The following is a 144179-nucleotide window of genomic DNA, read 5'->3' as shown; positions in this document are numbered from 1 at the left end:
GAGAGTCCAGTTCCATCCCCACAACATCACTGGCCTTACGAATGAGTTTGTTGATTCTGTTGGTGTCTGCTACCCTCAGCCTGCTGCCCCAGCACACAACAGCAAACATGGATCGCATTGGCCACCACAGACTCGTAGAACATCCTCAGCATCGTCCGGCAGATGTTAAAGGACCTCAGTCTCCTCAGGAAATAGAGACGGCTCTGAGCTTTCCTGTAGACAGCCTCAGTGTTCTTTGACCAGTCCAGTTTATTGTCAATTCGTATCCCCAGGTATTTTTAATCCTATACCGTGTCCACACTGACCCCCTGGATGGAAACAGGGGTCACCAGTACCTTAGCTCTCCTCAGATCTACCACAAGCTCCTTAGTCTTTTTCACATTAAGCTGCAGATAATTCTGCTCACACCATGTGACAAAGTTTCCTACCGTAGCCCTGTACTCAGCCTCATCTCCCTTGCTGACGCATCCAACTATGGTAGAGTCATCAGAAAACTTCTGAAGATGACAAGACTCTGTGCAGTAGTTGAAGTCCGAGGTGTAAACGGTGAAGAGAAAGGGAGACAAGACAGTGCCCTGTGGAGCCCCAGTGCTGCTGATCTCTCTGTCGGACACACAGTGTTGCAAGCACACGTACTGTGGTCTGCCAGTCAGATAATCAAGAATCCATGATACCAGGGAAGCATCCACCTGCATCGCTGTCAGCTTCTCCCCCAGCAGAGCAGGGCGGATGGTGTTGAATGCACTGGAGAAGTCAAAAAACATGACCCTCACAGTGCTCGCTGGCTTGTCCAGGTGGGCATAGACACGGTTCAGCAGGTAGACGATGGGATCCTCAACTCCTAGTCGGGGCTGGTAGGCGAACTGGAGGGGATCTAAGTGTGGCCTGATCATAGGCCGGAGCAGCTCCAGAACAAGTCTCTCCAGGGTCTTCATGATGTGGGAGGTCAATGCCACTGGTCTGTAGTCATTGAGGCCTCTGGGGTGCGGCGTCTTCGACTCGGGGACGAGGCAGGACGTCTTCCACAGCACAGGAACCCTCCGGAGCCTCAGGCTCAGGTTGAATACATGGTGAAGTACTCCACATAGCTGAGGGGCACAGGCTTTGAGCACCCTGGTACTGACACCATCCAGTCCTGCAGCCTTGCTTGGGTTGAGACGTTTCAGCCGTCTTCTCACCTGTTCAGCTCTGAAGCCCACCGTGGTGGCTTCGTGTGGGGAAGGGGTATAGTCATGACAGCAGGGTGGGGGACTGTGAGGAGGGGTAGGAGGGGAGAGTGGAATATGTGTTGGTTGGGGGTGGACAACAGATGGCTCATGTGGGGGATGGGCAGGGGCCACAATGTCAAATCTGTTAAAGAACAGGTTAAGTTCATTGGCCCTGTCCACACTGCCTTCAGCTCCTCTGTTGCGAGTTTGCCAGAACCCAGTGATGGTCCTCATCCCCCTCCAGACCTCTCTCATGTTGTTCTGCTGGAGTTTCCACTCAAGCTTCCTCCTGTACCTGTCTTTAGCCTCCCTGATCCTGGCTTTCAGGTCCCTCTGTATTGCCCTCAGCTCTTCCTTATTTCCATCTCTAAACACCCTCTTTTTAGCGTTCAGGATGTCCTTAATGTCCTTTGTCACCCATGGCTTGTTATTTGAATAACAAAGGACAGTTCTTGTCAGAACATTACAGTCCACACAGAAGTTGATGTAATCAGTGATGCACTCTGTGAGCCCATCAATATCCTCTCCATGTGGCTCACAGAGTGCCTGCCAGTCTGTCACCTCAAAACAACCCTGGAGCACCTCATAAGCCTCCTCCGACCATTTCCTCAATGTCCTCGAGGTTGCAGGTTTACTCTTCACCAGAGGCACATAGCAGGGTTTTAGATGCACCAGGTTGTGATCTGACCTTCCCAGTGGGGGGAGGGGAGAGGAGCTGTCTGCATCCCTAACGTTAGCGTACATCAAATCCAGAGTCCTCTCCCCTTTGGTTATACAGCTCACATACTGCGTGAAGTTGGGCACTGTTCTAGCCATGGTAACATGGTTGAAGTCACCCAAGATGGTAATGAGGGCATTCGGGTGCTGGGTTTGTAATCTGGCTATGATGGTGTAAATGATGTTACACGCTGACGTCGGGTTGGCAGAGGGAGGGATGTACACAACAACCATAATTGCATGCGAGATTTCCCTTGGCAAATAATATGGCCGGAGTCCAACAGCAAAATGTTCAATATCCGGGCTACAGACACGTTCCTTGATCGTAATATGACCAGGATTGCACCATCTGTTGTCCACTGGCACACAGCTGCTGTCTTCCATCTTGTTGCAGAGAAGCTTGGTAACACACAAGAGGGAGATGTTAAAGAGCACTGGCGCTAGCACACACCCCTGCCTCACTCCTGTGTGTACAAGGAGGGGCTCGGACTCTTGTCCTCCTATGGTCACCTGAGCAGTCATCGCATCGTGGAACTGGCGTAGGATGTTAACAAATTTATTGGGACAGCCAAACCTGAGGAGGACATCCCATAAGAGCTCCTTTGCACAGTGTCAAATGCTTTGGAGGGGTTGACAAAGACCATAAACAGGTCCTGATGTTGCTTCCAGCACTTTTCCTGAAGCTGTCGGGCTGTAAAGATCATGTCGATCATGCTCCTGTTCTTCCTAAATCCACACTGTGATTCAGGCAGCATTGACTCAGTGATGTTGCTGATGAGTCTCTGAAGCATCACCTTAGCCAGGACCTTTCCAGCAACAGAAAGGAGTGATATGCCCCTACTATTGCCGCAGATGGCCTTGTCACCCTTGTTCTTATAAATGACAACGATGTTTGCATTTCTCCATTGCTGTGGGATGTTCTCATCAGTCCAGGCCTTGGTGATGTACTGGTAGAGGGTACGCATACACATGTACCCTCCGTTCTTCAGTAACTCAGCAGGGATATTGTCATTGCCAGGGGACTTCTTGTTCTTAAGGGAATGGACAGCTGATAGAACCTCCTGGAAAGTTGGTTGCAGACTGCGGTCGTGGATAGGAAGAAGTTCAGGCAGTTCGTCCAGGATGGTGGGGTCTGTGTTACAGTCCTGATTAAGCAGGGTGTTAAAATGCTCAGCCCACCTCAGCAGAATGGTATCCTGATTCTTCAGAAGTGTTGGACCATCTGCTGTTTTCAGGGGAGTAACGTATCGATGTATTGGGCCGTAGATGGTACAGTATTGTAAAAATTATGCATGTCATTATTATCAGCAAAGGACTGGATTTCATGTGCCTTTTCAGTCCACCACGCATTTTGTATGGCCTGTATTGCTTTTTCCACTTTCTTCTGAGCTGCCTGCAAATGCTGCCTGATGCTGATGGATGAACCACAAACAACATAAACTAAGTGCATTTTAATCAGCATTGACTGGTCTTCCCATTAACTGTGATTCATGGCTTTTAGCAACTCAGTGTTCAGAGCTGCATTTTAAATTTAATCTACAGTCTATATTCATATTTGAAGATTGATGGCTGAGGCTATTTGCTAACCCAAAAATTACTCTTACAGTCCTTCCTCTTGGCCCTCCTGGACAAAAATAAACTTGTACCAGGAAAGGACGACCTAAAGGAGGATCAACGCAAATAGGGCAGCAAAATCATCCTGCCTTGGAATTCCTCCAAATTACTTTATGTGCATTTACATCTACCCTCTCATCCCTAATGGCTCCCTACAAGACACAAAGCAGAGAGATTGTTACAGAAATCTGAACAACAGTCTTTAAAAATGTAGCTTCATTTGTATGCCTGTTGCCTCATTCCCTGCTGGCTGATTGCAGTTTAATCACATTCTTTATCTTCACCCCTTCATTTTCTGATAGCTAAACTCTCTCTTTCCAGGGACACCAGCAAGATGAGTGTATCACTGAATCACTGAAAGGGCCTAGCTCATTAGTATTTAATCCCTATTCAGGCTGGGGGCTGACTGCCTTCAGATGCAATGTGCACTTTCTTCTCTTTCTGTCTGCTGTGCCAAAGTTGTGAAACCTGATGTCCCTGCTGGAACTTGGATCCATTCCCATCTATTTCCCCCAGTATCTTTTCTACTTTATACTAATTATCCACCTTCAGCATCCAGCCTTCATTACAGAGTACCCTTACCATTGCTCCATAACATGCAATTCACGGCTTTCTGTCACGCTCTTTCAGTGTCTCTGCCTTCGTGTTTCCTGTGGGTCTGTTTCCATCATCTGTGGTCAGGTCTGGTGCAGCCAGCTAGACCATAAGACTATAAGACAAAGAAGCAGAAGTCGGCCATTAGGCCCATCGAGTCTGCTCCGCCATTTTATCATGAGCTGATCCATTCTCCCATTTAGTCCCATTCCCCCGCCTTCTCACCATAACCTTTGATGCCCTGGCTACTCAGATACCTATCAATCTCTGCCTTAAATACACCCAATGACTTGGCCTCCACTGCTGCCCATGGCAACAAATTCCTTAGATTCACCATCCTCTGGCTAAAATAATTTCTTCGCATTTCTGTTCTGAATGGGCGCCCTTCAATCCTTAAGTCATGCCCTCTCGTACTAGACTCCCCCATCATGGGAAACAACTTTGCCACATCCACTCTGTCCATCCCTTTCAACATTCGAAATGTTTCTATGAGATCTCCCCTCATTCTTGTAAACTCCAAGGAATACAGTCCAAGAGCGGACAAACGTTCCTCATATGTTAACCCTCTCATTCCCGGAATCATTCTAGTGAATCTTCTCTGTACCCTCTCCAACGTCAGCACATCCTTTCTTAAATAGGGAGACCAAAAATGCCCACAGTACTCCAAGTGAGGTCTCACCAGTGCCTTATAGAGCCTCAACATCACATCCGTGCTCCTATACTCTATTCCACTAGAAATGAATGCCAACATTGCTTTCGCCTTCTTCACTACCGACTCAACCTGGAGGTTAATCTCTTGGGTTCTCTGTAATTACACTGTTATTGGTCTCCCATTCTGTCTGTGGGGGCAGCAAGAAGGTAATTCGTGCAGTGTTTCCACTGGCTGCCTCGCCGAGCCTGCACTGAGACACAAGTGCCATTTGTTAAAAGTACCATCTGCGGTCCTGTCCACCTGGGAGAAAACCCTGCCCTTTCAGGCAGTATCCTCACCATGACTTGGTCAGACGGCTGTGGGAGGACCATCTCCTTTCCTTCTGGCTCTCTCTGATCAGCGATTTGCTACTGTTGTTTTGCTCGGTCCTTCAACACTTTACCCTGGTTACAGTGGTCCTTCATATCTCCATATAATCTTACTAAATTGGCAGAAATTATACTTGTAATTTCTGTTGCTTCATGTTCTTTCACTGCCCCCCTCACACTGCTGTCTGCCCAGTCATTCCCTATCTGCTCCCTTCCTGCTGAGCCTTTACTTTAATCACTGCTCCCTCCTCAGGCTACTGCCACTACTTCTAACAGCTCCTGACTGTGCTCGGCCCAACCCTTGGGACCTCCTGACATGATTCCTATACATTGCCCTGTCTCTCCTCCCTGCCTGGGGCTGCTGTCTCTCAGTGGGCCATGTTAGCTGGCTTGAGGGTCACACATGTTTGCTGTCCCTGTCTTGTCCATGTTATTTCTCCTTTTCCTGAGTCTATGATAACACCTGCCTTACTCAGTGTGTCCGTCCCCAGGATGGTACTTTCGTTGTTTGGGCACACCCAAAGATCTACAGGAAGCTGCTCTCCCTCAATCTCAAGCACCTGGGGCTGACTTCTGTCCGCCCTCATTGTTTCACCTCCTGCACTGGTAATGTATATCATCTCTCCAGTCGTGTACAAGGGTAGATCAGTTATCAATACTGATGATCCCGTGTCCACTGACATCTCACATTGCTTGCTCTCTAATAATCTGCTTGTGTACATCCATGGATAACCACCACTGGCCACAGAGGCTGCCGTCAGCCGTTTGTCTGACCTCACCAGCTCTATAATCTGGTCCGCAGTCAGATCAGAAAGAGAGGGCACTACTGCGGATTCTGCCTGTTTTGGTGAGTGGTTCTCACACTTTGCTCTCTTTTCAGGACACGCGCTCCATCCAAGGCCTGAGAGGCCACAGCTGTAACAAATCATCTCCTTTACCCTCCCATGTCTATTCCAGCAGTTCCTTGCTACGTGCCCCATTTGCCGGCATACAAAGCAAGTTCTCTGTGGCGTCGCATAGGCTACATTCACTACAGCCACTTTATGACTTCCCCTCCCCCTCCTCTGGTCTATCTCACTGGCTTATGGTCAGTCCCACCACTATCTGTATGTATGAATTTATTAAGGTTTTGAGAAGATTACCGGACAGGATGATGAGTACAGAAAATTTGTTGCAGTGCAAGTAGATAATAATATGGAATTTGGCAAGGACCTTCACAGCAAACTGATCAGCAACATAAAAAATAATGGGATTGAGAGAAAAGATCCAATAAAATATGGACCCAGTTCAATGCGGATAATAAAGAGTAATAGTCAAAGAGTGCTTTTTTTGAGTGGGAGGCTATATTCGGGTTCTATAGCCGAATTTCTTGTGATTTCCAAAGCACATTTTGGAATGTGGGCATCATTTTGCAATCCCAACATTTCTTGCCCATCCCCACTTGCTCTGGAGAAGGTGATGGTAAACTATCAAAAGCAGTTTGTGAGACCATACTCTGCAGAGTTCTGGTTGCATGAGTATAGAATAGATATCCTTAAGCTAGAAGGGGTGCAAAGAAGATTCACAAGCATGTTACTGGGACTGAAGGGCTTAAGCTATAAGGAAAGACTAGATAGGCTGGGGAATAGGAAGTAGAGTCATGGTGGATGGGTGCTTTTCTGAGTGGAAGTAGTGTGCTGCAGGATACTGTGCTGTAACCTTCTGTTGTTGTATTATATAAATAACTTGTATGAGAATGTGGGGAATATGATTAATAAGTGTGCAAATTACACAAAAATTGGTGGAGCCATAGATAAAAGTTGTTTAAAAATACACTGGGACATAAATTAGATGAAAGATGGGTGTATTGGTGGCAAATTAAATTGAATCGAGACAAGTGTGAGGTAATGCACATTGAGAGGTCAGATTCTGTTATGGCACACAGAGTAATTGGGCAGGCATCTTCGAAGCACTGATGTGCAAGTTCTAAGTACCCTGAGGGTAGCCACATTGGTGGGTAGAGTAGACAAAAAGTAATTTTGTATACAAACGTTTGTACTTGCCATCATAGGCTTGGGTATAAGAATTGGGTTAATTGGTTTTGTTGCAGTTGTACAAAACATTGTTTAGACTGCACTTAGATTATTTTGTATAATTCTGGTCACCATGAAAGATGTGGTAACAATAGAGAAAGTGCAGAAGAGATTTACCAGGACATTGTCTGGAATAGAGAGCTATTGTTATAAAGAGAGATTGGATAGGTTGGGTTAATATTCACTGGAACATTTACGTTTGAGGTTTCTAAACCTCAGAGAAGTAGACAAAATTAAGAGGAGCATAAATAGTATGGTCACAATAATTTCCCCAGGGCAGGGGATATTAGAAGTGGAGGTCACAGATTTAAGATGAGAGAAATTTAAAGTCGATCTGAGGAGTAAGTTTTACACAAGCTTTACTTGGATAGGAAAGGATGAAAGGGATTGAGGCCTAATATGGGCAAATGGGATTGAGGTAGAAAGGCACCAAGGTCAGTATAGATGAGATGGGCAGTAAGGATCTATTTCTGTGCTGTATCTTTCTATGATTCTACTTTAAAAATATTTATATCTATTGCCAGCAAGTGCTAACCACTCTGATGTAGCTTCTAGTGTTTTCTGATTCCAGACATTACTGCTGATTTTACAAAAAGTTACTCCAGGGAAGAATAATTTTATTTCCTAGATATTTATTAAGTTATAAGGCAGCCAGAGGTTCTGGGATTTCATGATTCCCTCAGACAGAAAGATGTCTGATAGGCACCCAATGGTAATTAGATTTAGAACTGAACTTGCATGCAGCATGGCAGAGATACGTGTTGTTTTCTGAGACGGTCTTTCAAATGAAGACAAAGCTGACTTGTTGAATTGAGCACTGCCGTCTCATTTGTCATTTATCATTCTGTTTCCTGGCCTCCACAGAAAGTTCTTTACACTGCTGATTATTTTTCAACATTGGGTCCCATTTCAGTCTGGACATATATGATGACACCACATACTTTTTAAAGTATTGGTCACAGTTGACGATACTCTTGCTTCAAAGTTCTGTAGTCATGAGTTCAGTTCCTACTCTAGAGCTAGTGATCCTGGCAGACACTTCTATGTAATAGTGAGGGGCACAAAATGGGTTGAGTTGTTATCTGTTATGTGTTTTAAAGGAAAATTTAACACCTCAGGTTCTCTTAATGGACTTCCATATTGCCAAGGAGGATAGAGATGGCAGAAATGGCAGAGATGAAGAATGAGATGCTACCAATTGTTTTTTCATGACTATCTGCAAGTAGTGGAAAAAGTAATGACTATTTTTATGTAAGTCTATATCAATCAAAAGCAGAATCAGTCTTGGATATGATGGCCAAATAATCATTTGATATGCTTGGAATGGCTATCACAAATAGTTGTCCTGATGCGTGGCCAAGAAAGGTCACCAACCCTCTACTGCCACATAAGGCTAAAGAAATTTGGCATATCCCCATTGACCCTCACCAATTTTCATCAATGACCATAGAAATCATCCAATCTGGATGCATCGCGGCTTGGTATGGCAATTGCTCAGCATGTGACCACATGAAACTGCATAATTCTGGACACAGCTCAGCGTATCATGGAACACATTCTCCCTTCTATGAACTCAACTATACTTCTCAATACCTTGTTAAAGCAGCCAGCAAAATCAAAGACCCCACCAATCCCAGATATTCTCTCTTCTCCTTTCTTCTATCGGGCAGAAGGTAGAAAAACCTGAAAGCATGTACCACTAGGCTCAAGGACAGCTTCTACCCTGCTGTTATAACAAAAGTAAATGGTTCCCCTAGAGCAATAAAATGATCATGACCACAGAATCTACCTCATTTTGATCTTACACCTTATCTCCACTACACTTTCTCTGGGGCTGATATACTTTAATGTTCATGCTTTATGTTGTTCTACCTCAATATTCTAATCACTATGAACAGTAAACTTCTGGTAAGATAGCAGCATGTTCAGATGCAGCAGCCTCTCTAGGTGCAACCAAAAGTGCAATTGTTCATCCCTCACATTTTTTTTCACAGTCGCACGACACTGCTGGATATTAAGAACATCAAGTATTACTGGTCAACCCCACTAGCGAGTTGTTGGATAATGATGGAGCTGGACTTATTACACACTATCTTGCAGCCAGCTGCAGCCACCCAGGGTGGTGCACAGAGGCAGTGTGTAATCAAATGGATGATACGGGATGATTTTGTTGTGATTGCAAGATCCTGTTGGACGTTGTTAATGTTGAATACTATGAGTCTGATTCGCAGGTTCATTGGCGAGACCGATGGTGGGAGAACTCCATGGCTTTGGTTGTGGCATGGACCAGGTTTCATTCATGCCTTGGGGTCACCTGTTGCAGCCACTAAGGAAGGAGACGCCAGAGATGGCTGTGTGCTACTAGATTCTGCACTGGGTTGGAGGATGGCCCTGCCTGTCGGTGATGCCCTCCACTGGGCACTCGTTGGAGATAAGCTTGATTGCTTTCACCTAAGGCTGCACTACACGATATAAGGAATTGCTTGCAGAAATACGGCTTCAGGACCACATCCATAAACCTGAACTTGAAGACAAACTTTTCACGGTATTTCAATGCCATAAGATGATAAGACCATAAGACATAGGAGTAGAATTAGGTCATTTGGCCCATCAAGTCTGCTCTGCCATTTCATCATGGCTGATCCATTTTTCCTCTCAGCCCCAATCTCCTGCCTTCTCCCCAATTCACTTCATGCCCTGAATAAGACCACGTAATACATATGACAACAGTTAACTAATTTCAATTCCAATTCTAATCCCTATCAAGTCATGCTCCAGGAAAGGATTTGGTGAAAAAAATGAGAATCAAAATGACGCCTAAATCAGCCCTGTTTTATTCTATCCAGGTGTTTGTAAAATCACTTCCAAGTGAGGTATGGATTTCAATAAAAACATGGAGAAAGTGAAGAATATCCTAAATTGGCTGAACTGTGTTGGTGTAACCAGCAGTTCAGCCACTCTAATACAAGCCCTAAACACATGGTATCCCTGCCTGCCACACCATTACATTGTTGAACTCCATGTGGAATCCAGTAGCGGAGTGCTATCCTGCTGGAATTCTCAGCAGTGGAATCTGCCTCCACCTTTGTATGCCAATAAACTGAGTGACAAAGTTTCTTAGGTGAGGATTCCCAGCTTGGATATTGGGGAAGAGAAGCGTAAGTTGTTAATTTAGTTTAGGTTCAGTGTGTTTCAACAGATGGCATCGATTCATAGCAGTTTGGTGTTTTGAGCAGCAGCCAATCAGCAACCAGAAGTGATTGGCAAGAACAAATAAAAATAAGGGAGGAGCAAATGGAGCAGCCTTTGTTGGAGTGGTAGAGTGGTTATTTGAGGCTTTATCTCTTCGAGGCTTTATCAAGGAGAAGCTTGTGTGAGAGAAAACAAAAAAGCTGTAGGTAGAATTTTTTCGAGTTTATTTATTGTTTCCTTATTTATATTTGCATGGTTAGAACAGTAGAGATGCCAGGCAGGATAGTTGAATGCTCCTCTTGAAGAATGTGGGAATACCTGCACACTGCAGGGAGACTACCAGTGTGCCTGATGAGAAACCTGCAAGAAACGTATCCAGCTGCAGTTTCCAACAATCTGCGTTAAGGAGTTGTAGTTGAAATTGGATGAACTCCGGATCATTTGGGAGGCTTAGGATGTGATAGATAAGACATAGAGAGGAAGTCGTGATACATGTTGGGACCAAAGACATAGGCAGGAAGAGGGATGAGGTCCTGAAGTGTGAGTTTCAGGAACTAGGCAGAAAGCTGAAGAACAGGACCTCAAGGGTGGCGTTCTCAGGATTGCTGCCAGTGCTACGTGACAGTGATGGTAAGAATTGGAGGAGGTGGCAGTTGAATGCGTGGCTGAGGAATTGGTGCAGGGAGCAGGGTTTTAGATTTTTGGATCATTGGGATCTCTTCTGGGGAAGGTGGGACCTGTACAGATTGGATGGGTTGCACCTGAACTCGAGGGGGAGCAATATCCTTGCAGATAGGTTTGCTAGCGTGGTTCGGGAGGGTTTAAACTAATTTGCAAGGGGGATGGGACCCAGAGCGATAGAGCAGTGAAAGAAGTGCATGGAGTAAAGCCAGATCTAACATATAGAGAGGCTTTGAGGAAAGAGAAGCAGAATAAACGGTGTAAAGACAGTAAGGTAGAAGGGCTGAAATGTGTGTACCTCAATGCAAGAAGCATCAGGAACAAAGGTGATGAACTGAGAGCTTGGGTACATACATAGAACTATTATGCAGTGGCCATTACAGAGACTTGGTTGGCACCAGGGCAGGAATGGATTCTCAATATTCCTGGATTTCAGTGCTTTAAAAGGGATAGAGAGGGCAGAAAAAGGGGAGGAGGGGTGGCATTACTGGTCAGGAATACTATTACAGCTACAGAAAGGGTGGGTAATGTAGCAGGATCCTCTTTTGAGTCAGTATGGGTGGAAGTCAGGAACAGGAAGGGAGCAGTTACTCTACTGAGGGTATTCTATAGGCCCCCTGGTAGCAGCAGAGATACAGAGGAGCAGATTGGGAGGCAGATTTTGGAAAGGTGCAAAAATTACAGGGTTGTTATCATGGGTGACTTTAACTTCCCGAATATTGATTGGCACCTGATTAGTTCCAAGGGTTTAGATGGGGCAGAGTTTGTTAAGTGTGTCTAGGATGGATTCCTGTCACAGTATGCGGACAGGCCGACTAGGGGGAATGCCATACTAGATCTAGTACTAGGTAATGAACCGGGTCAGGTCACAGATCTCTCAGTGGGTGAGCATCTGGGGGACAGTGACCACCGCTCCCTGGCCTTTAGCGTTATCACGGAAAAGGATAGTCCCCGGGACCTGACGGAATATTCCCCAGGCTGCTCCATGAGGCGAGGGAAGAGATTGCTGAGCCTCTGGCTAGGATCTTTATGTCCCCATTGTCCACGGGAATGGTACCAGAGGATTGGAGGGAGGCGAATGTTGTCCCCTTGTTCAAAAATGGTAGTAGGGATAGTCTGGGTAATTATAGACCAGTGAGCCTTACGTCTGTGGTAGGAAAGCTGTTGGAAAAGATTCTTAGAGATAGGATCTCTGGGCATTTAGAGAATCATGGTCTGATCAGGGACAGTCAGTATGGCTTTGTGAAGGGCAGATCATGTCTAACAAGCCTGATAGAGTTCTTTGAGGAGGTGACCAGGCATATAGATGAGGGTAGGGCAGTGGATGTGATCTATATGGATTTTAGTAAGGCATTTGACAAGGTTCCACACGGTAGGCTTATTCAGAAAGTCAGAAGGCATGGGATCCAGGGAAGTTTGGCCAGGTGGATTCAGAATTGGCTTGCCTGCAGAATGCAGAGGGTGGTGGTGGAGGGAGTACATTCAGATTGGAGGATTGTGACTAGCAGTGTCCCACAAGGATCTGTTCTGGGACCTCTACTTTTCGTGATTTTTATTAACAACCTGGATGTGGGGGTAGAAGGGTGGGTTGGCAAGTTTGCAGACGACACAAAGGTTGGTGGTGTTATAGATAGTGTAGAGGATTGTCAAAGATTGCAGAGAGACATTGATAGGATGCAGAAGTGGGCTGAGAAGTGGCAGATGGAGTTCAACCCGGAGAAGTGTGAGGTGGTACACATTGGAAGGACAAACTCCAAGGCAGAGTACAAAGTAAATGGCAGGATACTTGGTAGTGTGGAGGAGCAGAGGGATCTGTGGGTACATGTCCACAGATCCCTGAAAGTTGCCTCACAGGTGGATAGGTTAGTTAAGAAAGCTTATGGGGTGTTAGCTTTCATAAGTCGAGGGATAGAGTTTAAGAGCCGCGATGTAATGATGCAGCTCTATAAAACTCTGGTTAGGCCACACTTGGAGTACTGTGTCCATTTCTGGTCACCTCACTATAGTAAGGATGTGGAAGCATTGGAAAGGGTACAGAGGAGACTTACCAGGATGCTGCCTGGTTTAGAGAGTATGCATTATGATCAGAGATTAAGGGAGCTAGGGCTTTACTCTTTGGAGAGAAGGAGGATGAGAGGAGACATGATAGAGGTGTACAAGATAATAAGAGGAATAGATAGAGTGGATAGCCAGTGCCTCTTCCTCAGGGCACCACTGCTCAATACAAGAGGACATGGCTTTAAGGTAAGGGGTGGGAAGTTCAAGGAGGATATTAGAGGAAACTTTTTACTCAGAGAGTGGTTGGTGCGTGGAATGCACTGCCTGAGTCAGTGGTGGAGGCAGATAGACTAGTGAAATTTAAGAGACTACTAGACAGGTATATGGAGGAATCTAAGGTGGGGGCTTATATGGGAGGCAGGGTTTGAGGGTTGGCACAACATTGTGGGCCGAAGGGCCTGTACTATGCTGTACTATCCTATGTTCTATGTTCTATGTTCTATCTGATCTGCTCGGGTCATGGGGGTATCTTCCATGGAGGGTGATGTTCTTTCAATTGGTTAACTTTTTCTTCAAGAGTGATAATTCTTCATTTTTTTGGGTTGTGTTCTCATTTAAGTTTAGTGGTGTGTAGTTCTTAGAATTGCTTATGCTCGTGTGGAGTGCTGAATCCTGTTTCTGTTGATGAAAATATATCCTCAGCAGTTACATCTTCTTCCCCCTTCTGTCCTTGGTAGTGTTAATCTAAGCACATTCGAATGTACATAATGTTTTCTGAAATTTATCATGTCAGTTCTTAATATTTCTTTGTAAATTTTCCAGATTGGTTTTGGACCAAGATATCATGCCAAAAGAATACATTAATATAGGTATAGCGAATGTTTTTTTATTATTGTTGTTATTTCTATTATTATTATTATTCACTTCAAATCCTGAAACATTAAATGTCAGGATGAATAAATTAAGCTGAAAATCAGATTTCTCTCTCAATGGGGAATGTGCTTTTTTAATTGTTGTGCAATGCCTTAAAAGAGAAACATTGCCAGTCTGATTTATGAAGAAATGGACATCCTGTCTCCTTCCTGGTTTTCTACAGGATTTGCAAATTGAAATTTTATGTGCTGTATTTTTAACCCTCAATAATTTCAAAGTATCAAACTGCAGCTGTTTACGTTTAAGAACTGTTTGTCCATTCACTCAGATTCCTTACTGACCATTTTAGTAGACTATTAAACTGCCATCAAAATAAAGACCATCTCATAAAGTCTAGAATTACTGAAACCTTTATACACAAGCATACACAGATATTTTTGTACTTGTCTGTTTAAGTATAAAGAAAAGAAATTACAGTTGCATGTAATTCACTCTTAACTGTGAAATGAATATTTCAGCCTCTTGATGTCATACTAGCAATCTTTACATTAGAAGCAACCATCATAATCATCATAATCAGGGCAGCCTATTTCAACAATGAAAGGCTTGTCAGCAGAATGTTCAGATATCCAGAACACCCAATCTTTGTCCTCAGTATTTTGTCACATGATGAGTAATTATCTGAACCACAAATTGATAGTGATTGCATAAGTGAAATTCCGCCTGTTACATAGGATTCCAATATGTGTGTGGGTGTGTGAATATTCAGGGAGCAGATTTTTGATATCACCACTAGTCTGAAAACCTAACAGTCTACATTTCATGTGACTACCTTAACGTTAAAATAAAACTAATTAGAAAATCTAGTTTACGATGCTTACTGCAAGCACGCAATGTTCACAAATTTCTTGATGTACTAAGTCAAGATATGATTAGGAGGTATTGTGAGGTGACTGGGATCATTTTAAAAGTACTCATTATTGTGATCCTTCAATTGCCTAGGTCACCTCCCAGAGTCTTATTCAAATGCCCACTGTTTATGGATTTCTTCTGGCAAGAATTGCATGTAGGCTATTCAACTAAAGTTAAAATAAAATATACTCTACCAGTCAGAACCTTGCTGAATGCCCATAAATGTATGCAGTAATCTAGGTACAGGAGTAATGACCCTGCCCTAATTGCCTGTATCTTGATGATTTTCAGCAAATATTTTTTTTGTGTTCGTCCATCATTGACGTCGATGAGGACCTCAACACCATAATGATGGTGTCGAGACTAGCGCGTGTTTTGGATTTAAGTGAGGGAGAGTTGCGCAGCGTCAGCCTCACTCTCTCTTCCCAATTCCCATCTGCATCCAGTGGCAAGACAGAGTCGAGATGGCTGGAGATGGGACGATGACTCTGGACTTGTACTCACTGGAGTTTTAAAGAATGAGGGGAATCTCATTGAAACCTATTGAACATTGAAAGGCCCTCGATAAAGTGGATGTGGAGAGGACATTTCCAATAGTGGGGGAATCTAGGAACAGAGAGTGCAGCCTCTGAATACAGGGACATCCATTTAGAATAGAGATAAGAAGGAAATTCATTAGCCAGAGGATGGTGAACCTGGGGAATTCATTGCCACAGGCAGCTGTGGCAGCCAAGTCATTGGGTATATTTAAAAGGGAGGTTAATAGGTTCTTGATTAGTTGGACATCAAAGGTTATTGGGGGAAGGTAGCAGAATGGGGTTGAGAGGGATAGCAAATGGAATGGCAGAGCAGATTTGATGGGCCAAATGCCTAATTATGCTCCTATGTCTTATTATCAAATATTGCTTTCTTAGTTTGAATCACCCAACCAATCAAACATCTACAAGATAGCTTTACCCCTGGAACTAGTCAGTGATGGAGCCCTCAGTCAGGGTTATTCAGATATCGAGCTGAGGCCCAGTTGTTTTGAGTACCCTTGGAGCAGCATGTGGTAGCTGGATGAATGCCAGCAAACAATCTTGCAAATTGGTTATGTGACAGTGGTGCTCCAGAGATCCACCTTCGGTCCTTGGTTGCTGTCTGTCAGAGTTATTGTTGTTGTTGTTGTTGTTGTTGTTCTTCTTCTTCTTCTTCTTCTTTTTTGTTTTATGGCAGTTGGCAACCAGTTTTCAGTGCATTACTGCTACCTGCTAGACTTGTGGTGTTCCAACCAAATATATGTCCTGGAGTTCTGTACTTTAGACAATCTAGTTCAGCCTGAAATTCTCTATTAGCATCACTCTGTAGTTGCAATTCCTCGTGAATGCTTAATGCGCTCATTAGATAATGCTGCAAACTGCTATTCTTCCCTAATTATGTCACATGTTTTTGCGTAGTTGCATTACCTCAATTACATTGATTTCATCTACATCACTTGTAAGACTAAAATCGTCTTGTTAAAGAATAGTAATTATCGCACGTTCTTCTTTTAAAATTGCTGTTTTTCCAAGTCTATCTGCTTTTTCATGTTTTCCTTTTCTTGGATCGTAGCCTGCGGTTGTTTACTGAAACCTTGGAGTTCTTCTTCATTTGCTTCCATGTTTTCATTTTATAATTTGAATGTAGATAATTCACTTTGCAACAAATTCCTTTTCCTTTTGTATCCTTGTAATAATTTCCTCCATTTTTCAATCTCTTTCCAACTCACCGTTGTTCTTGTCGGGTACTTCTTTGTTGTTGGAGTTCTGCACATTTACCCTGGGCTTCAACCATAAAATCTGAGGATTTTCCTTAAATTCTGAAACATTTCTTAAATTCTTGACCATTTACGATAAATATACTGCCATTAAGATTCCATCTCCCCTGCCTGTGAACTGTTGGATCCTCTATTCAGCATTCCTTTGACTTCTCCCCACCTAATCCCTTTAATTCCAAGATACTTTTCTGCAGACTTGACGATAATTTTAATTTTCTCAGTTTTTTTGCTTGTTTGCGCTGAACAGTTAATTGCATCCACCATAAAAAGCACAAACTCCTTTCTACTCATTAATAGTGTATCCTTATTTTTCATATTACAGCTCCCACAATTCACCAGTTTATTATTCCCTGTATTTGTTTGCTTGACAGCCTTTTTTTCATCAAATTCTTTCACTGCCTCTGCATAACTAATTCCGTGAGTTACTTTTACATATTGTTTCTCAGCCGCCTTCTTGCTATAAATGCACCCTCGATAAGCTGCGCTGTGTTCCTCGCCACAATTGCAGCATTTCAGCCTAACTCCCGCTTCACATTTCCCATATTCATGTTCTCCAGTGCATCTCCCACATGTTTGTTTTCCTCTGCAGACCGCCGCAATGTGCCCGAATTTCTGACATTTATAGCATCTTAATGGTGGTGGTATATATATTCTAACCGCATAACATATATACCCTAAGTTAGTAGGCAATCTCTCTTCATCAAAGTTAATCATTACCGATAAACTATCACACTTTTTCCCGTTTCTTGTAACTTTCAAACGTTTGGCCTCAATAATCTTTGGTCCTTTTATGTTCTGTTTAATCTCATCCATAGTAACTTTTATTGGTATCCCTGAAATAACTCCTCTAGTCCACTTTCTATTGTTGAGTATTGAGCATTGTACTTCTTTGCCGTCTATTTTACTTAATCTTATCACTTTGCCTTGCTGAGCACTATCCCAACAAATCACGAATAGCAATCCAAGTCTTTGCTCCTTTAATCTCACCTATAATTTTGTTGAGCATCTTCGTCAAACGAATCAGGTTCCAATCACCGAAAGACACCCCATCTTCACTTAGTTTTATAATTGCTTTAATCTCATCTTCTTTCCATTGTTTTACTGTCCTGCTTTGATTATCTGCTGACTCCTCAGAGTTTGATATCCCGTACCTCTGCTTTCTTTTCTTCCTCTTTCTATTCCGTTCCTCTTTCCCACCAACCTCCATCTCCAGTTCACTTTCACTCTCAACAAAAACTTCCTTCAACAGCTTGGCGTCTGTCAGAGTTTGTGAGGTTATCTGGTTTCTCTGGGTGCTCTGGTTTCTTCCCACATCTCCAAAACATGGGTCAATTGACTTATAGGTCAAACAATCAGCTAAATGTTATCCCATCACCATATACAGACACTAATAAAGGCTTCTTTGATAGCATCTATCAGACCCACAAGCTCTACCACCTAGAAGGCAAAGGTAGTGAGTATATGTAAATGCCAATGTCTGCAGGTTGCCCCACCCCCACACTCAACTCACAGAACATACTGACCTGGGTCATCAGCATGAGAGAATATTCTAAACTAACAGTCCTGTGTGAGAGTACCATTACTGCAAGTCTGCAGTAGTTCCAGAGAGTGACACGCCACTTCTCAAATCTAATTTGGTTTAAATGCTGGCCTTGACAGTGGCACCAACAGTCTGGGAATATGTATGGTACAAAAGGAGCTAGTTACAATTTGCTTACTGCCCCATAAGCTTCAATAAAACAGACAATTGTACCTCATGGTGTTACTCCTGTTGTCAGCAGCAGACATAATAAAGTCACTGGCCTGGTCGGTAAAGGTGAGTTCTTTCATTTTATTCTGTTGACAGCTACCTGGCTAACACAACTGGTCTTTGAATACCATGCTGATGTTAGCAGTGTGAAATTTAAATGCATCAAAGCAGATACCTTTGAGAAAGAAGAGCTGTGTCAATGCTTAGTAATAGCATCTTTGAGTATATTGTTATGAAGTAGCCGTGGCCGATAAGGAAGCAACAATTATTTACTAGACTTTGTTCATTACAATTAGCTTCACAAAATAACCTTCTGTGTTCCTGATTGTTCTCCTGTTGAATCAATGGACCTCCTCTCCTTCCAATGTGGCCGTTTTATTAGGTACACCTGTATACCTGCTTATTAATGCAAGTGAAAATAAGCCAATCACATGGCAGCAATTTGATGCATAAAAGCATACGGACATGGTCAGGAGGTTCATTTCAGACCAAACATCAGAACGGTGAAGAAGTGTGATCTAAATGACTTTGACTGTGGAATGATTGTTGGTGCCAGGTGAGGAGGTTTGAGTATCTCAGAAACTGCTGATCTCCTGGTGTTTTTACCCACAGTCTCTAGAGCAGATGCTCCCAACCTGGGGTCCATGGACCCCTCAGTTAATGCGAAGGCTCAGTGACATAAAGAGGTTGGAATCCCCTACTCTAGAGTTTACAGAGAATGATGTGAGAAACAAAAAAAAAAGAGCATTCAGTGCAGAAGTTCTGTGGGCAAAAACACCTTGTTAATTAGAAAGGTTAGAGGAGAGTGGCCAGACCGGTTCAAACTGACGGGAGGGCGACAGTAACTCAAATAATGGCGTGTTACAATGGTACTGTGCGACAGAGCATCTCTGAATGCAGAACACACTGAACCTTGAAGAGGAGGGCTACAGCAGCAGAAGACCACAAACATATGCACTCAGTAGCCACTTTATTAGGTACAGGAGGTAGAACCAGACTCGTTTATTGATTTGTTTAGATACAATGCAGAATAGGCCCTTCCGGCCTTTTGAGCCACGCTGCCCAGCAACGGGACAATGTACGATGACCAATTAACCTAACAACCGTCACATCTTTGGACTGTGGGTGGAAGCCGGAGCACCCGGAGGAAGACCATGCGGTCATAGTGAGAATGCACAAACTCCTTCCAGGCAGCAGTGGAAGCTGAACCCGGTTGACTACAATGTAAAGTGTTGTGCTAACACTATGCTACTGTGCCATCTCTGTGATAATATAGTTACTGTTCAGGTGCCACTACTCTGTCTACAGATGAACAAATGAAGAATGCTGAGGTAGCATATTCTTAATGCTGCATATTTTAAATTGTGAAGTGTTTTGCCCATTTCTAGTATTATCACCTTTTACTGTCCTCATTTGCTTAGTGAGGGGTGTTCACTATTCATGCAGAGCTGGCTTTATTGCTCTTAGAATCACTTGATGGAGCAATCTCACTTCTGATTCCAGAAAATGTAGCCCTTTCTGAGATCTGTGTGCATAATCTGGACTGACACTGAAACCTATTGCAGGTGCTTTAACTCTCAAAAGGTGTGAAGTGCATCATTGGCCACCAGCATTAACCACATTGGCTGCTTAGTGAGCTCAAGTGTCTCCTTTAGTTCCAGTCTCCTCTGTTGAGGCAAGTGCTTCTGTATTCAGTCAGCCCAGCTTCTTTTTAAAAATGCAAACGACAGGAATTCTGCAGATGCTGGAAATTCAAGCAACACACATCAAAGTTGCTGGTGAATGCAGCAGGCCAGGCAGCATCTCTAGGAAGAGGTACAGTCAATGTTTCAGGCCGAGACGGCCTGAAACGTCGACTGTACCTCTTCCTAGAGAAGCTGCCTGGCCTGCTGCTTTGCAGCTTCCTTTTACTTCCTTTGTCACTGAATAGACAGCAATTGTTCAAGGTGGATCACTATCCCTTCCTCAAAGACAGCTGGGAAGAATAATAAATCCAATTAGCATCACATAGCAGGATTTAGAGAGAAAAAAGTTTTGAAGATTAAATGGAAATGCCATCTTCTCATTGCTACTGCAAAGGAGGAGGTAGAGCAGCCTGAAGAGACACACTCAATGGTTCAGAAACAGCTTCTTCCCTTCTGTCATCAGATTTCTGAATGGTTAATGAATCCATGAGCACTACCTCTCTATTTTCCCTCTCTTTTTGCTCTAGCTATTTAATCTATTATTTTATATGTCCTTAATATAATTTATAGTTTTTTAATATTATGTTTGCAATCTACTGCTGCTGCAGAACAACAAATTTCATGACATATGCCAGCAATATTAAACCTGATTCTGAATTCTAAATAAATGGAAAATAATGTGACTTGCCAAGGATTTCCAAACATCCCACGTGCCTTGTTTTAAGAAGATTAAAACTTAATTTGGTGACTTCCTGTGAGTTGTGAATTTCCTTCCAGGTCAGCCTTGTGCCTGATACACTATTGCATGGAGAAAAGCCCAGAGGTGCACTCAATTCTACTTTGGGTTGCTTGTGTTACAAACTCTCATTAAGAAACAAGGCTACTAAGAAACCTTTTCCAACACAGCTTAAAGATGATCTGGCTGACTTGGTCACAGAATCTACCTCAGAAGATCCCCTTTAAGGAAAGTATTTTCACAGTGCTTTCTCAGTCCCTAGCCTTGCCTCCTCCCATGCCCCAGTAATGAATTCCACTCCTTCCCAAAGCTAATGGTCCTTACTTCACACCCACCATCCACTGTTGACCATGCACTCATCACTCTGACTACTGATCCCCAACACACGTATCTGAGCATTCCGTCTCTCTACCTGTTCCATGCCTTTACTGATCACAGCCCTTCCCCATCTCCCCTGTCACACACTGGATTTTTCCATTGCCAGAAAGGTTTCAAATACCTGCAAAAGCCCAAACCTGGCCCCAGAATTACACAATTTCCTTCCACAATGGCAAGGCCTTTAACTGCACATTTCCAATACACTTGCCCATGACACTTTGGTTAAATTTCCCAGCTGCAAGGCCACAAGCAAACTTGCTGCATGCTGAGCAGGTGCTTTAATTTCTGAGCAAATGTTGAAGTTCTCAGAACAGCATGCCATCATGCCATGGCAAATGCCATCACATTTCTGAACTTGTGAACACTACCTCACTCTTCCCCTTTTCTACTACTTATTTGTTTGTTGATTTATTTTATTATTGTAACTTACAATAATTTGTTATGCCTGCATTGTACTGCTTCCTCAAAACATATTCTGTGATTTATGTCAATGGCAATAAACCTGATTCTGAAGTTCAGTTCAGTGAATGCATACATCTGCCACAAAGCTGCAAATTAGATTATGCCACAGGATACGGCCATGCTGTTGACTGACTGTTTATCTCACTTCTTCCCTTCTGAGGGACAACCTAAGATGCTATCTCACATTAACTGGAGTTAGTCACATAATATATAGTGCTTATTTGTGTCAGATACACAGTATTTACATTCCCCATTCCTTACTGGCTGGACTCTCCGATGTTGACATTGTTCAGTATTGATTGCTGTTAGTCCAGTACTTTACACTCCCTCTACAATACTAGCCATGCAAAATTACTATAATGTTGCAGCTTAATTCAAATTCAGCCTGCAAGTTGTTGGTTCCCAAATACAATTTGTCACTCAGCATGTTGGATTTTATACGCTCTGCAAAGGTGTTACAAGAATCTGCAAACGTGCATGTCATTTTGCAGGTGTTTCATTAATAGTAAAAAAAATGGTAAGGGAGATTTTCAGTTTAAATGAAGACAATTATCCATAATTTTACAGTAAACCATGAATGGATTAGTAATTAAAATAACAACATTCCAACCAGATAGCAATCCACTTTCCACCACTCCCTGCTGGTTTTGTAATTGAGTTCCAAAATGTCCTTCATGGATGAACAAAGCAACACACCTCTCCTCCCTGATAAAATCTTAGAGCCAAGGAGAACTCACTTCAATTCATCTTTGCATTTGCATATTTATCAGACCTTTACTGGTATTTTTAAGAGCACTTTCTGTGATTCTCTGTATCTGTTCTCAGAGACACTTGGTCAGTTTCCTTCTTCATCATTGTTTCAAAGGCACCTAGTTCAGACAGATCAAATTCTGAATATTGATCTGACAACCCCAATGATCTTTGTTATAACATCACCTCCACCCTCAGCAGGGAAATATTCAATCCTGAAAGCGTGCAATCTCTGATTGCAGTTCTGTCTTAACTCTTGGTTAAAAAAAAAGTTTCAACTTTGCAATAACCAAATGACCTATTTTCTGTTAACCTAGCACATTTCTGCTCTTTCCCCTTAATGTATTTTATGTAGAAACATAGAAGCATAGAAAACCTACAGCACAATACAGGCCCTTCAGCCCACAATGCTGTGCCGAACATATACTCACTTTAGAAATTACCTAGGGTTACCCATAGCCCTCTGTTTTTCTAAGCTCCGTGTACCTATCCAGGAGTCTCTTAAAAGACCCTATTGTATCCGCCTCTACCACCGTCGCCAGCAGTCCGTTCCATGCACTCACCACTCTCTGCATAAAGAACTTAATCCTGACATCTCCTCTATACCTACTTCTAAGCACCTTAAAACTGTACACTCTCATTCTAGCCATTTCAGCCCTGGGAAAAAGCCTCTGCTTATCCACACGATCAATGCCTCTCATCTTCTTATACACTGTATCAGGTCACCTCTCATTTTGGAGTGGGATGCCACACAAGCATGGTTTTGTACAGAGGTTGATGGAATACTTTAACACAACTAACTCTTGAGATAGATAATATTACTTAAAAGAAATTAGAGACTTTTTGGTCATTTTCAGACTTCAGCCATCAGAGTTAAGACCAATATTTATTATGTTTGTTACCCTTCAAACAACATAGTAGGCCTTCTAATTGTGGCCCTGTTGGTAGTAATCTTTTCTCTATTGGGATGCTATGAATTTAAGTCCCATTTCAGTTCAATAATCCAGCTTGACAGTGCAAATCAATTTTCCAAAGATACATGCTTTTGGATGTGATGCTGATTCTGCTCTCTTAATAGATTCCATTATATTCCAAGGAAGAGCTCGGAAACGATCTCTGGCACAGGCCAATAGAAATTCCTCAGTTAACAACATGAATAAACAAAGTCCTGAAGAAGGATTTCAGCCCAATATATTGAGTGTTTACTCTTTTTCATAGATGCTTCCCGACCTGCTGAGTTCCTCCAGCATTTTGTGTGTGTTACCAATAAACAGATTATCTCATTATTACTGGACTGCCTTTCGTGGGAGATTGTACAGCAGGCTCACTCTTTCTCTACATTTCTTCAATCAAAAACTTCAATGGCTTTGCAGTAGCCTAAAGTTGTACATAGAAAGTGCAAGAAACTCAAAAAAACTAAATATTCTTCACATTTACATTAAAATAAATAGAAATTGCTGGAAACTCTCAATAGTTAGCATCTGTGAAGAAGGAAACAAAATAATGCTTCAGTCAAATATCCTTTATCAGAATTGGGAACAAGAGAAAACAAGTTTGTTTTGAATAGCAGAGAGGGTGGTTGGTGAGGTATGGAAATGCAAAGGGATGGACGTCACTGATACTGTGAGACCAACTTTGCATGGTGATAAACTGTAGATAAAGTCAGCTGATTGATAGGTAAATGAGGTTATCAGGAGCAAAGGAACATAGGAACATAAATCTTATGAAATGAGAGCGAGACAGATTAAGCACAAAAAAAGGAATGTAAAAGCTGCAAAATGCAAAGCTGTAGGAAAAGCACAGCAGGAGGAATAGCAAAGCAGTATTCTAAATGAATGACCAACAGTTGAATCAGCAGTCCTGATGCAGAGAAAGCAAGTTACCTGTACAATTCAATATTGAGTCCAAAAGACTGCAACATGCCGAGAAGGCAGAGGAATTGATGTTCCTCAAGCTTATTATAAAAGTGCAGAAGCTACTGACAGATAGGTCAGAGTGAGAATGGGATGGAGATTCAAAATGGCAGGCAATAGGAAACTCAGGAATGCCTCTTGACTGACTGTAAGTGCTCCACAAAACAGTCACCCAAAAAAGTGTTTTACTTATTCCGTTTAGAGGAGATCACATTGTGAGTGCCAAGTGCAGTGTACAAGATTGAGAGATGAATGACTGCTTCACCTCAAAGGACTGTTTTGCATTTTGGATGATGGGAGGGGAGGAGGTAAAAGGATAAGTGGTGCATGGAAAAGAGCCATGTGGTGTATTTGGTGAAGGCGGAAAAGCAGACTACGGAGCCACAATAGGAACAGACACTTTGTAATACTGAAGGTAATGGGAAAGATGTGTGTGGTGATAAGATCTCAAAGAAAGTGACAGAAATTTATCCATTCAAAGAAGAGACACCAGGGGAGAAACTAAGAACCATGAGGAGATCTATCTTAGCTTGGTCCAGGAAGTTAGGGAATGAGAGGAGAACTATGACAAAAAGCAAGCTAAGGTTCAATAAGAAGGAAGGCCCCTCAGAGACATGTGTTATCAGAGCAAATGCAATGGAGACTAAGGTAAGAACAGAAGAAAATTCTTATTCAAATGTATGATCCTACAATTTCCCACATTAAACTCAATATATCAACTTTTTGCCACTCACTCAACCTATATACTGTATATCGTATTGTAGAATTCTAATGTCCTCCAAACTCATTTCATGGACACCTTACACTCTGCCTCCTCTAGGTAATAGTGTAAACAGTAAATAATTGAGGCCAGAGAACTGAGCTTTGGGGCAGCCCACTAGTTACAGGTGTATGCTTCTAGCCAGAAAAAGAACTGTTCATTCAGACTCTTTTGTATATGATAACCAATCTTCAATCCCAATACATTTTTTCAATATCACAGGCTCTCATTTACTGCACCAGCCCTTTTTGTGGTAACTTTTAGGTGGTGCTTTCTGTAAGTCCACAATTATAGTCTTCCTCTATTTGTTTTGCTTGGCACATTCATAAAGAATTCAAGCAAATTTGTCAAACAGCATTTACTTTTCATATATCATGTTGACTTGATTTGATTGCATTAAGCTTCTCTGAACAACTAGCTTTTTTTTCCTGGATTATGGACCCTAGCATCTTGCTTTCTGCTGTGTATTTAATATTTCAGTAATATTTATGTAATATTGTAAATACTGTATATTGTTTGATTAATCATTCTTTGTTTGTTTAAATAATTCAATAGAGGTTATGCTGTATATAAAGGTATGTGAATGGTGTACATCATCATGCCACCACATCATAATTGCGTACCTCGCTTAAAGTAAAAATGAAGTAGACATGCATTGGTTGACTCTTAAATGCCCTCTGAAATGACTTAGCAAGCCATTCAGTTGTATCCAGCTGTTAAAAAAGTGTTTCTCACCATAAACGCTCACAAAGGGTTTTATCGCTATAATAGACTTATTTTTGGAGTTGCATCTACACCTGCACTCTGGCAGAAAGCCATGGACCAGGTGGTGCAAGGCTGCCCAGGCACTCAGTGTTACCTGAATGACATCATTGTTTCATTGTTACTGGTAAGGATGACAAGGAACACCTCTGAAATCTTAAAACAGAGTTAAAAAGATTACAAGATTATGGGCTCAGGGTACGACCCAACAAGTGTGATTTTTTTGAACCAAGCATCACTTCCTGTGCTCACACCATTTACGCACAAGTATTACACAAGTGTGCTGAGAAAATTGAAGCAGTGGTGGATGCCCCAGGGTCAAAGGACATGTCACAGTTGTGGTTCTTTTAGGATTTGTCAATTATTATAACAGGATCCTGCCAAACCTGGCTAGTGTGTTCTGCCCCTTGAACTCATTATTACAGATTAGGGAAAAATGGCAATGGACAAAGCACTGTGAGGTGCTTTCCAAGAGATAAAGGAAATGATGACATCATACACTGTACTCACACATTATGATCCACACCATCCAGTGAAGCTTGCTTGTGATGCCTTCCCTAATGGTATAGGTGCAGTCATGTCACATTATGAGTGTTTCTGTTTATCATTAGTCTTGTTAGCTTCTTCAATACCTCATCCCTTGTGATAGGAATTGTGATAAGTTACTTGATGTTATGTAAAATTGTCTATTCGTTATTTGGGGGTGGGTGGGTGTTGGCAGTGTCCTCTAATGTAAAGATAGTTGCAAAATGTTTTAAATAATCTGCCATAATTTTCCGATCCCTTCATTAAATTTGCCATCTTTTCCCATCATTAGTTCACCATTTTCAGCCTCCAAGTGCCCCTCACTTTCCATAACCTTCCTCGGCTTTATGGGGGGTGGGAATCAAATTAAAGAGGCTAGGTATGAGGAGGTTAGTTCACAACAGAGGGATGGGAACCAGTGCAGAGAGACAGAGGGGTGTAAAGTGAGCGTAGAAGCAAAAAGTACAAAGGGGAAAAGTAAAAGTGGCAGGCCGACAAATCCAGGGCAAGCATTAAAAAGGGCTAAGAGAGTTGTAAAAGAGCGCCTGAAGGCTTTATGTGTCAATGCAAGGAGCATTCGTAATAAGGTGGATGAATTGAAAGTGCAGATTGTTATTAATGATTATGATATAGTTGGGATCACAGAGACATGGCTCCAGGGTGACCAGGGATGGGAGCTCAACGTTCAGGGATATTCAATATTCAGGAGGGATAGACATGAAGGAAGGGGAGGTGGGGTGGCGTTGCTGGTTAAAAAAGAGATTAACGCAATAGAAAGGAAGGACATAAGCCGGGAAGATGTGGAATCGATATGGGTAGAGCTGCGTAACACTAAGGGGCAGAAGACGCTGGTGGGAGTTGTGTACAGGCCACCTAACAGTAGTAGTGAGGTCGGAGATGGTATTAAACAGGAAATTAGAAATGTGTGCAATAAAGGAACAGCAGTTATAATGGGTGACTTCAATCTACATGTAGACTGGGTGAACCAAATTGGTAAAGGTGCTGAGGAAGAGGATTTCTTGGAATGTATGCGGGATGGTTTTTTGAACCAACATGTCGAGGAACCGACTAGAGAGCAGGCTATTCTGGACTGGGTTTTGAGCAATGAGGAAGGGTTAATTAGCGATCTTGTCGTGAGAGGCCCCTTGGGTAAGAGTGACCATAATATGGTGGAATTCTTCATTAACATGGAGAGTGACGTAGTTAATTCAGAAACAAAGGTTCTGAACTTAAAGAGGGGTAACTTTGAAGGTATGAGTCGTGAATTAGCTAAGATAGACTGGCAAATGACACTTAAAGGATTGACGGTGGATATGCAACGGCAGGCATTTAAAGGTTGCATGGATGAACCACAACAATTGTTCATCCCAGTTTGGCAAAAGAATAAATCAAGGAAGGTAGTGCACCCGTGGCTGACAAGAGAAATTAGGGATAGTATCAATTCCAAAGAAGTAGCATACAAATTAGCCAGAGAAAGTGGCTCACCTGAGGACTGGGAGAAATTCAGAGTTCAGCAGAGGAGGACAAAGGGCTTAATTAGGAAGGGGAAAAAAGATTATGAGAGAAAACTGGCAGAAAACATAAAAACGGACTGTAAAAGCTTTTATAGATATGTAAAAAGGAAAAGACTGATAAAGACAAATGTAGGTCCCCTGCAAACAGAAACAGGTGAATTGATTATGGGGAGCAAGGACATGGCAGACCAATTGAATAATTACTTTGGTTCTGTCTTCACTAAGGAGGACATAAATAATCTTCCAGAAATAGTAAGGGACAGAGGGTCCAGTGAGATGGAGGAACTGAGCGAAATACATGTTAGTAGGGAAGTGGTGTTAGGTAAATTGAAGGGATTGAAGGCAGATAAATCCCCAGGGCCAGATGGTCTGCATCCCAGAGTGCTTAAGGAAGTAGCCCAAGAAATAGTGGATGCATTAGTGATAATTTTTCAAAACTCGTTAGATTCTGGACTAGTTCCTGAGGATTGGAGGGTGGCTAATGTAACCCCACTTTTTAAAAAAGGAGGGAGAGAGAAACCGGGGAATTATAGGCCGGTTAGCCTAATGTCGGTGGTGGGGAAACTGCTGGAGTCAGTTATCAAGGATGTGATAACAGCACATTTGGAAAGCGGTGAAATGATCGGACAAAGTCAGCATGGATTTGTGAAAGGAAAATCATGTCTGACGAATCTCATAGAATTTTTTGAGGATGTAACTAGTAGAGTGGATAGGGGAGAACCAGTGGATGTGGTATATTTGGATTTTCAAAAGGCTTTTGACAAGGTCCCACACAGGAGATTAGTGTGCAAACTTAAAGCACACGGTATTGGGGGTAAGGTATTGGTGTGGGTGGAGAATTGGTTAGCAGACAGGAAGCAAAGAGTGGGAATAAACGGGACCTTTTCAGAATGGCAGGCGGTGACTAGTGGGGTACCGCAAGGCTCAGTGCTGGGACCCCAGTTGTTTACAATATATATTAATGACTTGGATGAGGGAATTAAATGCAGCATCTCCAAGTTTGCGGATGACACGAAGCTGGGTGGCAGTGTTAGCAGTGAGGAGGATGCTAAGAGGATGCAGGGTGACTTGGATAGGTTGGGTGAGTGGGCAAACTCATGGCAGATGCAATTTAATGTGGATAAATGTGAAGTTATCCACTTTGGTGGCAAAAATAGGAAAACAGATTATTATCTGAATGGTGGCCGATTAGGAAAAGGGGAGGTGCAACGAGACCTGGGTGTCATTATACACCAGTCATTGAAAGTGGGCATGCAGGTACAGCAGGCGGTGAAAAAGGCGAACGGTATGCTGGCATTTATAGCGAGAGGATTCGAGTACAGGAGCAGGGAGGTACTACTGCAGTTGTACAAGGCCTTGGTGAGACCACACCTGGAGTATTGTGTGCAGTTTTGGTCCCCTAATCTGAGGAAAGACATCTTTGCCATAGAGGGAGTACAAAGAAGGTTCACCAGATTGATTCCTGGGATGGCAGGTCTTTCATATGAAGAAAGACTGGATGAACTGGGCTTGTACTCGTTGGAATTTAGAAGATTGAGGGGGGATCTGATTGAAACGTATAAGATCCTAAAGGGATTGGACAGGCTAGATGCGGGAAGATTGTTCCCGATGTTGGGGAGGTCCAGAACGAGGGGTCACAGTTTGAGGATAGAGGGGAAGCCTTTTAGGACCGAGATGAGGAAAAACTTCTTCACACAGAGAGTGGTGAATCTGTGGAATTCTCTGCCACAGCAAACTGTTGAGGCCAGTTCATTAGCTATGTTTAAAAGGAAGTTAGATATGGCCCTTGTGGCTACAGGGGTCAGGGGGTATGGAGGGAAGGCTGGGTTCTGAGTTGGATGATCAGCCATGATCATAATAAATGGCGGTGCAGGCTCGAAGGGCAGAATGGCCTACTCCTGCACCTATTTTCTATGTTTCTATGTTTCTATGTTTATTATCTATTGAAGCACTTCCTGTTTGTTTTGATATTGCTTGTTCATGTTCTCTCAAACCGTTTTCTCACTCATTATTTATTTAGTCTTTCACTGCTGGTTCCTGAAAAATTCCCTGTCATCTAATCATGAGATTTTCACTTTGTATGTTCTAGTGTTTGACTATCTTCTTAGTCTGAAGGTCAGTAGAAGAACAATGGCAGTTACTTAAGGAAATAGGAGATCGGAAGGAACTGGAATGGTTGGAAGTATAGTTGAGGTAGCTTTGAGAGTCTGTGATTTTGTAATGGATGTTTGTCGCTAACTTAGCCCTTTGAATATTCACAGAAAGTGAGGAGTCAGAGTTGGACATATGAAAGTAACATCATGATGGAAGTTAGCAGCAGAAGTAATTAAATTTTTGAGTTCCATAGGATTGCAGCAAGCAGCAACAATATGGCCATTGATTCTCTAAGCAAAACGTTGAGTGAGGTGTTTATACAGGGTGGAAACAATGACTATTCTAAAGTAATACATATAAAATGCTGGAGGAACTCAGCAATAAATAAACAATCAACATTTCAGAACAAAAACTTTCTTCAGTACTGGAAAGGAAGGGGGAAAACACCAGAATAAAAAAGGCATGGGGAGGAGAAGGAAGAGAGCTGGGAGGTGATAGGTGAAACCAGGTAGGTAGGGAAGGTAAAGGAATCTGATAGGAGAGAAGAGTGGACCAAAGGAGAAAGAGAAAGAGGAGCGGACCGAATGGTAGGTGGGAAGAAGTAAGGGGCCTAAGTGGGGAATAGAAGAGGGGAGGGGGAGAGAATTTTATTTTTACTGGAAGGAGAAATCACTATCCATGACATCAGTTTGGAAACTACCCAGATGGAATATAAGATGTTGCTCCTCCACACTGAGAATGGCCTCCTCATGGTAGAAGAGTAGGCCATGGACCAACATGTTAGAAAAGGAATGGGAATCAGAAGACTATTCTATATATCCTACAAAAATACTGCCATTAATTGTGCCAAAGCTAATTCCCACAGTTCCTCATATGGATGTGAGTGATGTTGAAGAAGAAGTTGTCCAATGAGAGAATAGGTTCAACTGAGTGATTAAGTGTACAAGTGGAAGGGAGCTAAATTGGTCTCTATTCGAGGAAGGAGTGAAGGATGTGGGAGAGAGATAGAAACAAAGAAACATAGAAAACCTACAGCACAATATATGCCTTTCGGCCTACAATGCATTGCCGAACATGTCCTTACTTTAGAAATTACCTAGGGTTACCCATAGCCCTCTATTTTTCTCAGCTCCATGTACCTTTCCAGGAGTCTCTTAAAAGACCCTATCATATCGACCTCCACCACAGTCACCGGCAGCCCATTCCACGCTCTCACCACTCTCTGCATAAAAAACTTACTCCTGACATCTCCTCTGTACCTACTTCCAAGCACCTTAAAACTGTGCACTCTCATGTTAGCCATTTCAGCCCTGGGAAAAAGCCTCTGACTATCCACACGATTAATGCCTCTTATCATCTTATACATCTCTATCAGGTCACCTCTCATCCTCCGTTGCTCCAAGAAGAGAAGGCCAAGTTCACTCAACCTATTCTCATAAGGCATGCTCCCCAATCCAGGCAATATCCTTGTAAATCTCCTCTGCACCCTTTTTATGGTTTCTACATCCTTGTAAATCTCCTCTGCACCCTTTCTATGGTTTCTACATCCATGAGGCGACCAGATCTGAGCACAGTATTCCAAGTGGGGTCTGACCAGGGTCATATATAGCTGCAACATTTCCTCTCGGCTAATAAACTCAATCCCACGGTTGATGAAGATGAATGCACCGTATGCCTTCTTAACCACAGAGTCAACCTGCGCAGCAGTTTTGAGTGTCCTGTGGACTCGGACCTCAAGATCCCTCTGATCCTCCACACTGCCAAGAGTCTTACCATTAATACTATATTCTGCCATCATATTTGACCTACCAAAATGAACCACTTCACACTTATCTGGGTTGAACTCCATCTGTCACTTCTCAGCCCAGTTTTGCATCCTATCAATGTCCTGCTGTAAACTCTGACAGCCCTCCACACTATCCACAACACCCCCACCTTTGTGTCATCAGCAAATTTACTAACCCATCCCTCCACTTCCTCATCCAGGTCACTTATAAAAATCACGAAGAGAAGGGGTCCCGGAACAGATCCCTGAGGCACACCACTGGTCAGCAATCTCCATGCAGAATATGACCCATCTACAACTTCGCTCTACCTTCTGTGGGCAAGCCAGTTCTGAATTCATAAAGCAATGTCCCCTTGGATCCCATGCCTACTTACTTTCTCAATAAGACTTGCATTGGGTACCTTAACAAATGCCTTGCTGAAATCCATATACACTACATCTACTGCTCTACCTTCATCAATGTGTTTAGTCACATCCTCAAAAAATTCAATCAAGCTCGTAAGGCACGACCTGCCTTTGACAAAGCCATACTGACTATTCCTAATCATATTATACCTCTCCAAATGTTCATAAATCCTGCCTCTCAGGATCTTTTCCATCAACTTACCAACCACTGAAGTAAGACTCACCAGACTATAATGTCCTGGGCTATCTCTACTCCCTTCCTTGAATAAGGGAACAACATCCGCAACCCTCCAAACTGCTGGAACCTCTCCCATCCCCTTTGATGATGCAAAGATCATCTCGCCAGTGGTCCAGCAATCTCGTCCCTCACCTCTCACAGTAGCCTGGGGTACATCTTGTCCAGTTCAAGTCGCTTTTTATTGTCATTTTGACCATAAACTGCTGGCACAGTACAGAGTAAAAACGAAACAACGTTCCTCCAGGACCATGGAGCTACATGAAACAACACAAAACTACACTGGACTAAGTGAGACAACACAAGGCTACACTAGACTATGTAAGACAACACAAAAACTACACTAGACTACAGACCTACACAGGACTACATAAAGTGCACAAAGTGCAGGGCAGTACAATAAATAATAAACAAGACAATAGGCACAGTAGAGGACAAATTACAATATAATAATAAATGATGTAGATGTCAGTCTAGTCTCTTGGTATTAAGGAGTCTGATAGCTTGGGGAAGAAACTGTTGCACAGTCTGGTTGTGAGAGCCCGAATGCTTCATTACCTTTTGCCAGATGGCAGGAGGGAGAAGAGTTTGTATGAGGGGTGCGTGGGGTCCTTCACAATGCTGTTGGCTTTATGGATGCAGCGTGTAGTGTAAATGTCTGTAATGACGGAAAGAGAGACCCCGATGATCTTCTCAGCTGACCTCACTGTCCGCTGCAGGGTCTTGTGATCCGAGATGGTGCAATCTCCGAACCAGGCAGTGATGTAGCTGCTCAGGATGCTCTCAATACAACCTCTGTAGAATGTGGTGAGGATGGAGGGTGGGAGATGGACTTTTCTCAGACTTTGCAGAAAGTAGAGATGCTGCTGGGCTTTCTTGGCTATGGAGCTGGTGTTGAGGGACCAGGTGAGATTCTCCGCCAGCTGACCTATCCAACTTTATGCTTTCCAAAAGCTCCAGTACATCCTTTTTCTTAATATCTATATGCTCAAGCTTTTCAGTCCACTCGAAGTCATCCCTACAATCACCAGGATCCTATTCTGTAGTGAATACTGAAGCAAAGTATTCATTAAGTACCTCTGCTATCTCTTCCAGTTCCATACACATTTTTCCACTGTCACACTTGATTGGTCCTATTTTCTAATGTCTTATCCTCTTGCTCTTCACATACTTGTAGAATGCCTCGGGGTTTTCCTTAATCCTGTCCACCAAGGCCTTCTCATGGCCCCTTCTGATTCTCCTAAGCTCCTTCCTGCTAGCCTTATAATCTTCTAGATCTCTATCATTACCTAGTTTTTTGAACCTTTTGCAAACTTTTCTTTTCTTCTTGACTAGATTTACAACAGCCTTTGTACACCACGGTTCCTGTAACCTATCATCCTTTCCCTGTCTCATTGGGACATACCTGTGCAAATCTCCAATGCAAACATCCCCTGAACATTTGCCACATTTCTGCTGTACATTTCCCTGAGAACATTGTTCCCAGATGGAATGGGACTCCACGATAAAGATAATGTGATTGAAATCCCAGGAGTTGGAAACTGTCAAAGTGACAGAGGAATTGAGAAGCGTCATGGATGTAAACGAGAAGGGACTGGACCAGGGAAGAAAGGATGGAGTCAAAGTAGGAAGGAATAAGCTTGGTGAGTCCAGACCAGGACATATCAATGCATTTGGGCAAGTTGTAGGAGCAGGCTAATCAGGTCTGGAAATTAAAAGGCTGGAGACTGTAGAAGGAAGATCTCCCAAAGAAACCAGGTCTGTTACACTCTGGGATAATTTGGCTTCATGTTTAGTGGTGGACAGTGCTTCTAAAAAGTGCAAGTTGTCTTTCTGAATATGGTGCAATGGTCAAGATACATTAACTGAAATCTTGAATCTTGTGTTTTGATCCTGTCCAGAATCCTGTTGTGATTTAGGAAGGAACTTAATGATCTTGTACTGCCTTTGTCCCTCTTGTCCAGAATGAAGATTGTGAATTTGGAGTATTTGAATGTAATGATTTATGGAAAAAGAATAATGTTATTGGACTAGATAGTCCTGATGAAAGAACCACCCACTGGTTCAGTAATTTCAGCATACTCTATGCAATACCTTGGATGATTCATTACTTTTGAGTATTAGCGGTCTTCTTGCGGGTTGGGATTTAGCTTGACGTGAATTTATGGACATCACCTCAGGGTAGAAATGCAATGAGAATATTTGGACTCAGCAACAGCATATACATAGGTTGTGTGAGTGGGTGAAAACTTGGCAGATGGAGTTTATTGTAGAAAAATTGTGTGTGGTCATACACTTCAGTAACAGGAGTCCAAAGGCAGACTAAATGAAGGAAGATTGCGGATGAGCAAAGCAAGAGGGACTGAGGCATTCTTGTGCATGTATAAGCAGGTAAATACAGCAAGTAGTCAGGATGGCTAATGATATAATAGCCTTTATTTCAGGGAGATTGGAGTTTAGAAAGAGAGATATATGTTACAATTGTAAAAGAGTACTGGTGAAACTACATCTAGAGAATTGTACAAGTTTCAGTCCCTTTTTTAAGAAGTATACCAATATTACAGAAAATCACTAGACTGACACCTGGAATGAAAGGTTAGTCCTATTGTGGGTGGCTAAAGAAATTACATCAATGTTGTCTAGAACTTAGAAGAATGAGGGTCACATTATTGAAGTATAAAAATATCCTGAGAAGGCAGGACAGGGTATATGTCAACAGGTTTCCACCAGCAGGAAACCTTGAATCAGAGGACACTCTAACAAGATAAGGCTGCAGAGGAACTTCTTCCTACAAGTGTGAAGTTGTGGAAATTCCTACCCTGAGGAATGTGGAGGCTAAATCATCAAGGGGATTTAAAGAGGATACATTTTTGAAAAATCATGGAATTTAGGGCTGTGGGGAACTGGCACAGAAAAGATGAGGCCTTGGGGCAGAACAAATGTGATTTTATTGTTTGGCAAAAATAAGCTTGAGGGACCTGTTCATGCTCTAACTTTCTTAATTTCTTATGTTCAAAATACCACTAATATCAGCAATTTTTACACACATTGCAAAATTTCACTCAGCTGCTTACGTCAGCTCACCTTTCCTGTTCCGGTTTGTACAGCTGCATCACGGTGGCAGCCATGTGTGGTGGACAGTGTTCATATCGTAAAGTTTACCAAGATCTGTTTCAAATCCTGTAGGTAGCTTACTAAGTTTTTACTGGAAAAAATATTGATTCACGATGTCGAATTCAAAAGAACTGCAAATTTGTTTAAAGTTGAATGGCTTAACAAAATAGTAGAAACTGTTACACCGAAAGCTCATGAGGTCATGAACATTCAGCTACGAGAAATATTTATGTATGATTTGGAAACTGGAGTTATCTATTTGTATTGTCGTGATGCAAAAGTTGCTGGAGAAATTGCTAGTGGAAATAAGTGGGATGATATTTGGAAACTTGACTTTTTGAAGCATCATTTGGCAAGTAAATCACATTTCAACGGTGTACAAAAGCTCAGGCAACAGAACCCGTCATTACCCGTTACAGGAGTGCTCCGCATGTTACGGTTGAGTGCAGATGAGCGAGGGCGAAAACGATCAAACCCAGAGATCAAAGTTGAGGTACAAGAATGGTCAGCTTTTGATTTCTCCGCAATTGCAGATTGTGACTTCACATTTGGCGATGAACAAGTTCATGCCTTATGTCTGAAATATCATGATTTTCTAGCTGAAGATATTGTAATAGTTAGATAGTTTAATGATTTCAAATTTTCTGTGCAAGAAAAAATTAAATTCAAACCGATTTCAAACTTTGCTCAAATGATGGCATTTGTACTTCAAAATGAACAGTTTTGCAACCTTGCACAGTTGACAGACATTGGGGGAAGCTTTCTTGCATCTAGTGCAGACTGTGAGCGAAGTTTTAGCCTAATGAATGAACTCAAAAACAAGCTGAGAAACCTAGGTGAATGTCATTTCGATATGTTAATGAGAATCAAAAGCTATCAATTGGATGGAAGTTCTATTAGTCTAGATAGAGTTTACAAACAATGGGTAAATGCCAAAGACAGGAGGGAGAAAAAATAACTGAGTGACTTAAATATTATTTGTTACTCTGTGCAGTTTTATGCCAAATATTTTGTAAACCTACATAAACTGTGCCATGTGTGCATTCAGTGCGCACATACTTTTGTCACAGGAAAAAAATTTGCACAATATTTTTGCGCACATTGACTACTAAAAATTAGAGGGAACATTGCTCTTAGGTAGGTACATGAAGCTTAGAAAAATAGAGGGCTATGCAGTAGGGAAATTCTAGGCAGTTTCTAGAGTATGTTACACAGTTGCCATGATATTGTGGGCTGAAGGGCCTGTAATGTGCTGTAGATTTCTACGTTTCTATGTAATACCACTATCTGAAGTTTCACACAATTGAGTGTGTCTAATGCCCCTTTTTTTTGACCAGGACAATTTCAGGCCTAGCAGTTTTTCAATTCAGGGACCGCATCTTGAATAAACCTCAAATTAAAAGGTGAAAGGGTATCATGGATATAATTTCACTGGTAGATTGAAGAACTGTATGAGGGGAAAAAACAGACATTGATATCCTAGTGGGCATGAGCGAACCGCACAAATTCACACTTAACTTGTCATTAAGCTGGAAATCTTGCATATCAGGGCCCAGAAACATGTCCCATGAATCAGGACACAGATGCACAGGTGTTGTAAAGATTAATGGTTAAAATTAGAACTCAAGCAAACAGTTTAAGAAGAGCATAGAGAGCTTTATTCTGTATCAGCTCTATAATCATTATTTTCCAAACAGTTGGATGATATAAAATTATTTAGACAGACCTCCACCTGTTTTATCCTGACACTTCCTATGCCTACATGCAATTTCACAATTATATTTCATCCTGTTGGTTGATATCGTCCTTTGATGGCATTGCCACATCAGTCCGTTCTGTTCTCCAGAGCATCATTGCTATGAGGCATAGTTCTTCAGTGCTTCATGACATTTAAATTCCAGAAGTGAGGTGAAGGTTACCACACAGGCAGAAAACATCAAATGGCATCAGATAAAAGTACCAAAATAGCACTATTTGTAGTGTATTATCAAATTTGTAATTAGATTTTACGCTACAATACAATTATCATTCAGCATGTGTTTATCTGTAATTAAGCCCAACATGCACATCCCTCAGTATAGAAATATTAGTTCAGCAGGGTCTCATTGGAGCCTATATCAAAGAAAAGCATTGCATTCTACACCCCACCAAGGGTTCACACAAATTAAACACTGCCAAGTAATACCGTGCCGGGTACCAAAAGCAACAGAAATTGGCACCAAAACAAGTCATAAACTACAAACAGTGTTGGCAGTTATTTCATTATTAATTATTACTACACTTTAATTAAAATAAGATGCCAATTTTTAACTAGCATTGCTAATTGGGATTTACCACAGAAATTAATGGTAAGTAGGAATGCCCATAATCACACCATTGTTGGCTTCTTGTGCCCACTGTATACATCCCAAGGAAAAAGGGAGCCAAGCTTCTCAGTGTAAGGATCGAAATGCTGTTGCTGATTATGCACCATACAGCAGTTTTCATGGTCTCTGGCAATTGCTGCTGTGGGCTCAAAGTCCAAGTTGCCCACCAGGGTTTTTTCTGAGGGAGGCTCCTGGAAGCTGTAGTGTAGCCGTGAGATCATCTGCTCATGTTGCCGCTGCAGCCGCTCATTCTCATTGCGCAGCATGCGGAGGGCGAGCACCACTAACAGCACCAGGATGAATGCGCCCGCAATGCACACGGCTATGACTGCTGCCCTAAACCAGATCTCCTTGGTATTGGCTTTCTGCTGGTAGGCCAGGTTAATGTTCCCTGAGTTCCGCTGCTTCTTGGCTCCTCGATCTGAAATCAGATAAAGATTCATTGTTAGCCACAGACTATAACATGAGTTTACTGCTTTCCAAGGATTTAGGTGATGGAATTAACTGTCACAGAGATTATATTTCACACCATTAGTAAAAGGCTTCTAAATGTACTGCATTACTGCGAAAAATGCTAATTTTCTTGGCATTTATACCCTGTGCATGCATGCCCATGACATCAGTAAGATTGGAGCTCTACAATCTGTTGTATCTCTCAAAAAGCATTTAGACTAAATTTTGATACCTTATATATCAGGGCATATTTGTTTGTATTGTAATCTGAGTATGTGAAAGACCATGGTTGAGAAAATAAAACTGGCTGATTTGCATGCCATGTAATTCAAAAAATTCCCAAGGTTTTTGCGTTTCTAAATCATACCAGTCCTATATGATTTTCCTTTGTGTGGAGACTTCTGTGGTTTAATTTCACTTCTGTGAACCACTTCTGTGGTTTGATTTTGAGTATGTACTCAAAATTGAAGCACATATTACTAATTATAATACAATTAAGTCCATTGCTAATTCTCCACATCTAATCAAGGCTGGAGTCTACTTCAACTTCTCATGGATCAGTCCACTGGCATAAGAGACCAATTATATGACTCTCCCTTGGAGTGTAAAGGTTGTGAGAATCTCCTTGGGCCTCAATGGCCAAAATAATAAGTGGTCTGTGAAGAGCAATGCATGCTCATGACTCATATTCTTGTGTCAGCATGACACAACATTCCATAAACACAAGAGATCCTGAAGATCAAGCAACACACATCAAAGTTGCTGGTGAACGCAGCAGGCCAGGCAGCATCTCTAGGAAGAGGTACAGTCGACGTTTCAGGCCGAGACCCTAGTCCTGACGAAGGGTCTTGGCCTGAAACGTCGATTGTACCTCCTCCTAAAGATGCTGCCTGGCCTGTTGCGTTCACCAGCAACTTTGATGTGTGTTGAACACCTATATTGATACATCAGTCCAGAAGGGTGGCATTTCAGGGATGCCGGGCTGTCTGGAGCACATCGGTGTGGTGACACAGCTCATCAGGGAGGCCAGAGAGAACAAGGGCAACCTGTCAGTGTTGTGGCTCGACCTGGCAAATGCATACGGCTCCATTCCGCACAAGCTGGTGCAGCTCACACTGACCAAATATCACATCCCCAGCAGAATCAGAGACCTTATCGCTGATTATTACAGCAACTTCAGAATGAGGGTCTCTTCAGGAGCAATTACATCAGCCTGGCACAAGGTGGAGATCGGCATCATCACAGGGTGCACTATCTCAGTGACACTGTTCTCCCTAGCCATGAACATGCTCACTAAGTCTGCTGAACCAGAGTGCAGAGGGCCCAGAATGAATTCCGCTCAACGGCAACCACTTATCAGGGCATTCATGGATGACCTCACAGTCACCACAGAATCAGTCCCAGGCTGCCGGAGGATTCTGCAAGGGCTCGAAAAGCTGGTGGAGTGGGCCTGGATGCGTTTCAAACCTGCCAAATCAAGATCGATGGTGCTGAGGAAAGGGAAGGTGGTGAACAAGTTCCGGTTCAGCATCACAGGCACAGCCATCCCAACCATCACAGAAAAGCCAGTCAAGAGCTTGGGCAAAGTTTTTGACAGCTCTTTAAGGGACACAACATCCATTCAGGCGACCTGCACCGAGTTGGATGGCTGGCTGAAATCTGTGGACAAGTCTGGCCTACCTGGGAAGTTTAAAGCCTGGGTGTATCAGCATGGCATTCTTCCCAGAATCCTGTGGCCCCTCCTCGTCTATGCAGTTCCGACCTCGACAGTCGAAACCTTAGAGAGGAGGGTTAGCAACCACCTCAGGATATGGCTGGGGCTGCCAAAGAGCCTGAGCAGTATCGCACTCTATGGACACCACAACAAACTGCAACTGCCCTTCAAATCCTTGGAGGAAGAATTCAAGGTAACAAGAGCCAGAGAAGTGCTACAGTATAGGGACTCAAGTAACCCGAAGGTGGCTAGAGCAGGGATCCAAGTAAGTACTGGCAGGAAGTGGAGGGCAGAGGAAGCTGTTCAGGAGGCAGAGGCGAGGCTGCGTCACAGGAGGCTGGTGGGAGTGGTCACACGAGGCCGAGCTGGGCTAGGATCCTTTCCAACTCCCCAAATGGACACCAGAGGGAAGGAAAGGCGTCGTCTAGTTCAGGAGGAGGTGAGAGCAGTAGTGGAAGAGATGAGAGCCTGCAAGGCGGTGGGAATGAAGCCACAGGGAGCTTGGACAAGATGGGAGAATGCGGTTGAGAGGAGAGTAACCTGGGCTGATCTTTGGAAAGCCGAACCACACCGCATCCAATTTCTCATCCAGGCAGTGTACGATGTGCTTCCAAGCCCATCAAACCTGCACACATGGGGCAAGGCAGAGTCATCTGCGTGCCCACTGTGCTCCAAGCGAGGAACCCTGGAGCACATCCTCAGCGGCTGTGCAAGGGCACTTGGTGAGGGACGGTACAGGTGGAGGCATGATCAGGTCCTGAAGACCATCGCTGAAGCCATCAGAGCAGGAGTTGAGTGGGTGAAGCGGTCCCGACCCTCCAAGCAGACCATTGCCTTTGTCAGAGCTGGGGAGCAGCCAATACCTGCCAAAAGGACATCTGCAGGCATTCTGACCTCTGCAAGGGACTGGCAGCTGTTGGTGGACCTCGAACGGCAGCTGAAGTTCCCCAACCATATCGCAGCCACCACCCTGTGACCAGACATTGTCCTTGTGTCTGAGTCTACTAAGCAAGTGGTGCTGCTGGAGCTGACAGTCCCATGGGAAGATAGCTTGGAGGAGGACTTTGAAAGGAAGCTCTCCAGGTACACAGGACTGGTCAGCAACTATCAGCAGGCTGGATGGAGAGTGAGGTGTCTCCCAGTGGAGGTTGGCTGTAGGGGATTCATAGCCCGTTCTTTAGTTAGAGCCTTCAGCATTTTGGGCATCGAGGGAGAGAGGAAGAGGAGAGCCATCCGCAGTACCACCGATGCGGCAGAGAGGGCCTCAAGATGGCTGTGGCTCAAAAGAGGGGAGCCATGGAGTCATAAGTAGCTAGCCATCTGGACACAAGCTGGGGTCTGATCAACCCCGGCTGGGTCACCTGGAGGAGGTTGTATGATGTTGAAAGACCCGAAACACCCAATGATTCCAGGAACATCACTGAAGATGTGTCCAGAAGCATCAATAGATGTATGTACACAGCTTGAATTTCCAGCATCTGCAGAATTCCTGTTGTTTGCGTTTTTAAAAAGATCCTGAAGATGCTGGAAATCTGGAATGCTAGAAACGTCGACTGTTTATTCCCTATCATGGATGCTGCCTGACTTGTTGAGTTCCTCCAGAATTTTCTGAGTGTAACACACATTGTTATGTAAAATGGTTAATGTGTTGATTCCTTCAGATTTAACTTGAACTCCTAGGTAGCATTACTCAAAGCAACAGTTAACACAATGCACAACTCTTGACATGTATTCTCTTACGCTACAATTTAAGAAACTATTGTAAAATTCCTGATACATATTTTGCATGCCAAATGTGAATCATAAACTCATGTCACAACATTTATTACTTAATGGAATAAGACACAGCTAATTTCCCTAATAATAGTAGTTTCTAATCTGTCTCTGAAAGGAGAATAGGTATTTACCATACACATGCACACATTAATTTTATGTACTATTTGTAAACAAGTGTTTTCCCACCAATTCACCGAGCGATGTTCCTACACAGTAGTACCATGTACTAAATACAGCTACTTGGAGGACAGGAATACCAAACAGTCAGAGTAGAACAACTTGTACTTGATCAGCATCCCTTAACTCCTTCTCCACTCCACAAGCTTCCCCCTGCCCAACAAAGCGCTAATGTTCACTTCTTACCACTGACACTCAACTCAGTAACTCAAGCCAATATAAGAATAGCCATACACATGAATAGGCAGCAATATTCTTTGTTGATAAACTAACCCACTATTAATCTTTCTGATCTAATCTCTCTATTCCCACTCTCTTTATTTTATATTTCTTCCTATCTGTTTCTCTTTGTCTCTTAAAAGTTCCAATTATCAACTTGGATTCCCTGATATCTGGAGATTTTGCTGTAATCAAGAGAGCTTTGGTAACCTAGCTAGCAGTATTTATTTCAGTGCTCCTCAGTTAAAAATGACGTTCACTAATGCAAAACCCAGAATGGCGTAATTTGTGAGGGACAGGAGCACAGATAATAAAAGCACAGATACCACTGAGGCCTTCTCGTGTGTAAAAACGCTAAATCAGTGGCCTTGTCCTGTTTCTCAATCACACCTTGAGAAGGTTTAAACATCCTTTGGAGGTGGTAATGGGTGTGCGTGCCTTACAGAGCTTCTCTCTTGTCCCCACAAAAAGAAGCCTTTCATGTCAGTAACGTGCCATATGAAACAATGGCTGATATTACTTCATAAATTGTACCACATGACTATTTGTACTGTATTGCAATAATGTTTAGAGTGCTGTGTTCTAGAGTGTGTCTGCCTCTGTGAAGAAGTTGCCTGCTTCTGTGGTAAAGGGTACACAGCAGAGATAATGAAAAATACCTTTGTTCATTCAAATAACCAGCTATCCTCTAGCATATCAATGAGTGAATAAGGTTATAGGGGGTCACTAATTAAAACAAATTTAGTTTTGATTTCTGGCCTGATAAATTGGCTAATCTTTCCTTTGAAATCACAAAGGAGAAATTACAATTGGGCTTGCTAAAGGAAGCTACATCTGGTGAAGGTTTCAGCCAAATGTTCTGCTCCTGATCTCCTGGAAAGTATGTTGGATCTGGTCAGAGTTTGCTGCGATTTCTTCCACATCCTCCAGTACACTTGTTGGCCAGCATGAATTGCCTAGGTTCACAAACAATGATTGCCTCTTTGGGCAGTGAACCAGGCACCAAATAGCTGCCAACATTTAGTGATACAAATCGCAACAAGAATCCCACCCTCACAAGAGAAAATAAAGAAAAGAAAATTGAGATGGTTGCAAACTGTGGGACAGAGCTTGAGAAAACAGAGTGATGTTCCTGAAACAGTGGAAAATGACTGGAGAACACACAAAAATGTTGGAGGAACTCAGCAAACCAGGCAGCATCTATGGAAAAAATTACAGTCATCGACTGCAGTTTTTTTCCCATAGATGCTGCCCAGCCTGTCTGAGAAGTTAACACAAAATACTTTGCAGATGCTGAGGTCAAAGCAACACTCACAACACGCTGGAAGAACACAGCAGGTCGGGCAGCATCCGTGGAAATGATCAGTCAACGTTTTGGGCCGGAACCCTTCTTCAGGACTGCCAGCTTGCTGAGTTCCTCCAGCAACTTGCATGTTTTGTTCAGCAATTCAGGAACAGCTTCTTTAACCTCTGCCATCCAATTCCTAAATGGACATTGAAGCTTTGGGCACTCTTTTTAATATACAGTATTTCTGTTTTTGCACATTTTTTAAAATCTATTCAATACACGTAATTGATTTACTTGTTTATTTATTATTGTTTTATTTTATTTATTATTATTTTTGTTCTCTGCTAGATTATGTATTACATTGAACTGCTGCTGCTAAGTTAACAAATTTCACGTCACATGCTGGTGATAATAAAGCAACACACATCAAAGTTGCTGGTGAACGCAGCAGCCAGGCAGCATCTCTAGGAAGAGGTGCAGTCGACGTTTCAGGCCGAGACCCTTTGTCAGGACTAACTGAAGGAAGAGTGAGTAAGGGATTTGAAAGTGGGAGGGGGAGGGGGAGATCCAAAATGATAGGAGAAGACAGGAGAGGGAGGGATGGAGCCAAGAGCTGGACAGGTGATTGGCAAAAGGGATATGAGAGGATCATGGGACAAGAGATCCGGGGAGAAAGACAAGGTGGGGGGGGAACCAGAGGATGGGCAAGGGGTATAGTCAGAGGGACAGAGGGAGAAAAAGGAGAGTGAGAGAAAGAATGTGTGTATAGAAATAAATAACAGATGGGGTACGAGGGGAAGGTGGGGCATTAGCGGAAGTTAGAGAAGTCGATGTTCATGCCATCAGGTTGGAGGCTACCCAGACGGAATATAAGGTGTTGTTCCTCCAACCTGAGTGTGGCTTCATCTTTACAGTAGAGGAGGCCGTGGATAGACATGTCAGAATGGGAATGGGATGTGGAATTAAAATGTGTGGCCACTGGGAAATCCTGCTTTCTCTGGCAGACAGAGCGTAGGTGTTCAGCAAAATGATCTCCCAGTCTGCGTCGGGTCTCGCCAATATATAGAAGGCCACATCGGGAGCACCGGACGCAGTATATCACCCCAGCCGACTCACAGGTGAAGTGTCGCCTCACCTGGAAGGACTGTCTGGGGCCCTGAATGGTGGTAAGGGAGGAAGTGTAAGGGCATGTGTAGCACTTGTTCCGCTTACAAGGATAAGTGCCAGGAGGGAGATCAGTGGGGAGGGATGGGGGGGATGAATGGACAAGGGAGTTGCGTAGGGAGCGATCCCTGCGGAAAGCAGAGGCGGGGGGAGGGAAAGATGTGCTTAGTGGTGGGATCCCGTTGGAGGTGGCAGAAATTACGGAGAATAATATGTTGGACCCGGAGGCTGGTGGGGTGGTAGGTGAGGACCAGGGGAACCCTATTCCTAGTGGGGTGGCAGGAGGATGGAGTGAGAGCAGATGTACGTGAAATGGGGGAGATGCGTTTGAGAGCAGAGTTGATAGTGGAGGAAGGGAAGCCCCTTTCTTTAAAAAAGGAGGACATCTCCCTCGTCCTAGAATGAAAAGCCTCATCCTGAGAGCAGATGCGGCGGAGACGGAGGAATTGCAAGAAGGGGATGGAGTTTTTGCAAGAGACAGGGTGAGAAGAGGTATAGTCCAGATAGCTGTGAGAATCAGTAGGCTTATAGTAGACATCAGTGGATAAGCTGTCTCCAGAGACAGAGACAGAAAGATCTAGAAAGGGGAGGGAGGTGTCGGAAATGGACCAGGTAAACTTGAGGGCAGGGTGAAAGTTGGAGGCAAAGTTAATAAAGTCAACGAGCTCAGCATGCGTGCAGGAAGCAGCGCCAATGCAGTCGTCGGTGTAGCGAAGGAAAAGTGGGGGACAGATACCAGAATAGGCACGGAACATAGATTGTTCCACAAAGCCAACAAAAAGGCAGGCATAGCTAGGACCCATACGGGTGCCCATAGCTACATCTTTAGTTTGGAGGAAGTGGGAGGAGCCAAAAGAGAAATTATTAAGAGTAAGGACTAATTCCGCTAGACGGAGCAGAGTGGTGGTAGAGGGGAACTGAGTAGGTCTGGAATCCAAAAAGAAGCGGAGACCTTTGAGACCTTCCTGATGGGGGATGGAAGTATATAGGGACTGGACATCCATGGTGAAAATAAAGCGGTGGGGGCCAGGGAACTTAAAATCATCAAAAAGTTTAAGAGCGTGAGAAGTGTCATGAACATAGGTAGGAAGGGATTGAACAAGGGGGGATAAAACCGTGTCGAACACGAACATAGGTAGGAAGGGATAATAAACCTGATTCTGATTCTGATTTCCAGCACCTACAGATTTTCTCTTATTTGTGAAATGACTGAACACGCTGATTTGCTGTTCTGTCTTTCTCCATAACAAGAGCATTGAGGTAATTGTGGACAGTTCTACATTTGTAATTGCAAAGCAGGATTTCAGAATGTTCATGGGACTGACTTTATTCCTATATGTGTACGCGTATGCACACTCTGCTGATTCTGGTTAATTATCGAGGCAATCCAGAACCTCGTGTAGGCTACCCAGACACGATTCACCACACTCATGTCCACTCAGTAGCCACTATATTGTGTACCTCCTGCGCCTAATAAAGTGGCCACTGAGTGTACATTCGTGATCTACTGCTGCTGTAGCCCATCCACTTCAAGGTTCGACATGCTGTGTTCAGATATGTTTTCCTGCACTCCACTGTTGTAACGTGTGGTCACTTGTACTACAGTTGCCTTCCTGTCAGCTTGAACCAGTCAGACTATTCTTCACTGACCCATCTCAGTAACAAGGCATTTTTGCCCACAGAATTGCCGCTCACTAGATGTTCTATGTTTTTCGTACCATTCTCTGTAAAAATTCCAGAGACTGTTGCGCATGAAAATCCTAGGACATCAACAGTGTCTGAGGTACTCAAACCACCCCATCTGGTACCAATAATCAGTCCACAGTCAAAGTCACTTAGCTCTGATTTTTCCCCATTCTGTTGTTCGGTCCAAACAATGACTGATCCTCTTGACCATGTCTGCATGATTTTACGTATTGAGTTGCTGCCACATGATTGGCTAATTAGATATTGGCATTAATGAGCAGGAGTACAGGTGTGCCTAATAAAGTGGCTACTGGAATCTTTATCCACAAACTTGACTTCACACACACTGAGTTCACAGTTGGTCAGCTACAACAATACATTTGTCTTTTAGTCATAGCTTGACTTGCCAGTACTAACAAGGTTTGAACTAGGAGGCGGCTATCAGAAATAATTTTTTTGAGTTTCAAAATAAAGATGACCTTTATGTTGTTTTACTTTTCTTTTCATCTCAATTTATCTTAGGTGCCCTTACGAGATGGTTGGCAATTCCAAATGAAAGGGTGCAAGCTACATTTATAATGAGGTTCTCTTTAGGATATGGATAAATTAGGAAAGGCTTTTTGGTGCTGATAAAGGATCTTTTAAAGAGGAGGAGGATCATGGTAAAATCATTAAAATATTATAAATTGCTCACCATGGTCAATATATCATTGATTTTGAACTGAGACCATTTAAGTTGATGTTTAACAGTTGAGTTGCTGCTATTCATTTTTCTAAACAAATTCCAGTTTCAAAGATTTATATTTGCAAAATTGTGTGCTTCTTCAGAAACAGAAAGCTTACAACTTAAAATAAAACTGACAGGGTATTTGTGTTCAATATCAACTATCTTACTTAAATTACTTGTAAACATCTACAGTTGATTATTATGAGTTTTGCACATATGACTACATATCTTGGCACGCATTTGGTCCATGATGACAGACTAAAGAAGCTAGTTTAGCTCAACTGCAAGTTTTATTGCGACAAGCACAAAAACAGACCAGGTGTTAAGATGTGGAGAGAGAACCCACTCAGTCACATACAGACAGGGGAGGTGATTATTACCCACCCTGGTTATGGTCAGGGTGACCCACAACCATACATGTGAATAACTGTGTAACCCAAGCTAAAATATAACAATAAATGAACTTGAACATCCCACCATAATCCTATGAATGCAATTTAAAACAAGAACAATAAACAGCGCTGGCCACTAAGAATGCTGGAGCTGGCCATTGACAACACACCCCTCCCCCCGGAGTGCCACACATCTCCCACCTAAGGGGGGGGGGGGTCAGCCATCCCCAGAACCTCAGAGTCCACAACAAAGTCCAAAGGCCCTGGTAGTGGTCGATGCTGCTGCCTGGGACACTCTGGGATGTCTGTAGTCCCCCCAAGGGAGGCACTATTTGATGAGGCAGGAGGCAGGGCACCCAGAGTGTCACTTCCTTCCTTCAGCTTTGCTGGGTGGGTTGGTTGGTGATGCAGGACTCCCAGATGTCGGCGAGCCACACCTCATGCTCAACTGTGTTTTTCCCCATTGCGATGCGCAGCCTCCTCTTCCCTCAAGTGAAGTGAAGTCAAGTCACTTTTTATTGTCATTTTGACCATAACTGCTGGTAGAGTACACAGTAAAAACGAGACAACGTTTTTCAGGACCATGGTGCTACATGAAACAATACAAAAACTACACTGAACTACAAAAAACAACACAAAAACTACACTAGACTATAGACCTACCCAGGACTGCATAAAGTGCACAAAACAGTCCAGACATTACAATAAATAATAAACAAGACAGTAGACACAGTAGAGGGCAGTAGGTTGGTGTCAGTCCAGGCTCTGGGTATTGAGGAGTCTGATGGCTTGTGGGAAGGAACTGTCACATAGTCTGGTCGTGAGAGCCCGAATGCTTCGGTGCCTTTTGCCAGATGGCAGGAGGGAGAAGAGTTTGTATGAGGGGTGTGGGGGTCCTTCATAATGCTGTTTGCTTTACGGATGCAGCGTGTGCTGTAAATGTCTGTAATGGCAGGAAGAGAGACCCCAATGATCTTCTCAGCTGACCTCACTATCGGCTGCAGGGTCTTGTGATCCGAGATTGTGCAATTTCCGAACCAGGCAGTGATGCAGCTGCTCAGGATGCTCTCAATACAACCTCTGTAGAATGTGGTGAGGATGGGGGGGTGGGAGATGGAGTTTTCTCAGCCTTCCCAGAAAGTAGAGACGCTGCTGGGCTTTCTTTGTTATGGAGTTGGTGCTGAGGGACCAGGTGAGATTCTCCACCAGATAAACACCAAGAAATTTGGCGTTCAAAGGGTAGTGCCTGCACAAGCCTGGAACAGCCAATTCCAACACCTTTTCTGTCATGTGTAACGGGATATGAATCCCTTAGGAGCAAACATGAAACACGCAACAGTGCTGCTTCATTTCCACACTGAAGCATTCTTAAGTCTCTCGTCTTTCACTTCATACTGAGTGATTTAAATATCAAAATTCTAAAAGCTGCAGATCCTGAAAACATACGAGCACTTTCAAGCCAGGAGTAGGATTCCACATGGTGCAAATCTAAAATGAAATGGAGTGGTTCAGTTTGATTGAATTCAGCTGTTATCACTTTTCTTTCTGAACACAGGATTTCAACACAAAAGGCAGGATCACTGACAAGAATTCCAATTGCACAAGTCCGGGTATTTTTAGCGTTTTTAAGGGGTACAGGGGTTTTTTATAGAATATGACGAATAAACAGGAATAGGATACTAGGATGGTCAAAGATGGGAGGGTGAAGTGTAGGTTTGTATATATATGTGTGTGTGTGTGTGTGTGTGTGTGTGTGTGTGTGTGTGCGCGCGTGTGATTGGGTGAAGGGATTTAGAATGTATGTCTAGTGCACATTCTGGAGCAGAGGGTGGTGGTAATGCACAATTAAGCTGGATGCCAACCGCCGTAAAACAAGATACAGACAGAAGAATTCCAATTATAGACATTGTGAGTGAATTGGGTCTTGTGACATGATGTCCACTTTAATTTGCCACATTCAGCCACCATTATACAGAACATAGAAGATCTAAAATGATTTGTCTTGATGTTCCAAGTGTGAAAGAATTACTACTTTGTTTTTATGGTGAAAACATTTTGTTTAAAAGAATTGATGGGCTTTGCATTATTTTGACTTAGGTATCTGCTTCTCATCTCACACAGTCTATATCAAAGGAAGTTTAAATTGGACACTGCTGTTATCAGAGTTCCAGTGCTGCCTGACTGACTCCAAAGGTAAGTCATCTGTGTGCAATGTTTAATGATTATTAAAATATCAGTCATAAGAACCAGGCTGTTTGGCAATCAAGAATCAGCTATTGGTATCGAAGAGTCCATTTGTTTTCTGCATGGTTATGGGTAGTAAGAAGTGTCAGGGTGAAGCTCTGATAAAATGTTCAGGATTTTATGTAATCAGAGTTGGGAACGTACTGGTTTCCAAAGCAACAACTTGCCCTTTTAATTCAGAGGCTGATGAACTGGCTAAATGCTTCCATTTATATTAATGATTAGTAAAAATTTTCAAAGTGTTTAAAAAAACAAAATACATACACTGCTTACGTTAGCTGCATGTTTGTAATATTGATCAATCCTGTAACAAAGCAAATTTCCTGAAGTCCAATGTGGGGAGGTCACAGACACAACACTTGCACATAGAGTATACAATCTTAGAACAGGCCCTTCAGTCTACATTGTCTGTACTGACCATGATGCCAATTCAAACTACTCTCATATGTCTGTACATTGTCTATTTCTCTTCATTTCCTGCATGTTCATGTGCCTGCCTACATGTCTCTTCAATGCCACTATTATTTCATATCTGCTTCCAATTTTATTTAGTTGATCATTTTTTAAAACTTGATTTGGTAATAATTTCACCAATTAGCAATGTAGCTCTGAATCCATCTTTTTAAAATGTATTTACTTTTCTACTTTCTCTTGGTTAACAAGATATTTATGTCAATATTTGGTTGACTGGTTCATTTTTATTTATATTTCAGTCAGACTGTGATTGGAGACAAAACACACCCTAGCTCTCTCCCTAAACATATAAAAGTGTGCTGTTCCTACTGCTTTTACCTCTGGGGATTTACCTTGTTTATGACTTCAGTTTATAATGCACACACAGTCATTTAACAACTGTGACCAGTAACTGATTCATTTGATTCAGAGGTCTTGACAGCAGAGTGAAGTATTTCACCAATATATCAATTCACCTGATTATAACCTAATTTATTTCCTGGTGGACACAATTATATCGCAGTAACATGCAGAAGCACGTACTAGATAGTGAAGTTTGCTCAGTTCTGTAAAGGTTGCAATGCATTCTGAGTTGTTTAAGTGTAATTTAGTTTCTGTCCAACTAGTTGTGGATTGAAGTCTCCACCAAGACACTTTAATTAAAATAAAACCAAGATGATCAATTCAGTTGATACTGAGAACAGAAGAATAAAATATAGTAGGACCATAATTAGGTCATCAGCCTCAGCATTCAATATGATCATTCTTGATCTATATTGATCTCTAATCTTCTTCCGTGCCAGTTCCCAGTAACACTCTGTTCCTCAAACTTTCAAATGTTTATCTACCTCCACATTAAATGCATCAAATGATCTGATCTCCACCGTTATCACAGACCAAGAATTTCATAGATTCACTACCCTTGGAGAGAAGAAATTCTCTCACTTTCTTTGAAATTCTCTCAATTCACCATAATTTTAAACGTTTTGCCCTTTATTTTGTAGTTACATCTGCTTCTTCATGATTCTCCCACTTTGGAAAACAGCTCAACATCTACCCTGTCAAGGATTGTCCGAGCTGCTACATCTTAAATGTGATGTTAACCTAAAGGACCATTTGCCTTTCTAAATGAAACATGCTACCATGTGAAGATTTTAATTATCTTACTTATTGAGATACAGCATGGTATAGGCCCTTATGACCCTTTGAGTCACACCACCCAGCAATCCCCTGATTTAATCCCAGCCTAGTCACAGGTCAATTTACAATGACCAATTAACCTACTTTGGACTGTGGGAGGAAACCCACATGGTCACGAGGAGAACGTACAAACTCCTTACAGACAGCTGCAGGAATTGAACCTGGGTTGCTGGTACTATAAGGCATTCTGCAGCCACTATGCTACTGCACCGCTGTGATCTTAAAGTTGAGTAAGGAAAATGTTCATGTCTATTGGTCATAGATTACCTGATCATTGCCATGATGCTGTTTGTGAGACCATGCTTTCTGTAAATTGCTTGAGTTTTTTTTTACATTACAATAATGAACACCAATGCAAAATTAAAGCAATGAAAGGCATTGTATAAATCATTATTTTCTTCTTTGTCATTTTGGGCCTTTTCTGCTGGCAATGGGAAGTTCCCATAAGCCAGAAATATGAAATTAAAATGCAGCCAACTTGCATAGTTGATAGGTTAATTGGCTGTCATGAATAACCTCTTACAGATGCAGCAGAACCGGGAATGAGTTGATAGAATTGTGCACATAAGAGAAAATAGGATACATGGAAAATAAATGAGGAAATTAGATTGCTTTGAGAACCAGCATTAGTCAAATGGCTTCCATCTATGACAAAAGAAACAATTAGAAATTTGAACAAGCCACAAAGAAAAGTTTGTCTCCATCTTCTGTCAATAATCTAATGAATTCAGGCTTGCTTTCTTCATGAAGGTGCATACAAAAGATGAGTGAAAATGATAACAATAATGGTTTAAACCCTCCCCACTTAGCTGTGGGAACCAAAGAATGTTAAGTATATGCCAGAGGTACAGCTCTTGGGTTAAGGGATTTTAAGAAGCATTAGCAAGACCACACAAGGAGAAATGTGTACATCTGTGGTCACCGTACTTGCACAAGGACATTGAGGATTTATAGAAATTATACCAATAATTCATGAATTAGGTCAGTGAGTTATGATAAACTAAAGATTTTAGATCTTTTCTCATTAGAAAATATATTTTACTAGGAAAGAAAATGCTAGACTTTAACATAATGAAATGAATTGAGAGTGTGTTGCAAAACTACATCAAATCAATTTGCAAAAAGTGGAAGAGTGGAAAGTTGGTGGAAAGTAGAAAATTCAGTAGCAAAGACTCAAAGCAAAATATGCCCAAAATGTTCCCCATTGTCTTCCCTCAATAATTGCACCTGTGATTCTGAAACACATCAGCAATAAGACAGGAGGCAGCATTCCTGGCTAGAAAAGTTATCAAAAATAGTGTGACTTTCTCACCACTACAATGGCTGATCATAGAACTGGCTCCAAATACTGTAAGCCAGCAAAATGAAATCACCAAAATGTCAATTTCTGTTTCGGTGGTATCTATAAAATTCGGGTGGAAACAAAGATAATAAACAATAATTAAGTATAAAGATAATAAATGGCCTAACTGGATTGTGGACAGGACTTGAAAGATTGGATAAATCAAATGGGTAAGATATCCTGACTCCATGTCCTTGAACTTACTCTGAAATAGCAAAGCTCCTTAAGTTTTTTAACTTAATTTGAATTCTGAAGTAATTATATTTTAAATTTGTTTAAAGGAAGTAAGAGAAACCATAGCAATGAAAAATAAGATAAAAACTAAAACTATTATACTGAAAAATGTAAAGACCATTTATTTTTCTTTCACCAGCTCAGTCCCCTGCTACATTGAAAAGGGTGCTGAAACTATTCTAATTTGACTGTATTAATCATATCAACATGCATTACTAGGACATAGTCTGACAAGAATAGTTAATACAGCTCTGAAGAAATTTCAGAAACTTCTTTAAATTAGAATACTTTGCTAATTTTAATATTGCTATTTTTCAGAGTATATTAGAGAATTACTTGGGCTATGAAAGTAAAGGATAACATGAGATTTAAAACAAGAACAAGCTAAAGAGACGAGTGTATATTTGAAAAAAAAATGCATCCCAATGTTTTGGATCTTTAATTCCATGGGTTAGACCAGTAGATAATGATCCCATATTCACTCCTGGTATGAAGTGACTCTGAAACACATCATTTACTACTAATATTTTAAGATTTATTACCTGACATGCTACTCCCAGAATGCAGCAAAACTTCCTGTAACCCTTTATAATTACACATATCTTCCCAACAACATTCCAAGTGTGACCAGTGTCCTTTGTGGTGGTTATAATTTTGTGCATGGCAGATCTCTGTTGTATTTGAGAAAGTGTCTGTACAGCCATGTAGTAGGGGAGAATTGGTATTCTGAGGGTCCAGTAGTCTGGTAAAGCAGGCAGAGAGCTGGGACTTGCACATGTAGCCTGTTGCCACACACTGTGGCCCATCACAGTAACATCTGATTTCACCTGAAAAACACAAAGTTTTAATGAACAGATTTACTGAAGAAAATGGAGACCCTCAAAAAAGCAATAATAACATGATAACATGAGTCCTGACGAAGGGTCTTGGCTTGAAACATCAACTGTTTATTCATTTCCATAGATGCTGCCTGACCTGCTAGGTTCATCCAGCATTTTGTGTGTTTTGCCTTGGATCTCCAGCACCTGCAGATTTTCCTGTGTTTGGGACCAGTAATATTGGTTCAGGTTCAAAGTTATTTTAAGATGCAGAAGCATTGAGTAGAAATTTCAGTTAAATTTGATTGTTATTGCTAGCTTTTGAAAGAAGGTGAACTATTAATAATTCCCATAAGATACCATATATTCCTGCTTTGGCAGCTGCTGTGATAGTTATTGAACCTGCCATTAATTCCATCATTTCCATATACCTGTATGTCCTCTCCTTATTTCCCAGTAATCCTGAATGATTGGCTCACACACACCCATAACTCCCTTTTCATTCTTTTGCCACTTACCAGCCTTAAGTGGTAATTTACAACAGCTAATTAAGGTATCCAAACCAGATGGTACTCTGGCCTGAAAGAGAAAGCAGAGGCTTCCAATATCCTTCAGGGATGGATATCTGACACTTCATCCAATCCAGCCCCATATGTGAGGTTGGACCCATCAATATGGTTGATTCTTAGCTGGCTCCTCTAAACAAGAATAATTAAGAATGGAGAGTGAATGCTGACATTGTGAATGTTGTGCACATCTCATGAATGAACAAAAAAATAAGGGGAAGATTGGCAACATTGAAAAGGAGATGAAGAAAGGCTTGTTATTAATATTTTCTGCAAAGTAAAATACCACAACTGTCTATACCAGCTACTGGGTTGCTTGAGTGTGTTACACTGCTTAATCAGATGTTGAACGATCTGTGCCTTATTTTCAATTTTGCATCTTGACTCTGTAATATTGATACCAAAAGATTTCCATCCCAGTTTGAAATTTTTCAGACTTTGGGAAAAGAGTTCAAATTTTTGTAACATATCATATGAAAATGCACAATTATGACATTTCCCTGAATAGTTCAGCACTAATTTTAAGGATTTTTCTCCTTATCTGGGTAAGATTTAGTAAAGGATATAATCTGCCCCTCCTCAGCCTATTAAATCCTTTAATCATCTTAGAAATCTCATGCAGATCACTCTTCAAGTTTTTATATTCCAGGACATGAAAGCCCAAACCCTTCAACTTGTCCTTGGAGTGTAATTCTCATTTGATTCTGGTGAACCTGTGTTCACCTCCGAAGTCACACCTTCCTGATGTGCAGTATCTGAACTAACACAGTATTTCAGATAGAGTACAGCTTCAATACAACTGTCATCCCTTTGTGAAACTGTGCCCTTAAAATAATAACCAAAACTTAATTGGCTATCTTAACCTGAGCCTATCCATAATTAGTTTTTTTTTACCAATATCTGTATTTCAATCCTTAAATATATGGCTTATTCATAGCTTATGGATTCACATCATTTAGAAATTACTCTAATTTATCTTTTCCATTTTCTTTCAATTTTCTCCACTCACTTAATCAATCAAAGGCCCTTTGCCACTTTCTGCTACCATCCACATCACTTATTACTGCTTAACTGTGTAATATCAACATACTTGCCTAATACTCCTTTTTTCTTCCACCTAATCATTTATAAATAAATAACAGAAATCTGACAAAAAGCACAAGATCTAAGGGGTACTACCAGACAACTGCCGCCAAAATTTCAGGACATGACAAATCTATTTCTCCAAATCTTTCTCCAAACTCCTAAATATTTGAGCATCAAAGCAAGGATATTGTGTTCATGGACAATAAATGTAAGTTTCAAAGTGCAATAAGTTACAATACAAATTAACCAGTAACATTATAATTAAACCAGGTAAGATCCAAGTGGCAGTTTCATAATGTCAGTGATTTATGTTTGATTACTGATCAATAAGCCAAAAGTCATCATTGTAAATGTTGACATAAGAAGATTCCAACTGAACTTCAGCCTGTCTTCACCCACACTCAATGCATACTTTTTTTTTACAAGAACAGCAATCTGAATTGAGAACTCAGTAAACAGTAAAAAAGACTACTCAGCACAACATTAATCCTCCCTCTATCCACCAGAGCGAGAATCAGCTAAACTGGCAGAGATTGGACCAATGATTAAGCCTTTATCTTTCCTGCTTTTCATTGTACAGTAGCTCACTGGACTGTGCCCTTCACTCAATATAAGCACACGTTCAGGGGAAGTTAGATAAACAAGAAGGTCAGAAGGAATAAGTGGAATAGAACATAAGGCCGTAAGACCATAAGACATAGGAGCAGAGTTAGGCCATTCAACTCATCAAGTCTGTCCACTATTTCATCATGGCTGACCTATTATCCCTCTCAAACCCATTCTCCTGCCTTCTCCCTGTAACTTTTGATGCCCTGACTAATCAAGAACCTATCAACTTCTGCTTTAAATATGCTCAATGACTTGGCCTCCACAGCCACCTGTGGCAATGAATTCCACAGATTCACCACCCTCTGGCTAAAGAAATTCCTCCTTGTATCGATTCTAAATGGACTTCCCTCTATTCTGAGGCTGTGCCCTCAGTTCCTAGACTCTCCCACTATTGGAAACATCCTCTCCACATCCACTCTATCTAGGCTTTTTAATATTTCATAGGCTTCAATAAGGTCAGCCCTGACCCCCCACCCCACCCCCATTCTTCTAAACTCCAGCGAGTACAGGCCCAGAGCCATCAGATGTAACTAATACATTAACCCTTTAATTCCCAGAATCATCTTGGTGAACTTCCTCTGGACCATCTCCAATGCCAGCACATCTTTTCTTAGATAATAGCCCAAAAGTGCTCACAATACTCCAAGTGCATTCTGACCAATGCCTATAAAGCCTCAACATTACCTTTTATACTCTAGTCCTTCTGGAAATGTATACAATCATCACATTTGCCTTCCTTACCACCAACTTAACCTGCAACTAACCTTTAGGGAATCCTATATGAGAACTCTCAGGTCCTTTTGCACTTCTGATTTTTGACTTTTCTCCCCATTTAGAAAATAGTCCACACCTTTATTCCTTCTACTAAAGTGCATGACCATACACATCCCAGCACTGTATTCCACCGACACTTCTTCTCCTAATCTGTCTAAGTCCTTCTGCAGACTCCCAGCTTTCTCAATTCTAAATGTCCCTCCACTTATCTTCATTTTGTCTGCAAACCTAGCCACAAAGCCATCAATTCCATCATCCAAGTCATTGGCATATAATGTAAAAAGAAGCAATTCCAACACAGACTAGGAACACCACTAGTCACCAGAGGCCAACCAGATAAGGCTCTCTTTATTCCCACTCATTGCCTCCTGCCAATCAGCCAATGCTCTATCTATGCTAGTATCTTTCCTGTAATACCATGGGCTCTTACCTCGTTAAGCAGCTTCATGTGTGCCACCTTGTAAAAGGCCACCTGAAAATCCAAGTAAACAACATCCACTGACTCTCCCTTGTCTATCCTGTCTGTTATTTCCTCAAAGAATTACAACTGATTTGTCAGGCAAGATTTGCCCTGACTTTGCTGACTTTGGCCTATTTTGGCACAGGCGTGACCTGTACAAAAAGGACGGGTTACACTTGAATCCTAGAGGGACCAATATCCTGGCAGGGAGATTAGCGGGGGCTACTGAGGTGACTTTAAACTAGAATGGTTGGGGGGTGGGAATCAAATTAAAGAGGCTAGGGGTGAGGAGGTTATTTCACGACAGAGGGATGGGAACCAGTGCAGAGAGACAGAGGGGTGTAAAGTGAGGGTAGAAGCAAAAAGTACTAAGGAGAAAAGTAAAAGTGGCAGGCCGACAAATCCAGGGCAAGCATTAAAAAGGGCCACTTTTCCACATAATTGTATAAGGGCTAAGAGAGTTGTAAAAGAGCGCCTGAAGGCTTTATGTGTCAATGCAAGGAGCATTCGTAATAAGGTGGATGAATTGAAAGTGCAGATTGTTATTAATGATTATGATATAGTTGGGATCACAGAGACATGGCTCCAGGGTGACCAGGGATGGGAGCTCAACGTTCAGGGATATTCAATATTCAGGAGGGATAGACATGAAGGAAGGGGAGGTGGGGTGGCATTGCTGGTTAAAGAAGAGATTAACGCAATAGAAAGGAAGGACATAAGCAGGGAAGATGTGGAATCGATATGGGTAGAGCTGCGTAACACTAAGGGGCAGAAGACGCTGGTGGGAGTTGTGTACAGGCCACCTAACAGTAGTAGTGAGGTCGGAGATGGTATTAAACAGGAAATTAGAAATGTGTGCAATAAAGGAACAGCAGTTATAATGGGTGACTTCAATCTACATGTAGACTGGGTGAACCAAATTGGTAAAGGTGCTGAGGAAGAGGATTTCTTGGAATGTATGCGGGATGGTTTTTTGAACCAACATGTCGAGGAACCGACTAGAGAGCAGGCTATTCTGGACTGGGTTTTGAGCAATGAGGAAGGGTTAATTAGCGATCTTGTCGTGAGAGGCCCCTTGGGTAAGAGTGACCATAATATGGTGGAATTCTTCATTAAGATGGAGAGTGACATAGTTAATTCAGAAACAAAGGTTCTGAACTTAAAGAGGGGTAACTTTGAAGGTATGAGACATGAATTAGCTAAGATAGACTGGCAAATGACACTTAAAGGATTGACGGTGGATATGCAATGGCAAGTATTTAAAGGTTGCATGGATGAACTACAACAATTGTTCATCCCAGTTTGGCAAAAGAATAAATCAAGGAAGGTAGTGCACCCGTGGCTGACAAGAGAAATTAGGGATAGTATCAATTCCAAAGAAGAAGCATACAAATTAGGCAGAGAAAGTGGCTCACCTGAGGACTGGGAGAAATTCAGAGTTCAGCAGAGGAGGACAAAGGGCTTAATTAGGAAGGGGAAAAAAGATTATGAGAGAAAACTGGTAGGGAACATAAAAACTGACTGTAAAAGCTTTTATAGATATGTAAAAAGGAAAAGGCTGGTAAAGACAAATGTAGGTCCCCTGCAGACAGAAACAGGTGAATTGATTATGGGGAGCAAGGACATGGCAGACCAATTGAATAATTACTTTGGTTCTGTCTTCACTAAGGAGGACATAAATAATCTTCCAGAAATAGTAAGGGACAGAGGGTCCAGTGAGATGGAGGAACTGAGCGAAATACATGTTAGTAGGGAAGTGGTGTTAGGTAAATTGAAGGGATTGAAGGCAGATAAATCCCCAGGGCCAGATGGTCTGCATCCTAGAGTGCTTAAGGAAGTAACCCAAGAAATAGTGGATGCATTAGTGATAATTTTTCAAAACTTGTTAGATTCTGGGCTAGTTCCTGAGGATTGGAGGGTGGCTAATGTAACCCCACTTTTTAAAAAAGGAGGGAGAGAGAAACCGGGTAATTATAGACCGGTTAGCCTAACATCGGTGGTGGGGAAACTGCTGGAGTCAGTTATCAAAGATGTGATAACAGCACATTTGGAAAGCGGTGAAATGATCAGACAAAGTCAGCATGGATTTGTGAAAGGAAAATCATGTCTGACGAATCTCATAGAATTTTTTGAGGATGTAATTAGTAGAGTGGATAGGGGAGAACCAGTGGATGTGGTATATTTGGATTTTCAAAAGGCTTTTGACAAGGTCCCACACAGGAGATTAGTATGCAAACTTAAAGCACACGGTATTGGGGGTAAGGTATTGGTGTGGGTGGAGAATTGGTTAGCAGACAGGAAGCAAAGAGTGGGAATAAACGGGACCTTTTCAGAATGGCAGGCGGTGACTAGTGGGGTACCGCAAGGCTCAGTGCTGGGACCCCAGTTGTTTACAATATATATTAATGACTTGGATGAGGGAAGTAAATGCAGCATCTCCAAGTTTGTGGATGACACGAAGCTGGGTGGCAGTGTTAGCAGTGAGGAGGATGCTAAGAGGATGCAGGGTGACTTGGATAGGTTGGGTGAGTGGGCAAATTCATGGCAGATGCAATTTAATGTGGATAAATGTGAAGTTATCCACTTTGGTGGCAAAAATAGGAAAACAGATTATTATCTGAATGGTGGCCGATTAGGAAAAGGGGAGGTGCAACGAGACCTGGGTGTCATTATACACCAGTCATTGAAAGTGGGCATGCAGGTACAGCAGGCGGTGAAAAAGGCGAATGGTATGCTGGCATTTATAGCGAGAGGATTCGAGTACAGGAGCAGGGAGGTACTACTGCAGTTGTACAAGGCCTTGGTGAGACCACACCTGGAGTATTGTGTGCAGTTTTGGTCCCCTAATCTGAGGAAAGACATCCTTGCCATAGAGGGAGTACAAAGAAGGTTCACCAGATTGATTCCTGGGATGGCAGGACTTTCATATGAAGAAAGACTGGATGAACTGGGCTTGTACTCGTTGGAATTTAGAAGATTGAGGGGGGATCTGATTGAAACGTATAAGATCCTAAAGGGATTGGACAGGCTAGATGCAGGAAGATTGTTCCCGATGTTGGGGAAGTCCAGAACGAGGGGCCACAGTTTGAGGATAGAGGGGAAGCCTTTTAGAACTGAGATTAGGAAAAACTTCTTCACACGGAGAATGGTGAATCTGTGGAATTCTCTGCCACAGGAAACAGTTGAGGCCAGTTCATTGGCTATATTTAAGAGGGAGTTAGATATGGCCCTTGTGGCTACGGGGGTCAGGGGGTATGGAGGGAAGGCTGGGGCGGGGTTCTGAGTTGGAGGATCAGCCATGATCATAATAAATGGCAGTGCAGGCTTGAAGGGCCGAATGGCCTACTCCTGCACCTATTTTCTATGTTTCTATGTTTATCATGTACCTCGAAATATCCCGAAACTTCATCCCTAATAATGGACTCCAATATTGTCCTAACCATTGAAGTCAGGCCTATAATTTATTTTCTTCTGCCTTCCTCCCTTCATAAAGAGTGAAGTGACATCTGTAATTTTCCAGTCTTCCGGAACCATTTCAGAATATAGTGATTCTTGAAAGATCATTACTAAAGTCTCCACAGTCTCCGCTGCTACTTCTTTCAGAACCTGGGGTGTAGTCCACCTGGTCCAGGTGATTTAATCTACATTCAAACTTTTCAGTTTCCCAAGCACCTTCTCTTTAGTAAGAGCAACTACACTCATTTTTGCCCCCTGACACTCTTGAATTTCTGGCAAATGCTAGTGTCTTCCACAGTGAAGATTGATGCAAAATACTTACTATGTTCACCCACCACTTCCTTGTCCCACTTTACTATTTCTCCACTATCATTATCCAGTGGTCCAATATCTACTCTCACTTCTCTTCTACACTTTTATTTATCTGAAGAAACTTATGATATCCTCTTTAATATTATTGGCTTGCTTACCTTCATATTCCATCTTTTCCTTGTTTACGACTTTTTCAGTTGCCTGCTGTTGCTTTATAAAAGCTACCAAATTTTCTAATTTCCCACTAATTTTTGCTCTATTATATGCCCTCTCTTTGGCTTTTATGTTGGCTTTGACTTCTCTTGTGTCTTCAGTTGTGTCATCTTGCCTTTAGAATACTTCCTCATCCTCTTTAGGATGTATATATCCTGAACCTTCTGAATTGCTCCCAGAAATTCCAACCATTGCTACTCTACCATCATCCCCTTGTTACACTTCAACTTATCCCACTGACTGCAATTTTGCCTTATCATTTGCCTGTCCTTCCTCACAATCTCACGACACAATGCATTGAAGTGTATACCAACTGCCCTATCCTCAGTCCTACCATTCCAGTTTGATGAAGGAGAGTTCACCCAAAGCATAAACACCAAAGTAGAGCAGCTAATTCATGCGACGATTTGCACGCTGCATTTCTGATGTTATTCTTACGAAATTTGGATATCCATTTGCAACATCTTTAAGCTATGAGAATTAACAAGAAATCTCTTCAGTGTTGAGGATGGAGTAGTCACTTCATAATCTAGACAGTTTAGAATGTGCCAAATCATTCAAATAGAAACCTGAATAAATATTGGCATTTTCAGTGCTTTTATATTTGTTGTGCATTTCTATATTTGAATAGGTTGGAAACCAGGCCAGAGACAATATTCATCAATATTCAAACATATGTGTTTCAGATTTGTAGTCTGCCATCTTATATTTCTCTTGTAGCTGTTGAAGACAACCACTCTACGTTACTTTCATTGACCTTACGAAGGCCTTCGACCTTGTGAGCAGAGGCGGCCTGTTCAAAATCCTCTCCAGGATTGGTTGTCCCCCAGGGCTCCTCAGGGTAGTTCAGTCATTCCTCACAGACATGAAGGGCGTCGTTCAGTTTGACGGCTCTTCTTCGGAGGCCTTCAACATCCGCAGCGGTGTGAAGCAGGGCTGTGTGCTTGCCCCCACCCTGTTCAGCACCTTCTTCGCAGTCATGCTGAAGCACGCCTTTGGAACATCAACTGATGGTGTCTACCTCCATACCAGATCGGACAGGAGGCTGTTCAGTCTGTCCCAGCTGAGGGCGAAAACCCAAGGTTCGTGAAGTACTCGTCAGGGACATGTTGTTTGCAGACGATGTGGCACTGGCAACACACTCTGAAGAGCAACTGCAACGCCTCATGGACAGCTTCTCAAGAGCCTGCCAGGACTTCATCTTGACCATCAGCCTGAAGAAGACCAACGTGTTGGGCCAAGGCGTTGAGCACCCCCTTGCCATTACCATCAACAACTACGAGCTGGAGGTAGTTCACGAGTTTACATACCTTGGCTCCACCATCACGGACAGCCTCTCCCTAGACCCCGAGATCAACAGATGGATCGGACGAGCAGCCTCAACATTCGCCAGGCTGACAAAGAGAGTCTGGGAGAACAGAGAGCTGACGACGCACACCAAAGTTGCAGTCTACAGGGCCTGCGTCCTCATCACACTTCTTTACGGCAGCGAGACCTAGAGCTTCTACTCCAGACAAGAGCGGCGTCTCAACGCCTTCCATCTTTGCAGCCTGAGATGCATCCTGGACATCAAGTGGATTGACCGAGTCACCAACAATGAGGTCCTAGCCCGCGCCCAGATACCCAGCCTCTTCACCCTGCTCCAACAACGCCGTCTCCGCTGGCTGGGCCTCGTACACTACATGTCAGACAGGAGGATCCCGAAAGACCTGCTGTACAGGGAACTGGCCTCCGGCAAGAGAGCATAAGGGCGGCCCCATCTTCGTTTCAAAGACGTTTTCAAGAAAGACATGAAGTCACTGAAAATGAACGTCGAGAGGTGGGAGGACATCGCAAGCGATCGCTCTCACTGGAGGCTGGAACTACGCAGAGGTCTAAAAAGAGGAGAAGAGAAGCAGAGGCTTGCTGCTGAAGAAAAGCACACTCGTCGGAAAAACAGCACCAAGACAACACTGGAGGACAGCGCCTTCAAGTGCAGTCGATGCAGCCGAGACCGTCACTCCCATGTGGGACTCTACAGCCATAACAGATGCTGCTCTAACACAGACTGAAGCAAGACTTCCCAGGCACAGATCCAGGGTCTCGCGAGACTAACGGAAGCCACCACATCTTATATTTAAACAAGAAGAGTCAGTACATTTATGGTTGGAGCTTTGGAATCCTAGATAGTTCATTAAATAGACCATTAAGACTATAAGACCATTCAGCCCATTGAGTCTGCTCTACCATTCCATCATGGCTGATCCTGGATCCCACTCAACCCGACACACTTGCCTTCTCACCATATCCTTTGATGCTCTGACCGATCAGGAAACGATCAACTTCCGCCTTAAATATACCCATGGACTTAGCCTCCACCGCAGTCTGTGGCAGAGCATTCCACAGACTCACTACTCTCTGACTAAAAAAATTCCTCCTTACCTCTGTTCTAAAGAGTCACCCCTCAAATCTACAAACAGTTCTGGATACCCCCATCTTTGGAAACATCCTCTCCACATTCACCCTATCTAGTCCTTTCAACATTTGGTAGGTTTCAATGAGATTCCCCCCACGTTCTTCAAAATTCCAGTGAGTACAGCCCAAAGCTGCCAAATGCTCCTCATATGTTAACTCCTTCATTCCCAGAATCATCCTCATGAATCTCCTCTGGACTCTCTCCAATGACAACACATTCTTTCTGAGACATGGGGCCCAAAACTGTTGACAATACTCCAAGTGCAGCCTGACTAGTCAGCCACTCCTCTATCCATGCCAGTATCTTTCCTGTAACACCATAGGATTTTATCTTGTTAAGCAGCCTCATGTGTGGCACCTTATTAAATGATCAAATGCCTTCTTAAAATCCAAGTAAATGACATCCACTTCCTCTCCTTTGCCCACCCTGCTAGTTACTCCCTTGAAGTATTCTAACAGATTTATCTGGCAAAATAGTTTGGAAAATACTGAGCGTATAATGCCAATTTACTACTGTGAACACTTGCAGCTTTACATCTGTGTTGAAATGTGCAACAAATTTACATAATTAAGTTTCAAATAGCTCATTCAGTGATTTGCCTTAACCAATAACTCAGTTATACCATGTTATTTACTTTAAAGGAAAGTGGTTTTGGCTTTATATCAATGTGAATAATGTAACTGAACTTAGATGACTGACCTACAAGGATTGTCTCAGTCCATTTTCCCTCGCAGCTAGACTCAGGTCAATGATAAATAATGAACCCCTTTTATTAAATCGTTGATCCTTCCAAGGATTCTAAGGCATCCTAGGTTCCTTAAGGTTGTTATAACCGGGGGTGGTGTTCTGTATTTAATATTTAAGTAATATTTGAGTAATCTTGTATTTGTAGATTGTTTGATTAAAAATCCTTTTTATTTAAATAATTCATTATGGGTTATATGTATAAATAACATGGTGTTGACACGTGGCCAAGTGGTTAAGGCGTTGGTCTAGTGATTTGAAGGTCGCTAGTTCGAGCCTCAGCTGAGTCAACGTGTTGTGTCCTTGAGCAAGGCACTTAACCACACATTGCTCTGTGACGACACCGGTGCCAAGCTGTATGGGTCCTAATGCCCTTCCCTTGGACAACATTGGTGTCACGGAGAGGGGAGACTTGCAGAATGGGCAACTGCCGGTCTTCCATACAACCTTGCCCAGGCCTGCGCCCTGGAATCCTTCCAAGGGGCAAATCCATGTTCTCATGAGACTAACGGATGCCTAATCAATCAATCAATCAAATCAATAAATAACATTATTATTTATCTGAAGGCGGGGCGAAGTCAAGATGGCATTAAACGGCAACTCCTTTGCTTGCATCTTTGGAAACAGCTCTATCTCTATCTTTGATATCTACTTTTTTTACTTTTTTAAGGTTCTTTTGAAGACCCTAACTTGGAGTTACACTCTGACTTTGGTTCTTTGTGGGAATGGGACCCGCTCTCAGGACCTCGTGACCGGCCGCTTTTGATATCCCAAGGATGTGGCCTGGAAGACGAGCGCACATTCAGGGTTCCAGATTTTTGTGGCTCTGGGAACGTGCTGATTCTAAGCCAGTGCCCTTGACTGAAGCAATTGGGGAGAAAACAGAACATCAGGAGCAGTGGGCTAGCTGCCGGGGGTTGTATGTGCAGAGAGCTGCGCCTTTTTGGTGCCAACTCTCTGGGCGCAGAGCTCTGAAACAGCGACGCAACAGACCTTTAACATTATAAGTCAGCAAGTTGTTTGTTATGTCTCTCCTCTCACTGTGAAACGGGGATACCTTTTTTTCCCTTATTAGGGAGAAAGAGAGCCTGTGGTATGTCGAATTACCAGGTGAGCAAGTAGTCTTTGGGGTACTGCAAGTCCGTGTCTTTATTGATGCTTTGCTGCATGTTTGAGTGCTCGGTGGAGGGTGCTGATGCTTTTCTGCTGGTGGGGGTGGGGGGAGGTCGTTGCCTTGCTGTTGCTTGTGTGTGGGAGGGGGGAGCTAGGGGGTGGATTTTGGAGTTCTAATGTTTTAACTGTCATTCATTCTTTGGGGCATTTCTCTGTTTTCGTGGATGTTTGCGAAGAAGAAGAATTTCAGGATGTATATTGTATGCCTTCCTCTGATATTAAATGTACCTATTGAACTATTGATGTGAGTTGCATATGTCATCACGCTACCACGTGACACATGCATGCCTCGCTTAACGTAAACACAAAGTTAGACATGTATTCCCAGACTCCCATGTCTTCCTTTGAATTAGTTGAATGTTTTGAAGTTACATAGGTGGTAATGAAGACAAGTTTTCACTACTTATAAAATGCTCCCAGCGGTGTGAGTCCCAAATAGTCTGACAACCAAGTCCAGCTCCTGGCCTTCATGTGTGGCTTAGCTACTAAGCCTTGCAGAATAGTTTCTATTGACAGGAGAATGGAGCAAAAGTTACGGGTGCCTTAAAACCAGTTGCTTTGGGCAGATAGGGATTGACCCTGAACAATGGAAGGCCTCAGACCCTTCCAAATGAATTCAGAATGAACCACTTGAATAAAACTGATGGCATGTTGCTTTGTTTAACTTTAACTAAAGGTTACACAATTTGGCTGTCCTTTGAACATCCTGCTTTGCACTGGTTTTTTTTGAGAACATACCTAATGACCCATGCTCTACATACATTGCCATAATGTGTTCTGACATACAGTATCTTGCAGCTTGGCTTATTTTTATCTATTCATATGTTGGGATGGGGTCAGCACTAATTGAAAAGCCCTTGATGGTCTGTTGGGCAGTTATTTTGCTGCAATAAGGAGCTGGATAGATATATTGAACTGCTTTGTCAGAGAAAAAGGATGGAGCAAGGATTCTTCTTCCTCCTACTATGCACCATCTGGTGGCTATGGAGCTGTAATCTTGGCAGTGAAGCAAACAAATCAGTAACACATGTTGGGAGGATTATGTAGGTGATGGGGGGGGAAGTGGGGGGAAGTGGTGTGAAGGGAGCTCAAGTTCCAACAAAGCCAGGGACTTCCCTATTACCTCAGTTGAATGACTTGAAGATAGAAAATCTAAGGGCTGGCCAGTCATCTATTTGGAACAATAAGGAATCCGATGATCCACCAACCTGAGTCATTACAAATGGCCTCAGTAACTTGGTAACTTGAGGTGGGAGCCATTATTCAGTGTGTCAGAAAATTTTCTGGGAGGAATCCACTAAGTAAAATGTATCTCTGCACATGTGATGGGATTCAGGCAGGAGAGTAGAATTGAAGCCAAAATCAGATCAGCCATGATCTTAATGGTATGTTGACACAATTACTAGAATTGCAGCATCATAGTTCCAGTGATTTGGGTTTGTTCCTGACCTCCTTGTGGAGTTTACACTTTCTCTACCCGGGTGGATTTTCTCTGGGTGTTCCAGTTTATTCCTAAAGAAATGATACTCTAAATTAGACTTCAGTGTACCTTAATGGGAAAAAGAATTAAGGGGGAGTTCATGTGCATTTGTGAGACTGAATAAGTTGCAAGCTGTGGGGAACAGTGGAGGGACAAAAATGAGACTCATGGGATAGTTCACCTGAGGGATAACATTTATCTGATGGGCTGATTGGCCTCTTCCCATGTTATTCTATGTATCATGAGGTGGTTAGAGGTTCAAGAATCCAAATAGGCTACTTCTACTCCTTTTATGTTCTAATTATTTGGATATGAAATAAGTTGGTTAATATCTGTATTAAACAGTGACTGATACTTATAGGGATTGTTAGGAACATAGCTAACATTGCACTCAAGAGTACTGATAAATGAGCACTTAGTAAACTACATGAAATATTTCTCATTGTACAAGCATCAAAGCTGTTAAACTAAATAAGCTAACACTGGTGGATAAGAGATAAATGCAGAAAATACAGACCATGATATAATGTCAGTTACCATGAAGAGAAACAAACTATTTGTCATCTTAATAGAGAAAGAAACACTTGCTCAGCTGTAATTTAATTGGTTTTGATTTATCACTTTGATAATATATATCAACATAAAGAAGTAAAAATGCATACACATGTGCGTGGTTTTTCATTTCTGTTGGTGTTATGGCTGTTACTGATGCCCTGAAATTATCCTGTATGATACTTGTTCTGATAAGAATATAGCACTGAGAGGGCATCCAGCCTCAACCAGCCAGTCTTTGAACATTCATAGCAGCTGGTGTGTTCATGAACCCTACATGATAAACCTTTGGAGGAATGGAGTACAATTCAAAACAATGAAAGTTACTGATTTTCATCTCCTTTTAGTCCATGAATATCTACATCTGATTTCTCAAATTCTTTGGCAAAATATTACTTTGAAAATCTGAAAAAGGTCATAATTTTCTGATATCGTATGAAAGACACGCAAAAAATCCATCTGGCTCGTCAAGCATTCCAGACACTCTTGGTAGCTAGACAGTTCCTTATCAGCATCTCAGCACTTCAGACATTCAGGTCTAGAAATTCTTCGGTGCCCAGAGGGACAAGTTAATCTGTTGTTACTTGGCATGCCAGGAACTATTTTAACCATGGGACTGCCATTTAAAATTTAGTAGTGCTTGATGCCTAAGGCTTCAGGTTCCATCGACTAGTGAGCATACACCTTTTTATCCTGTAAAAGTCTAAAACTGTCTAGGTCAGGACTAACAGGGACTGTGGATCAGAACTTAGTGAGAAGTACAGTAAAGGGGCTGTGAGCTCTGTACGGAGAAGGCTGACTAATGGAATACTGGCTGTCAATAAATGAGGGAGGGCTGGAGTCCAATGAGATTGCAAGGAAGTAATTGGCTTAAAGGGGATCAATTTGAGTTAGATTTCCAATGCCTGATGGAGCATGATTAGGGAGGTATCCTTTCAATCACACTGAAGCACCTCAAGCAGTTTGATGAAACACTTGTTCTGATGGTGCTGAACAACAGACACATTTCAGAATTTTGGTACGTCAGTTACCTCAACACCACAAAGGAGAGTGTGCTAATGGGAAATGACATGGTTAGGTCATAGTCATAGTCATACTTTATTGATCCCGGGGGAAATTGGTTTTCGTTACAGTTGCACCATAAATAATAAATAGTAATAAAACCATAAATAATTAAATAGTAATATGTAAATTATGCCAGGAAATAAGTCCAGGACCAGCCTATTGGCTCAGGGTATCTGACCTTCCAAAGGAGGAGTTGTAAAGTTTGCTGGTCACAGGCAGGAATGACTTCCTATGACGCTCTGTGTTGCATCTCGGTGGAATGAGTCTCTGGCTGAATGTACTCCTGTGCCCAACCAGTACATGATATAGTGGATGGGAGACATTGTCCAAGATGGCATGCAACTTGGACAGCATCCTCTTTTCAGACACCACCGTCAGAGTCCAGTTCCATCCCCATGACATCACTGGCCTTACGAATGAGTTTGTTGATTCTGTTGGTGCCATCCTCAGCCTGCTGCACCAGCACACAACAGCAAACATGATCGCATTGGCCACCGCAGATGTGGTATATGAGCATGCTGATGTAGAAAACATGATATTGGCATGATTCATTGAATGCTTTCTTTCACCCTGGCTGCTAAAGTGTGAGACTGCCTTTTGTGAACCTTGCTTCCTCACATCATGGAGAACAGCCAAAACAAGTGGAGTACTTGGAGTTTATTCAGTGTGTATATTCAACCTGGAAATGATTACAACTACTTTTTGCACCAGAAAGAACAAATTTAAGATGTGAAGATCTGAAAATGAAACATTAAACACTTGAATGTTCAGTCTATAATCTTTAGGGGGAGCAAAAAAAAAGCAAAGGTAAAACAGAGATGAAAGGTATTTACGTTGCAAGTTTTCTCTGACTCCCATGAATGTCATGCCTACAATGTCTCAGCTGGGCCAAAGCCAGTCTAGTCACATAGAAATATGGAAACATAGACAAGAAGAGCAGGAATTGGCCATTTGAGCCTCCAAGCCTGCTCCAATATTCAATACAATAATCGGTAATCCTCTACCTCTGTGCATGTTTCTGCTCTCTCCCCTCATCCATTCATGTCTTTTATGTCTAGAAACCTGTCTACCTCTTTGTTAAATATATTCATACATCTGGGCTTCACCATCTTCTGTGGTCACCAGACAGGCCAATGTCCATTGGTGAACCTGTAAGCACAGCATGGTGGGAGAGCTTTTTACCTCCACATTAGCACCTTTTTCCACACCATTGCCAATCACCATTGGCTGTTTAGTATTATAACACCTCCTTTCACTTTTCATGATGTTGGATGGCCTTCAGCCAAGGAGACAATTCAATAAATGTTGTGATGCTCATCAACTTGAAAAAGTTGCATAGCTCAGATTAATATACTCACAAAAAGGGACGTGTGAAATAAAAAGAGGGAGCGTGGTTTTTTGGAAGTTTTCAATGAAAGAAAACTCCATGGCTGGAATCACTAAATCTTATCTGTGTGTTCTAGTGTTGGTACAGAATTTAAAATATGATCTTTAGTTAGAAGAGGCCTGAGGAATGGACTTTATGTGTCATGTGGGAAGCCAAGCAGAGCTGCAGAACGGAAGAAGCTAATGAGAGAAATAACAAAAGACAATGGAGAAACATTCAAAATGCTAATAAGAGAGAAGAGAGAGATTAACAAAAAAGAGACACAATTCAGATGTTGGCCTCTGCCACAGACTGTTTGCTTTGAACCTGAACTGTTTGAAGTTTGATGGACAGATGATACTCCATCAGGGGGATAAAAATAGCGGGTTTGCTAAGGCACGACACACACACCACGAGACCCTGGAAAGAGCAGTGTGCCCCACAAGGTGTGTTTCCCCACGGGGAGCTGGAGGTGGTATCTATGAGCAAACCTGGTGGGGAGGTGGTGCAGCTGCAGATGGAAAACTTAAGGCTCGATCACGAGTTCCGAGTAAAGCAGCTAGAACGAGAAGAGAGAGAAAAGCAGCTAGAATGGGAAGAGAGAGAGAAGCAGAAGGAAAGGGAGTTTGAGCTGGAGAAGTTAAGGATAACGCTCGAGAGGGGCCAAATGCCAGACCAATGTGGAGGGTTCAGGGCGACCCAGGAGATTAGGTTGGTTCCCCCATTTGAGGAGGCCGATGTCGATCGGTACTTTCTACATTTTGAAAAAGTCGCTGCAAGTCAGGACTGGCTGAGGGATAAGTGGGCTGTTTTGCTTCAGGGCGTACTTAAGGGGAAGGCTCAGCAAGCTTACTCAGCATTGTCAGCAGAAGATGCCCAGAGGTATGATGCGGTGAAAGAGGCTATGGTCAGGATTTATAAGTTGGTCCCGGAGGCATACCAGCAAAGGTTCTGGAATGTGAGGAAGCAGTGGGTCCACACGTATTTAGAGTTTGCCCGTGAGATGCAGATGTATTGTGATCGTTGGTGCGCCTCGAAAGGGGTCACTGGGAATTATGACAGACTGCTACAGCTAATACTGATTGTGCAATTTAAAGGTTGTGTCCCTGAAGGTATGAGGCCCTATCTAGATGAGAAAGAGGCAGAAACCTTAGCCGCAACTGCTAAGTTAGCGGATGAGTATGCGTTAACACACAAAGCAAAGTTTACCCCGAGTAAGAACTACCAGAAGGGTAGTCGAGAGGGCAGAGAAAGTCCGCCGGCAAAGCCAGAAAGTAAGCCGGGGACTAGTGAGAAGGATGAGGAAGACGGGAAGCAGTTTGGTAGGAAGTCTCCTGGGGTTGTCTGCTATAATTGTGGGAAGCCAGCAAACAAACCGCTAGGGGAGAAGAGGTCTGATAGAGTTCAGGAAGGGCGCGGGAGGTTTACTTCGGCCAGATTGGTGTCGGTGAAGGAGGGGTTAAACCCGGTTCCAGTACGGATCTGGAGAGACATTGGGGCTTGTCAGTCATTGATCTTAAAGAGTGTGTTAGACTTTAGTGCAGAGACCGAGACTGGGGAGGCCAGTGTGATAAAAGGCAATGGGAAAGGGACTGAAGCAGTACCTTTGCACCAGATACACCTAAAAAGCGACTTCGTCTCTGGACCGGTCACGATCGGGGTGAGGCCCGAATTACCGATGGAAGACGTGGAGGTCTTACTCGGTAACGACCTTGCAGGTGGAGATGTGTACCCAGCAGTAAAACTGACGAGCAAGCCTGCCAGGACTGAGGACCCGCCCATGGACTCACAGGTTTATACTGTTTGCGCAGTGACTCGGCGCATGTTCAGAAAGGCTGCCGAAGCAAATGTAGATTTAGCTGAGACGTTTTTACCAGCCTTGTACCAGGAGGGGTTAGAAAGTGAAAAGAAGGAGCATAGTGGAGTGGAAGGAAGTGAGGGAGTTGAGGTAGATTTATCATTAGTGAGGAAGGAATTTATACAGGCCCAGGAACGAGACGAGGAGCTGATGGTTTTGACGGAGACAGCTCTCTCTGAAGCAGAAATAAAAAGGGAACCCGTGGGCTATTATGTGAAGGAGGGAGTACTGTTGAGGAAGTGGAGACCAAGTACCGTGTCCGCAGATGAGGAGTAGGGGGTGGTATACCAGGTGATAGTGCTGAAAATTTATAGGGACAAGATTTTTAACCTAGCCCACAAGATACCCCTCGGTGGACATTTTGGGGTGAGGAAAACAGTCGATAGAATTATGAAAGAGTTTTACTGGCCGAACATGAGGAAGGATATTATTGAACATTGTAGACAGTGTCATTCCTGTCATGTGATAGGAAAGCCGAACCAGGTCCTGCCTAAAGCGCCCCTTCGACCGATACCCGCTTTCGGGGAACCTTTTTCCTGAATAATTGTGGATTTTGTCGATCTCCTGCCCAGAACTGCGAGTGGGCGAGAGTATGTGATGACTATGATGTGCGCTGCTACCAGGTTTCCGGAGGCTGTGCCCCTGGCAAGCGTCAAGGCTCCCACAGAAGTAAAGGTGCTTGTGAAATTTTTTACTACGGTGGGGCTGCCAAGTGAAATCCAGTCAGATCAGGGGAGTGTCTTCACATCTCACACATTCCGACGAATGTTGGATGAGATGGGAGCAAAGCAGATTTTGGCCTCCGCGTACCACCCAGAGTCCCAAGGGGCATTGAAAAGATTCCACGCAACATTAAAGACCTTGATTAAAACTTATTGTCAAGAGAATGCTAGAGACTGGGATGATGCCTTGCCTCTCTTGTTATTTGCCGTAAGGGACACGGTTCAGGAGTCATTGGGGTTCAGCCCATTCGAGCTCGTCTTTGGTCATCGGCCCAGAGGACCTCTGACCTTACTGAAAGAGCAATGATCCAGTCCGACAGTACAAGTCAATGTTGTTGATTATGTTTTAAAATTTCATGAGAGGCTTAAAAGGATCTGTGACCTTGCCAAAGAAAATCTATGAAACTCCCAAACAAAAATGAAAGAGCAGTATGAGAGACGAGCCCGCGAACAAGTGTTTCAAGTGGGCGATAGGGTCTTAGTTCTGTTTCCAGTGGTAACCAAACCCCTCCAGGCGATATTCCACGGTCCATACAAAGTGATTAAAAAGATAGACTCTTTGAATTATGTTATTGAAATGCCGGACAGACGTAAGCCGACACAATTAGTGCATATTAATATTTTAAAAGCTTACCACGATCAGAAAGCAGATCTAGTCGGTGTTATCACAAAAATAAATGAGGCTGGGGTGCCAAATGATAAGGGGAAAACCCATCTTGAAAAGATAAATATGGTGCCGACCAGATTGGAGAACTCTATTGTTTTGGCCAACTTTGCTGATAAGGTCTCTCACTTATCCCCTGAACAGAGAGAGCTGCTGATAAAGCTAATTAAACAGCATGCAGATGTATGTCCAGATGTCCCGAAGCGATGCAAAGGGACGGTGCATGATGTTGTCGTTACATCAGATCAGCCTATTAAGCAACAAACCTATAGGATGAACTTGGAGAAGGGCAAGCTAGTGGAGAAAGAAACTGAACACATGCTAGCCACAGGTATTATTAGGCCATCCAAATCAGAATGGGCCTCTCCCTGTGTGGTTGTCCCGAAACCCGATGGGAGCATACGATTCTGTACAGATTACAGAAAGGTGAACGCCAACTGATGCTTACCCCATCCCAAGGGTATATGATTGCATCGATAAAGTGGGGAGAGCTAAGTACATCACAAAGATCAATTTGCTGAAAGGGTACTGGTGCGTTCCTTTAACCGACCGGGCTAGAGAAATCTCAGCATTTGTCACTCCATCCAGGTTATACGAGTATAATGTTTTACCTTTTGGCATGAAGAACGCCCCAGGGACCTTCCAAAGGATGATTAATTCAGTGATAAAAGGGTTAAAGAACACAGAAGCGTATATTGACGATTTAGTGGTCTGGACTGACATGTGGGAGGAGCACATTGTGGCAGTAGAGGAGCTGTTTAAACGGCTGTCTGAAGCCAACCTGACAGTGAACCTCGTAAAAAGTGAGTTCGGCCACGCTAAGGTCACATATCTGGGGTATGTGGTAGGACAGGGGCAGCAGGCACCGGTGCAGACTAAGGTGCAGGCTACCTCTGAAGTCCCCATCCCGACAGACAAGAGAGCCCTGAGAAGGTTCTTGGGGTTGGTGGGGTACTACCGGAGGTTTTGCAAAAACTTTGCGGATATTACCCTCCCTCTTACTAAGTTCTTGTTGAAGATTTAACTGACATGTGGCTGTTGTGTTTTACTATTTATTGTTATGTTTATTATTTAGTGTTGCATTTGTTATGTTATGATTGCACTGCCCCTGAGGAACGCTGTCTCATTCTGCCCTGCAGAGCTGATGTATGGTTAGAATGACAATAAAGTTTTTTGAATCTTGAATCTTGAATCTTGAATGAGAAGTTTGTGTGGAACGACCTTTGTCAACAAGCCTTCGAGAGTCTGAAGGTGATTCTGTGTCACCACCCTGTACTGAATGCGCCTGACTTTTCAAAACCCTTCTCCCTAGCAACAGATGCTCGCGATGAAGCAGCCGGGGCGGTGCTGTTGCAGACAGACAAAGAGGAAATTGAACACCCAGTGGCTTATTTTTCTAAGAAGTTTAATGTCCATCAGAGAAATTATTCCACTGGAGAAGGAATTATTGGCAATCATACTGGCATTACAACATTTTGAGGTTTATATTTGTCCGGCATGGAAACCACTGATAGTTTACACTGATCACAATCCATTAGTGTTTTTGGCCACAATGAAGGATAAATTCAAACGCTTGTTAAGTTGGAGCCTGGTATTACAGGAATTTGATATAAAGATAAAACATATAAAAGGAACTGACACTGTGATTGCTGATTGTCTGTCCAGGTGTTAAAACTTAAAGTTCTCTGTATTAGCTGAATAGCTGATGACTACCTGTATATTAGTATGTATCTTATAATGTGCATTCATGCCCAAAATTTTTACCCTGGTAAAAATCCTTTTAAGGGTGGGGGTGTCATGTGTGAAGCCAAGCAGAGCTGCAGAATGGATGATGCTAATGAGAGAGATAACGAAAGACAATGGAGAAACATTCAATATGCTAATAAGAGAGAAGAGAGAGATTAACAAGAAAGAGACACAATTCAGATGTTGGCGTCTGCCACAGACCGTTTGCTTTGAACCTGAACTGTTTGAAGTTTCAGGGACAGGTGATAGCCCATCAGGGGGATAAAAATAGCGGGTTTGCTAAGGCACGACACACACGCCACGAGACCCTGGAAAGAGCAGTGTGCCCCACAAGTTGGTAGGAGTTTAGAGGACCGGTTCGCGGGACTCGGTCAGAGGCTCATAGGGTGTAAAGGTACGATCGATCGGTGGGAACCTGGTGTGTGTCTGCCCTTGCCTGGGTGCCGGGTTCACCACGGAAGAACGATCACATCCGGAATGCAGGGGTCACAGTCGGTGACCACAGCTGGATCAGAAGGCATCGAAAGGTTTTCCTGAAACCAACTGCATCTCTCACTCTCTCTCTCTCTTCCCAGCGGTACAACAACAGCGATTACTTCGAACTGCACTAGACTGAACTGAACTCTGCGTCACTTTAAGACTGATCATTTTATCCCAATACTGCAAAAGAGCTTGGTTGATTCCTATTACCCTATTTCTGTGTATATGTGTAGACTCTCATTGCTAACCTGTTACATTTATATCCTTGCGGTTAGTGTACTGTATTACTTACCTTTGTTAATAAAACTTTATTAGTTCATAGTAATCACAGACTCCAACGAGTGTTCCAATTCTGCTGGTTTGGCAACCCAGTTATGGGGTACGTAACATAAGTAAGCAAATGGAATATACAAGTAAAATAGAACGTCAAATGAAAAGGAGGAATGTGAAGCCCTCCACTGGTCAGGGTTGACCATGGATGTTGTGTTTCAGTGGTCTGTGTGATACACAAGCCAGGGCAGTATGATAGGGAGAGCAAGCTGTTGTCCATGTAATATGCTCACCTTCTCCACACAGCTGATGAATCCCAAGGAATGGCAGAGATTGATACAGTTTGGTACCAGAAGGAGTTGCCAGGCAGCATTGAGCTCATCACTTCCATAGTCTCCCTCGGGGCTTACTCCCAAAGGTTTCCCCAAGCTGCAAGGCAGCGAAGGTTAGAGATTGGGGTTTCCTTCTCCTAGATGACCTGCAGCCATGGCTGACAAGCCCCATCTGCCCAAAGCGACTGGTTTTAAGGTGGCAGTAACCCGCCTTTGCCTCTTCTCCTGTCAGTAGAAACTGTTCTGCCAGGCTTAGTAGCTAAGCCATACATGAAGGCCAGAATCTGGACTTCGTTGTCAAAGGCTATTGGACATGCACACCATTAGGAGCATTTAATGCTTCTACCCACTACCACCCCCAGCTAGAACAACCTTACGGAACTAAACAAGGGATAATAGACATTAATATGCACTAGAATGTGGGACTTGGTACCACATGGAGAGATTGAGGCAAATAGCAAGAAGTTCATGCATTTAGGAGGAAGTTAAAGGCTTTTGAGGAAGAAAGATAAGAGAAGTGTTATGTACAGTGTAAATACTAGGTTATACTTGCTGAACCTGTTTCTGCATGTGCATTGTTTGTAACGCAGTCAGTTCAAATCGGCAAAAACATCTCCTCCACAATCTCCATCAGCACAGGAGTACTGCAGGAATGCGTACTTGGCCCCCTGCTCTATTCACTTTACACCTATGACTGTGTGGCCAAATACAGCTCCAACATCATATACAAGTTTGCTGATGACACCACTGTTGTGGGTTGTATCAAAGGAGGTGATGAATCTGCATGCAGGAGCGAGATTGAAAACTTGGCTAAATGGAGTAATAACAACAACCTCTCACTCAATGTCATTAAGACCAAGGAACTGATTGTAGACTTCAGGAGAGGGAAACCAGAGGTTTGTGAGCCAGTAAACTGAAGCGGGAGGTCACGGTGTCAAAAGTAGTGTCACGATGGATGGAGGAAACAGATGAGGTCCTCCGTGACTGCTTTGAATCGGTGGACTGGTTAGTATTCAAGGACTCAGCAGCTAACCTCGATGAGTATGCCTCAGCTGTCACGGACTTCATTTGGAAATGCACGGAGGACTGTGTGTCTTGCAAGACGATCCGGGTATTCCCTAACCGGAAACCTTGGATGAAATATGAGATCAAGTCCCTTTTAAAGGCTAGAGCTGCGGCTTTTAGGTCCAGGGATACCAGTCGCTACACGGAATCCAGGCGTGAACTCCGGAAAGCCATTAAGGGCACCAAGAGGCAATATCGAGCCAAGTTGGAAGCCCAGGCTAGCCAAAGGGATGTCAGTAGACTATGGCAAGGTCTAAATGAGATCACTGGGCGCAAAGAAAAGGCTGGGAATATCAATAAAACTGTGGCGCTTCTCTTCCTGATGAACTTAACGTATTCTACACAAGATTCAAACAGAAGAGGAGCGTCCCACTCCCTCCAGATGAACCGGACCTTGTGGCATCGAGATTCATCGTCACCAAGGAGGACGTTAGAAGGTCCTTCCTGAAGATAAATCCAAGGAAGGCGACGGGCCCAGATGGCGTCCCAGGACGGGTTCTCCGGGCCTGTGCAAGCGAGCTAGCTGGAGTGTTTGCTGACATCTTCAACTGCTCCTTGCTTCAGTCTAAGTTCCCCTCGTGTTTTAAGAAGGCAACAATAATCCCAGTGCCGAAGAAGGGCAAGGTGGCATGCCTGAATGACTATCGACCTGTGGCTCTGACATCAATTGCTGTGAAGTGCTTCGAGAGATTGGTTATGGCACACATCAACCACAGCCTACCGGTCAACCTCGACGCTTTGCAATTCGCCTACCAGAGCAACAGGTCAATGGCAGATGTCATCTTTCTTGCCCTACATTCCTCCTTAGAACACCTGGAGAATAAAGACGCATATGTAAGGCTCCTTTTCATTGACTACAGCTCTGCCTTTAATACCATCATTCCAAATAAACTGACTCCTAAGCTCCGGAACCTGGGCCTTAGCACTCAGATCTGCAGCTGGATCTTCAACTTCCTCACAGACAGGACCCAGGCTGTAAAAATAGGGGACAAGCTCTCCTCTACAATCACTCTGTGCACCGGTGCCCCACAAGGCTGTGTACTTAGCCTCCTGCTGTACTCACTGTACACCCGTGATTGTGTAGCCAAGTTTCCATCAAACTCAATATATAAGTTTGCTGATAACACAACAATTGTAGGCTGTATCTCAGGTAATGATGAATTTGAGTACAGAGAGGGAATTAAGAACCTGGTGGCATGGTGCAAAGACAATAACCTATCCCTCAATGTCAGCAAGACGAAGGAATTGGTTGTTGACTTCAGAAGGAGTAACGGACCCAATTTACATCGGTGGTGTGCAAGTGGAACAGGTCAAAAGCTTTAAGTTCCTCAGGGTCAATATCACAAATGACCTGACTTGGTCCAACCAAACAGAGTTCACTGCCAAGAAGGCCCACCAGCGCCTTTACTTCCTGAGAAAACTAAAGAAATTTGGCCTGTCCCCTAAAACCCTCACTAATTTTTATAGATGCACCGTAGAAAGCATTCTTCCAGGGTGCATCACAACCTGGTTTGGAAGTTGTCCTGTCCAAGACCGAAAGAAGCTGTAGAAGATTGTGAACACGGCGTAGCACATCACACAAACCAATCTTCCATCCGTGGACTCACTTTACACCGCACACTGTCGGAGCAGTGCTGCCAAGATAATCAAGGACATGACCCACCCAGCCAACACACTTTTCGTCCCTCTTCCTTCCGGGAGAAGGTTCAAGAGCTTGAAGATTTGTATGGCCAGATTTGGGAACAGCTTCTTTCCAACTGTGATAAGACTGCTGAACAGATCCTGACCCGGATCTGGGCTGTACCCTCCAAATATCCGGACCTGCCTCTCGGTTTTTTTGCACTACCTTACTTCCCATTTTTCTATTTTCTATTTATGATTTATAATTTAAATTTTTAATATTTACTAATTTTAACTATTTTTAATATTTTTAATATTTAATATTTGTAATCCAGGGAGTGTGAAGCGCAGAAGCAAATATCGCTGTGAAGATTGTACGTTCTAGCACCAATTGTTTGGCGATAATAAAGTATAAAGTATAATCATTGGAGGATCAGAGGTGGAAAAGATCAGTCACTTTAAATTCCTGGGTGTTACTATCTCAGAGGACCTATCCTGGACCCCTCTTATAAATATTATTGTGAAGTAAGCACGACAGTGCCTCTACTTCCTCAGGAGTCTGCAAAGGTTCAGCATGTCATTGAGAACCTTGGCAAACTTCTATAGATGTGTGGTGGAAAGTGTGTTGACTGACTATATTACAGCGCGGTATGGGAATCCCAATGGCTTTGAGTGGAAAATTCCACAAAAGGTAGTGGATTCAGCCCAGTACATCATGCATAAAACTCTCTCAACTATTGAGCACATCTACATGAAATGTTTCCATAGAAAAACAGCATCCATCATCAAAGATCCTCACCACCCAGGCCATGCTCTCTTCTTGCTGCTGCCTTCAGGTAGAAGGTACAAGTGCCTCAGGACTTGTACCACCAGGTTCAAGAGCTGTTACTACATCTCAACCATCAGGCTCTTGAACAAAAGAGGAGAGCTCGAGTCATTTCAGGATTCTGTTATACTGTTATTTCATGCTCGTTATTTATTGCTATTTATTTACATCTGTAATTGCACAGTTTGTTTACAGTTTATATTTCCTGATGTTTACAGTTTATATGCCCACAGAAAAAGAATCTCAGGGTTGTAAGTGGTGACATGTATGTACTCTGATAATAAATTTTACTTTGAACTTTGAACTTTAATTTTATGTAATCTAAATGGAATTTCCTGAGACTCATTTTTTTACAAGAGAGAACTGATAATCAAAATTCACTTCAAATTATATTTTTATTTTATATCCAGAGTTTATGAGATGACAGGGCTGTTTCTCTTTTAACTTTATTATATTAGAAAAGATTACTTATTTTAACCCTTCTTCAACTCAGTATAGGAAATTAAATAAACATATGTGCAACACATTCATGAAACAAAAAATGTATTTTATTTATTTTGTTTAAGAAAGCATATTTCTTTCATCACACCTCATCTCCTGGATGAGAAGGCTTTGACTATCCATTCTTAAAATGAGCACTTTATCTAGATCTTTTCACTATTTTCTCTAATTTTTGTAAGTTTGATTTTTGACATACCTAATAAACACCCTTACACTAAAGTGCTAAGTGACTCCAGCCATATTTTTCTTTGGTCTTAACCCACATTTTTAACAATCACTGACGGCATATCTTCTAACCTCCATGCTTAGATTCTGTAAAATTGCTTTCATTCCATTGCTGTGGGATCTCCACAGATATATCTTTTACAGCCAACTGTGAGGTTGGCAAAGACCCCTACACTGAGATTCAACCAAAGGAAGTGAAACTCCCCACCTCTCCCAAATTAGTGAATAGCCCTACTGTGTTGTGATAGATTTGTCTCCAAAGTTCAATTTTCATGAAGAAACTGAGGTAGACTTTGATCTGAATTAAAATAGCCTATGATCAATACGCATAGAATGAAAAACACAAGAGATCCTGCAGATGCTTAAAATCCAGAGTAACATACACAAAATGATAGAGGAACTCAGCAGGCCAGGTAACATTTATGGAGAGGAATACACAGTCGACATTTTGGGCTGAGACACTTCATTATGGAGAATGAAAAATCAGTTCAGAACAGAACATAGAAATTCACAGCACATTACAGGCCCTTTGGCCCACAATGTTGTGAAAACCATGTAACCTACTCTAGAAACTGCCTGGAATTACCCTACCATATAGCCCTCTGTTTTTCTAAGCTCCATGTACCTATCTAAGAGTCTCTTAAAAGACCCGATTGAATCTGCCTTCACCACCACTGCCAGAGCATTCTCCGCACTCACCACTCTCTGTGTGAAAAACTTAACCCTGACATCTCCTCTGTGCCTATTTCCAAGCACATCAAAACTATGCCCTCTCATTTTAACCATTTCAGCCCTGGGAAAAATCCTCTGGCTATCCACATGATCAATGCCTTTCATCATCTTATTCACTTCTATCAGGTCACCTCTTATCCTCTGTTGCTTCAAGGAGAAATGGCTAAGTTCACTCAATCTATTCTCATAAGGTATGCTCCCCAATCCATACAACATCTTTGTAAATCTCCTCTGCACTCTTTCTATAATATCCACAACCTTCCTGTAGTGAAGTGACCAGAAATGAACACAGTACTCCAAGTGGGGTCTGATCAAGGTCTTATATAGCTGTAACATTACCTCTCGGCTCTTGAACTCAATTCCATGGTTGATGAATGCCAACACACCATATGCCTTCTTAACAACACTGTCAACCTACGCAGCAGCTTTGAATGACCTATGGACATTGACCTCAAGATCTTTCTGATCCTCCACACTGCCAAGCGTCTTACTATTAATATTTTATTCTGTCTTCAAATTTGACCTATCAAAATGAACCACTTCACACTTATCTGGGTTGAAATCCATATGCCACTTTTCAGCCCAGTTCTGCATCCTATGGATGTCCCGCTGTAACCTCTGACAACCCTCCACACTATCAACAAAACCCCAACCTTTGTGTCATCAGCAATCTGACTAACCAACCTTTCTACTTCTTCATCCAGGTCATTTATAAAAATGGTTATAAAATAGTTATTAAATGGTTTTGTGGCTAAGTTTTCGGATGATACCAAGATAGGTGGAGGAGCAGGAAGTGTTGAAGAAACAGAAAGGTTGCAGAGAGACTTGGTCAGTTTAGGAGAGTGGGCAAAGAAATGGCAGATGAGATACAATGTTGAGAAATGTATGGTTGTTCATTTTGGAAGAAGAAATAATCAGACAGATTATTATTTAGATGGGGAGAAAGTTCAAAAATCGGAAGTGCAAAGGGACTTGGGGGTCCTCGTGCAGGATACCCTAAAGGTTAACCACCAGGTTGGATTGGCAGTAAGGAAAGCGAATGCTATGTTGGCATTCATTTCAAGAGGAATAGTGTATAAGAGTAAGGAGTTGTTGATGAGGCTCTATGGGACACTGGTGAGACCTCATTTGGAATACTGTGTGCAGTTTTGGGCCCCCTATCTTAGTAGGGATGTTCTGATGTCGGAGAGAGTTCGATGAAGATTTACAAGGATGATTCCTGGAATGCAGGGGCTAACATATGAGGAGCATTTGTTGGCTCTTGGACTGTATTCATTAGAGTATAGAAGAATGAGAGGGGATCTCATAGAAACATTTCGAATGTTGAAAGGGTTGGACAGAGTAGATGTGGAAAGACTGTTTCCCTTGGTGGGTGAGTCCAGGACAAGAGGCCACAGTCTTAGAATTAGAGGGTACCCATTTAAAACAGAGATGAGGAGAAATTTTTTTAGCCAGGGGGTCGTGGATTTATGGAATTCATTGCCACATACAGCTGTGGAGGCCCGATCATTGAGGGTGTTTAAGGAGGAGATTGATAGGTATCTAACTAGTCAGGATATCAAGGGATATGGGGAAAAAGCTGGAAATTGGAACTAGATGGGAGAATAATTTAGCTCATGGTGGAGTGGCGGAGCAGACTCGATGAGCCAAATGGCCTATTTCTGCTCCTTTGTCTTGTGATCTTGTGATCACAAAGAGGAGAGGTTCCAGAACAGATCCCTGTGGAACACCACTGGTCACCAATCTCCATAAGAACCATCTTCTGTGGGCAAGCCAATTCTGCATTAGCGGCAGACCAATCGATTTGGGGAGAGGGAGAGGGAGAGGGAGAGGGAGAGGGAGAGGGAGAGGGAGAGGGAGAGGGAGAGGGAGAGGGAGAGGGAGAGAGATTCACACAGGTCAGGGAGAAGAGTCTAAAAAAGGAGTGTTTCACGGGGCTCGGCGCAGTAACAGCAGACCAATCGATTCGTGATTCGTTAACAGGAGCAAATAAAAGTAAAGCAGGGTCAAAGCAGAGCGGCCATTGTGTGAGTGAACCAGTATAGGAGTGGGAACTTGAGGCTTTGGCTCAAGAGGCTTCAGTGAGGAGGTACAGGTAAGGAGAGGGTAAGGCTTTTGCAGTGGTTGAATAAAAAAATCACTAAATTACAGTTAATTAAATAAAGGGATGATGCAGGATCAGGTGACGTGCCGTCACTGCATGATGTGGGAACTGGTGGACCCCATTGTGGGTCCTGGTGACCATATCTGCAGCAAGTATTGGCTGCTCGAGGAACTCAGGCTCAAAGTTGATGACCTAGAAACTGAGCTTCAAACACTGAGGCACATCAAGGAGGGGGAGAGTTACCTGAATTTTCTGTTTCAGGAGGTAGTCACAACCTTTAGATTAGCTGCCTCAAATTTGGTCTGTGGTCAGGGACAAGAGGGTGTGACTGTGAGTGAGGCGGGTAGTGGAATCCAAGAGACAGTGCTGGAGGAGCCTCAGCCCTTGAGATTGTCCAACAGGTCTGAGTTGCTTGCTCCCTGTGTAGATGACAGTGGGGGCTGTAGGAAGGATGAGCTACCTAATTGTGGCGCTGTAGTTCAAGAAGCCATTGAAGAGGGGGGAGAGAAGAGAAATGCAGTGGTAATTAGGAATAGCATAGTCAGGGGAAAAGACGGAGTTCTCTGTTGCAAGCATGTGTTGCCTGCTTGGTGCCGGGTTCTGGAGACCTTATCTGACCTGCAGAGGAATTTGCAGTGGGAGGGGAAAGATCCAGTTGTCGTGGTCCATGTGGGTATCAATGAAATAGGTAGAAAGAGGAAAGAGGTTCTGCTGAGGGAAACTGAGCAGCTAGGGACTAAATTGAAAAGCAGAACCAAAAAGGTGGTCATCTCTGGATTACTACCTGGACCACATGCAAACTGGCATAGTGTCAAGAAGATTAGACATTTAAATGCATGGCTCAAGGATTGGTGTGGGAGAAGTGGGTTTGAATTCATGGGAAATTGGCAACAGTATTAGAGGAGGAGGGAGCTGTTCCAATGGGATGGGCTCCACCTGAGCTGTGATGGGACCTGGATCCTAGCGGATCACATAACTAGGGCTGTGGATAGGGCTTTAAACTAAATAGTAGGGGGGTGGGTTCAACAGATTGGAGAAGTAAAGTAAAAGAAAAGTTTGAATGAAGATAAAGAAAAAGTAAAAGTTTAAAAAGAGAAAAGTAAGAGTGGAGTAAAGAAAAGTCAAGTGCAAAAGAGAAAAAGATTACAAGATTTTAAAAGCACAGTGAATGTAAGGACACTTTATTTGAATGCCCTTAGTATTCGAAACAAGATCAGTGAACTTGTGGCACAAATCAGTACGAAGGGGTATGATATAATGGCCATTACAGAAACACGGTTGCAGGGTGAAGAGGACTGGGAATTAAATACCCAGGTAATATGGAAAGATAGGCAGGAAGATATGGGAGGTGGGGTAGCATTCTTAATTAGGGATGAGATCAAGGCGACAGTGAGAGACAATATAAGATCTAAGGAGCAGAATGTTGAATCTATTTGGGTAGAGGTTAGGAATAGTAAAGGGACAAATCACTGGTGGGAGGTGTCTATCAGCCACCAAATAATAACATTACAGTGGCACAGGCAATAAACAGAGGTATATCTGAGACATGTAAGAATGGAACAGCAGTTATCATGGAGGACTTTAATTTGCACATAGATTGGGTGAATCAAGTTGGTCGAGGCAGTCTTGAGGAGGACTTCATAGAATGCATCTGTGATGGCTTTCTTGTACGGCATGTTGCTGAACCTACAAGGGAACATGCTATCTTAGATCTGGTCCTGTGTAATGAGACAGGTAAAATTAGTGATCTTGTAGTTAGGGATCCTCTTGAAAAGAGTGATCACAATATGGATGAGTTTCTCATACAAATGGAGGGTGCAATAATTAAATCAAAAACAAGTGTATTATGCCTAAACAATGGAGACTAAACTGGGATGAGGGAGGATTTGGCTAGTATAGACTGGGAACACAGGCTAAGTGGTGGGACGGTTGAGGAACAGTGGAACACATTCAAAGAGATTTTTCACGGTGTTCAACAAAAGTATATTCTAGTTAGAAGCAAGGACAGTAAGGGTGGGGAGAGCCAGCCTTGTATAACAAAGGAAGTAAAAGAAGGCATCAAACTAAAATCTCATCCATACAAAGTCGCCATGAGTAGTGGGAAACTGGAAGATTGGGAAAACTTTATAAAGCAACAAAGAACCACAAAGCAAGCAATAAAGATAGGGAAGACAGATTATGAAAATAAGCTAGCACAAAATATAAAAACGGATAGTAAAAGTTTTTATAATCATATAAAGCAGAAAAGGGTGGCTAAAGTGAATGTAGGATGAGAAGGAGGAATTGATATTGGGTAATGAGGAAATGGCAGAGGCTTTGAATGACTATTTTGTGTCGGTCTTCACAGTGGAGGACACGTCCAACATGCCAAAGAGAGATGTTATGGATGTGATGGGAGGTGAGGATCTTGACACAACAGCTATCACTAAAGAGGTAGTGCTGAGCAAACTTGGGGCCCTGAAGATAGACAAGTCCCCAAGTCCTAATGGGATGCATCCCAGGGTACTGAAATAAATGGCAGAGGTTATAGTAGAGGCTTTAGTGATGATTTACCAAAATTCTCTGGACCCTGAGCAGGTCCCAGCACATTGGAAGACAGCAAATATCACACCACTGTTCAAAAAAGGATGTAGGCAAAATGCAGGTAACTATAGGCCAGTTAGTTTAACATCTATAGTTGGGAAAATGCTCAAAGCTATCATTAAAGAAGAAATAGCGAGGCATCTGGAAAGAAATGGATCGAGCAGGCTGATACAACATGGATTCAGCAAAGACAGGTCACATTTGACAAACTTACAGGAGTTCTTTGAGGATATAATGAGCACAGTGGATAGAGGGGAAGACATGGATGTCATTGACTTGGATTTCCAGAAGGCATTCAGTAAGGTGCTACATAAAAGACTTATCTATAAGATTAAGGATACATAGAGTTGGGGGTGATGCATTAGCATGGATAGGGGATTGGTTAACTGATAGAAAGCAGAGCGTTGGGATACATGAGTGTTATTCTGTTTGGCAATCAGTGGTGAGTGGTGTGCCGCAGGGGTCCCACAAATGTTCACAATATACATTAACAATCTGGGAGAGGGGACCAAGTGTAGTGTTTCTAAGTTTGCTGATGATACTAAATTTAGTGGAAAAGCAAATTGTGCCGAAGATATGGAGAGTCTGAAGAGACATAGGTTAAGTAAGTGGGCAAGGGTCTGGCTGAAGGAGGACAATGTTGGTAAATGCGAGGTCATCCACTTTGGAAGGAAAAATGAAAGAGCAGATTATTATTTAAATGGTAAAAAAAAATGCAGGTGCAGCAGGCTATCAAGAACACAAATGGAATGTTGACCTTCTTTGCAAGAGGAATTGAATTTAAGAACAGGGAGGTTATGCTGCAACTGTACAGGGTTCTGGTGAGGCCACACCTGGAGTATTGTGTGCAATTCTGGTCTCCTTAATTTAGAGGCAGTGCAGAGGAGGTTCACCAGGTTGATTCCAGAGATGAGGAGAGATTGAGTCGCCTGGGACTGTACTTTCTGGAATTCAAAAGAATGAGAGGAGATCTTATAGAAATATAAAATTATGAGAAGGATAGATAAGATAGAGGCAGGAAGGTTGTTCCACTGGTAGGTGAAACTAGAACTAGGGGACATAGCCTCAAGGATCAGGGGGGTAGATTTAGGATGGAGCTGAAGAGGAACTGCTTTTCCCAGAGAGTGATGAATCTGTGGAATTCTCTGCCCAATGAAGCAGTGGAGGCTACCTCAGTAAATATATTTAAGACAAGGTTGGATTGATTTTTGCATCGTTGGGGAATTAAAGGTTATGGGGAAAAGGCAGGTAGGTGGAGATGAGTCCATGGTCAGATCAGCCATGATCTTATTGACTGGCGGAGCTGGCTCGATGGGCCAGATGGCCGACTCCTGCTCCTATTTCTTATGTTCTTATGTTCTTCTGATCCACAAAGCAAAGTCTCCTTGGATCCCATGCCTCCTTACTTTCTGAATGAGCCTTGCATAGGGAACCTTATCAAATGCCTTACTGAAATCCATATGCACTACATCCACTGCTCTACCTTCATTACATCCTCAAAGAATTCAATCAGGCTTGTAAGGGATGGCCTTCCCTTGACAAGGCCATGCTGACTATCCCTAATCAGATTAGTTCTCTCCATATGTTCATAAATCCTGCCTCTCAGGATCTTCTCCAACAATTTTCCCATCACTTTAGTAAGATTCACTGGTCTATAATTTCCTGGGTTATCTCTACTCCTTTTTTGGAACAAGAGAAAAACATTTGCAACCCTCCAATCCTCCGGAACCTCTCCCATCCCTATTGATGATGCAAAGATCATTGCCAGAGGCTCAGCAATCTCCTCCCTCATTTCCCACAGTAGCCTAGAGTAAATCTCGTCTGGTCCCAGCAATTTATCTAACTCAATGCTTTTCAAATCTTCAGTTTGGTTATTATCGGCCTGTACTGCACATTCTCGGTAACAATGCCACTTTAGTTCACATTCTGTCATTGATTTTCCTTGTACTATCTCACAGTGAAAACATGACTTGTATGGATGGCATGCAAAACCAAGTTTTTCACTGTGTGTCAGTCAGTACACGTGACAATAATTAACCAATTTACCAATATACAAAATTTGAAATTATTGGTTCCAATACTGCCATATCTTTCAAGCTAATATGAAAGGAAAGCCACAGTTATTAGAGATTAGAAAATCTTGACAGTTCACAGAATTCAGTGTAAGTGAGGACCAGAAAACATTTAGCTTATGATCAATGATAATGCAAAGCCTTTTCCAACTGATATTGACCAACTTCTAAACTTCAACATTTTTAAAATTATTAATATTAATAAGAAGAATTTTAAAGAAGAGGAGCCAGTTTGACCTCTTTCAACAAAATATTCTGGTTGTTATTGGAGCCATTTGAGAAATAATCGTTGGAATATTTTATCCTCTGTTTATAAAAAATGGTATTTCAAATTCGCAGTAATATTTTTCATTGGAAATTTTCAATGACGTTGCACTACACATGTTCCTTAACAAATTTTAGATATGATACATCACATCTTAAACATTCCAATATTCCTTTTATATAACTGTAATTTCCCTGAAAACATTTTTTCAAGAGATTACTTCAATCTTCCAATGAGTTCATGTCGTATTTACTTACTTTGTGTCAGTAATTTGAAGAACACAGAAAGAAATATTTTAGTACTATTGGCACACAGAAGTGAAAGTTTAAATCAATCATTACAATAATCCTGCTGCACTAGTGGCAGGATCCAAAACAAGGGGAAACAGTTACATGGGAATACTGAAGTATGTAAAAATTTCCTTTTGCAGAGGATGGTGAACCTCTGAAATTCTCTAATCCAAAGATTTCTCAAAGCTAGATCAAGATACATTCAATGGTTATTGAGTGTATGTTCATGGTCTTCTCCTGGTGTAGCCCATTCACTTCAAGATTCGACGTGTTATGTGTTCAGAGATGCTTTTCTGCACACCACCATTGTAACACATGGCAATTTAAATTATTGTCACCTTCCTGTCAGCTTGAACCAGTCTAGTGATTCTCCTCTGATCTCTCTCATTAACAAGGTACTTTTTACCCACAGAACTGCCACTCACTGGATGCTTTTTCAGTTTTTCACACCGTTCTCTGTAAATTCTAGAGACTGTTGTGTGAAAATCCAAGGAAATCAGCAGTTTCTGAGATACTCAAACCAGCTATCATTCCATAGTCTGTCACTTAGATCACATTTATTCCCCATTCTGATGTTTGGTATGAACAAGAACTGAACTTCTTGACCATGTCTACATGCTCTTATGCAGAGAGTTGCTGCCACATGATTGGCTGATTAGATATTGGCCAGATTCGGGAACAGCTTCTTTTCAACTGTGATAAGACTGCTGAACGGATCCTGATCTAGATCTGGGTTGTACCCTCCAAATATCTGGACCTGCCTCTCAGTCTTTTTTTGCACTACCTTACTTTCCATTTTTCTATTTTCTATTTATGATTTAGATCATAAAATAAAGGAGCAGAAGTCGGCCATTCGGCCCATTGATTTATAATTTAAATTTTTAATATTTACTATCGATTTGTAATCCAGGGAGCGGGAAGCGCAGAATCAAATATCACTGTGATGATTGTACGTTCTAGTATCAATTGTTTGGTGACAATAATGTATAAAGTATAATGAGCATATATATTGGTGTACCTAATAAAGTGGCCAGTGAGTGTAAACATCTAAGGTGGAGGTACAGTAGATTATTTTTTTTCTAAGATTGGGAAATCAGGGGCCATGGGGAACTGACACAGTAGAGGTAAGGCCAGTGTCATTCATCCTTGGCATACTTAATGATGGGGTATCTTTGAAGGGCCAAGTAGACTATTCCTGTTCCTATGCTCAGTAGGTGTATATTTAAAACATTTTGAAAGTACATAATAGCAAACTACATATTATTACATCCTGCTTAGTGGCACAATAATATCAGCGCCGGACTCCGGAGCGAAGGTTTCTGAGTTTGAATCCAAGTCGGGTTGAGCATCGAGCTAGCAACTCGGCCTCGTAAAAACAAGAATAGCTTGTTACAGGCACACCATCATGATGGTGCCCTGATAACTCCACTGCCGAGATAAGAGCTATTATTCTTCTTCTTATACATATTGTCATATATTAGTGCATCCTTAAGTTTATTATTGGGTGCCGGGACGCCAGTGCTTCTACCTTCCCTGTCTCTGGTCACAATAGCAGGACAGCCATTATAGCAAGTGAATCCCTGCTAAAATGGAGTCACTGGTGTGAAGTGGGGAAATAGCATATGATATACATACTGCAGTAATTGTTAGGGTGGCCATCATCACATTCACTGGTTAAAACTCGAGCTGTGCATTTCCCCGCGCCAGCTGCTTACTAACTTACAACTGCTCTATCATTCCTACACTGACTGCAGGCATGTGAGCCAGATCCCTCTAGTACATTCTCCACGACATCCACGGTATAGTAGTATACTGGAGATGAGGGGAAATGGGGATGGGAAGGGTGGGTCCTCTACATTGTGTAGGTAGATCCTTCAGGCAATAATCTGACCTGGTGGTCCCTGTGTTACGACCGGTGATAGGCTATTGGGAAGTGCAGAATCAGTAAGGGATCAGTGACCATCTTGCAAAGTTACACAAAAACTCTGATATTTTCCTATTTCCTTATAACATGGAAGCTGGCCATTTGGCTCACAAAGCAGTACTGCTGACCCATTGACTTTTTTCCTGTATCCTATCCTCCCCACATCCCCATCAATTCCAAATCGCCCTGTACACTACTCAGATTCTATCTTACACCTGCACAATTTATAGCAACAAGTGACTAACTTGTGTGTCTTTGGGATGTGGGAGGAAACCAAAGCACTCAGAGGAAACCCACGTGGTCACAGAAAGAACATGCAAACTCACCTCAAACAGGACCAAAGATCATGATTAAACCCAGATTGTAAGGCAGTAGCTCTACCAGTTGTGCCACAGTAATGTCTATAGGCAAAAGTAGGATATAGAGAAAGTAATAGGGCAGTCTGTGGCCAAAACTGATTTCTTGTTGAGAGCCCTTTAATTCCAGTACTGAACTGAGGGGGTTGTTCCTTGTTTTACTATAAATTAAAACAAAGGGTACAATTTATTTCTTCTATGCAAAAATGAGTACTTTGTTAATAATGCCAAAAACAAACAGCAGCTGTCCGATGTAAAATGAACTGAGATGTGCCCAGCCCATCACAATGGGCAGGACATCTGGTGGAAGAGGCTTGGGTAAAATATTGGACAGAAAACAATAAGTTGTGGCAACATCAAGAGTGAGGTGCGGCCCAATGTTTGGATGATTTAAAATGCCAGGCCATATGAATTGAGAAGGCAGGGTGTTGGGACCAGAGGAGAGGGTCGGACCGGTTCTGCTCGCTGCTCTGTGACGTTAACTCTGCTGGATGCTGAATGGAGCTGAGGCTGTGGGTCTGATCTGGCAGTTCCAGGCTTTGTGTCACAGGACCCACTTTCATTCTTCATGCAATTTGCTTACTTTCATTGTTTGCATGATTTGTTTTTTTCTCTCTCTGCACATTGAGTGTTTGTCATTTTTTTTAATGGGTTTCTTGTTTTCTGCCTGCCTGCAAGGAGACAAATCTCAAGGTTGTATGCTGTGATAATAAATGTACTTTGAACTTGGAAATTACTTAGATACTGGAATACAGGGTAAAATTTCAAACCTTGCCAATTATATTAAATACTCAGGATGTTGTGACTGGTTGCAAATGAACAGAGAATGATTAATAGAACAGGCAGGCAAGTGGCAGATTTTAAAATGGAAACATACCAGGTGATGAATTTTTGCAGAAGAGATGACAAGTGGCAATGTAGACTTAATGGCATAGTTCTGCAGATTGTGCAGTAACAGAGAGTCCTGGAATGTATGTGCATTAATCTCTGAAGTGGCAGAAGATACTGAGAGAATTGTTAATAAAGTGTAAAAGCTACTGGTCTTCATGAATAGAGTGACTGAGTATAAAAGTGGGGAAGTTTTGCTGAAATTTCTGGAAGGTTTACATCCAATTCTGTTCTCTATACTTTAGGAAGGATGTGAAGATCCTTGAGAAGATGTACAGAATATTTGACAGATTGCTTCCAGGGATGAGGGATCTAAGCTACTAATAAGTTGGAGAATTTGGATTGCTTTCCTAGGAATGAAGGAAGTTGTCAGAGATTCCATATAGTGTACAAAATTATAACAAGTTTTGAAGAAGTAGACAAAAAGATGCTTGATTGTGTGAGGACAACAGGACACACAAGAGATACAGGTGGGATGTGAGGAAGAACAATTTTATCCAATAACTGTGATGACCTGGAGCTTTCTGTCAATGAAGCTGGAAATAGATGTCATCAAATATTGCAAAAGTAAAAGCGGAGAAGTGCCTGAGGGAAATAGATTTGAAGGGTTAGGAAATGGGGCTAATTGGATGTAATGGGGCCAATGATCTCCTCCTATTTCATAATGACTACAGGACATCAATCTTCAATGAAGGGTTGTTGGATAATGATCAGGGATTGGCAAATCTGAATGATTTTGTTTTTCATCTTTGTCACACTATGGGTGATGAGGCCAATTCTTTCCTTTTTCGATCTTTTTATTAATTTTCAAATTCATAAACATAACAACAATACCAGTACAAAGAGATTGAGATTACATTATTGGTAATTAGCATATGCAAATATAAACTACAGATAACACAAGTATACATAGCCTCCCAAACTCTTAATGTAATTAAACATGATAAAAAGAAAAATAAAAAAATGTCAAGAAAAAAAAACCCAAATTAGAAAAAAAAACTAAACTGAACTAAACAAAGCTAAACTAAACAAAGCTGGGCTATTATATTACATCGGATACAATCATTAATGTCATTAACTCCGCTCCTCTGTCCATATATTTAAGGTTAATGAAAAGGATTCGGAAAAGGTCAAGTTACGTCATATGAAAGTGTTGAATAAATAGCCTCCAAGTCTCTTCAAATTTAACCGAAGGATCAAAAGTGACACTTCTGATTTTTTCTAAATTTAAACAAGATATAGTTTGGGAAAACCATTGAAATGTCGTCGGAGGATTAATCTCTTTCCAATTCAATAAAATGGATCTTCTAGCTATTAATGTAACAAATGCAATTATCCGACGAGCTGAAGAGGATAAAGAACTATGTTCCATCATTGGTAAACCAAAAATTGCGGTAATAGGATGAGGTTGTAAATCAATATGCAAAACTGTTGAAATAGTATCAAAAATGTCTTTCCAATATTTTTCCAAAAGAGGGCAAGACCAGAACATATGAGTCAAAGAAGCTACCTCAGAATGACATCTATCACAGAGAGGATTTATATGAGAGTAAAACGAGCTAGTTTACCTTTAGACACGTGGGCCCTGTGCACCTCCTTAAATTGTATCAACACATGTTTAGCACATATAGAGGAAAAGTTAACTAATTGGAAAATTTTCTCCCATTTCTCTGTAGGTAAGAGAAGTTGAAGTTCCCTTTCCCATTCATTCTTAATTTTATCAGATATATCTGGCTGTATTTTCATAATCATGTAAGGGGGTTTCGACTTTTATGTTACTGCGGAGGCTAATTAAAATGGCGTCTTTATGTTAATCTGGGGAATGCTGCTTTGTTGTGTTAAACGCTGAGAAAGTTTGCGCTAGCAGCTTGTTTTTGTTTAGAGTGTGATAAGAGGGTGCTATTAACCAATTGGGATAGTTGTTATGGTTCTGGTGTATTTGAAGATACTGTACGCACGGGGTTTTGGTGGAGAAGGCGGGAGAGCGAGACAGAGGATAGACGAGGTGCTGTGTTGTCCGCTAATGGGGTCGGACCCCGAGGAGGGCATTCGGCGAGGAGACGGAGATTGACTCGTGTGGAGCTTCTGGTCAACCACCGTTGTTGGTCCCAGGCGGCTGGTCGAGGTGGTCCGAGGGGTCGCACGGTGAAGAAGAAGGTCCTTAAGCTACAACTGTCTTGTGCACAAAGAGATTGAACTTTGATAAGTGTGGCGCCTTTTATTTTCCTTTTATATTTTATTCTCTCTTAATTATATAGTTCCAGTAATATCTATAAACTGTAAATCATTTAATCGTATCTGGTGTATTGTCTATTATTTGGGCGAGGTGAGCTGCATCACACAGCATCCACACAAACTAACAGTTTGGTGGGGCTGTTTCCCTAGACGACAGCGAGCCGAGCGACCCTAAGGGTGGCCGGGGGGGGGGGCTATATTATGGGGGCTCGTCCGGGATTGAGTCTACTGGCATGCTGTGTGGGTGCCCTTTTTAAATCAGTAATATGTGTCTCTGTGGGTTATTTGCTGGTTATTGCTGTATGCGTTGTGGGTGCGGTCTTTGTTTGAGTTCAGACTGGCATTGACGAGTTGGAGGTGGCACTCGGGGCTATCCATGTGGTTGGGAGAGAGAGGAAAGAGTGGTCTGATTTGGAGGTAGGGTCTGCGAATAAATGTTCTAGCTCTGGCAGGCTCCGCCTGGCACTTGGGATAATGTCCACCCCAAGAGGGGCGGAGACATGCAAGATGTGGGCGGAGCGGATCTCTCAGTTGTTAGATGAGTGGCAGTGCTCAGTTGAGGGAGAGCGACAGGGATTGGTTGAAAGTTTAAGTAGGCGGGCTAGTGATGGTGTTAGAGCTGTCAGGTTCACTTACACCGTAGTGACAGCTGTCAGTTATTTGAAAGAGGGGGGAAAGTTTTCAGTGTGCTTTCTCTGGCTAGAAGGGCGGCTAAATTGCTTGCAGTGCCGGGGGGTCATTTCAGGGGATCAGCCCCGCCTTCAGTTGTTCAGCTGATCAGAGAGGTGTCAGGAAACTTAGTGGAGGCCCAGTGGGGGAACGGCTTGGGGTCTCTGGGGAAGCACGTTCCCAGCAATGTACCGATGAACTTCCTAAATGAAAAGACCCTATCCTGAAGGCTTAGAGGGACCACGCCCCAGGGTGTCGTTACGGATAGAGGGAAGTGATGCTAAAGCTATCCTCGACCCTGGGGCGCAGGTCAAGTTGTTGTACAGTTCGTTTTACAACCGTTGTCTGAAGCATTTATCCTTGACAACCGCAAGGGCACCAGAAACTTTGGGTACTAGTGGCAGTAGTTATCCAGAAGACGATGATTGGTTAATGACCCTGGAGTTCATGGGGGCATTGTCTGGGCACCCAGTGTGTCGAGTTGCTTCTGAGGACGTGTGTAGCAGCCTTGAGCCAGTACCGAATTTAAACGAGACCCAGCGGTGGTACGGCTTGGGGAAAGTAGCTGAGGGTGAGACCCTCTTAGTAGATGCTCCCAACTACCACGGGGGAGGGGAGTTGACCGCTGAAGACACCTCAGTGAGAGAGAGGTCGCAGCAACTGGACCCTAGCGGCGTGGAAGATGAAGGCAGCGTGTGTGTGGATTATGTGATGTGGTTTAATGTGCTGCATCTGAGGAGTGGATGTTGCCAGATCCCGAGGAGTGCGGCTGTTGAGCCGAAGATGGCCGTTACTAGTTCCCTAGGATTCTTCTGATCCAAAAAGATGCCCAAGGGCATATCCGGAACCCCTGCATCCTTCCCGCGGGGCATGAGGAAGACCATGGGGGAAGTGAAGGTGTGTGGCGTTTTGGCGTATGTGGATGACCGCCTAGAGCTTGGATTTGCCTGGGGGGACTATGAGGTGAGGCGAGTGGCTGAGCCCGGGTGACCAAAGCGAAGTGTCAAATGGAGGAGTTTTTGGCCGGAGGAGTTTGGTGCAATGTGAGAAAAATGACCCGACGTACCAGTTGAACTTCCTGGTGTTGGGACAGATGGTGGTGGACCGGGGGATGGAAACCGAAGTCGTCAATCTGAATGAGACACAGGGAAGAGAGGGGATTTGCACCACACTGCGGTCATGTACTGATGAATTAATCCAGCGAGAAGAAATAATGACCCATCTTCGAAGGGATCAGCAGAAACTCAAGACGTCGATTCAGAAAAGATTGGAAGACTTATAAGTTGAGGAAGATCAAGGAAGTGTTCTGACTAAGGTGAACAGAAAACCGAGAGCCCAGGGAGGGGAGTTTGACTACACTCCCGAGGAGGTGAAGAAATGGAGGACAGATCTCGGAAAAGGGAGGCGGACGCTTGAAAGGAACCTGAAGATGACTATCGCGAGTTTAAATGAAGTGGAAAAACTGAAAGTTGACCTGGAAGACGTCATCAGGAGGAAAAAACTGGAGGTTGAACATCCTTTAACTGCTGCTTTTCAGGTCAGGGTGGAAGAAGCTGGTGGGGTAACTGCGTCCCAGATTGAGATGGCCAGGAACCCTGAGTCAGAGCTGCTGAGGCTGTGGCGAGAGTTGAAGGAATCCCCGAAGAAGCTGATGTCTCGACTGCGGGAGGCTGAAGGGGTAACCCCGGCTAACTGTTTCAGTTTGGAGAAACTTAAACAGCAGCTACCGACCAAGGAAATGAGGAAGGATATGGATTCGAAGGATGATGTGCTCCACATATGGTACATGCTGCCTTTCGCTAACTTCCCCGTGATTGAGGAAGAGACTTTTGGCCCTTCTCCCACTGAGTCAGGTGTAGTGGGGAGGGCTAGCTGTGGGCAGTCTGAGTTGCGGCAGGATTGGGAAGGAGGAGAGGCGGGGCCCCGGACACGGGACAGGGGGCTCCGAGCTGTAGTGGTGGCCTGAGTGAGAGAGGAGTTGGCAAGCAGGCCCGAGGTATCCCTAGTAGCGTCTGAGTCTTTTGGGTTTAGGTGAGGGGGTGTGGAGGTCTCGGAGGGTTAAGAAGCTCCCAGATAGGTTGGCCTATGTAGCGCCCGTGGGACGGGAGTAAGGTCCACTGTTTGGGGAGCACTGTCACTGTGTATATCTGTGTATGTGTGTGTTGTGTGTCTGCAGGACTGGTTGGCGAGTTGTTTAGAAGTCATGAGGACATGACTTTATTTGGTGGGGGGAGAATGTAAGGGGGTTTCGACTTTTATGTTACTGCGGAGACTAATTAAAATGGCGTCTTTGTTATGTTAATCTGGGGAATGTGGCTTTGTTGTGTTAAACGCTGAGAAAGTTTGCGCTAGTAGCTTGTTTTGGTTTAGAGTGTGATAAGAGGGTGCTATTAACCGGTTGGGATAGTTGTTATGGTTCTGGTGTATTTGAAGATACTGTATGCGCGGGGTTTTGGGGGAGAAGGCGGGAGAGCGAGACAGAGGATGGATGATGTGCTGTGATGACCGCTAACAGGCTCGGACCCCGAGGAGGGCGTTCGGCGAGGAGACGGAGACGGACTCGTGTGGAGCGTCTGGTCGACCACCGTTGTTGGTCCCAGGCGGCCGGTCGAGGTGGTCCAAGGGGTCGCAGGGTGAAGAAGAAGGTCCTTGAGCTCCAACTGTTTTGTGCACGAAGAGATTGAACTTTGATAAGTGTGGCGCCTTTTATTTTCCTTTTATATTTTATTCTCCCTTAATTATATAGTTCCAGTAATATCTATAAACTGTAAATCATCTAATCGTATCTGGTGTATTGTCTGTTATTTGGGCGGGGTGGGGTGCATCACACAGCATCCACACAAACTAATTACCCAGTTTGGCGGGGCCGAGGCTGTTTCCCTAGATGACAGCGAGCCGAGCAACCCTGAGGGTGGCTGGGGGGGGGGGGGTGGGGGGTGGGCTACAATCATATCATAAATAGTTGCTATTAAACCCTTCTGATAAGGGTTTAAACCTAAAATTTCTTCCGTGATATCAGTTGGATATGAAGTCGGAAAAGTAGGTAGCGTAGTATTTAAAAAGTTTCTAATTTGTAAGTATCTAAACAAAAAATGGGATCTGGGCAAATTATATTTATTAGACAACTGTTCAAAAGACATGAAACAGTTATCCAAGAATAAGTCACGAAAACATATTATACCCTTCATTTTCCATACCAAAAAGGCTTGATCCATAACAGAGGGTTGGGAAAAAAATTAGATATAATAGGGTTTGATAAAATAATTTTTTTCAAACCAAAAAATTTATGAAATTGAAACCATATTTGTAATGAATATTTAATTATTGGATTAACCATTTGTTTATTCAATTTAGAAAGAACAAAGGGAAGCGAAGTCCCTAAAATAGAAACCAATGAAAACCCTTGTACGGATTTACATTCAAGGTTTACCCATCGTGGACTTGGAACTATATCCAAATCCTGTGTCCAAAATATTAAATATCGGATATTAATTGCCCAGTAATAATTTCTTAAATTCCGCAATGCCAAACCACCATCCTTTTTAGACTTCATCTAGATATTTTTTACTTAGCCTAGGATTTTTATTCTTCCATATATATGAAGAAATTTTAGAGTCAACAATATCAAAAAAGGATTTAGAAATAAAAATTGGTACCGCTTGAAATAGATATAGAAATTTAGGTAGAATAATCATCTTAATAGCATTGATTCAACCAATCAGTGATAAAGACAATGGCGTTCATTTAGTAAGCAATTGTTTAACCTGATTAATTAAAGGTAAACAATTGACCTTAAATAAATCTTTATGCTTCTTAGTAATTTTAACACCCAGATAAGTAAAATAGTCAGTAACCAGTCTGAATGGTGAACGTCTATAAATTGGAACCTGCATATTTAATTGGAAGAGTTGACCCTTATTAAAATTCAGTTTGTAGCCAGAAAGGTTACTAAACTGAGCAAGCAGGGATATTACTGCAGGAATGGATTTCTCAGGGTTAGAGATATATAGTAACAGATCATCTGCATATAGTGAGGGGCCAATTCTATTGCGACAACAACAGCATGGATCACAGTCATGAATTCTTAACCAAACACAACCAGCCAGAATCATGGGGCCTTTGGCTGATTTTGCATTGGTTTCAATGGACTCTAAGATAAGACATGCTGTAATTTGCATCTCTAATCTCAATCACCACTACAAAAAAAATTTGCAGATTTGGAAATCTGATATCAAAACTGCTAGAACACTCAGCATGTCAGGCAGCATCTGTGGAGAGACAGTGTTAATGTTTCAGAACAGGGACTCTTCATTAGAACAGCCTGACAAAGGGTCTAAGGCAGCTCCATTACACGCACAACTCTCACCACTATTTCAAGGATATCTTCAAAAGTGGTGCTTCAAGAATGCGACACTATTCATTCAGGATCCTCTCCATCCAGGACCTGCCCCCTTCTCATTGCTACCATCAAGGAGAAGGTACATGAGTCTGATGATCCACACTCAACAGTTTAGAAACACCTTCCCTTCCACTATCAGCTTTCTGCACACTCCATGAGCCCACGAACACTACCTTCTTATTCGTTTTAGCACAATTTTATTTTTGTAACTTTAGTTTTTTTTATATGTCTCGCACCGTACTGCTGTCACAAATCAACAAATTTTACAACATATGTCAGTGATTATACACCTAATTCTGATTCTAATTCCAACTCTGTTTCTCTTTCCACAGGACTTACCTGACCTGCTGAGTCCGTGCAGCATTTTCTGCACTGTTATTGCTGTACATATCAGGTTCAAACGTAGGCTTTTGTTTTTGTCTTTGGGGTGCATTGAAGTATTTCCAAAATGTGCCACAGTAGTATGGGCTAATGTATCTGAATAATTGTTCATAACCAACAAATTAGCCACTTAAACAACAGGAATTCTGCAGATGCTGGAAATTCAAGCAACACACATCAAAGTTGCTGGTGAACGCAGCAGGCCAAGCAGCATCTATAGGAAGAGGCGCAGTCGATGTTTCAGGCCGAGACCCTTCGTCAGGACTAACTGAAGCCACTTAGCAGCTTGTCAACCAGAAATTCATAAATGATCAAGGCGCCTTTTGGGTTAAAACATTTATAAATATCCTGGCTGTAGTAATATTTCACATAATGCATTAATAAAAGATGAAACAGTCATACATCTCTCAGTGGAGCAGATGTTAAGGATACTCTGCTGCTTTTTTTATATGCTGAATTCAGTTGATTCCACAGAAAAGCAAGAAGGATTTTCCCTAAGTCTACAGCTTAGATTACTGCTACTAAAATAGAAATATTTACATTTAAAGAGAAGTGACTAATATCATTTGTGGGGCAGGAATGAGGAGGAGGAGCTGGGAACCAGCTTCTCTCTCAAAGTAACACTGCATGCAGTAAATACAATGGCTTCCAACACAGAGTAGCTGTTCCAGTACGCACCAGACCGCACCAGCCTCCCTGGTTTAGATGCTCCGACTGTCCAAGGTAATGGATTGCTGGTGTGGTCCCTTTAAAGATTCTGGCTCTCTCCACTAATTGGTGGCCATGTTTTGGTACCAAGATTTGGATATTTAAAGAGCACCTGAACTGAGGTTCAGAGCTCAATCGTCAGCTCAGCTCTGGTTCAGTCTGTCACTGTGTTTAGGATTTCTGTCTCATTTGGATTCTCGTCTAATCTTGTCAGGTTCTCATCAAGCATCTAGTCAAAAGCCCTGTTCTTGGCTTAGTATCGAAATTGTGTCCCAGTTCTAGTCTCGGATACCCCAGCACTTAGGTCCTTGCCAGCCTGCCTAGGCAAATCGACACAATACCATTAAGCCAACATGAACCCAGCAGGGTAATGGAGTCAAACAACAGGAATTCTGCAGATGCTGGAAATTCTGCTGGGGTAATGGAGTCTTTCATCAACTAGGGCCAGCCACAGTGAGAAGATCTCAAGACTGGGCCTGGAGGTGCACAATCTCCAGGTCGCCATGTGCTAGCGTCACTAGTAGGAAGCCAGAATTGCTTGTGTGAGGCCGTCAGTCACACTGTGGAGTAAGTCCATCTTCTGACCCCAGACAGGTTTAGCGGTGACCCAGGTGCTTGCCACAGTTTCCTCACACAGTGTTCATTGAATTTTGAACTCCAGCCATTCTGGTTTCCTACGGAGCACAGAAAGGTGAGCTTCATGGTTTCTCTCCTGACCTGGAGAGCTCTGGCCTGGGCCACCAAGCATTGTGAGCAGAGGTTGCACATTTGCTCTGATTCAGAAGAATTCAAGAACACAATGATGAGGGTGTTCTATTTTCCCGCCGGAGCTAACAGATCCTCAGACTATCTGATGAAGGTGCATCAAGGTAGTCGGTCAACTGCCAACTATGCAATTGAGTTTCATATCCACGAGGAGTGTGGCTGGAAAAGGAGGCCTTGGATGCTCTGTATCACCACAGACTCTGAGGTGAATTAGAGGATACCCTTGCCTTGGGAGAGTCGGTCAAGGACTTAGAGACTCTGATTGACCAGTCCATCTGCCTCGATAATCCCCTGGCAAAGCAAAAGTGGGACTACCTCAAGAGGACAAAGAAGGCTAGCCCAAGCCCAGCCTCAATGCATCATAATTCCACTCCCCAGCCTCAGACAATGACCAGACCGTCTCTTGAACAATGCAAGTGCCAATGCAAATCAGCTGAGCAAAACTCTCTACCAATGAGAGGTCCCGGTGTTGGAGTCGAGGTTGCTACCACTACTGCAGGAAAGTAAGACACCTGCAGGCCAAATGTCTGAAGCTGCAGCCGTCGGGAAACTGCCAAGACCGCCTAGTGTAGCAGCCACTACTCCCAGCCTTACAGATTATCATGTCATGCTGAAGAAGGAGATCTACTGGGGAAAGAACTGGTGAAAGGTGAATGCCTTTGTGGAATCTGAGGGAGCTGGGAATTTTCTGGACTTGGGGACAGCCCGTCAGCTCAATGTACTCCTGGAGGAGTTGAGCCAGCACATAACTGCAACTGCCCTCGATAATCGTCTTCTTGGATCCGGGCAAATCATGAAGCAGACATCGTTTTTGCAAATGAAGATGGGGAGCATATGGAGGACATTTGTTTTCATATCATTGATTCTTCTCACTTACCCCTGATCCTCGAGCACCCTTGGCTGTCCAAGCATAACCCTTCCATGAACTGGGAGGAAGGAGAATCATCGTATGGTCAAGTCTTTGCAAGAAGGGATGCTTTAGGTTTGGTTTTACAATCCCCAGACACTCCCAAAACCAGCGCTTGACAAGGAGGCAGACTTTTGCTTGGGGTCATGTCTCCAAGGGCAGACAAGCCAGCTGCAGTCAACAGTACTGTGTGAGTTCTGATCCTGTCTAGTCAGAAGTGTGCTGGAACTGGAGAGAAAGGGTCTCAAGTTCTGGAACAAACCAAGAAACCTACCAAGAAGGTGCCCAAGCATTCTGGAGCCCTCACAGCCAAGCCTAAGGGAACCAGGTACCAGGTCCCGCCTAAGGGAAAGGTTCCTAAATGTGGATCCTCGGAGCCTAGTCCCAGGAGGACTATTCATAGTGCCTCATTGCTGTTGTCTGAGGAGACAGATAAAGATTTGGACTCTAATTTGGTCAGGTCTCTGGAGTTGGACAAGAACTCCGACTTGGACTCTAGTGAACCTGGGGAGCAAACTCCAAGGTCTGCTGAATTGCCCCAGGTACCTAAGGAGCTTCATGAGTCGTCCTTGGAGGGACGTTCAGGGGTAGTTGCAACATCTGGGCTGGTTGAAATTCTCTCCATCTACAAGGATTTGGAACAGGTCTTCACTGTAAAGAAACTTCTGGATTCATGAACTGCTCAAGGTAATCAGTTGTTCCTCATTGACTGGGTAGGGTTTGGACCTGGAACAGTGCTAAGTTCCAGAAAGAGACACCCTGGACCTGGCACTGACCCATAATTACCATCAATGTTGCGCCGAGCAGCACGGTCCATCAGGAGTTGGCCATAGGGGAGGCAAGTCCTGTTACAGTACACACTCCACTGTGCCAGCCTCCAGGGTTTAGACTCTCCAATTCTCCGGAGTATGGATAAATGGTATGGTCCTTTTATAGATTCTGGCCTGCTCCACTAATTGGTGCCCAAGTTTTGGCACCAAGATTTGGATATTTAAAGAGTACCTGAACTCAGGTTTGGTGCTCAATCATCAGCTCAACCTTGGTTCAGTCTGAGACTGTGTTTAAGATATCTTGTCTAGTTTCATCTAACATCTGATCAAGGATTCTGTTCTCGCCTCAGTCTCACAATAGTGTCTTCATTCCAGTCTTGAATACTCCAGCACTTGGGTCCTTACCATCCTCATCTAGGTGTCTCGTCACAACAACATAACTAACCACACCACACAAAGGGCTGAAGGCTATGGTTAATTTCCCAGAGGCTGAGAATCTTAGCAAGTTAGATTCAATAAATCCATGCCAAAAGCAGAATGAATAAACTTGTTAGTTGCTTTGTATCGTGGGAAATGTCCCATTGCTTTGTATACAGCTTCTAAGAAGGAGATACAATCATCTCTACAATATCTGGCCTGCAAGTGATTTTTGTGCTACATTCCTTACCCAATTGTCCTCACATAACAAGGATGATCAATAATTCTTGGTTTAGCCATTGCCACTAGCAGAATTAGCACTGTTATAATCATTGGATACAAGTTTCCCAACTATTTTACTAAGGTCCCAATACAGAAAGGTAACTGGAGAGAAGAATGGTAAATGCTCACCTGAAAACCATCCTAGAGAATTCCATGTCGAAAGGTATTTCCCATTTTGAGTCTGACAAACAGATTCTCAAGATGTCAACCAAGGGATTTATTCATGCATCCGCCCACTTGCTTGAGACAGCCTGTATCTTTATGTTGGATTTCCTCCAACGCTCATCTTTTATTACAAAAGATTCAGAAAACTGAAGGGATGAAATATCCTAATAATCTTAAAATCTGATCAATTACGTGGAAGCTAGAAATAAGAACAAATACTGTATGTACTCATCCAAAGTGTGCACTTTGAAATCCTTACATTTACTGTTTCTCCTTATGAAGGATAGTTAGCTCTGTTCTGCCTTCTACGGCCAGTTATTTAAAGGAAACCCATGCATGTATTTTATCGCTGGATTTATGTTGTGTTATTCATCACCAATGGGTTAACCAGTTGATATGAAATTCTCGTTTCTACTGCTTAATAGATGTGTTAACTGATTTAAAATGCCTTTGTTAAAATAGTGGTATTTTGTACCAATGCATTAATGCATCTGTTACCAATATCACACAGCATGACTTCATTGTAATCATCACCGCACTGCTCACACAGCCTCTCTTCATTAAGGAGTTTAATCAAGGGCACCACAAGATAGGGAGAGGAATCACTGTAAAAACTGTCCAACTCCCTGTAATCTGATGTTCCTGGGGAGTAACTGTTTCTCAAAGGAAAACTACTTTGATATTTAAAAGATGCTCTGGGAATGTTATTTCCTGCTTTTCATCGTGTGTTTCTCACAGAAAGATAAAGTGACAGCTACAGAAATCTTCTGAACTTCCTAAAGTATCTCATGCTCACTTTTGCTGTACTGTGTGATAAGTTGGAGCCTTATCCATACACCTTTTGCTCCTGATGGCAGAGTTAGTAACACAACACCTAGTAATTATCCACTGGATCCTGGAGAAATCAGAGACTGATGCCATATCTAACCAACAATTCTTCCTGGCGCTTTAGAATGTAAATCATCACTAGAGACAATACTGTGCGGATTGACCTGAATAATGTCAGTGCTGAAAGGGTTAAACTATGAGGAAAAGATTTTGAAGCTTTATAGTCTGCTCCATATCAAATTGCATTGTAACTGGAGTGTTTAAAATAGTTCAAGCAATTATTACAGTAGATTGTGGAATTGCTTTTCCTTCATGAGGAAATCTAGAACATGACATTATCTTAAAATTAGGGATAAGCAGTTCACGATGATGGTTTAGCAATCCCACACACACAGAGGCTGAGCCGATTTTGGCATTTTAGCCACTGTGTAGTTAATTCTAACCATCACACACCCAAATGTGCAAGAGAGTGCCAGGAGGTGAATGAGCTATGAATGGGTTCAATGATTAACTAATCATCTTATTGACCAAACTGTCCTGGCATGATGAAGAGGTTTACAATAAACTGATGTGGGTATAGAAGACATTTTAAGTGGGAATTCAAGAGAAATACAGATCTGTATCATGAAGTATCTGAAAGACTCAGGTTTTTTATATAGAATATAGGGAATGCAATTCTTTTCCCTTCTCCTGTTTATCCAACGATCCACACTCCAGTCTAGCAGATGGCGGTAATGCACCTTAAAGCTGGTTTGCCAACCACTATAAAACAACACAAAAAGAAGAAGAAGAAGAGGTTTACAAACACTTGAGGTAGCTATTCTAATGTAATTCCTCCAGAAAACTATTGACAACATCACAAAGTGAAATACCCAATTATGGATTTTCAAACTTTTGCTTAATGGGTGGTCAATATTCAACCATGTCTAAATGGAGAGAAAATACTAAACACTGAGGTGCAAAGGGACTTGGGAGTTCTTCTTCAGGATTCCCTATTGGTTAATTTGCATGTTGAGTCAATGGTGAGGATGTCAAATGCAATGTTAGCATTCATTTCAAGAGGATTAGAATATAAAAGCAAGGACATAATGTTGAGACTTTATAAAGCGCTGGTGAGGCCTCATTTGGAGTATTGTGAGCAGTTTTGGGCCCCTTATCTTAGAAAGGATGTATTGAAACTGGAGAAGGTTCAAAGGAAGTTCACGAAAGTGATTCCAGAATTGAACGGCTTGACACATGAAGAGAGTTCAATGGCTCCAGGCCTGCATTCACTAGAATTCAAAATGAGGGGTGACATCATTGAGACCTATCGTGTGATGAAAGGCTTTGATAGAGTAGATGTACAGAGGATGTTTCCAATGGTGGGAGAGTTTAAGGCCAGAGGATGAAGCCTCAGAATTGGGTGTGTCCTATTAGAACGGAGATGAGGAAGAATTTCTTTGGCTGAGAGTGGTGAATCTGCGGAATTCTTTGCCACATGCAGCTGTAGAGGCCAAGTCTTTATGTATATTTAAGTCAGATGTTGATCGATTCTTGACTGCTCTGGTGTGAAGGGATATGAGGAGAAGGCAGGAGATTGGGCCTGAGAGAAAAAATGGATCAGCCATGATGAAATGGCGGAGCAGACTCAATGGGCCAAATGGCCTAAATCTGCTCCTATATCTTATGGTCTTATATTAATGGAGACATTTAACCCATACAATATGAGGCTCTGTTCTGTGTGGCATCTTGCTGTTCCCACGGAAATATCAAAAGATTATTTTATCACAACAATTATCATTTGGTTCACCTCGTCAATGAGATTTACAGGAAGATGTTTCCTGCTTAGCATTGCTGTCTGCCACACCTCCAACAGTGCCCTTGGGTTCAGCTGCACAGTCATCAGCCAGGGACCACCTCTCAAGGGAGTTTCACTCCCTTAGCCCTGGTACATCGCCTTGTGGCAGATCAGTGGCAGGGATGTCTCCCTACCACCCCCTGCAGCTTTCAATGGGATTAGTCAGTTCCCCCAATTTTTGTCCTTCCTCCCTCTTCTAGTTCTTCAGCCAATTCTCTGGTGGCCCTCCTGAGCTTCTCTCCAGTCACTGCCATATCATGGAGTAACCTTGTTGTTGATGCACCAACAAAGCCCCAGTGTCCTACCTCCACAGGGTAGATGATGGTCCTCCAGCCAGCATCCTTACACTCAGCTGCCAGGTCTGAGCATTTTAGCCTCTTCTGTTCATGGACAGCCTCCACTCCTTCCTCCCATGGGGTGGTTAACACTGTGAGGAGGGCAGTCTTGATGGCGGAGAGATATAGTGGTGGTTTCTGTGGGAAACTATAGCTGTCTGCTGAGATCTGTCCTCAAGTTCCACTCCTTGCGTGTGGAGAGGAGTCCTGCAGGAAGTCTTGGCCAGGTGCATTTAGTGCTCATACCAGATCCATAGATCATAAGATAGATAAGAACAGAATTAGGCCATTTGCCCATTCAAGTCTGCTCCACAATTTCATCATGGCTGATTCAATTTTTTACTTAGCCCCAATCTCCTGCCTTCTCCCTGTATCTCTTCATTCTCCAACCAATCAAGAATTGATCAACTTCTACCTTAAATATATATAAAGACTTGGCCTCCAAGCTGTTCAATCCTGGAATCGTTCTTATGAAGCTCTTTTGAACCTTCTCCAGTTTCAGCACATCCTTTCTAAGATAAGAGGCCCAAACCTACTCACAATATTCCAAGCGAGGCCTCACCAGTGCTTTATAAAATCTCAACATCATATCCTTGCTTTTACATTCTAGGCCTCTTGAAATGAATGCTAACATTGCATTTGCCTTCCTCACCACAGACTCAACCTGCAAATTAACCTTCAGGTAATCCTGCACAAGGACTCCCAAATCCCTTTGCACCTCAGTTTTTTGTATTTTGTCTCCATTTAGAAAATAGTCAATCCTTTCATTTCTTCTAGCAAAGTGCATGTCCATACACTTCCGAACACTGTATTCCATCTGCCACTTTCATGCCCATTCTCTTCACCTGTCTGTGCTTCTGTAGTCTCTCTACTTCCTCAAAACTACCTGCCCCTACACCTATCTTCATATTGTCTACAAACTTTGCAACAAAGCTGTCAATACCATCATCCAAATCATTGACATATAATGTAAAAAGAATCAGTCCCAACACCTACTGGGGTGTACACCATCTGGTCCTGGTGACTTATCTACCTTCAGACCTTTCAGTTGCCAAGAACCTTCTGTCTAATTATGGTAACTTCACACAATTCATTATCCCTGACACCTGGAATATCCACATACTGCTAGTGTATTCCACAGTGAAGACTGATGCAAAATACTTATTCAGGTTGCCCGCTATTTCATTGTCCCCCATTACTACCTCTCCAGCATTGTTTTCCAATGGTATGATATCCACACTCGCCTCTCTTTTACACTTTATGTGTCTGAAGAAACTTTTGGTATCCTCTTTAATATTATTGACTAGCTACCTACTTTAAGTTGCCTACTGTTGGTTTTTACAAGCTTCCCAAACCTCTAACGTTCCACTATTATATGCCCTCTCTTTGGCTTTTATGTTAGCTTTGACTGCTTTTGTTAGCCATGGTTATGTCAGCTTTCGGTTAGAATACTTATTTCTCTTTGGGATGTATATATCCTGTGCCTTCCAGAAATTCCAGCCATTGCTGCTCTGCCAACATCCCTGCCAGTGTTCTTTTCCAATCAATTCTAGCTAACTCCCCTGTCACGCCTCTGTAATTCTCTTTAGTCCACTGTAATAATGATGCATCTGACTTTAGCCTCTTCTTCTCAAATTTCAGGGTGAATTTGATCATATTATGATCACTTACCCCAAAAGGTTCTTTTATCTTAAGCTCTCTAATCAATTCTGGTTCATTGCACAATGCCCAATCCAGAATAGCTGATCCTCTGGTCGGCTCAACCATGAGCTGCTCTAAAAGCTATCTTGTAGGCACTCTAGAAATTCCCTCTCCTGGAATCCAGTGCTGACCTGATTTCCCCAATCTAACTGAATATTGAAGTCCCCCATGACTATTGTAACAATGCCCTTTTGGCATGCATTTTCTATCTCCCATTGTAATTTGTAAACCACATGCTAACTACTATTTGGAGGTCAGTATACAACTCTCATCAGGATCTTTTTACCCTTTCAGTTTCTTAACTCTATCCACAATGATTTGACATCTTCCAACCCTATGTCACCTCTTTCTAATGATTTCATTTAATTTTTTTACCAACAGGACAACGTGTCCCCCCTGTCTTCCTGCCTATCCTTTTGATACAACGTGTATCCTTGGATGTTAAGCTCCCAGCTATAATCTATCAGCCATGATTCAGTGATGTCTTCAACACCATACATGCCAATCTTCAACTGTGCTACAAGTTCATCTACCTTATTCGGTATACTGTGCACATTCAAATCCAACGCCTTCAGTCCTTTATTCACCGTTTTCGATTTTGTCCACTTTTACGTTGCAACTCATCCTGTTGACTGCAATTTTGCCCGATCAACAACCTCTCCTCACTACACATTGCCTCTGTTTGTAAACCAGCTACCCCATCTTCAGCATTATTACCCGCCTTTCCTACGACACTTCTTGCATTGAAATATAGGCAGCTCAGGAAACAAGTCGCACCATGCTCAATCTTTTGATCCCTGACTTTGTCGAGGTTTTACCAACATCCGCCTCCACAACCTCTCGACTAACTGTTCTGCCACTCCGGTTCCCAGCGCCCCCCTCCCCCACCCCCAGCAACTCTAGACTAAACCCCACTCCCCACTCTGCAGCATTAACAAACTTTCCCACTAGGATATTAGTCCCCCTCCAGTTCAGGTGCAAATCATCCCTTAAGTGCAGATCCCACTTTGCCAAGATGGGAGCCCATTGATCCAAAAATCTCATGCCCTCCCTCCTACACCAATTCCTTAGCCATGTATTAAACTGTATAATCTTCTTAGTTTTGGCCTCACCAGCATGTGGCACAGGTAGCAATCCTGAGATCACAATCCTGGAGGTCCTTCCCTTTAACTTCGCACCTAACTCCCTGAACTCCCTATGCAGAACCTCGTCACTCATCCTCCCCATGTAATTGGTACCTACATGGACCATGACTTCTGACTGTTCGCACTCCTAGAATGCTGAGGACTCAATCCAAGATATCATGGACCCTGGCACCTAGGAGGTAACATTCCATCTGGGAACCTTGTTCTTGCCCTTGAACCTCCTGTCTGTTCCCCTAACTAATGAATCCCTCATCACCACCGTGTGCTTCTTCTCCCTCCTTCCTGTCTGAGTCACAGAGGCAGACTCAGTGCCAGAGACCTGACCACTCTGACTTTCCTCTCTTAGGTCATCTCCCCAGACAGTATCCAAAGTGTTGAGGGCAGGATGACCACAGAGGTACCCTGCACTGGCTCCTTAACTCCTTTCCTTTTCCTCATTGTCTGGCATCTCTACTGCCTTAGCTGAACAGATATAAAGAAGAGAAGGAAATAAACAGCCTTAACAAACGAGATGAGTCGTCAAGCTGGGGAAAGGCTGCTTCTTGCATCCCGCCTGCATGTCTCCAAGATCTCTGCCAGCTTCTTTAGGATCTGGTCATGCTGCCATTCATAGCACCCTTGGGAGAGCACCGTCTTGCATCCTGTCAGGATGTGTTGGAGGTTGGCACTGGTGGTATCACACAGAGGGCAGCTATCCTCACTGCTGAGCCACTGGTGAAGATTTTGGGGGTAGGGCAAGGTGCCATAGGTTGCCCTGATTCAAAAATATGATCTCGTACCCCCCCATATTCCATCATCTAGATTGTAAAGGCACAACCTGAGTGTGAGCAATGAACATCCTGCATTATTCAATAAATATTTTGTAAAGCTCAATGGGTGGGCCAAAGCAAAGGTCAATTGCCTTTCATCTCTGGGATTGGAGTTTAATTGCATCCTCAATGGATATAAATTTTCTTTCTGACACCCCCAAGCATCCTGAGTGAACGAAGTTTCAGTCAACTCACTCCAGATCCCAATAGGATACATTTTTCAGGTATTTCCTTTTCCAAGGGTAAATTGGACAATCCATCAGCATTTCCATGATTAGTTGTCCTCTTGAATTCGATCTTGAAATTGTGTCCTCCAGGAAACAGAGCCCATCTCTGCATTCGTGCTGCTGCTGTTAGTGGAACACCCTTCTGTGGATTGAAAATGGAAGCCAGTGGTTGATGATCAGTAAACTGTCTCCCATACAGGTACTGGGTGAAATGTTTTACACCCCAAATCAGACTCAAGGCCTCTCTGTCAATCTGTGCATAATTTTTCTCTGCAGCAGCAAGGGAATGTTATGCAAAGGCGTTCACTTCATCACTCATAACATGTGACATGACTGAACCTATACCATATTGTCACAGGCAAGCTTCACTGGATGATGTGGATCATAATGTCTGAGTACAGAGTCTGATGTCAACAGTTCCTTTATCTTGTGGAAAGCCATCTCATACTGCTTTGTCCATTGCCATTTCTTTCTGATCTGTAGTAATGAGTACAAGAAGTGGAGCACAGCAACTAGGTTCGTTAGAAACCTGTTATAATAATTGACGAATCCTAAAAAAAAACACAATGTGACACATCCTTCAGCCTTGAATTTTCTGAACACACTGGTATAATCCTTGGACGTCAATGGTGTTACCACAGTAAGTGATGCTTGGTTTAAAGAATTCACAGTTGTCGCATTGTGCTCTGAGTCCATAATCTTGTAATCTTTTTAACATTGTCTTAAGATTTTGGAGATGTTCCTTGTCATCTTTGCTGGTAAAAATGATGTCATCCAGGTAACACTGAGTGCATGGACAGCCTTGCAGCACGGGGTCCATAGTTTTCTGTCAGAATGCAGGTACAGATACTACTCCAAAAATAAGCCTATTATAGCGTAAAGCTGTTTATGAGCATTTATGGTGAGAAACACTTTGGACTCTTTTTTCATCTCTATCTGCAAGTAAGCCTCATCTAAGTCCACTTTGCTGAAAAGTTTTCTTCCAAAAACGTTTGCAAAGATATCTTCTATCCTGGGCAGGGGGTATTCATCTACTTTCTGTACTGGGTTGATGGTGACCTTAAAGTCACCACAGACACTAACAGAGCCATTCTTCTTGGCTACTGGTACCACTGGCATTGCCCATGGGTTCTATTTAACCTTGGAAGAATTCCTTCAGTCTCCATGTGATCTAGCTCATAGGCTACTTTGACATGGATGGTATAAGGATGGTCTCACTCAATCACACCCCCATAATGCTGACCCTCCTAGTTTTACCACAATCAAACCCAAAGGAGTTATGTTTTCTCCAGTATAATTTCTTTGTTGGATATCTGCAGGCTTCAGTTCAGTATCTTTGATATGCCTTTTAAACTCATTTTGTGGAAAGAAACTCAGATGGTAGTTTGCCTCCTAGGTGCCAGGGTTCGGGATGTTTCAGATCGTGTCCAAGATATCCTGCAGTGGGAGGGAGAACAGCCAGAGGTTGTGGTACATATTAGTACCAATGACATAGGTAGGAAAAGGGAAGAGGTCCTGAAAACAGACTACAGGGAGTTAGGAAGGAAGCTGAGAAGCAGGACCGCGAAGGTAGTGATTTAGGGATTACTGCCTGTGTCACATGACGGTGAGCATAGGAATAGAATGAGGTGCAGAATGAATGCGTGGCTGAGGGATTGGAGCAGAGGGTAAGGATTCATATTTCTGGATCATTGAGACGTCTTTTGGGGCCGGTGTAACCTGTACAAAAAGGACGGGTTGCACTTGAATCCCAGGGGGACCAATATCCTGGCAGGGAGGTTTGCTAAGGTTACTGGGGACAGTTTAAACTAGAATTGTTGGGGGGTGGGAACTGAACTGAAGAGACTGGGGAAGAGGCAGTTGGCTCACAAATAGAGAAAGCTTGGAAACAGTGTGTGAGGGAGGATAGGCAGATGATAGAGAAGGGACGCACTCAGACCGATGGTTTGAGATGTGTCTATTTTAACGCAAGGAGTATTGTGAACAAAGCAGATGAGCTTAGAGCATGGATCAGTACTTGGAGCTGTGATGTGGTGGCCGTTACAGAGACTTGGATGGCTCAGGGACAGGAATGGTTACTTCAAGTGCCGGGTTTTAGTTGTTTCATAAAGAACAGGGAGGGAGGCAAAAGAGGTCGGGGTGTGGCACTGTTGATCAGAGATAGTATCACGGCTGCAGAAAAGGTGGACATCATGAAGGGATTGTCTGCAGAGTCTCTGAGAGTGGATGTTAGGAACAGGAAGGTTTTTTATAAGCTGCCCAATAGTAACAGGGATATCGAGGAGCAGGTAGGGAAACAGATCCTGGAAAGGTGTAGTAATAACAGAGTTGTCGTGATGGGAGATTTTAATTCCCCAAACATCGATAGGCATCTCCCTAGAGCAAGGAGTTTAGATGGGGTGGAGTTTGTTAGGTGTGTTCAGGAAGGTTTCTTGACACAATAAATAGATAAGCCTACAAGAGGAGAGATTTGGTATTGGGAAATGAACCTGGTCAGGTGTCAGATCTCTCAGTGGGAGAGCATTTTGGAGATAGTAATTATAATTCTATCTCCTTTATAATAGCATTGGAGAGAGATAGGAAAAGACAAGTTAGAAAAGCGTTTAATTGGAGTAAGGGGAATTACGAGGCTATCAGGCAGGAAATTGGAAGCTTAAATTGGGAACAGATCTTCTCAGGGAAAACTATGGAAGAAATGTGGCAAATGTTCGGGGATATTTGTGTGGAGTTCTGCATAGGTGGGTTCCAATGAGACAGGGAAGTCATGGTAGGGTACAGGAACTGTGGTGTACAAAGGCTGCAATAAATCTAGTCAAGAAGAAAAGCTTATGTAAGGGGGTTTCGTCTTTTATGTTACTGCGGAGGCTAATTAAAATGGCTTCTTTGTTATGTTAAACGCTGAGAAAATCCTTCCCACTAGCAGTTTGTTGAATCACGTTACTGATAAGAAGATGGTATGAACGAATTGGGATAGTTGTTATGTTTTTGATGTATTTGAAGATACTGTATGCGCGGGGTTTTGGGGCAGAAGGTGGGAGAGAGAGACAGAGGATGGAGCAGGTGCTGTGAGTCCACTAACGGGGTCGGACCCCGAGGAGGGCGTTCGGCGAGGAGAGGAGACAGAGACGGACTCGTGTAGAGCATCTGGTCGACCACCGTTGTTGGTCCCAGGCGGCCGGTCGAGGTGGTCCGAGGGGTCGCAGGGTGAAGAAGAAGGGTCCCGAACTCCAACTGTGCACGAAGAGATTGAACTTTGATAAGTGTGGCGCCTTTTATTTTCCTTTTATATTTTATTCTCTCTTAATTATATAGTTCCAGTAGTATCTATAAACTGTAAATCATTTAATCGTATCTGGTGTATTGTCTATTATTTGGGCGGGGTGGGGTACATCACACAGCATCCACACAAACTAATTACCCAGTTTGGCGGGGCCGAGGGCTGTTTCCCTAGACAACAGCGAGCCGAGCGACTCTGAGGCTGGCTGGGGGGCTACACTTACAAAAGGTTCAGAGAGGTAGGTAATGTTAGAGAACTAGAAGATTATAAGGCTGATAGGAAGGAGCGTAAGAAGGAAATTAGGAGAGCCAGAAGGGGCCATGAGAAGGCCTTGACGGGCAGGAATAAGGAAAACCCCAAGGCATTCTACAAGTATATGAAGAGCAAGAGGACAAGACATGAAAGAATAGGACCTATCAAGTGTGACAGTGGGAAAGTGTGTATGGAACCAGAGGAAATAGCAGAGGTACTTAATGAATACCTTACTTCAGACTTCGCTATGGAAAAGGATCTTGGCAATTGTAGAGATGACTTGCAGCAGACTGAAAAGCTTGAGCATGTAGATATTAAGAAAGAGGATGTGCTGGAGCTTTTGGAAAGCATCAAGTTGGATCAGTCGCTGGGACCGGATGAAATGTACCCCAGGCTACTGTGGGAGGCGAGGGAGGAGATTGCTGAGCCTCTGGCGATGATCTTTGCATCATCAATGGGGACGGGAGAGGTTCTGGAGGATTGGAGGGTTTCGGATGTTGTTCCTTTATTCAAGAAAGAGAGTAGAGGCAGGCCAGGAAATAATAGACCAGTTAGTCTTACTTCAGTGGTTGGTAAGTTGATGGAGAAGATCCTGAGAGGCAGGATTTATGAACATTTGGAGAGGTATAATATGATTAGGAATAGTCAGCATGGATTTGTCAAGGGCAGGTCGTGCCTTACAAGCCTGATTGTATTTTTTGAGGATGTGACTAAACACGTTGATGAAGGAAGAGCAGTAGATGTAGTGTATATGGATTTCAGCAAAGCATTTGATAAGGTACCCCATACAAGGCTTCTTGAGAAAGTAAGGAGGCATGGGATCCAAGAGGACATTGATTTGTGGATCCAGAACTGGCTTGCCCACAGAAGGCAAAGATTGGTTGTCGATGAGTCATATTCTGCTTGGAGGTCGGTCACCAGTGGAGTGCCTCAGAGATGTGTTCTGGGACCCTTACTCTTTGTGATTTTTATAAATGACCTGGAAGAGGAAGTGGAGGGATGAGTTAGTAAATTTGCTGATGACACAAAGGTTGGGGGTGTTGTGGATAGTGTGGAGGGCTGTCAGAGGTTACAGCGGGACATTGATATGATGCAAAACTGGGCTGAGAAGTGGCAGATGGAGTTCAACCCAGATTAGTGTGAAGTGATTCATTTTGGTAGATCAAATATGATGGCAGAATATAGTATTAATGGTAAGACTCTTGGCAGTGTGGAGGATCAGAGGGATCTTGGAGACCGAGCCCATAGGACGCTCAAAGCAGTTGCGCAGGTTGACTCTGTGGTTAAGAAGGCATATGGTGTATTGGGCTTCATTTATCGTGGAATTGAATTTAGGAGCTGAGTCGTAATGTTGCAACTATATAGGACCCTGGTCAGACCCCACTTGGAGTACTGTGCTCACTTCTGATTGCCTCACTACAGGAAGGATGTGGAAACCATAGAAAGGGTGCAGAGAAGATCTACAAGGATGTTACCTGGATTGGGGAGCATGCCTTATGAAAATAGGTTGAGTGAACTTGGCCTTTTCTCCCTGGAGTGATGGAGGATGAGCGTTGACTTGATAGAGGTGTTTAAGATGATGAGAGGCATTGATCGTGTGGATAGTCAGAGGCTTTTTCCCAGGGCTAAAATGGTTGCCACAAGAGGACACAGGTTTAAGGTGCTGGGGAGTAGGTACAGAGGACATGTCAGGGGTAAGTTTTTTTTTTACGCAGAGAGTGGTGAGTGCGTGGAATGGGCTGCCGGCAATGGTGGTGGAGGCAGATACGATAGGGTCTTTTAAGAGACTTTAGGATAGGTACATGGAGCTTAGAAAAATAGAGGGCTATGGGTAAACCTAGTAATTTCTAAGGTAGGGACATGTTTGGCACAACTTTGTGGGCCGAAGGGCCTGTATTGTGTTGTAGGTTTTCTACGTTTATATGTTTCTATGAATGACTGAATCATCTAAACCAGTGTCCACTTCCACTATAATTAATTTGCCATTCACTTCTGGTGTAAGCCATATTGCTTGTTCACTGCTAGTTTTCACAGTGTAATTCTGAAGGATATTCAGTCCTGTGTCACTCTCATCATTATCAGATCTTTCATCAACACCATGCAGATGAGTAATCTTTTTGAAACTGCAACTTGACCTTTAATCTTTTTCTCTTCCCTGTGCAGTCCATTTATTTTTGTCTGCCCGACATACTCTTTGTATATTTCCTACTTTGTTGCCTTTTCTGCAAGTTACACCTTTAAATCTGCATTGATCTGAGTATGTGAGCCTCTGCCACAACAGTAATGCAATTTGATCGGTCAGGCAGGTTTCTGTTTAGACGCGGCAATTTTGTTCACGCTCACTTTCATTGCTAAATTCACCACCCTCTGACTAAAGAAATTTCTCCACATCTCAGTTTTAAATGGATGTCCCTTCATCCTAAGTCTGTGCCCTTTTGTCCTAGACTCCCCCACCATGGGAAACATCCATTCCACATCTACTCTGTCCAGGTCTTTCAACATTCGAAAGGTTGCAATGAGGCCCCTCCCCCACCATTCTTCTAAATTCCAGCAAGTACAGACCTAGAGCTAGCAAACGTTCCCTGTATGATAACCCTTTCATTCCCGTAATGATCCTTGTGAACCTCCTCTGAACCCTCTCCAATGCCAGCACATCTTTTCTTATCTGAGGAGCCCAGAACTGTTCACAATACTCAAGTTGAGGTCTCACCAGTACCTTATAAAGCTTCAGCATAACATCCTTGCTCTTGTATTCTAGACCTCTTGAAATGAATGCTATCATTGCATTTGCCTTCCTCACCACCGAATCAACCTGCAAGTTAACCTTTAGGGTGTTCTGCACAAGGACTCCCAAATCCCTTTGTACCTCAGATTTTTTGATTTTCTACCAGGTTAGAAAATAGTCTGCACATTTATTTCTACTACCAAAGTGCATGACCATGCATTTTCCAACATTGTATTTCATTTACCACTTTCTTGCTATTCTCCCAATCTGTCTAAGTCCTTCTGCATCCTACCTGCTTCTTCAACACTACCTGCCCCTTCACCAATCTTCATATCATCTGCAAACTTAGCAATAAAGCCATCTATTCCATCATCTAAATCATTGATATACAGCACAAAATGAAGCGGTGTCAACACCGATGCCAGCAGAACACCACTAGTCACTGGCAGCCAAACAGAAAAAGATCCTTTCATTCCCACTCACTTCCTCCTACCAATCAGCCAATGCTCTAACCATGCCAGTAACTTCCCTTTAGTACTATGGGCTCTTAACTTGGTCAGCATCCTCATGTGTGGCACCTTGTTAAAGGCCTTCTGAAAGTCCAAATATACAACATCCTTTGCATCCCCTTTATCTATCCTACTTGTAATCTCCTCAAAGAGTTCCAAAAAGCTCATCAGGCAAGATTTTTCCTTAAAGAAACCATGCTGACTTTATCCTATCTTCTCATGAGGGGCAGGGTGAAGTGATGATGGCACCTAACGGTGACTCCTTTGCTTGCATCTTCAGAAACAGCTCTATTTCTATCTTTAATATCTCTATTTTTCCTTTCAGGTTCTTTTGAAGACCCTGACCTGGAGTTACATGCTGACTTTGGTTCTTTGCGGGAACGGATCTGCTCTCGGGTTTTCCCAACTGGCTGTTGTTCGGCACGCCAAGGGCTCGGCCTAAGAGTTCGGCTCGCCTTTGGAAGCCTAGGATCTCGGGGTTCTGAAGACGGGCAGATCGAAGGTCGGTGTCAAGGCAGGAGAGCCGTGTGTCGGAGAAATTGGAAAATCTATGGCTGTGTGCCCAAAGACTCGAGATCTTTGGGAACAGAGCTCGAAAAAAAGTGACATTATGGACTCTTAACATCTTAAACCAGTGAGTTGTTTTTTATGTCTCCCCTCTCGCTGTAAAACAGAGACGCCCCTTTCTCCCTTATTTGGGAACGAGACAGCCTGTGGTATGTCGAATGCCGGGTGAACAATGTAGTCTTCGGAGTACTAAAGTCTGTGTCTTTACTGTTGCTTTGCTCATGCTTGAGCACTCGATGGCGGGTGCGTGCTTTTTTTTGCTGGTGGCAGGAGGGGGATCGTTGCTTGCTGCTGCTTACGCGTAGGAGGTGGGAGTTGGAGGAGGCTTTGGGGTTCTAACATTTAACTGTCATTTATTCTTTGAGGCACTCCTCTGTTTTTGAGGATGGGTGTGAAGAAAAAGCATTTCAGGATGTATATTGTATACATTTCTCCGACATTAAATGTACCTTTGAAACCTGTGTCACCAAGTACTCCATAACCTCATCCTTAACAATTGACTCCAACATCTTCCAAACAGCTGAGGTCAGGCTAACTGGTCTATAATTTCCTTTCTGCTGCCTTCCTCCTTTCTTAAAGAGTGGAGTCACATTTGCAATTTTCCAGTCCTCTGGCACCATGCCAGAGAGCAAAGATTTTTGAAAGATCATTACTAATGCCTCCACAATCTCTACCTCTACCTCCTTCAGAACCCTGGGATGCAGTTCATCTGGTCTGGAAGACTTATGTACTTTGCGGTCTTTCAGCTTTTTGAGCACCTTCTCCCTTGTAATAGTAACTGCACTCACTTCTCTTCACACCCTTCAACATCTGACACACTGCTAGTGTCTTCCAGAGTGAAGACTGATGCAAAATATTTAGTTCATCTTCAATCTCCTTGTCCCCCATTATTATTTCTCCTGCCTCATTTTCTAGCAGTCCTATATCCACTACCATCTCTCTTTTAAGAACATAAGAAATAGGAGCAGGAGTAGGCTATCTGGCCCATCGAGCCTGCCCAGCCATTCAATAAGATCATGGCTGATCTGTCCATAAACTCAGCTCCATCTACTTGCCTTTTCCCCGTAACCCTTAATTCTCTTACTATATAAAAACCTATTAATTGTTTCTTAAATATATTTTGTGAGGAAGCCTCAACTGCTTCCCTGGGCAGAGAATTCCACAGATTCACTACTCTCTGGGAAAAACAGTTTCTCATCTCCATCCTAAATCTTCTCCGCTGTATTTTCTTTATATACTTGGAAAAGCTTTTACCATCCATTTTGATATTTTTTGCTAGCTTGCTTTCATATTTCTTTTCCCTCCTAATGATTCTTTTAGTTGCTCTCTGTAGGTTTTTAAAAATTTCCTAATCCTCATTTTTCCTGCTAATTTTCGCTTTGTTGTATGCCCTCTCTTTTGTTTTTACATTAGCTTTGACTTCCCTTGTCAGCTATAGTTGTACTGTATTGCCATTTGAGTATTTCTTTGTTTTTGGAATACATCTATCCTGCACCTTCCTCATTTTTCCCAGAAACTCATGCATTGCTGCTCTGCTATCAGCATCTCCTTCCAATTTACTTTGGCCAAATCCTCTCTCATATCACTGCAATTTCCTTTACTCCACTGAAATACTGTTGTGTCAGACTTTACTTTCTCCCTATCAAATTTCAGGTTGAACATATTGTGATCACTGCCTCCTAAGGGTTCTTTTACCTAAATCTCCCTAATCACCTCCGGTTCATTTCAACTCCCAATCCAGTTTAGCTGATCCCCTAGTAGGCTCAATGACAAACTGCTCTAAAAAGCCATCTCATAGCCATCTCAACAAACTCACTCTCTTGAGATCCATTACCAACCTGATTTTCCCAATTGACCTGCATGTTAAAATCTCCCATTACATTGCCCTTTTGACACACCTTTTCCGTTTCCCATTGTAACCTGTGGTCCACATCCCAGCTACTGTTGGGAGGCCTGTATATAACTACCATCAGGGTCCCTTTACCCTTGTAGTTTCTTAACTCAACCAACAAGGATTCAATATCTTCCAATTTAATGATGTAGGCCTTTCACATACTTCATACATATACACATAATTAACATAAGTAATAAAGCAACATATTTACAATGTTACTAAAATATTAAATACACAACAGGTTCTATATCAGCTACTGCCCAACCAATATTTTTGCAGCCCTCCATAAAAGTTGACTATATCACCACTTTCCCTAGCTTGGCAGTGTTCTCTCCTCAAAAGCAGACATTGACTCAGAGATCAACCACCACCTGAGTAGTGCTACTGGGACCTATGCTAGATTAAGGAAGAGAGTATTTAAAACCATGACCTGCAGGTCCAAACAAAACTTTTGGTCTATAGAATAGTTGTTTTTCTTATATTACTCAATGGAGCTGAATCATGAACTAGCTACAAATGCAACCTGAAAGCGAAGAATACCACCAAAGATCCATCAGAAGGATTTTGACGATCAAAGGTTCAAAGGTTAATTATCAAAATATGTTTGGAATATACAACTCTGAGATAGCCATGAAACAAGGCAAAAACCATGGAAATCAGTTCAGAGAGAAACAGCAAACCCACCCTCTGGCACAAAAAGAACAGCAATACGGTCATCAGCCCCCAAACACCCCTCCTCTGCATGAAATGCAACAAGAACATCAGCTCCCAAATACCCCTCCCCTCGCACAAAAAATGAACAATAAACACAAGAACATTGACCGCCAGACCCTCCTCACCCGCACAAAATGCCACAAGAATATCAACCCCCAAATGCCCCACCTCCACACATAAAAAGGAGAAAGAACGGGCAAAAACAAAGAATAAAAAAGCTATTAAGTCTGAAAGGAAGTTCATAGTCCATAGTCCAAATCCATAAACGCAGAAATTCTTGGTAACATCCTCCAACATCATCGAAAGAGAGAGACCCAGAGGCCGACCTCTCTTGGCACAGTAATAGGCCACATAGACTCCCCTCTCTGAGCAGCGATCCCATCAGTGATCAGAAGGCAGGCAGTTGGCACTCACCCTTCTCATTGGCCTCGATGTATCAATCTCTCGAGTTGCTTCAACTGGCGAACCATAGAAGCTTTAATTGGTGAAATGGAGTCGGACATCAGCTCACACCCCATCCTGCAGCCTCCTCACCTCCAGGCTCACACTCGCTGCCTTCCAATATTCTCTCAGAGACAGCAAAACACGTACCCATCTTTTCTTCTCCAATCTGTGGGGGTGTTGTGTCTGAGAGGCAGCCTCTTATTCGTCATCTAGGCTCTCCATCTCCAAGTGCATAGTTGTTCATTTACTATTGCTGTTAGATGATTATAAAATTCAGAAGCTCAGTAGGCAGGGAAATTCTGGAAACAGTCCTGGGACCCACCGTCCCTTAGTCTTCTGCCTTTAAGTACTGATATGACTTTTATTCTCGCCTGTTTGGGCTCATATCTGAGAATAGCTACTTCATCATCAGCTCGCCATTCAAGCACTGGATACTTATGAAGTAATCTACATAATGAGGTTTGACAAGGTCCTCAGCTGAAGGAGACCACCAAAATGAGTAACACAGCAGAAGTCACTGGATATCAACCAGCAGCAGAAGTCCTGTCATTTCATTAGTCATTTCGGGCACAACTGCACTTGAACAATATACGAGATGCTCACTTCAAGCTCAGACTCCAGACAAAATCTCAGGCTTCACAGTGTTTACACTGGTAGTGCATATTTTCAGAATGTCATGGGGACTGTGCAGTGCATATTTCCACATTGTTGTTAAGACGATGGCTAAGAAATTCCTCGCTGATATTTGTCACAATTTCAGCACAGAGCAGCGATAGTTCTGAAGAAATACTCGCAGAATGTCTTTATTCTATCATAGGATGTGGCTTACTAGTTAAATCTCTTTCTCATAAGTCATCCAATTCAAAATCATATAATGCTGCAATTTGATAAATAGTTTAATAATATGAAGAAAAACATCCTCCTGTTTATTAAAAAGGAAATTCCACCCTGACTGTGAAAACTTGACATGTATTTCCACAAGCAACTTAATGAGATGAGGGAAAATTAAAGTTATTTTCCGTTGAACACCCCCACATAAGAGCTTTAAACATGGAAATATTTTAATCCCAATATTTTCTTGTTAATTGCACTTTCTGGCACAGGGAGTGCTATTAGTGTACAGCTGTTTTATATTTTGTTTTTTGGGTTTTATGCACAGTGCCAGCTAAACCATCACCTTCTTTCATTGCTACCTTACACACTGAGACATGACTATATAGTAATCCGGTGCTCTATTAATTCCTATATTATTACCTTCCAGACAACAGGCGATGTGTTTTTACCTTTCAACAAATATTCACAAAGGAATAGGTAACAAGTTATTGTGATGTGACTCTGTGTGGCTCTGTGCTCCTCCACCATTAGGCATGTATATGAATGCCCTTGTTGTCTGTACAAAGTAGACATTATGCCCTCACTGCATCCCATTTTAAATCCCAATCCCTCCATGTCCTTCTGTGATTGAGGCTAAGACCTATATGTGTGGTCAATCTCAAAAAGAAATAGACGCCAACATTTAAGATGGTGATAATGTAGTCATGAACAGATTCTTTATTTTGGACTGTAGCAACAGAAAGGGGACACAAGGGAACGATAGTAATGTACAAAAGATATTAGACTGATTTTTGGATTTAGCACATTTAGCAGATAACTTTGGCCACCAGTCTTCAGATCTGAATACGGATTGTGGATTTGATTTTCATGCAGCTCTGAACAATATGTTCACAGACCAGGCAGACCAGGAAACAGGCACTTAGCTGCTTGTCTGCATATGCATGAGTCCAATCCACATCCATTGCGTGGATGCGACAGTGATTAACACTTGATTTGGGTGTGATGGTGGGAAGATTGTAAATATGGATTCGTTTGAATTGTCCTGAATTTTCTTCTATCTTTAGCACATAAAATGTGTGTAGTGCTGGGCATAGTCAGACATTTCCAATAAAAGCATATCCATGTGATGCCAGCTGTGTCTTGTCTTGCTGAATAAAGAAGCTGCTTCATATCTACCAGTACTTTTCTCCGGTAAGTTCATTCACACAACAAAAATGAGATCAGTGAGGTGAGTGAATAAGAGGTTGGTGAGGAATTGACGGTAAATGGTGCTTAAACACGTGAAAAACTGGACAAAATCTATAATTACAGATGAATGTAATCTATCCTTCTGTACCTTGTCAATTTAAGTGTCTGCTTAAATACATCCTAAATATAGTAATTGTATCTGATTCCACGATCTCCTCTGGTAGTTAGTTCTAGATAATCACTCTTTGTGTAAAAAATACTTTTCCGTCAAAGCCACTTACAGCACCAGTGGTGAGAACCGGGAAGGTACAGTATGGTCAAAGGAGGTGGAGGAGCTGCCTTGAGTCAGTGGACTGGACAAGAATTAGGGATTCATCTTTGTATCTGAATGAATATGCCACAGTTGTCACCAACTTCATCAAGACCTATGTGGATGAGTGTGTGCCTTCAAGAACATACCATGAATAAACCAGGATATTCATAGCCTGCTGAGAGCTAGATCTGTGGCAATATAAGACTGGTGATCCAGAACCATACAAGAAGTTCAAATATGACCTACGGAAGGCTATTTTAAGACCAATAAAACAATTCCAATTGAGGCTAGAGATGAATCAAAAGCATGTCAGCTCTGGTAGGGTTTGCAAGCTATTACTTCTTACAAAGCGAAACCTAACATCATGAATGGCTACGATGCTTCACTCTCAGGCGAGCTCAAAGCCTTTTAAGCACACTTTGAGAGGGAGAATAGAACTACACTTGTGTGAATTCCTGCAGCATCTGGGGACATTATGATCTCTGTCTCAGAGGTCAACATCTTTCAAGAGGATGAACCCTCACAAGGCATGAGCTGCTGATGTACCTGGTAAGGCTCTGAAAACCTGTAACAAATTGTGGTAATGTTCATCTTCAATCCCTCACTGCTGCTGCCAGAGATTTTCACCTAGGTACTTCAAAAGGGCAACAACTATACCAGTGCCCAAGAAGAGCAGGGTGAGCTGCCTCAAATACTTTTGCCCAGTGGCACTCACATCTACTGTGATGAAGTGCTTTGAGAGGTTGGTCATAGCTAGAATCAACTCCTGCCTAAGCAAGGACCTGAACTACCTGCCAGCACAATAGGCCAACAGTGGATGCAATCTCACTAGCTCTCCACTTGGCCTTGAATCTCCTGGACAATAGTAACACCTATACCAAGCAGGTGTTTATTGACTACAACTCAGTGTTCGACACAATCATACTCTCATTTCTAATTAACATTCTCCAAAATGCACGTAGCATTTGAACTTGTGGTGCAATTACAGATCGGTCGGTATGACGTTGTGGGCATCACTGAGTCGTGGCTGAAAGGCGGCCATAGTTGGGAGCTTAACATCAAAGGATATACTTTGTATTGAAAGGACAGGCAGGATAGGCAGTTGTATGGCTCTGTTGGTAAGAGATGGAATTACATCTTTAGAAAGAGATGACATAGGGTCAGAGAATGCTGAATCTTTCTGGGTGGAGATAAGAAATTCCAAGGGTTAAAAAAACATTATGGGCATCATATATAGGCCTCCAAATAGTAGCCAAGATATAGGGCTGAGATTGCAAAGGGTGCTGGAAAGGGCATATAATAAGGGTATTATCACAATTGTAATGGGGCAGTTTAATATGCAAGGGGATTGGGAAAATCAGGTTGGTGTCAGATCGCAAGAGAGGCAATTTGTTGAATGCCTATGAGATAACTTTTTAAGAGCAGTTTATACTTGAGCCTACTCAGAGAAAGGCCATCTTAGATTGGGTGTTGTGTAATAATCCATATCTTATTAGGGAACTTAACATAAAGGATAATGGAGGGGGGAAAAAACTGAATTACAGCAAGTATATACAGTGCCTATAAAAAGTATTCATACACCCCCCCCCCAGAAGTTTTCATGTTTTATCGTTTTACAACATTGAATCTCTGTTGTAAACAGCTAGTCAATTGCCTGAACTCATTGGGGCTGGATGGGAAAGATGTTCGACTGATTGCGAGTCTGCACTGGCATCAGAAGGCAGTAATAAGAACTAGTGGTGGGAATTCACCGGAAGTTGAGATCCAAAAGGGGGTTCGACAGGGCTGCATTATCTCCCCTTTATTATTTAACATTTACTCCGAGGTAATCCTCAGGGTGTTGAATGATGAAGCTGGTGTCCAAACTGGTGGAGTGACGGTGAACAACTTGAGGTATGCAGATGATTCAGTGTTGTTAACCGAGACTGAGGACGAGTTACTCAGAATTGTAGATAAGATAAATGCTGAAGGAGAATGATTTGGAATGAAAATAAATGCTGCAAAGACGAAGATGATGGTAGTATCACGGAAGAAAGAAGTCCCCAAAATCAGTATCAAAATTAACAGCGTAGGCATAGAGCAAGTCAAGAAGTTTATGTACTTGGGACAGATGGTCACAGAGGATGGGAAATGTGATACAGAAATTAGATGAAGAATTGAGATTGCAAGATCAACGTTCTGGAGCCTGAGTGATGTGCTGTGTGGCAAGAGGTTGGACTTTGAGCTGCGTTGTAGAATTTGGAAATGCTACATCTGGAGCAGTCTGTTGTATGGAGTCAAATCGTGGACCTTATGCAAGGAAGCGCAACGACTGGAGGCATTTGAAATGTGGTGTTTAAGGAGAAGATGGACTACATCCCAGAGTCCTGAGAGGGGTTGCTGAAGAGAATGAATGCATTGGTCATGATCTTTCAAGAATCAGTTGTTTCTGGCATGGTCCTGGAGGACTGGAAGATTGCAAATGTCACTCAACTCTTTAAGAAGAGAGGAAGGCAAAAGAAAGGAAATTATAGATCAGTTAGCCTAACTTCAGTGGTTGGGAAAGTGTTGGAGTCTATTATTAAAGATGAGGTTTCGGGGTACTTAGAGACTAATGGTAAAGTAAGTCTAAGTAAGTCATGGTTTCTGTAAAGGGAAATCTTGGCTGACAAATCTGTTAGAGCTCTTGAGGAAGTAACAAGCAAGATGGACAAAGGAGAGGCAGTGGATGTCATTTACTTGGATTTTCAGAAGGCATTTGATAAGGTGCCACATGAGGCTGCTTAACAAGATAAAATCCCATGGCTTTACAGGAAATATACTGGCATGGATAGAGGAATGGCTGAGAGGCAGGAGGCAGTGAGTGGGAATAAAGGGGGCCTTTTCTGGTTGACTGCCAGAGACTACTGATATTCCTCAGGGGTCAGTATTGGGACTGCTACCTTTCATATTGTTTGACGATGATTTAGATAATGGAATCGATGGGTTTGTGGCAAAGTTTATGGATGATACAAAGACAGGTGAAGGGGTAGATCGTGCTGAAGAAGCAATATGATTTCAGCAGGACTTAGATAAATTGGAAGAATGGGCAAAAGGTGGCAGATGGAATACAGTGTTGGAAAATGTATGATAATGCATTTTGGTAAAAGGAACAGTAGTGCAGACTATTATCTAAATGGGGAGAAGGTTCAAACATTGGATGTGCAGAGGGACTTAGGAATCATACAAGACTCCCACAAGGTTAATTTACGGGTTGAGTCTGTGGTAAAGAAAGTAAATGTTGTCATTTATTTCAATGGGGATAGAATATAAAAGCAAGGAGATAATGCTGATCCTTTATAAGACACTAATCAGGCCACACTTGGAGTATTGTCAAAAGTTTTGGGCCCCACATCTCTGAAAGGTCGTATTGTCAATGGAGAGAGTCCAGAGGAGGTTCACAAGGATGATTCTGGGAATGAAAGGGTTAACATATGAGTAGCATTTGGCTGCTTCGGCCCTATATTCACTGGAATTTAGAAGAATGTGGGGATATGTCATTGAAACCTACCGAATGTTGAAAGGACTAGATAGGGTGGATGTGGAGAGGATATTTCCTATGGTATGGTGTCCAGAACTAGAGGGCACAGCCTCAAAATCAAGGGGTGACCTTTTAGGACAGAGGCAAGGAATAATTTTTTTAGCCAGAGAGTAGTGAAACTATGGAATGCTCTGCCACAAACTGTGGTGGAGGCCAAGTCAGTGGGTATATTTAAGGCGGAAGTTGATAGATTCCTGATCAGTCAGGGCATCAATCAATATGGAGAGAAGGCAGGTGTATGGGGTTGAGTGGAATCTGGGATCGGCCATGATGGAACGGTGCAGCAGACTCAATGGGCTGAATGGCCTAATTCTGCTCCTATGTCTTGTGTCTTAAAACCTAAGCCTCTGTACCTCCCTCTGCAACTGCAACCTTGACTTCCTCACCAGGAGACCAGTGTGTGTGGATCAGAAGTAACATCTCCTCCTCGCTGACAATCAACACTGGCACAACTCAGGGATGTGTGCTTAGACACTGCTCTACTCTCTCTACACCCACAACTGTGACAGGTCAAACACCATCTATAAATTTGCCAATGACGCAACTATTGCTGGCAGGATTTCAGATGGTGATGAGGCATACAAGAGTGAGTTAGATCAGCTGTTTGAGGGGTGTTGCAAGAACAACCTTACTCTCAACATTAGTAAGGCCAAAAAACAGATTGTGGACTTCAGGAAGGGGAGGTCAAGGGAACACACAGTAGTACTTATCAAGGGATCTGCAGTTGAAAGGGTGAACAGTTTCAAATTTCTAGGTGTCAATATCTCTGAAGATTTCCCCTGGACCCAACAACTACAAAGAAGGCATGACAGCGGCTATATTTCATTAGGAGTTTGAGGAGAATTAGTCTGTCACCAAAGCCAGTCGCAAATTTCTACAGATGTACCATGGAGAGCATTTTAACTGGATGCATCACCACCTGACATTGATCAGGATCAGAAAAAGCTGCCGAAAATTATAAACTCTGCCAGCTCCACCATAGGCACTAACTTCCTCAGCATCGAGAACACCCCAAAGAAGTTGGCATCTATCACTAAGGACTTCCATTACCAATGACATTCCTTCTCATTGCTACCATCAAGGAGGAGTGACAGGATCCCGAAGAGACACACTCAATGGTTCAGGAACATCCCATTTCCCTCTGCCATCAGATTTCTGACAATGGACAACGTATCTGTCAACATTACCTCACTTTTTTTTCTTTACTCTCTTTTCACATGACTTATTTAATGTATTTTTAAACAGTTTATATCTCTTATGGTAATTTATAGTTTTTAAATCAAGTATTGTAAAGTATTGTCTGCCACAAAGTAACATATTTCATTATGTATGCCAGTGATATCAAACCTGATTCTAATTCTGATTATGAAATCCCCTTTAAGACTACTTCATCACATCTAAAACCTATGCCTTCTTGTTTTTGATAACCCTTACAATGGAAAACTGTTTTTGACTATCTGCCTTGTCGAGTCCCCTCATAATTTTGTATATCCATAAAAGTACTATTACAATAATACAATATAAGAACTTGCAAGCATTAAGGTCAATCATATGCAGGTCACACTAACTAGCTCTTGTAGATATAGTTTATATGAAACAGTAGTAATGTAGTTGTATATGGAATAACATCATTTGTGAATTAGAGTAAGACCCTTCGACCCTCTGAGTTCACACTGACTATAGCACTGATTTACACAAATCCTAGACTAATTTCATTTTTATTTTCCACCTTTTCCTCCACATTCTACTATTCACCAGAAGCAGGGAGCAATTAATGTACCAACACTTACAGTATCTTTGGAATATGGAAAGAAGGCAGAGCATGGGGGAAGGGGAACCCATGTCACAGGGAGAATAGGTACACTCTACACAGACAGCACCAAAGGTCAAGATTGAAAATGAGTCACTGGAGCTGTGAGACCACAGCTCTACCAGCCATCATGGAAAACTTATGGAACAACAGACAAGGTGGGGAAGAAAGGCAGGGTAATTGTGATCAGAGGTAAACAGGTGGTACTGTCAGAGACTAGTGGTGTGCTTCAGGAACTGAAAACTGTGGGCTATTATAAAGCAAAACTATCATTTTCACAGTTGCCAGACAACAAAAGTGTACAGAAATCCTAACAGTTCAAGGAGTCAGGTTCAGCAGCTTTCAGGTTGGGAGTTAGGTGCTCATCACAAGGTATTGAGCTACTTCTTGGAAATGAAATATTGTCATTTAATTATCATCTTTTATCAGGAAATCCAATTTAACTCTAACTGTAGTATTTTTACAGCCTTTGAATAAAATGTGAAGAAAGAAACAGGAATAACATTTCAGTTCAAAGACCCTGGAGGTGTGAGGCAACAATATGACCTGCTGTGTCTTGCTGAAATAGTGCACACCTTTTTAAAGTTGCTCTGAATTAAACAACCCTATCCCAAGGTATTGGGGGGGGGGTGCGGAGGGAGGGAAAACAAGATATGGAAATGCTTCAGGAATTTACAGTAGGGTGGAGTTAGTGCATAGTTATTTTAGTTAACAGACATCCAGGGGGCTAGACAATCGATCCAAAGAGATGAGTAGCTACTGTGGCAGCTGAGGCATTTAAATGCAAGCAATTAAATAAAAATATATTAAAAGTTGTTATCAGTAACAGTAACCAGAAAATGGTGAATTGCATCTCAAAACATCTCTGGTTTCTTCATGCCTTTCTGGGAAGGAAATCTGGCTTCCTTAGAGTCCAGTTGATCATCTTCAACAAGTGGTCTGTGCCTCAAATTCATATGTGGTAACAGGTGGTGGCACAACAACCACAGCTACCCACATCAACACATGGAAACAGCTCATGTCACTTTACAGGAGTGTGATCAGACACCAGCGCAAAGGAATGGGGCGATCACATGTTGCATGAGAGATGTAAGCTTTAAGAAGTAGAAAATTCAAGAGGATGGAAGCCAAAAGACTGCAGGAATAGCCAACCCTTTTTGTTAGTTGGTTTAGGGCTTGGTGACATCTAAAAAAAAAGGACCCTTTGGAAGAGTGAGTACAAGGGTTTGGTTTAGGTTATAGGGCAGGAAGGCACTTAGAGATAGAGGGCAGCCTGCTTACGCAGCAAGGGGGTTTACAGAGGATAATTACTTACTACTTAACTATTAACATTAGGATTCCATTATGTGTTATTAGCTCTCAAAGGCTCAACAAGTTCCTCTGAAGTTACTTCGGTATTTTAACAGAGCTATTTAAAAATAAACATACTCCTGTTCCCATTAATATAGAGAAAGTAATTTCATATAAATGTGTTACGCATTAGTGCACCAATGTCGCAGTCTGTAATTGCTGGGCTGTTATTGGTGATTATAAAGAGGATTCCGTGTAGAAGCAGCCGAAGTAGGAAACATTAACGATTAATGTCTTCAACCCAATTTTATCCACAGGATTTGTAAACTTGAAACAATGTTTATAACAATTAATGACCCCTAAACAACCCCTTTCATCAGATCATTGACAGCCGAGTCACTGGAAGAAGCGTAAATTACCCATGCTTTCATCTGTAACAAATTAGGACTTTTCAAATCTCCTTTGGAATCGGTTGAAGTTAATAAACTGAATTATGAAAGTTTCAGGAGGTGGATTTCATTTTTAAATTTGAATGGATACAAATCATAGAAAAACAGTACTTGGAACAACATTTTTAAAAGGGGATAAAGTATTTCATCACGATTTTGAAAAGCGTCTTTTGTTCTCATTTGCCCCAAGAACCTTTGACAAATATTCTCATTCAATTAGTGTCAGCCCAAGCTCCTCTTAGTCAATAATCTAATCGTCTCTCTTTGGCTACACACTCCAGGAAACTCACTCAACATTCATTAGCGAGTTTCCACTGTGAAGCCCTGTCACAACTCATTCCGTCCTCTGGTCCTTAATCAATGGACCCCTAGATACATCGCAAGCCTCATACAGGCAACGATGAAGTGGAGCTAAAAAGCTTTGCAAAAGTGGAGTTAGACGAGATTCCACAATATGGGAAATAAGCACTGTTTGCCTAAACAACGTGAATTCTCTTCCCACGGTCAGTCTTGTTGTAATTTCGATTAAAAATTACAAACATCTGGGAAAAAAATAAAATAAGAACTATTCAGAAACTTACAAAGTAAACGTTTTAAACTCTAAAGATTATAAAAGTTGATTCCCTTATTTGCCCCCAAGTTTGTTCCCTACAAGGTAATGTTATTCCGGTTGATATTTGACAGTAACACTACTTGCCTTTGGTAAACAGTATGCTGATAACACACAACTCCAACTGCAGCCACATAGCCATCAAGGTTGGATGTCGATCCATTGGCTAAGTTTGCCAATATCCCCCAAGTTCACTGCACTTTTGTCCCGTCGGAGCAGAGCCGCTGTTCCCAGCAAGAAACCCATGTAAACATTGGCTCCACTTTTCCCCGTCCAGAGCTCTCGACTTCTCTCTCACTCGCGCGCGCGCGCTATCTATTATCTCTTTGTTCCTTGCGGCGAAATTCGGGCTAATTGCCACGCCAGAGTAGTCACAATCAAATTGTGAGTAAAGCAGATCCACGGGTGATGGCAATGATGATGTCAAGAGAAGTTCACCTAGAAGTAGCACATCTTCCCGGTCCTTGTGACCGTGCAACATCAGCCAGCCGAGTCGCTCCGAAACTTCCTGCTTTCACACTGAAGCTCGCTGCTGCCCTCTGTCTTCACAGCTTGGCGCAGCTGATGACTTTGAGGCGTTTATAACCTAACGTAACCAGAATAGAGCTAGCACCTGATCACAAGTTTAACAAATTCCTCAAAGACCCTAAAGCTCTTCCAAAGTCAGTACATTTTTCTGAGGGATAGTGACAATGATATGAAAGTGAATCTTCTGCTCTACAACATATCTTTGATTCAGCTCTGTATTCTGTTACTCCACTACAATCTCTTCAAGATGTGCCCACTTTGAAGTGTTTCTTGGATTCCTGCATCTACCTTGTGTCTTCATTTTGCTACTCAAGTGTGAAGTCTTTTCAAGTTATTCCCTTTATTAAAAAGTTTTCCCACATCTAGATGAAGGGTTTTGACCAGACATGCCAACTATCCATTTTCCTCCATAGATGCTGCCTGATCCATTCAGTTCCTCCAGCATTTTATATGTTACCTCTGGAAGCAACACTATCATTTCATCATTTTAAACACAAAGCCACCTATTCATCAGATATTTCCTCTTTCAATGCCTTCCTTTCTCAGTGTTCCCCTCTCTCATCCCTCCATGTGATGATCTTGTTCATCTTTAATTTCTTCCCCCACTCATGCTGCTTGGCCTGCTGAGCCTTTCAAGCAGTTATTTAGTTAGTTTGAGTGGGGGAGTTGTTTTATAAGCAAGACTGTGATAAGGGAGCACTGGGAGCAGACCTAAATGCAAGACACAGACACTGAAGTACTGGGAATTGGACTGGACTAGAGTGAGGGACAGGACTGGACACAGACTAGGAGCTGGGACAGGAACACAGACTTGGGCTAGGAAAGAGGGACCAGGACGAGGAACTGGGAGCCTGGGTTTAGACTCCGAGCCAGAGACTGGACAAGGACCCAGAACCTGGGTCTTGACTTGGGCTCAGACATGACGTGGGTACAGGACTGACATGGCTTGGGTTCTTCAAGGCTTGGCTACAGGACTAGACGAGGCTTGGGTATGGACTCCGAGCCAGAGACTGGGCAAGGGACCAGAACCTGGATCTTGACTCAGGCTCAGACTCCAGAATTAGGCGAGGGCAGGACGAGGCACTCCTTGGACCACAGGGGCTGGGTCCCTTCCTTGGACGCCAGGCCAAGATGCTTACTAGGATGCAGGACTAGATTGACTGCCAAGGAAAACCACCGAGGAAACTGTCAAGGGTCCATATGGAGAGGGGAAGGGAACAGTCCAGCCTCAGAGTAACGGCAAAGACAGGCTGGCTTACCCAACAGAGGCAAGGACAGGAAGGGACAGGTCCAACTGCAGGGTAACAGGAAAGATGGCCTGACTTACCCCATGGAGGCTAGGACAGGAAGGGAGCTCAATCTAGGGTGGCTTCAAGTCTCAGGGCAGCCAGCAACCTATGCTGGCCCCAGAAACAGCCAAATCCATACCACAATAACTGCTCCAACAAGAGACAACAAGGCTCCATGAAGCAGTATCCTCCAACCAGGCCTAGAGATCACAAATGGCTGCTCTAGCCTTCCAACAGCAGGTTGTTCCAAGGGGATACTGACAAGACAAACCAGCACCCCCACTCGATCCCAGGGCCACTTATATTCCCAGCCCCAAGTATCAGGTGCCTATGATTAAGCCCAACTGAAACAAGGGACAACTGGAAGACCCGGAGTCCAGAGTCCACGGACTGGACCATGAACCGGAATGCGGACTTCACAGACCGGACCATGACAGTACCACCCCCACCCCCCACCCCCCCCCCCATGGGAGCATCCGGGCGACCGAACAACCCAGGCAGGCAGGTGGTGGTATTCAATCAGGAGGGAACCCAGGATGACAAGAGTTAGACGACAGTGTCTGCGTTGCTGGGTCCATGTATGGCTGGTTCGTTCTGTCATAAGGGAGCACTGGGAGCGGACCCAAATGCAAGACACAGACAGTGAAGTACTGGGAACTGGACTGGACTAGAGTGAGGGATGGGACTGGACACAGACTAGGAGCTGGGACAGGAACACTGACTTGGGCTAGGAAAGAGGGACCAGGACGAGGAACTGGGAACTAGGAGCCTGGGTTTGGACTCCGAGCCAGAGACTGGATAAGGACCCAGAACCTGAGTCTTGACTTGGGCTCGAACCCCGGGTTCTTCGAGGCTTTCCTGGGCAGGACGAGGTACTCCTTCTTGGAACGCAGGGCTGGGACCCTTTCTAGGACACAGGGCTGGGCCCCTTCCTTGGATGTTGGGCCGGGATGCTTACTAGGATGCGGGACCAGGCTGACTGCTGAAGTAAACCGCCGAAGAAACTGTCAGGGATTCAGATGGAAAAGGGAAGGGAACAGTCCAGCCTCAGGGTGACGGCAAAGACAGCCTGGCTTACCCAACGGAGGCAAGGACGGGAAAGGACAGATCCAACCGCAGGGTAACAGCAAGGATGGCCTGACTTACCCCAGGGAGGCAAGGACGGGAAGGGACAGGTCCAACTGCAGGATAACGGCAAAAACAGCCTGATTTACCCCATGGAGGCTAGGACAGGAAGGGAGCTCAATCTGGGGTGGCTCTGAGTCTAGGGGTGGCCAGCAACCTTGGCTGGTCACGGAAGCAGCTTGGAGTGGCAGACGGCCACTCAGTTGGCCCCAGAAGCAGCCGAATCCATACCCCGAAGACTGCTCCGACTAGAGACAACAAGGCTCCATGAAGCAGTGGTCCTCCAACCAGGCCTAGAGATCACAAATGGCTGCTCTAGCCTTCCACTGGCAGGTTGCTCCAAGGGGATACTGATGAGACGAACCAACACCCACACTTCTCTTCTTCTTCGTCTTGTTTTATGGCAGTTGGCACCCAGCTTGATGGTGCATTAACGCCACTTTCTGCTCCACAGTGTGCAATAGACTTACATTCTAGATCCCTTCACCCAATCACGCACACATACCATAACTTACACTTTATCCTCCCATCTTTAGCCATCCTAGTAACCTATTCCTGCTTGTCCGTCATATCTTATTTAAAAAACCCTGTACCCCTTAAGAAAGCTAAAAATACCCTAACATGTGCTCTCTCACCCATGCCCAGCAACTCTTTTAATATGAATTCCTGCACCCCCAATTCCCTTAGTTTAATTCTCATCATCTCTCTCTGTAACCCATACTTTCTGCAACTCAGAACTACATGTTCTACTGACTCCTCTTCCTGACATTCCTCACACAATCCTGTCTAGTGTTTCCCTATCATTTTCAATGTTTTGTTTAATGCACAGTGCCCCAGCCTTAACCTAGTCCACACAGTCTCCTCTCTTCTGTTTCCACTACCTACCCTATTAACTGCAACACTCTTTTGTATTTGATATAAATGCCTCTCTTTCCCTCCCTGCCCCATCTTTCTTGCCACATTTGGTTGATTTTTTTCCCCAGATTACACACTTAACCTCTGCTTTACAGATACTAATGTGCATTTCTGTATTTTCTTTCTTTAACACTCTCTTTGCCAACTCATCCACCCTCTCATTCTCCTTCACCCCTACATGCGCTGGAACTCAGAAATTTTACCTGATCTCCCTGATTTGCAATTCTTGTGACTGACTGAAGGACTTCATAAAGTACATCTTGCCAACTGTTTGAGTGAAAAGACCCTAAACTTGCTAGAACTGAGGATGAATCTAAGCATATCAACCCTTTGACTTGTCTAGCTTTCTCCACCTATTGCAACGCAACCAACACTGCCAGTATCTCCACTGTATACACCCCTAACTTATGAGATGTTCTTCTGCTGATTCCAACTTCTTTTGCTGGTATAGCCACCCCGAACCCTGTCACTCCTGTTTCAGGTTCCTTAGCACCATCCGTATAAATCTGAGTATAATCACTATACTTTTCCATCACATGACAGTTAAATGCACTTATCAAATCGGTTTTATATTTTCCTCTCCTTTTTACCTCTAACAAATGCTAGTCTGTCAGGCCATACAAGCTTCCATGGAGCTACAACCGGATAAACTACCGAAGGACGTATCCTCAGATCAAACACTCCACATTCTTTAGCAATATCATTCCCTACCTGACTAAAGGTATCCCTCTGAAACCTCCCATTTTCCCAGGACTCCTACAACACTCCTTTAGCAGGGTGAGAATCATTGTGCCCCTGCAATTTAGTCCAGTAGTTTGCTATCGATTGTATCCTTCTTAGTTCCAAAGGCATTACTCCCATTTCTACCTGTAAGGCTGACACTGGTGATGTCTTAAAAACCCCACTGCACACTCTCAAAGCCTGAGCCTGAATCACATCCAGTTTCCTTATAAGAGACCTAGCTGCTGATCCATATGCTATATTTCCATAGTCCAACACAAATCTCACTAAAGCCACATACAACACACATCAAAGTTGCTGGCGAACGCAGCAGGCCAGGCAGCATCTCTAGGAAGAGGTACAGTCGACGTTTCAGGCCGAGACCCTTCGTCAGGACTAACTGAAAGAAGAGTTAGTAAGAGATCTGAAAGTGGGAGGGGGAGGGGGAGGGGGAGATCCAAAATGATAGGAGAAGACAGGAGGGGGAGGGATGGAGCCAAGAGCTGGACGGGTGATTGGCAAAGGGGATATGAGAGGATCATGGGACAAGAGGTCCAGGGAGAAAGACAAGGAGGGGGGAACCCAGAGGATGGGCAAGGGGGATATATGGGCAAGGACATCCTGTCCCATGATCCTCTCATATCCCCTTTGCCAATCACCTGTCCAGCTCTTGGCTCCATCCCTCCCCCTCCTGTCTTCTCCTATCATTTTGGATCTCCCCCTCCCCCTCCCCCGTCCACTTTCAGATCTCTTACTAACTCTTCCTTCAGTTAGTCCTGACGAAGGGTCTCGGCCTGAAACGTCGACTGTACCTCTTCCTAGAGATGCTGCCTGGACTGCTGCATTCACCAGCAACTTTGATGTGTGTTGCTTGAATTTCCAGCATCTGCAGAATTCCTGTTGTTTGCGTTTTTAAAGCCACATACATTCTCTTCAACGCTGAACAACTTGCTCCCCATTCCCTACCAGTCAAACATCTCATCACATTTATTACTTTTTTACATTTCTCTTCAACTTTCCTGATATGGTCTGCCCATGTTAATCGTGAATCAAATATAACTCTCAGAAATTTAAATGATCCAACCCTTTCTAATTTAATCCCATACATCCTTAACTTCTTCCCTACCTCAATTCTTTTCCTGGTGAAAAATACAGTTTGAGTTTTTTTCTACTGAAAATCTACATCCCCAATCATAACCCCACTCCACCACTTCATCAATTGCTTCTTGTAGTTTCCTGACTATATGCTCCATGTTCTTGTCTCTTTTCCACAAGGCCCCATCATCCGCAAACAGTGACCTACCTATATCCACTGGTACCTTTGTGCAGACATTGATCATAATGATGAAAAGTAATGGGCTAATCACACTGCCTTGAGGTGTGCCATTTCCCACTATGTACTGTTTTGATCATTCTGATCCAATCTGAACTTGAATTTTTCTACCAAACAAAAAATCTTTAATCCAATTAAAAACTCTCCCACCAACCCCCATCTTGTGCAGTTTAATTAATAATCCTTCCTTCCACATCATATCATAGGCTTTTTCAATGTCAAAAAACACTGCAACTACTGATTCTTTATTTGCCTGGGCCTTTCTTATTTCAGTCTCTAACCTTATCACCAAGTCCATGGAATTCCTTCCCTTCCTAAAACCACTCTGATAACTTGCCAGCATTCCCCTCTTCTCAAGCTCATACGATAACCTTTCTGTTATTATCCTTTCTATTATCTTACATATATTTGATGTTAATGCTATTGGTCTGTAGCTAGTGGGCTTTGACAGATCCTTGCCAGGTTTCCTTATTGGAATTACTACTGCTGCTTTCCATGCACTTGGTAATCTTCCCTCCTCCCACACTCTGTTATAAAAATGCAGCAACTTCAAGAGCACGCCTTCTCCTGGATTTTTTTAGCATAACATAGCATATCAGATCTTTCCCTGGGGATGTTGGTCTCGATCTCTTTATTGCTCTCACCATTTCTGCCAACGTAAATGGATCATCAATTATATCAACTGTTTCTTCCCTCCTGTTTAACACACCTGGGTGTTGACTCATTGTTTTTTCCCTTCTCCTTCTCCCTTCTTCAGACAAATTTTCTGAACTGTGTATCTGTACAAATGACTTGGCCATGATCTCAGCCTTATCCCTACTGGAGTCTGCTGTTTCCTCCTCAGATATCATTACTGGATATTCCCATTCCCTTCTATCTTCCCTCATCCTCTTAATCATTCCCCATACCTCTCCCATAGGTGTTGTTCTTCCTATTTTGTTGCAAAAACTCCTCCAACTTGCCCTTTTAGCTTGACGTATAGTTCTTCTCACCACTGCCTGTGCCTTCTTATATTGAATCAAATACTGCATATTATGGGTTTTTTAACTAGCCTGAATGCGCTATTTCTGTTTTTTTACAGCCTGACACCATGGTACCAGTTTTCTATTCATCCTATTTTTACTCTGGGTATAGATCCTTCTGCTGCCACAATAATTGCTGAAGTCACCTGACTGTTTAACTCATCTATATTTCCAGAAATGTCAATCTTTGTCAATGCTTCTGCACTCAACTTCTGGAACTTACCCGAATCTGCTTTTCCAAACACCCACTTTGGGATTCCACCGCCAGGTCTTACTTCAACTCTTTCACCCACTGAACATAAAACTGGGTAGTGATCACTGCCTACTGTTGAAGCAGTCCAAACTCCCCAGTTACTAATGGTAGCCAAGGTATTAGACACTAACGTTAATACCTAATACTGACTCAGTTCCTGTTGTTATATCTATCCTTGTTCCTCTGCCATCATTCATACACACCAAATCCCTTTCTTCCATCAAATCTTCAGTTACCTTTCCGCTTGAATGTGTACTCGGATCCCCCCCATATTGTGCTGTGAGCATTGAAATCTGCACACCACACTACTTTATGTCTGTTTTGTCCTTGTATCCTTAATAGGTTGTCCAAATCCAACCTTTTACATGAATTGTAGTAGTTAATTATAACCACACCCTCCCACACTTCCACCACTATGTATTCCTGATCATCTCCTTTTTCCAGTACCCTTTATAGTATAGCTTGTTTGATTAACATAGCACAACCCCCTCCTCCCCCTAGATTTCTATCTTTCCTTATCATTGTATACCCATGTACCACAAAGTCTAAAGTTGGTTTCAACCAAGTTTCCTGAATACACACTACATCCGGTTTTACAACCATTTCTTTAATAAAGTGCTTGAATTCCTGGCTATCGGCCAGTAAGCTCCTTGCATTCTATTGCAAAAGAATCACCATAATTAGTATTAACCAACCCATGACACTTCCTGGCTTGACTGATTAGTGAGGTTCTCCCTCACTTCTTCCCATGTCAGTCCTACTAACCCTAAATGGTTCACTGTTGCTTTGACCACCAGGTGAATTTTGTCACTTTTTGACTTTACCTCAGCAGTACTATTAATCACTTCTGCAATGAATGTTACTAGAGCCTTTTTGTCTACATAAATCCTGTCATTTGTTCTTTGTTGCTTCTCTCACATCCCTATTGCTCCCTGTTCATTTGGAGCATTATTCTGTTCTCTTGACATTCTTACAGCTCTTGCATAAGTGATCTTTCTTTTCACTCTTATTTCTTGAACTTTATTCTCCCATCTCATAACCTCACACCCACTATATGCCACATTATGAGCTCCTCCACAATTGCAGCATTTTGGTTGCACTCCTGTTCCGCACTTTCCATATTCATGATCACCCCCACATCTAGCACTTCTCCTCTGCCTTTTACAGTTTTTAGCTATGTGTCCAAACCTTTGACAATTATAGCACCTCAATGGCTTTGGCACATACACCCTTACTGGGTAGCTCATAAAACCCAGGAACACCTTCCTTGGCACTTTCTTCCGCAAATTCAATCAATACTGATTCACTTTCCTTTTTCATTCCCTCCTTTGTTGTTTTCAGTCTTTGAACATTCATTACTTTTCCTCCTTTGATTTTCCTCTTTAACTCCTCCATATTTATACTCATTGGTACCCCAGTGATCACTCCTTTACAACCACCGTTTCATGCTCCCACCCTCCCTGTGAATTCCACCTTGCATTTTCCTATCTCTTTTAGCTTGAGTGCTTTCTCAAGTTGTTCCTCATTCACACATCTTACCAATAGGTTGCCATCATTAAGGACTTTTGCCAATACTATTTCCCCTATCTTATTTGCCAGAGTTGTTATTAGCACAAATGGGTTAATTTTCTTCATATGTACTTGAGTCTTCTCATTAAACCTAATTATAACACCTTGTCTCTGAATTTGTTCATCTTCCTCACTTTCAGAGCTCTCTCCACTGTCATTTCTTATTCTTTTACTCCTTTTGTCTCAGTTTTCAATCATCCATCCATCCCCTCACTATCTCCTCATTCCCTTTATTTCTCCCTTCACAATAATCCATTTCTCCCCAGCTGCCTACCTCTGATCCCAAATACCTATCCCACTCATTCTCCACTCTCTTTCCCTCAACTCCCCTCACCTTGTCCACCATTACCAGACCCACACAATCCACTCCTTCCCCATGCTCTTTCCCTCAACAAGTTCCACAACCACAACAACCCCAACTCAATCCCAGGGCCACTTATATTCCCAGCCCCAAGACGAGCATCAGGTGCCTATGATTAAGCCCAACTGAAACAAGGGACAGCTGGAAGACCCAGAGTCCAGAGTCCACGGACCGGACTGTGAACCGGAATGTGGACTTTATGGAACGGCCTATGACGGTGACAGCAAAGAAACAGGTTTAACTAAGGGATTTGGCCAATGTTTCGCCACTGAAAATAAAACTGCAGATGCTGTAAACCTGAAATAAAAACAAAAAAAATGGAAATGCCCAATAGGTCATGCTGTATCAGAGGAAAGAGAAGCAAGGTTAATGTTTTGTGCGTCTCTAACATTTTCTGCTTTTTTTATTTCCATATATCTCTACTATTGTTTGAACAAGAAGACAAAGTCTTTGCTATGAGGTCAAATCATAGTCATAGAGCCATACAGCATGGTAAACCAAGTTTGCCTAACTGAGCTAGTCCCTCTTGCCTGGCCGAACATGGACAAATGGGACTAACTCAGTTAGGCAGCATCATCAGCAACGACAAGTTCAACAGAAGGGCCTAATTTTCATGTTACATAGTTCTATGACTGAATTGAATTGAATTGACTTTATTTCTTACATCCTTTACATACATGAGGAGTAAAAATCTTCACATTATGTCTCCATCTAAATGTGCAATGTGCAATCATAGTAATTTATAATAAATAGAACAGTCAATGTAACATAGAAATACACTCAAATCAGTGTGAGTTTATCAGTCTGACGGCTTGATGGAAGAAGCTGTCCCAGAGCCTGTTGGTCCTGGTTTTTATGCTGCAGTACTGCTTCCTGGATGGTAGCTGCTGGAATAGATTGTGGTTAGGGTGACTCGGGTCCCCAATGATCCTATGGGCCCTTTTTACACACCTGTCTTTGTAAATGTCCTGAATCATGGGAAGTTCACAACGACAGATGCGCTGGGCTGTCCACACCACTCTCTGGAGAGTCCTGCGATTAAGGGAAGTACAGTTCCCATACCAGGCAGTGATGCAGCCAGTCAGGATGCTCTCAATTGTGCCCCTGTAGAAAGTTCTGAAGATCTGGGGACTCATGCCAAACTTCTTCAACCATTTGAGGTGAAAGAAGTGCTGTTGTGCTTTTTTCACCACGTAGTCGGTATGTGCAGACCAAGTGAGGTCCTTGGTGATGTGTATACTGAGAAACTTAAAGCTGTTCACCCTCTCAACCTCAGATCCATTGATGTCAATGGGGTTAGCCTGTCTCTGTTCCTCCTGTAGTCCACAACCAGATCCTTTGTTTTTGCGACATTGAAGGAGAGGTTGTTTTCTTGACACCACTGTGTCAAGGCAATGACTCCCTCTCTGTAGGCTGCCTCATTATTATTTGAGATTAGGCCAATCAATGTAGTATCATTTGCAAATTTAATTAGCAGATTGGAGATGTGGATGGTGACACAGTCATGGGTATACAGAGAGTAAAGAAGAGGGCTTAGGACACAGTTCTGAGGGGCTCCTGTATCGAGAGTCAGAGAGGTGAAGGTGAGGGAGCCCACTCTTACCACCTGCCAGTGATCTGACAGGAAGTCCAGGATCCAGCTGCACAAGGCAGGGTCAAGACCGAGGTCTCTGAGCTTCTTGTCAAGTCTGGATGGAATTACGATGTTGAAAGCTAAACTGCAGTCCAAGAACAGCATTCTCACATAAACGTTCTTCTTCTCCAGATGTGTAAGGATGGTATGTAGAGCAGTGGCTATTGCGACATCTGTCGATAGGTTGTGTCGGTAGGTGAATTGCAGAGGGTCCAGTGTGGGTGGTAGCAAGTTGCAGATGTAATCCTTCACCAGCCTCTCAAAGCATTTGCTTATTATTGAGGTGAGTGCGACAGGACACCAGTCGTTCAGCAATGTTACTTGGTCTTTTTTGGTATAGAGACAATGGTGGATAAGCAAAAGGGCACTCTACACTGGGAGAGGGAGAGGTTAAAACTGTCAGTAAACACACCTGTCAGTTGTGCTGCGCACATCCTGAGTACTCACCCTGGGATGCCATCCGGTCCCGCAGCCTTGCGTCTGTCCGCTTGTTGGAAACATCTACATACCTCAGCCTCAGAGATGACCAGATTGCAGGTTGTAGAGGTGGCTTTCCTTGGAGGCTCAGAGTTAGCAACATTGAACCGAGCGTAAAAGCGATTGAGCTCATCTGGGAGAGAGTCCGCGATGTTGGTGGCTCGACTACGTTTGGCTTTGAAGTGTGCGATGGTATGCAGACCTCGTCACAAGTCACATGTGTTATTTGTTGTAAATCTTGACTCAATCTTGTCCCTGTATTGTTGTTTTGCAGCCTTGATAGCTTTGCTCAAAACGTAGCTGCTTTTCTTGAGCTCTACCTGATTGCCGGCAGTGTAAGCTCTGTGTTGTGCGGTAGGTGCTGCTTGCACAGAACTATTGATCCAAGGTTTCTGGTTTGGGAAGATCCTAACTGACTTCTGGGGGACAACGTCATTGATTCACTTCCGGATGAAGCACATGACTCCATCTGTGAACTTGGAGACATCCTCATCATGGAAGACCTTCCAGTCAACGTCATCAAAACAGTCCTCCAGCATGGACACCGATTGGTCAGACCAACAGCGGACAGTTTTAAGTGATGATTTTTGATTAATCTCAAACCAAAAGCTTCGTCTGGCCATTCACACAATAGTAGGGATAAATGGAAATAGAAAAAGAAGCAGAACATTTTGGAAACACTGACAAAGCATTAACTCTACTTTCTCTTTCTACTAATTCTGCCAACAGTCACAGCACAAGGCACATATAGCAGTAAACATACTGTCACAGAAAAAATATAAAGCCCAACTCCTGAGTCCATAAACGTCGGCAAGAGCAAGCCTACAGCATTCTGCAGATGAACGCAATCCAGCTTGTCTTCCACTGAGCGAACACTGAAGGGCAGCACCGACGCTGCGCCACACTGCCTCCAGGCACTGACTCCGGTGTCTCCCTCCTGGGTGGCTGCAAACAGGTGACACCATCGCATGAGGCCTAGTCTGCACTACAACCAAGGTCGTGCAAACCCCCTCGCCGTCAGCCCCACCACTGGACTTGAACCATTCCACATTACAAATGTCTAACAGGCTCTTGCAATCATAAGAAAAATGACCAAGACAATCACTCACTGGTAGACTGCACACCTCCTCTCTGTAGAAGGCAACAACACATTCTGCACCATCCAGTCTCCCCAGCTCCTTCACCAATGAGCACCTCACTAACGGGGTAGACCTGCAGTACGTGAAGTTCTAAATTTTCGGAAGTGTGCTGCAATCGTAAAAAAGACATTTAAAAAAGCTACTAATACTTTTGGTTGGCCCCATAGAAGCCACTGCATCCAAGCATGCCGCCATCTTACCACCAAAAAGATTAGGATTCATACTAAAGTGTAATGGTGTCCATGACTAAATAGCTTGACAATAAATGAGAATTAGAATCAGCTACTGCTGGTGAAGCTGTCTGAATCATTAATAGAGTTAGCCCTGGGAATTATAGACCATTAAGTCCTACATCAGTGGAAACAGACTATTGGGAGAGGATTCTTAAAGAAAAGACAGGATTTATGAGCATTTGGACAAGGATGGTCTAATTCTGGATGGTCTGCATGGCCTTGTGAGGGGCAGGTAGTGCCTCACAAGCATGATTGATGTTTATGAGAAAGTGGCAAAACAAATTGAGATAGAGTGATAGATCCAGTGTATATGGATTTTAATAAGGAGTTCCAAATGGTTCCCCATGCTGAATTGAAAGAGTTTGGAGCATGAACAAGGTATACATTGTCCCAATAGTAATGTCTACAACTGGTATCATTGCAAAGTTACTACTCAATAGCATTAAACAATTTGGGCTACACACCAATATCTATGTAAATCTCAGAAAGTCACAATACTAAACACCTCTACAATAGTCCGTAAATTACTTATAATTGAGAAATGAGTGATTGGCTATACCAATCAGGTTTTACCAGCTTGAGCTGAGAAAAAATAAACTGCAATAATAATAATAATAATAATAATAAATAGGCAATAAGTATCAATAACATGAGGTGAAGATTCCTTGAAAGTGAGTGTCATTCAGTGGGAACAGTACAGTGATGGCTTAGTCCGTGAGCCAGGACCCCAAATTTGGGCCACCGGTACCACCGGGGGGGGGGGGAATAATTCTTATATTAATTTTTGGCAAGGTATACACCCCTAGTGCTAGAAAATATGTGATAGCATTGCAGTGGTGGTAACTTTCTGTGAGGGAGACCTTCATGCTGTAAGAACTATGATCCCATGGTGCTTTGCCTATGATAAGATGAATTATGCCAGGTACCTGTCCCCT

General features: G+C 42.9%; 1 protein-coding gene across 2 annotated transcripts; it reads right to left on the bottom strand.

The window, feature by feature from the left end:
• Positions 1-37205: 37205 nt before the first annotated feature.
• On the bottom strand, positions 37206-131144 carry LOC134340575 (BMP and activin membrane-bound inhibitor homolog). Of its 2 annotated transcripts, none has more exons than XM_063037981.1 (3): positions 130735-131144; positions 53523-53807; positions 37206-38332 (listed from the first exon to the last, which is right to left on the bottom strand). In XM_063037981.1, exons 1-3 carry the CDS (start codon positions 130808-130810, stop codon positions 37914-37916), a joined length of 780 nt encoding a protein of 259 aa, XP_062894051.1. In that variant the 5' UTR covers positions 130811-131144; the 3' UTR covers positions 37206-37913. The 2 variants fall into 2 exon arrangements, with proteins under 2 accessions (XP_062894051.1, XP_062894052.1); XM_063037982.1 differs by lacking the exon at positions 130735-131144 and adding an exon at positions 103295-105130.
• Positions 131145-144179: the final 13035 nt, after the last annotated feature.

The sequence above is a fragment of the Mobula hypostoma genome, chromosome X1 (genome assembly GCF_963921235.1).
Source record: "Mobula hypostoma chromosome X1, sMobHyp1.1, whole genome shotgun sequence".
Lineage (NCBI taxonomy): Eukaryota > Metazoa > Chordata > Chondrichthyes > Myliobatiformes > Myliobatidae > Mobula > Mobula hypostoma.
The sequence above is the reverse complement of the archived record's forward strand: the minus strand, read 5'-3'. Positions and strand labels throughout refer to the sequence as shown.

Excerpts from the sequence above, each read along its gene's own strand:
- LOC134340575 (XM_063037981.1), bottom strand. The coding sequence starts at position 130,810 with ATGGATCGACATCCAACCTTGATGGCTATGTGGCTGCAGTTGGAGTTG. Across the intron at positions 53,808-130,734 it reads CAGCATACTGTTTACCAAAG|GTGAAATCAGATGTTACTGT; the intron begins GCAAGTAGTGTT and ends TGTGTTTTTCAG. Across the intron at positions 38,333-53,522 it reads TTCTGGGAGTAGCATGTCAG|ATCGAGGAGCCAAGAAGCAG; the intron begins GTAATAAATCTT and ends ATCTGATTTCAG.